At 50.1% G+C, this 137,273-nt stretch overlaps 1 protein-coding gene across 1 annotated transcript; it reads right to left on the bottom strand.

Moving 5' to 3' along the window:
* Positions 1–18,767: 18,767 nt before the first annotated feature.
* LOC148218278 (olfactory receptor 14I1-like) lies at positions 18,768–92,059 on the bottom strand. Its single transcript, XM_088157861.1, has 2 exons — positions 91,615–92,059; positions 18,768–18,802 (listed from the first exon to the last, which is right to left on the bottom strand). The coding sequence occupies exons 1-2, from the start codon at positions 92,057–92,059 to the stop codon at positions 18,768–18,770; spliced, it is 480 nt and encodes a 159-aa protein (XP_088013987.1).
* Between the last annotated feature and the right edge of the window lie 45,214 nt (positions 92,060–137,273).

The raw sequence follows: 137,273 nt of genomic DNA on the forward strand, positions 1-137,273 counted from the left end.
GCCCCGCAGTGTCACAGGGGTTTCCTTGGTTCTGTAGGGTCACAATAGACACTACAGCGCCCTCTGCTGGCCGGGAGGACCTGGCACTGTGCGAGCACCTCCTGGTGGCCAACCCCTGCAACTGTGAGTGGCTTGTACTGGTTTGTACTGGTTTGTGCTGGGATGGGGTGCTGGGGTGTTACTGGTTTGTACTGGGTTCCACTGGGAAAGGAAGTAAGGGTGTATGAGTGTCCCCTGCTGGCTGGGAGGACCTAGTGGCCGACTGTGCCTTGTACTGGGTTATACTGGTTTGTACTAGGATGGGGTGCTGGGGGTGACTGGATTGTAGTAGTTTGTACTGGGTTATACAGGGATATTCTGGATTTTACTGGGTTAAACTGGGGTGTACTGGATTATACTGGGAGGGGTCTTTCGGGATGCTTGGCACTCCACTGGGAGCAACTTCTGGGGATGCTGGCCTTACTGGTTTGTACTGGGATGGAACTTGGGACCAACTGGGAGTCACTTCAGGTTGTGCTTACTGGTTTCTACTGGGAGATGCTGCAATGGGCTCAGAGGCTCAGGGGTGGCTCCCAGTGCTTACTGGTTTATACTGGTGCCCTCCAGTATAAACCTGGCAGCCCCAGGACCACACTAGGAGCCCCTAGACTTCACTTGGAATGGGTTTGCGTGCATGAGGCCATACTGGTTTATACTGGGAGCTGCTGCCACAGGTCTCAGGAGCTCGGGAGTGGTTCAAATGCTTACTTGTTTATACTGGTGCCTTCCCAGTCCACACCTGGGAACACTGGTAGGCACTTGCAGCCGGGCAGGACCTCAAGGCCGAGCTGGCCTTCACCAGGGCCTTGCTGAGCCACAGCTTCTCCAACTTCTCAGCCTGGCAACACTGCCTGGAGCTGCTGATGCCCACCAGGAACTACGGCAAGGCCACTGCCCCTGGAAGGCTGAAGGAAGGTGAGGGATTCCCCAAAAACCTCCCACAATTTTGCAAGATCCCCAAAATTTTCCAGTCCCTCCCTTGCCTAAAGTGTGAGCTGGTGGGTTCTGTTGGGTTGAATGGGTAGACCTGGTGTTCCTAAATCCTCTTTGACTTTAATGGGTAGAACTCAGCTCCTGGATACCTGGGTGCCCCCATCGAGATATTGGGATTTCCCCCAGTGTCCCCCTGAGATTTTGGGGTGCCTCCTTTGCCCACACAGAGCTGGAGCTGCTGCAGAATACCATCTTCACCAACCCCATGCACCAAAGCACCTGGCTGTACCTGCACCGCATCCTCTCCCGAGGTAACTCAGGGCTCCCTCCTAACCCTGATGTCCTCACCTGGAGTTTTGGGGCACCCCCTGAATGTTGGGGTGTTCCCCGACAGCCCCGCAGCTGCCAAGGGTCACCTGTGTCCACATCGACTGGGAGGATGGTGGCCATTATCTTCTCCTGGCCCATCAGGGTGAGTCAGGGCACTTGGGTGCCTCAAAAATAACCTGGATATCCCCAAAAATTATCTGGGTACATCTGGATACTGCCCAAAATCACATGGATCCCCCTCAACAATCACCTGGGTACACCTGGCTATCCCCAAAAATCACCTAGGTACCCCCAGAAATCACCTGGATATACCTGGGTATCCCCTGGACACTTGTATCACCAAAAACCCCTGGGACCCTCAAAACGAGTGTCTCAAACATCCTCATTGCTTTGACAGGGAAGACCTGGTGGCCCTAAACGTTATTGCTTTTAAAGGGTAGACCTGCTGTCCCTAAATTCTTATTCATTTCAATGGGTTAGATCTGGAGTCCTGTTTATCTCCATTTATCTCTACGAATCCCTCCCAGTGGTCCCACTTTTGTTTCACTGCTCCCAGTCACCCCATTGTCCCCCCTCAGCCCTTCCCAGTACTCCCAGTTTAAACAGTAACTCTTCCCAATCAAGCCCTATCAATGGGTAGATCTGGTGTCCCTAAATCCCTATTGACTTCACAGGGGTAGACCTAGTGTCCTTCAATTCCTGTTGACTACAGTGGGCAGAGCTGATGTCCCAATATTTTTGGTGTTAAAAACACCAATTTTGGGCTCAAAATTCCCAGATTTCAGCTGAAAATAGAAAGTTTTCGGCTTACATGGGGGCACGGCTCCAGATTGGACAGCAGGTGAAGGATCAGGGATTTGGGATTGGCCTCCAGGAAATCATCCAGGACATCCAGAGAATTGGCACTGCAATCCTGGAGTGGAAATTCCCAGAATTCAGCCTAAGATTTTCCCAAAATTGACCCAAATTTCCCCATTATAGGACCAAATTTCAGAAAAATCCCCACTGACATTAATGGATAAACCAGGTGTTCCTAAATCCCTCTTGACTTTAATGGGATACACCTGGTGTCCATAAGTCCCTATTGATTTCATTAGTCATATCTGATGTCAAAAAAATGTGTATTGGGAGATTGATATTGCAAGAGATGAGGCAACTGAGAGATGTTGTAAAAGATGGTTTATGGCCTCATGGTGTCAGTCTCATAGAAGGGTGAGACATTAAAGGTGTTACATCCAAAGCCATAATATCAGAACCTGCCTCATTCTTAGTTACAATGCTTTATGTTAGTTTTTTAGCCAATCAAATATTTCTGTGAAGTTTGCCAGCATCCTTTTACACCAATCATTAATTGCTTTCCTTCTCATGGCTTTGCCGCAATGCATCATTTTTCAACCAATCCTAGAACACGTCACCAAACTACATTGATATATCTTAAACTTCTAATTAATTTTTTACAGGTTCTATTGCTAAGCTTTACAATCTTTCACTATCTTACTTAACATACTGCTTTGCTTATGTAATGCATATTTATATATGCTTAAAACATATCTCTACTTGAACTACAAACTTCTATTCTTGTTTTAGATCTATTTTATTTTTAATGCTCTGATTGTCCAAGATTTCTCCAAGGTCTTACGTCAAACCTTGGATCCATCTCAATCTCTGAGCCTGTTTGCACAAGGCCCTGAGAGCTCTCTGTGCCTGCATTTCCCACACCACCTGTCATCTCTGCCTCCAATTTCCTGCTCACACTGGAATCTGGGGACACTTTCTCAGTTGTGTCCCTCAGTGAGACCCATGAGCAGTATCAGACACTTTGGAGTTCGATTCTGACCAAATTCTTAAGAGGTTTCCTAGAAAACAACAGTTCTGCAATGATTTCCTTCTGGTCTGGTGCCATTCATTCAGAAGTTTTTCAACTCCAGTTATGGAGAAATATGACAAAGACCTTCTTAGAAATATCCATTTCCATTTTCAAGGGTGTATTTTATTACTGTTGTCTTTAGAGTAGAGGTGATTGCAGCATTCTGTGACTGATACTTGTGAGAAATAGATTTGTAAAGGATTCTCAAAGCCTGACTGAAAGCTCACACAGTCTTGTACATCTGTATGCAAACTCTGAGATAAGGCGTGCTGACTCAGAATGGCCCTGGAATAGAGAAGACATTGCTGAGAGAGAGACTGAACTAGAAACAAGTTTGAAACAATGGCCTTGCTAAAAGTTCAGATATTTTTGAGAATTAGAACTGTGAAAGATGCATTGTGGCAAGACTACGTGGAGCAAAATACTAGGTGATTGGTGTTAGAATTATTTCCACCATTGTGTGGCAAAAGCTAATAGGCTGAAATATATTTATAAAGAATAGTAACCAGGAACCAAGTTAACTTCGAATAGAATGGCATTGATATTTATATCTTTTATAGTTCACCCTTCAAGGAGTCTGATTATGGATTAAATCTTTTTAAAACCCCTCTCAGTTGACCCATCTCTGTAGAGCTGGGATTTTCAAACAATGCTGAGTCCCTGAACATCAGACCCTGAAAGGGAGCTGAAAGAGAACTTCTCAAGAACTCAAATTCAGACTCAGACTCCAAAGTTTCTTTAACTTTAATGGGTCTCAATGAGGGATATGACTGAGAAAGTGTCCCCAGGTTCCAGTTAGAGCAGAACACTGGTGGCAGTGATGACAGGTGGGGACAAACAAGGGAAAGGTGTCTCTGATGCTGAGCACACCTGGATGTGTTTCAGGAATGCAAAGGGCCAAGGGCTGAGCCCCAGCCCCTGGCAAGGCACATCCTGTCCCTCCCTCATTGCTCAGGGCTCTTCCCGGGCCACTGGGCTCTGGGCATGTGCAATGCTAAGGGCAGCACCATGGGGCGGCCCCTGCCAGGCTGCTGAGCAGGGACAAGGAGGCAATGAGGCCCCAGCACAGCAAGGCTCACTTGTCCCCTGCTGGCCTCAGGCCCAGGGCCAGCCTGCATGGCCCAAGTGCTGCAGGAGTTGGCTGTGTCAGGGCCTTTCAGCTGCTGCCCATCCCTGTGGCCTCTGCAGCCCAGGCTGTCCTACGGTGTCCATGCCCTGCGCCTCTGTCCCTGCAGGCTGTCGTCATCCCCTGGCTGCCCCACCTCGCTGGCCCCTTCCTTTGCTGACAGCTCTGCCTCCTGCCTGCCTCTGCCTGCACACACAAAGCCTTGGCCTTGACACTAAAAGAGTTAATTCAATTTTTACTGTGCCTGTGAACTTTCAGCAGAGAAACGTGGCATGCAGGAGCTGCTTTCCCAGCAGAGACTGTCAGAAGAGTAGAGAAACACATCTGGCTCAAGGGTGCAGTGACAGAAAAAACAACGACACAGCCTGGTAACTTGTGGTGGGTTTTATAGAAATGGTAAATTGCAATATGCATGTAGTGACTAAATATAAGGAACAGACTTGTAGAATCAGGTGTCCACATAAGTTTAGGAGTTATCCCACATTGGACCTGAAGCCTGGAAAAAAGGATGTTCCCTTGAACAAGAAATTAGTGTTAAGGAGTCTTATTCTGATATTTTGGAGATTTGGTGACAGCGGGTCCTCACAGAACCAAGGAGTCAGCTGTGACACTATGGAACCTGAAGGTGCACTGTGGAACCTCCTGCAACCATGGGTGCATTGTGACACTGCAGGGCCTCACAGAACCAAGGTGACCATGTTATAGCACAGAACCTCGTGGAAGAAAGGGCCCATGGTGACACTGCAGAACTGTTGCTGAGAGTATGAAAGCTCATGGAACCTGAAGTTTATTGAGACCAAGGGGCCATTGGGACACTGCAGATCCAAGGAGACCATTGTGACACTGAGGAACCTCATGGAACGAAGGGTCCATTGTTATACTGTTGGGACTCATGAAACCAAAGGTCCATTGTCATATTGCAGGGCCTCATGGAACAATGGAGACTATTATGAAACAGGATCACAGAGGTAATGAGGTTGGAAAAGAACTTTGAGATCATGAAGTCCAACCTGTCACCTAACATCACCTCATCAATTAAATCATGGCTCTGAGTGCCACATCCAGTCTTTTTTTAAATGCCACCAGGGGTGGTGACTCCACCACCTCCCTGGGCAGAAGATTCCGGTGCCCAGTCACTCTTTCAGTGAAGAATTTTTTCCTGATGTCAAACCTATACTACCCCTGGCTCATCTTCAGACTGTGTTCTCTCATTCTGGCAGTGTTTGCCTGGGAGAAGAGCCCGACCCCCACCTGACTACAGCCTCTGTTCAGGTGGTTGTAGAGAGTCTCACTGGAGACCATTGTAGCCATTGGGGCCATTGTAGCACAGCAGGGCCTCATGGAATCAAGGGGAGCACAGTGACAGTGTGGGGCTCCATGGGACAAAGGGGCCATTCTGACACTGTGGAACCAAGGAGATCATTGTTACACTACAGGGCCTCATGGAACCAAGGAGGCCATGAGGACACTTTGAGGTCACGTGGAACCAAAGGACCATTGTGGCACTGCGGGGCCTCATGGAAACAAGGGCACAAGAGTGACACTGTGAGCTCCAAGGGACCGAGGGGGCATTCTGACACTGCGGAATGAAGGAGACCATTGTGACACTATGGGGCATCATGGAGCCGAGAGTCCTTTGTGACACAGCAGGGCCTCATGAAACCATGGAGGCCATTTTTACAATTTGAGGTTTTGTGAAACAAAAGGGCCATTGTGGCATTTCAGGACCTTATGAAATCAAAGGGCCATTGTGACACTGTGGGGCCTCATGGAGTCATGGAGTCCATTGTGACACTACAAGACCTCATGGAAGCAAGGAACCATTGTGACACTATGGAGTCCTGGCAAGCCAAGGGGCAATTGTCACAATGTGTGGCACCATTGAACCAAGGAGTCCATTGTGACACTACAGGGCCCCATGGAACTGAGGATTCATGGAACAGTGCTGGACCCCATGGAAACCCAAGGGCCATTGTGACACTGTGGGGCCTCATGGAATCCTGGAGGCCATGATGACACTTTGAGGCCTCGTTGAATCAAGGGGCTCTGCAGGACCTTGTGGAACCAAGGAGACCCTTCTGCCATTGTGAGTCCCCATGGAACCAAGGGTCCATTGGGATACTGCAGTGTGGGAAATGCAGGCACGGAGAGCTCTCAGGTCCTTGGGCATACAGGCTCAGAGATAGAGATGGATCCAGGGTTTGACCTGCGACCTTGGAGAAGTCTTAGAGAATGAGAGCATCAAAGTGAAACAGACATAAAACAAGAATATAAATTTGTAGTTTAAGTAGAAATATGTTTCAAGAAAACAGAAATATGGATTATGTAAGCAAAGCAGTATCTTAAGTAAGATAGTAAAAGATTTTGAAGTTCAGCAAAAATAACTTGTTATAAAGTTAATTAGATGTTAGGATGGATCAGTGTAGGTTTGTGCAGTGTTATATGATATACTGAAAAATGATGCATTGCAACAAAGCCTTGGGAAGCAAAGCAATTAATGATTGGTTTAAAAAGACACTAGCAAAGTTCATAGAAGTTTTTGATTGCCTAAAAACTAACATAAGGCATTTGTAACTAAAAATGAGGAAGCTTCTGTTATTATGGCACTGGATGTAACACCTTGAATGTCTCACCCTTCTATGAGACTGATGAAATAAAGCAATAAACCATCTTTGACAATGTCTCTCAGTTGTTCCATCTCTTGTAATAGTAATCTCCCAATAGAGATCTTATGGACATCAGGTCTACCCTTTGAAAACAATGGCAATGTAGGACTAGCAGGTCGACCTATTTTAAAAAATCAAAGGGGATTTAGGAACATCAGGTCTACCTTTTGAAATCAATAGGGATTTAGGGAAACCAGGTTTACCCATTAAACTCAATGGGGATTTTGCAGAAATTTGGTGCTAAAATGGGGAAAATTGGGGAAATTTGGGGGAAATACTGGGCTGAATTCAGCGTATTTCCATTTCAAGGTCATGGTGCTGACACTCTGAAAGTCCTGGCATAATTCCTGGGAGCTAATCACAAATTCTTGATTCCACACCTTCAGCCTGTTCTGGAGCTGTGCAACCACTTTAGCCCAAAATCTTTATTTCCCAGCCCAAAGTTGGGATTTTTAGCACCAAAAATTTTCAGACATTGGGTTTACCCATTGAAGTGAAACGGGCTTGCATGTACTCTTTAAAGTCAATGGGGATTCAGGGACACCAGGTCCACACAATCAAAGCAATGAAGATTTTTGGGACACCAGTTTTGGGAACCCGCTGGGGTTTTGGGTGATTTAGGTATTCCAGGGGTACCCAGGAGTATCCAGGTGATTTTTGGGGTAATCCAGGTGATTTTCAGACTTACTGATGTGCACTGAGGGGATTTTTGGGGATACTCAGGTGTCCCCAGGTGATTTTTGGGGAGATCCAGGTGATTTAGGGGAGTACACAGGTGTACCCAGATAATTTTGGGGGATCTCCAGATTATTTTGGGGCACCCAAGTACCCTGACTCACGTTGATGGGTCAGGAGAAGAGGATGGCCACTGTCCTCCCAGTCAACATGGACACAGATGACCCTTGGCAGCCGAGGGGCTGTTGGGGGGCACCTCAACATTCAGGGGGTACCCCAAAACTCCAGGTGAGGGCCTCAAGGGTGGGAGGGAGCCCTGAATTACCTCAAGAGAGGATGCAGTGCAGGTACACCCAGGTGCTTTGGTCCATGGGGTTGCTGAAGACAGTGTTCTACACCAGCTCTGGCTCTGTGGGGGGGAGGGGGGGCAAAGGGGGCACCCCAAAATCTCTAGGGGACAGTGGGGGACACCCCAATATTTGAATACTCAAGTGTACCAGAGTTCAGGTGTACCCATTAAAGTCAAAGGGGATTTAGAGACATCAGTTCTACTCATTCAACCCAGCAGGATGCATCACCTCCCACTTTAGGTGAGGGAAGGGGCTGGAAAATTTTGGGGATCCTGTGAAATTGTGGGAATTTTACTGGGGAATTGCTCACATTTCTTCAGCCTTTCGTGGGGTTGTGCCCCAGCCTCGCCCGTTCTGGAGTCCCTGGCAGGTGCAGGCAGTGGTGCCAGGCTGAGAAGTTGGAGAAGTCACATCTCAGCAGTGCCCCAGCAAAGGATAGCTTGGCCTCAGGGTCCTGCCTGCCCACCAGCACCCACTGGTGTTCCTAGGCATAGACTGAGATGGCACTAGTATAAACCAGTAAGCACTGGGAGCCACTCCCGAGCTTCTGAGGCCCATGACAGCAGCTCCCAGTATAAACCAGTAAGGACTCATGCACCCGAACCCATCATCAGTGTAGTCTAAGGGCTCCCAGGTTTATACTGGGAGGGCACCAGTATAAACCAGTAAGCACTGGGAGCCACTCCTGAGCCCCTGAGACCTGTGGCAGCAGCTCCCAGTATAAACCAGTAAGGGGTGATGCACCCAAACCTGCTCCCAGTGTGGTCTAGTGATATGGGGAACATCAATGGTTTTGAAAATTCAGAACTTTAGAAGTCTATGATATGCTTAAGCAGGTAGAGGGGAAATTGAACACATAGCAGAAATAGTGTGTAACAAATCATATAGGAACTTATTTCCCAGGAAAAAGCTTTAAGATAACATATATTGCAAAAACTCAGGAAAGCAAGACCTGGCTATGGTACAAACCCAACAAAACAGAAACCTGTGGCTCCAGAAACCAGCCAGGACCAGACAGGTGGTTTTGAGTAGGACAAACTGACCTGGGGGAGAGCCAAACCTCCACTGTGGCTGCCCAAAAGCAGAGCTCAAACAGCGATTACTGAGGAAGACACACAGCCTTCATCCCAAAGACCACCAAACACAACCAATAGGAGGGTTGGCAGTTAATAATAATACAAAGGGAGAGAAGGTGGAGATGGGTGGGAAGGGAGGTGTGGGCTTGTGGGATCAATGCGTATTTATACCTGGAACCTGTCTTGACCAGGTACACGTGGTTTGGAGGAAATATCCCCCCATGTGTCCCCCATGTGCTGTCAATGAAACACTCTCTACAATTGCAGTGTCAAGTGCTGATTCTCGAAATCAGTTATTGAGCCAGCCAGAAGGTCTTCGTCTGTCTGCTGGAGCACAGGGGACGTTGACATCCCAGTGCACCCCGGACTTTTTCTGGAGCTGACCTCTGCTCCCCGGTCACTCTCTCCAGGGATGAGCAAACAACCTCCTATATGGCCTCGAGGAACGTTTTACCAAAATTTTCTGGGAGAGGCCCAAGGTAAGGTGAGCCTGTGAGACACAAGGGATGCCTGCACATGGCTAACAGTGTGTCAGAGACATTCGACACACAGAGCTGACAGGTTTGGGGAAGGTATTTGGAAGCTGACAAAGGGGTTTCTGTTGACCACTTAGGGTGGCCACTAGCAAGTTTGGGGGTAACTTGAACAGGACCTACAGTGTTATCAATATTATTAACAGCATAACTCACTGCTATAACCATAACTGCCATAAATTGTGCTTGTTGTTTGTTGTAGGGTGGTGGAAGGAAGTATTTTATATGGTGGTTGGTGTTTTGTGTTTGCATCACTCTCATTTTGGTGGTGGAGAGTTTGGATTTTGGGGAATGTCTTCTCTGTTTTCTGTAGTGGCCCTGTGCAATATCTGGTGTAACACTGCCCTCTTGTGTTATTAACTGTCATTGCAACAAGTTAAGATTTCTGTTCTTTTCTGAAGCGTGAGATTCTATTGTTTCTGATGTAATGCTGCCCTCTTGTGTCTGTAACTGTCAATGACAGGTCAGTGATTTTTTTTGAAAACTGTCAGCGTTAAAAAGGTGGTGGAAGCTGGGAGTGAGTGCAGAGGGCTCGACCAAGCAAGGAGGAAGCCCTTTCTAGGTGGCTCCAGACTGAGCCCCCGGATTTCTTGAGGGATCAAGGGAAACTTGTACGGTTGGTACGGGAGGACGGGGGAATAGAGCAGGAGGAATATTCTCAGATTCCATAGATAGTTATCTGGGTTTTGATTGGGAGCAACCTCTAATCGAAAGGGAACCTAGAAGGGTTAGACCAATTCCTTGCTTTGCTTGTGGACCAGCAATTTGGACACCAAGGTGGCATCCAGCCTGGGACCTCCTACAGTGAAATTGGTGCAAAAGGAAGTGGCACTGCAGATCTTGGAGGTGGACGCCTACATGCCCCAGGTGTACCCCGGACCCATGGCATCATATTCAGGAATTAATACAGGTTGAGTGTGAGATTGTGAATTTGATCTGTGCAAAGAGTCTTTCAGTTCCCAAGGATTGGCACATTTTCGATGACCACTGGGAGGAAGTGAAAGAATATTGCCAGCAGAGGTTTGGGAGAGGAGATAAGAGAAATAAGGAGATAAATCATGGGGACCCAGCAAAATAAAGAGGTGCCTAGGAAGAGCCCTTTAGGATGTATACTAACCCACAGGAAGGAAGTTGTGGGGACAGGAGAAACGGAGAGCAAAAGGGTTTTCATCAAATACTCGAATCAATGGTGGCCTCTCTAGAAATCAGAAGAAGTGGCCATTAAATGGAACATGGGACTGTAACACCATGTTGAAGTTAATGTTGTTTTTAAGGCGGGAAGGAAAATGGGATGAGGCACCATATGCAGATGTTTTTCATCTCACAGAACCACCCAGAATGGCAAAGGGATTGTGGTATTAACCCTCCACAAGACCCACTGATCCTAGCAATGGAAAGAGCAAACAGAAGGGTCTCACATATATTAAAATGATGCTGCTCAGCCTGTAGTCTTGGTCAGAAGTGCACTAAAAATGACAAGGTATATAAGGAAGAAGACTCTGATCTGGATGATCTCCCCTCCTCAATCACTAGAGTTGGGTGGGAGCCCAGGAAGGGCACCAGATCAAAGTCCAACACCACTGGAAAGTCCAGCATCCTCCCATACAATGGCAAAGCTAGGGAACAACCAGCACCTTTGCAGGCACCTCTTAGACAAGAAGTGGGAGCAGATGGAACAATGATACTACTAAACGTTTCCTTCAATACCAATGATTTGGAAATTTGGAAAAGGAATGTAAAGGATTACAGAAAGGACCCTCTAAGTATAGCTGAACACTCTTGGTTAATAGTGAAATCACATAACCCGGATTGGAATGCTATACAGTTACTGTTCCATGCAATGACAGAACCAGAGAAACAGCTGATCCCAAAGGTACCCTGGGATTTGGCCCAGGAGCACTGTAAGACATGGGAGAAGATGTAAAGGAATTCTTTCCCACCAGGACCCATAGTGGGATGTGAATAGAATGACAGGAAGACAGAAGGTACAAGAATATCAGGAGTGGATTGCAAAGGGAATAGAGAAAGCCATCCCCAAATCTATGAACTGCTCAGCTTTATATGCTATTACACAAGGTCCCTTTGAGTCACCACCTGAGTTCTCAGACAGGCTGAGACACAATGCGTCGTAGCACACCTTTGGACCCAGATCAGATATCGGGATACAGCAGTTAGTGTCATTATTTTTAGGTCAATCCACCGGTGATAGAAGATGTAAACTTCAGAAATTCAGACCCACTGAAGGAAGAAACTTAGAAATATTATTGGATGTAGGCTGGAGGGTGTTTAGCAATCGAGAAGAAGGAAATAAGGAGAAACAAGGAAGGGTGATGGCAGTAGTTACAAAGGAAGATGAAAATTTTCAAAAGGGGCTTCCCCCTCCACACCTAGGAAGACAGGAATGTGCTCTATGTGAGCAATTAGGCCACTGAATAAATGAATCCCCAGAACGCTGAGGAAAGGGAAACAAAAAAGCACGGGTAGTGGCAAATGTAAATGAAGACTGACAGGAACCAGGGGGATCTTCCCTAGCTGATCCCTTGGTTATAATGAAGCTAGGGGAAGGAAAAGATCAAAAGCAAATAAAATTTTTAATTTATACAGGGACAATGTGTTCGATTTTAAACACAGCTTTCACTCAGGAGGAAGAAGATTATATTATGTTTAAGGGAGCCACTGGCCAAGCTGAAAAGGTTTATTTTTGTGGACCACTGAAATATAAATTGGGAAAACTAGTAGGCTTGCATAAATTCTTATACATAATTCTTATACCTTATGTCTAATTCATCACATGCACTCCTTGGAAGAGATTTGCTTGAACAATTGAATGCAACAATCAGATTTGAAAAAGGGGAGGTTACTCTGGAGGTGGATACTCAAGAATATATTCAAATAATGAGGTTCCCATAGAAGGAAAAATGGGGGAATATATCATCAACCAGGTGTACCCTGGTGTGTGGGCCACTGAGAAGCCAGGAAGAGCTAAGAATGCATCACCAGTAGAGGCAAAGCTTAAAGAGGGACAGTGACCAGTAAGGATAAAACAATATCCCTTAAAAAGAGAGGGGAGGGAAGGAATCCAGCTGGTAATAGAAAAATTCTTGCAATGGGGTCTGTTAAGGGAATGTGAATCTGATTTGAACACTCCCATATTACCAGTTCACAAACCTGATGGAACGTACAGAGTAGTCCAGCATTTAAGAGCAGTCAATAGAATAGCAGAGGATTTATGTCCTGTAGTAGCAAACCCATACACTTTGTTAACAGTATTGACACCTTAACTAACCTGGTTTACTGGTTTAGATTTGAAAGATGCTTTCTTTTGCCTCCCTCTCCATGAAGCCAGCCAAAAGATATTTGCCTTGGAATGGAAAAGTGGACAAAGGACCCAGCTCACTTGGACTGTACTGCCTCAAGGATTCAAGAATTTCCCCACCATATTTGGCAACCAACTGGCCAAGGATCTCGAGTCTTGGGAAACCCCACCCGGGAAGGGGAGACTGCTCCAATACAGAGATGACATCCTGATCACCACTGAGACAGAAGACACTTGCATGCCTTGGACAGTGAGTCTCTGAAACTCTTTGGGGCTCCAAGGGCACCGAGTGTCTAAGAAGGAAGCCCAGGTAATGCAGCAGGAAGTCACTTACTTGGGGTATGAAATTAATGTGGGGCAAAGAATTGTGGGGCAAGCCTGAAAAGAGGCTCTATGCCAAATACCAAAACCACAGACTGTGAAAGAATTGAGAACTTTCCTCAGAATGACTGAGTGGTGTCGCCTTTGGATCTATAATTACGAGTTGCTTGTTCAACCCCTGTGTGCACTGATCAACTCTGAACAGAAGCATCTGCAATGGGACAAACAGGCCACACGAGCCTTGGAACAATTGCAAAAGGCCCTGATGTCAGCTCCAGCTCTGGGACTCCCTGAACTGGGGAAGCCTTTCTTTTTGTTTTCTCATGAGAAACAGGGAATTGCCCTGGGAGTATTGGCACAAGATTTAGATATCACAGAGCAGTCACCTACATCTCCAAGCAATTGGATGTGACCACAAAAGGATACCCAGGATGCCTGAATGTGGTAGCAGCAGTAGTGCTAAATATCCAGGAAGCCTGAAAATTCACTTTGGGACAAAAAAATGACTGTGTTGGTGTCCCATACAGTGTCTGCAGTATTAGAAATGAAGGGCAGGTAGTGGCTTTCTGCACAGAGGTTCCTGAAATACCAATCCATACTGGTAGAACAGGATGATGTGGAGATTGTGATCACTAACATTGTCAATCCAGCTTCTTTCCTCAGTGGAAACACAGGAGAACCAGTACACCATGACTGCTTGGAAACCATTGAAGCAACATCCTCAATCTGCTTGGATTTGAAGGATGTTCCTCAGTGGAAGATGCAGAGGACTGGTTCATGGACAGAAGCAGCAATGCCCTGAATGGCAAAAGGCATGCAGGATATGGCATCTCCATCAGCCATGAGGTAACAGAGTCAGAACCATTGCCTGTCAATACCTCTGCACAAAATGTGGAAATCGCCTTGACCCGAGCCTTGGGATTGACCCAATGTGAGGATGTGAACATAGACATGGATCCAAAGAACACTTTTGGGGCTGTGCATGCTTATGGAGCAATGTGAAAGGAAAGGGGGCTACTGAACTCTCAAAAGAAAAACCCTGAACATGCAGAAGAAATTCTGAAATTGCTGGAGGCAGTACAGCTCCCAAAGAAAATAGCAATTATGCATATCAGAGCACATCAAAAGGCATACTTGGAATCAGAAAAAGGAAATGAGCTGGCAGACAGGGAGGTAAAAGAAGAAACAAAAAGAGAGGTACAATTGGAAGGAGCTCTAATCCCAGACAGGAAAATCTCCCTTGAGGGTAAACCAAATCATGACAAAGAGGATCTGAAGCTAATTCCAAATTTGGATGAGACATACAGTAAAGACGGGTGGGCCCCTACCCCAGAAGGAAGGGTAATCATACCTGGCCATCTAATATGGTTTGTAATAAGGGAGGAGCATAGGAAAAGACGCTGGGGACCAGAGGCTGTGTATGAACACTTAAATCACAACATCATGGCTAGAAATTGTTACACTACAGTGAAGCAGGTAACTCAACAATGTGATCTCTGCCTCCAGACTAATCCTAGAAACAAAGCCAGAAATGGGTGAAATTGAGAAGGGAAATGTACCAGACCAATTATGGCAAATAGACTTCACAGAACACCCAAGAAAAGGGGGGTTTTGTTATTTACTGGTATGAACTGATACCTTTTCAGGATGGCCTAAGGCTTTCCCTGCTACAACTGCTAAGGCCAGAAAAGTGGTCAAGGCATTAGTAAAAGAGATAGTATCACGATTTGGGGTTCCAGCTGCCATTTCTTCAGATAGAGGGCTCCATTTTGTTGCAAATGTGGTACATCAGGTTAGTAATACTTTAGGTAGAGATTGGCAGTTACATACTCCATATCATCCCCAGTCAAGTGGACAAGGGCAGAAGATGAATCATTTAATCAAACAGCAAATTGTTAAATTAGGACAGGAGGTCAATCTGCCTTGGCCTCAATCCCTTCCTTTAGCCCTTTTACACAGACAAACCAAACCAAGGGCAAAGGAAAGGCTGAGTCCTTTTGAGATCCTGTATGGGCGACCTTATGCAATACAGAAGGGAACATCAGCACAAATAGGGGAAGAAACTATCACAGAATACATGGTGGCCCTGGGGAAACAACTCAGTAATATCAGGAAACATGTAGAAAGAAGCTGGTGTAGGGGATTGGATGGACCAGTACATAATGTACAACCTGGAGATTGTGTGTATGTGAAGTCTCTCACAGAAAAGACTTTGGAACCACAGTAGGAAGGACCATACCAGGTGCTCCTCACCTCCTTCACTGCCATCAAGATCAGAGAATAAGCAGCATAGAGACATCACACTGGAATTAAAAAGGCTTCACAGTCACCATGGAGAATCAGGCAGGTGCAGCCTGGAAAGCTGTGGCTCTGATGATCACAGCCATGGCTATGGCAGACGTGTGCAAGACCTCCTATATACAATGGGACTGGCATTTATGTGTGTCAGGGGAAAGCTTCTGACTTTGACTCTCCTAAGTCTCTGTGACAGGTGTTACAAATATCAAACACAACTGTCTGGCCAGGGAAAGATGTCTGGGGATGCAAATTTGCATTTGTTCAGGACGGATTCCATCAGGGACTTCTAAAACCCATTCACATTGGTACTGAATGTTGTGACACATGCTTAACTAACTGTTCTGAATTCAGGCTTAAAATAAAGGGATGTGAACCGAAGGCTTTTAGAATTAAACCATGAGGGAACTGTGCCACATCTATCTGAACAGAGAACGTGGGCACAAGAGGTTAAAGGGAAGTGGCAGATGATTAACATAGAGCTATGTGCCACAAGAAAACAACTGAGGTTTGGATGTGAAGGAAATGTCAACCATGACCGAGATATCTGCCTGGATACACAACAAAGCATCTGTCTCTTCAGAATCCATTCAGTCAACCAGACAACCTTGCTGGTATATATAGATCAGGGTTGTGTATGCCTCAGAACAGCATGCCCCACCATAAGAGTGGACGAGCTCATTATAAATGAAACACAATCTGATTTGTGCATTTGTAACTTGGTCAAAATTGAGGGGTGCAATTTCTCCTATTGGGCACCTGTTGTATCACATCAGTATATAAAGGCAAACATGACAACTGTGCAGGATGTAATGTCTGTGCCCAGAAGAATGAATCTCATTCTAGTTATAGAGCTACTAAAACTCAGACCTTCAGGAAATCCTGAAAGAAATGAGAATTATGGGAGAGAAGATCTTGATGACAATACACCATGAGACAGACGATAAGGAGACCATAGAAGGTTGGAGGGAGACACATCTCACCACTGGTGGGATGTATTGTTTGGGTGGTCTCCTACTGTAGCAGGGTTTCTACACTGATTGTGTCGTCTGATAGTAGTTTTGTTAGTTCTGATGAGTTTAAGTTTTGTTCTTGGTTATGATTTTCTGGAATTTGCAACAGTCACAAAGAATGGCTACAATGCCTATCTTGTTATTGAATCAACTAGGTAAAGACAGTCATAGAGAGTATGATAGATACCTTAGAAAGCAAAAGCATTTGCATCATTTAGAAGAAAAGGGGGGAAATAAGATGGGGATCATCTATGGTTTTGAAAATTCAGAATTTTAAAATCACATAACATACTTAAGCAAGTGGATGGGACTTAGAACACATAGCGGAAATGGTATGTAACAAACCATATAGGAACTTAGTTACCAGGAAAAAACCCTTAAGATATATTGCAAAAACTCAGCAAAAAAAGACCTGGCTATTGTACAAACCCAACAAAACAGAAACCTGTGGCTCCAGAAACCAGCCAGGACCAGACGGGTGGTTTTGAGTGGGACAAACTGACCTGAGGGAGAGCCAAACCTCCACTGCACTTGCCCAAAAGCAGAGGTCAGACAGTGATTACTGAGGAAGACATATGGCCTTCATCCCAAAAACCACCAAACACAACCTCCAGGAGGTTTGGCAGCTAATTTTAATACAAAGCAGGAGAAGGTGGAGATGGGTGGGCAGGGAGGTGTGGGCTTGTGGATCAATATGTATTTATGCCTGGAACCTGTCTTGACCAGGTACACGTGGTTTAGAGGAAATATCCCCCCAATGTGTCCCAGCTGGCAATGAAACACTCTCTACAATTGCAGTGTCATATCCTGATTCCTGAAATCGGGAAAGGTCCAGCAGCTGTGTTGGTTCTGCAGAGCAAAAATGGGCCCTGGTTCCATGGGACCCCAGTGTCACAACTGACTCCTTGCTTCCATGTCACCCCCTCAGTGTCAAAATGGCCCCTTCGCTCCCACAGAACACAAAAGTTTTGCATAATTATTGAACAAATCCCGCTTATCACACCTGGGAACATCTGTCTGCATTCAAAAGTGAGATTAAAGGTGAGGGTGGCACCAGCAGCTTCCATCTACAACAAAGACCCAGGGAAAGGACAGGGACAGAGAATTCAGCTGAAAGACTCAGAATTCTGCTTACAGAGATCATTGCTGGTCACACTGTCCCTCGTAGGAAGATGACATCATTCCAGACAGCCTGGACTGAGCATGTGGTTCCTCAGTGGGGTTTGTTGTTTAGGAAACCTGCTCAGGCTTTTCCATTCTTTCCTCACAAATAGGAAAACTTCTCCTGGGTCTGTGTGCAGGCAGAGCCCTGAGGAGAGCAGGTGGGACATGGTGCAATGGGCTGGGACAGCCAGCTGCAGAACTCAGGGGACAAGGTTCTGCTGCAGGGCACAGGGATGTCAGTCCCAGGTGGGCAATGTCAGACATGGGGAGGCTGGGGGTGAGGAGCAGGTTATCCAAACATGGTCAGCGTGCAAGGGGCTCATTCTTCTGCATGCCCAGACCTCCTAAGGAGACATTCAGCATCAAGATCACTTGGGAAATGCTTCAGTCAGCTCTTCTCTGAACCAAAAAAATAAAAAAATATACTCACTTGACTAAATAAAAATATTCATGAGGTGTACTTTGAAATCTTCCTCCTTAAAAGAACTCCAAACTGACTCCAATGAGTAGAACAAGCCCTGGAGTCTTGAAGACAATTGAAGGAAGACAAAGAACTCCTGAGGACTTTCTGTATTTTAATGATCCCCACGGTGGATTTGGGGCTGAGTCCAGGACCCTCAGGCACTGAGAGAAGGTTGAAGAAGCTGCTCAAGGGTCAGAAGTGAAATAGATAAACCTAAAAACCCTTGAGGTATGGCACTATGGTTGGGTGTTAAGTGTCGTGTTGTTGGAGTGTTGTATTGTTACTTACCGTTTGTTTTAAGCTGTTCTTGTTGAATCTGTGCTCTCCAGTTTCAGTCTCCTGTGTTCCCAGTTGTACACCCCACCCCCTGGCAATTCCTGTATCCCCAGTTTCCCCCTTACCTTCCGTCAAGCAAGGCCCCCCCTGCTCCCCACTTGCCCATCATACTCCTGATGCCGCCTAATAAACCAACTGAGCGACTCCCACTATGCTCCGCTCGAATGCGGAAGTTTGATTAACACCAAAAATTCCTAAAAGCAACAAGCGGGCACGAGATCTAAATCTATAAGAGGCACTGTTATGTGTGCAGAACATCAAACTCTACACGTGGACAGTTTCCATCTTCCCACCATCACCTGGAGAGCACCACGAGAGGATGACACCCCTTAGACTACGGGAGCCAAAGGGAGTTCCTGGGAACTCCCATGAGGACGGAATCGTGACTCTGCAGAGTGTGATAATTAATAAAAGATTCGTGTTAATCACAAAAGCATTGGGGTTTGTATAAACCAGAATACTGAGCTCTGAAATGAACCATGGACACTAGATAAAGGAAATTATATGATAAAATCATTCTGTTTAAAATCGCCTTGTTATGTTATATTATGTTGCATTATGTTACATTATAATATGTTACATTATGTTTTTCAAATAAGTTGTATCGGCTGCCAGCTTGCAAAATCAGACTTCCCAAAAAACCCTTCCTGCCTTTGTCTGATCAATACTGCCTATCCCAAAAACCAGACTCCCAGAACTTCTCTGGTGGTTATCTACAAGGACCAGATGGCTATCTGTGACTGATAGGTTTTGTGAATTTGTGTAAGGATGTTTATTCAACCACCACTGCTTATGACAACAAAAATCCAAAAATTGTTGATTACAATGAGAAACCACAGTATAAGAAGAGGCTGCAAACCAAGGTTCGGTGGAGCGTGGAGTGGGCGGTGACCCCTCACGTTCCCCAGCGCGCTGCTCGCTCTTTCTATATCAAATAAAGCAATCTAAATTTTGCTGAATATTGAGACTTTTGTCTCTCATTTATAACAATAATGATCTCCTTGACTCTGCAGGGTCACAGTTGGACTCCTGGGTACATGAGACCCCAAAGTGTCACAATAGATCCTTGTTTCCATAAGGTCTCACTGTGTCATGATATTCTCATCTGTTCAATCAGGCCCCACAGTGTCCCAAAGGTCTGCTCGGCTCTGCAGCTTTAAAACGGCCCTTGGTTCCTTGAGGCCCTGCAGTGCCACACTGGCCCTTTGTCTTACAAGACCCCACAGTTCCACAATGATCCCCTGTTTTCAGGAGGCCCAGAAGTGTCATAATGACCCCTTGGTTCCTTGAGGCCCTGCAATGTCACAACGGACACTTGGTTCCATTGGCCTTCCCTGTGTCACAAGTGTTTCCTGATTCCATGAGCCCTTGCAGTGCCACAATGCTCTCCTTGGTTCCATGAGGCCCTGAAGTGTCACGGTGACCCCTGGGTTCTATGGGGCCCCAGAGTGTCCCAATGGCCCCTTGGTTCCGCAGCATCACAAAGGACACTTGGTGGTACCATGGATTCCATGGCTCCATGAGGCTCCTCAGTGTAGCAATGTTCTCCTTGGTTCTGCAGTATTAAAATGGTGTCCTAGGTTCCTTGACGCCCCTCAGTGTCACAGTGGCCCCTTGATTCCATGTAGCCCCACAGTGTCACAAAGCTCTCCTTGTTTTCCCAGTGTCACAATGCTCTCCTTGGTTCCATATGGCTCCACTGTGCCACAAGGGCCCTTGTTTCCATGGGGCACCCCAGTGTCACAAGAGTCTCCGTGGTTCCACAGTGTGACAATGAATCCTTGGTTCCATGAAGCCCTGCAGTGTCACAATGGATATTTGCAGGGCTGGAACCCCTCTGCTCTGCAGCCAGGCTGAGAGAGCTGGAGCTGTTCAGCCTGGGCATGAGAAGGCTCAGGGAGACATTAGAGCCCATTCCAGCACCTAAAGGGGCTTTGAGAGAGCTGGAGAGGGACTTTGGACAAAGGCCTGGAGTGACAGGACAGGGGGGAATGGCCATGAGGTGAAGCAGGGCAGGTTTAGATGGGAAATTAAGAAAAAGTTTTCCCAGCGAGGGTGGTGAGGCCCTGGCACAGGTTAACCAGAGAGGCTGCAGACTCCCCACCTCTGGAGGTGTTCAAGGCCAGGTTGGATGGAGCAATCTGGTTCAGTGGAAGGTGTCCTTGTCCATGGCAGGAGATTGGAACTGAATAATAATCTTTAAGATTCCAACCCAAGCCATTCTATGATCCTAAATTTGTCTGTCCCTGCCTCCTTTACCAGCAGGTTGACATGTTCCTTTTGCAGCCATTTACTGCAAACAGTGACTGAATTGACTTTGCTCTGGATGTTGCCTGCAGCCTCCATCAGCTCCAGCTGGGCTTTGGCTTTCCTAAACACACGAGCACACGGTCAGGGCAGATTTCTGATTTCCTCCTCTGTAACTTGTCCTCACTTCCACCTCCTGGTCGTTGTGTTGTGGCTCATGCCTGTCATTTGTCCCTGAGGCAGCACAGCCCCCCTGGCCAGCACAGGCCCCACATCCCCTCATCAGACACGGCACAGCACAGGGAGTGTTTTGGGTGGGCAAATGTTCCCCACCAGAGTGTCCACTCCACACCTCAGTGTCCAGTCCCAGCAGCCACATCCCGTGCCAGGGATCACAGAGAGCCCTGCTCTGGGCTCTGCCAAGGGCTGGGTGAGGAGGGAGCCCGGGCAGGGCTGATGCTGCCCCTAGAGCAGTGCTGAAATGGGCAGGAGGAAGGAGATAAGCACAGAACAAATAGACCAAGAAACTGGGGGGAGTGCCCAGGTCTGGAAGTGGCTGATGGAAGAGGCTGGAGGGATGCTCAAAGCCCTGGGGCACCTTCTCACACTGGCCATGCCACCAAGGCCACAGACCAAGCTCCTCAGTGCTGCCCCTGCCTGTCTGAGATCCCTGCCAGGGGACTGGCACAGCAGCACACACCTGCTGGAACGTGTCCTGGCCCTGCAGAGTCACACAGCTCAGCTGACACCAGTGGGTTTTATCTCCTGGGCACTTCCCAGTCTAGCCCAGCTTCTGCCCAGCTCTGCCCACCTCCCCTGCCCTCACCCCAGGCCAGCCCAGCCCAGCCCATTCTGGGTGAGCCCCATGGCAGTGCCCGCTCTGGGGTGCTCCAGCACTGGGGGCACTCACCCCCCAGCCTTGGCCCCCTTGAAGGGCTCGGCAGCTGCTGAGGGGCAGAGAGGGAGCTCAGCCTCCACAGCAGCCCCAGGGCTGGAGCTCCCCATGGCAGGGGAAATGGAGCTCAGGGACAGTGCAGAACTGCTGGTCCTGGCTCCAGGAGATGCCCAGCATAGGCTGCCTCTGCCTGCTCAGTGCCAGCCCTTCTCTCTCCCCAGGCCAGCAGAGCAGCCCTGGGCAGGGGACAGAGGGGCCTGGCCAGAGCTGGTGCCTGCAGCAGCAGCTTCCTCTGCATTCCTCCCTGCAGGCACAGAAACGCTCCCTTGCTCCTCTCCCTGCACATCCCTTTCCCCAGCTGAGCGTGTCCTGCCTGGCCGGGCTGGCTTGTCCTGCTGGCCCAGCCCCTGCTCCCCACAGGGCCCTGAGCTGGCCCTGCTGCTCGGGACACACCAGGTCTGCTGCTGTCCATGGCCGGGGCTGCAGGGAAGCAGCAGCTCCAGGGGGAAGGTTGCAGAAAGGCTCTGGGCAGGGAGGCTGAAAGGGGCACCCCAGGGTCTGCAAGGTCTCTGTGTGGGAGCTGAGCCTGTGACCCCTTGAGCCCTCCCAAGAGCTGGGGCTGCACCTGCAGCTCCAGAGGAGATGTGACAGATGGGAGCAGAGATAAATGATTCCTGCTGGATTCTTTAGTGTGTTTGCTTCTACAGGTGACCTAGATCCATAGATACAGGAGGGAGGTGTTCTGTATCAGATAACACTGCTAGAGTGATAAGAATAATAATTTTTAGATGAAAATAATATTTAATTCATAATACATAATGAGAAGTAAAAGACATATGATCAGAAGAGCATCTGAGTTTTTCAGAGGATGAGAGACTCATTGAGTTCCAGTAGTCAAAGCTGTTCAAATACTTTCCTCAGGGCTTTTTGAGATGAGAGGTGACCACCAGGAGCCAAACCCTTCCAGAGCTCTCTGTCCTGTCCTGGCAGCCTTAGTCTGGGAAAACCGTTGCATATAGGGAATTTTTCAGGGGGAGTATGAATTCTGACTGTGGGTACCTGGAAACACGGACAGTTCTTTTCCCGTAGGAGGGAAAGCACAGGGCCCCTGTGCTCCAGGGGATGATGAGAGGCAGCCCTATGACATTCCAAGATTAGCCAGACGGGTGAGGTGGCCCCCAGGAAGTGAAGCCAGCCAGACCTGTTCCATCTCCCCTTGGTTCCACAAGGCCCCAGAGTGTCACAATGATCTCCTTGCTTCTGCAGTGTCACAGTGGCCCCTTGCTGCCATGAGGCCCTGCAGGGTCACAATGGCCCTTTGGTTCCCCGCAGTGTCACAATGGACTCCATGATTCCATGGGGCCTTGCAATGCCACAATGGTCTCCATGGATCCACGATGCCCTGCAGGATCACAATGGCCCTTGGGCTGCACCAGGCCCTGTAATGCAGCAATGGCCTCTTGGTTCCACAAAGCCCTGCTGCTTCACACCGGCCCCTTGGCACCATGGGGCCCAGCAGGGCCACAGTGATGTCCTTGGTTCCACAGGGTCCACACAATTTCACAATGGCCCCTTAAGTTCAGAAGGCCCCACAGTCTCACCATGGTCTCCACAGGAAGGAAATCACAGAGCCCAGTGTTTCAGGGGCTGATGGACTGCAGCCACCAGAGGCCAAGGTCAGACAAACATCTCTGTCCTGGAAGGTTTATCTGGGAGCAACTCTCGGATAGTTGAAATTTTGAATGTTGAATCCCAATTTCCACCATTTTTCCCTGGAAGAGAAGGCAAGTTCTTTTCCATAGTTAGGAAAGCACACAGCCCCAGTGTTTGGAAGGCAGGTGAGAGCCGGCCCTCAAAAGGCCAAGGCTAGCCAGGCTTGTCTGTAATGGCAGCTTTTGTGTAGGAGTAATCCTTGGATCTAGGACTTTTGGAGGTGGAATCCCAATTTCGGCCATGGGCACCTGGGACGAAGGATGGTTCTTTTCCATACAAAGGAAGACACGGAGCCCCAGTGTTTCAGGGCAGAATAGAGGTGACCAGCAGAGACCAAGGCCAGCCAGAGCTGTCTGTCCTGACAGCTTTTGTCGGGGATAAAACCTTACGGATAGGAATTTTGGAGGAAAATTACCAATTTTTTGGCCATGGGTGCCTCTGGAGGAGGGATGATTCTGTTCCATATGAAGGAATGCACTGAGACCCAGGGTTTGAAGGCAGATGATAGCCAGCTCTCAGGAATACAGGTGCAGCAAAACTTGTTGGAAATGGCAGCTTTTTTCCAGTAGCAGTCCCTGGATATTGGAAATTTTGGAGGAGGAATCCCATTTTGGCCATGGATGCTTGAATGAGAAGGACGGTTCTTTTCCATTGGAAGGAAAGCCCAGAGCCTCAGTGTTTCAGGGACACACTAGAAGAGACTCTTGAAAGGCCAAAGGCAGTTGGACCAGTCAGGCCAAGCCAACCAGACCTGTTACCTGTTCTCTTGGATCCATGGGGCCCCGCAGTGTCACAGTGGTTGTGTCATATTGGATCCTTGGTGCCATGAGGCCCAGATGTGTCACACTGGCCTCTTGTTTCCAAGGGGTTCCACAGTGTCACAATGGTCTCTTGTTTCCATGAGGCCTTGCAATGTCACAGGGATCTCCTTGGTGCTGCAGTATTCCAAAGGTCCCTTGGTTCCATGGAGACTCACAATGGCAGAAGGGTCTCCTTGGTTCCACAAGGTCCTGCAGAGCCCCTTGATTCAACGAGGCCTCAAAGTGTCATAAGGTTTCCATGAGGCTCTGCAATGTCACATTTAACCTTTGTTTCTATGGGATGCTGCATTATTCCATGAATCCTTAGTTCCATGGGACCCCATAGTGTCCTTGGTTCCATGGAGCCACAAAGTGTCACAACAGTCTCCATGATTCCATGAGTCCCTGCAGTGCCACAATGGTCCTTTGGTTCCATGATGCCTCAAAGTGTCATCATGGTCTCCAGGGTTCCATGAAGCCCTGCTGTGTCACAACGCCCTCCTTGGTTCCATGATGCCCGGTACTGTAACAAAGTTCTCCTTGATTCCACGGTGTCAGAATGGCCCCTTTGTCCCATGGAGCCCCACACTGTCACTGTGGTCCCCTTGATTCCATGAGGCCCTGCCGTGCTACAATGGCCCCAATGGCTACAATGGTCTCCAGTGAGACTCTCTACAACCACCTGAACAGAGGCTGTAGTCAGGTGGGGGTCGGTCTCTTCTCCCAGGCAGCCACTGACAGAATGAGAGGACACAGTCTGAAGATGAGCCAGGGGTAGGATATGTTTGACATCAGGAAAAAATTCTTCACTGAAAGAGTGATTGGGCACTTAAATCTTATGCCCAGGGAGGTGGTGGAGTCACCATCCCTGGAGGCATTTAAAAAAAGACTGGACGTGGCACTCAGAGCCATGGTTTAGTTGATGAGGTGATGTTAAGTCATAGGTTGGACTTGATGATTTCAAAGATCTTTTCCTACCTCATTCAATCTGTGATTCTGTTTCATAATAGTCTCCATTGTTCCATGAGGCCCTGCAGTATCACAAGGGATCTTTGGTTTCATGAGACCCACAGTGTAACAATGGCCCTGTAGTTCCATGTGGCCCCTCTGCCACAATGGATTTTAGTTCCATGAGTTCCCACAGTACAAAAAATTCCCTTTGTACCTTCAGATTCCATAGTGTCACAGTTGACACTTTGGTACTGTGAGGTCCTGCTGTCACCAAATCTCCAAAACATCAAAATAAGACTCCTTAACACTAATTTGGTGCAGGGCATGGACACCGTAGGACAGCCTGGGCTGCAGAGGCTACAGGGATGGGCAGCAGCTGAAAGGCCCTGACAGAGCCAACTCCTGCAGCACTTGGGCCATGCAGGCTGGCCCTGGGCCTGAGGCCAGCAGGGGACTAGTGAGCCTTGCTGTGCTGGGGCCTCATTGCCTCCTTGTCCCTGCTCAGCAGCCTGGCAGGGGCCGCCCCATGGTGCTGCCCTTGGCATTGCACATGGCCAGAGCCCAGTGGCCCGGGAAGAGCCCTGAGCAATGAGGGAGGGACAGGATCTGCCTTGCCAGGGGCTGGGGATCAGCACATGGCCCTTTGCATTCCTGAAACACATCCAGGTTTGCTCAGCATCAGAGACACCTTTCCCTTCTTTGTCCCCACCTGTCATCAGTGCCTCCAGTGTTCTGCTCTAACTGGAACCTGGGTGTTGGAATTCCAACTGCAAGGAATTCTCAGAACACTGGGTCTGTAAGGCAAAGCTTAGAATTAAGCATAGTTGTGTGACAAACGTGTTTCGTGATAATTAAATTGTAACTATATTAACAAAAATGTATTTAGAAGACAATTGTTAACAGAGTGAGGGGGGAGATGGGTGAGACAGGGCACAGGACATCTTCCAGATGTTGGGAGTCAAAGAAGGAGGTTGGAAGAAAGTCAAACAAGAATAGTTGAAGGACGTAGGTCTGACAAGCAGCATCTAGAAATAGAAACTTTTGACCTTGAAATGGGCCAAAATGGGATGATTCCAAGCATGGGACTCAATTAAAGTCTTCTTATGGAAAACATCTGCTCAGTCACAGAGTGCACCTGGGCTACCTGCAGGTCACACCTCGGTCACTGAAGAAGACGATGAGCCTTCATCGGAAATAAGACCCTCAAAAGGATGAGAGACCCCCTAACCCATTAGTAGAGCATGCACCATACACACAGTGACGTAGATTTTAGGAATAGAAACTAGGAGGAGTTTTGTAGAAACTCCTGTAGCCTACAGTATATAAGTGGGATTGTTAGCCTGGATGCTTTGGTACGTGAGGAATGGGAGCCACTCCCCGTATCCCCGGTCGGAGGGGGGCCCCTCCCCGGTCGGTTTTGCTTATGCTTTATACGAACCTCAATTATACTAAATTACTTACTGCCAAAATTTTGTATATTCTTAAATATATGCACTTTGATTGTTTCATCTCCAATACTTTGTCATCTCCAATACTTTGAAGTTATTAATTTTGTTACTATTAAAAATCTACTATTAAATTTAATCTTGTTGCTTGATAAATTGGAAAAATAGAACATCATTCATAACAGTTGAGTTGAGATTGGTTTAGCTTTAGAATTTAAGATATAGAAATAAAAAAGTTAGTTACAATGGTAACAAGTTTTAGAGTGCAGCAATGTACGTTTCTATGTTATGATATAATTGGCTACGAAAGTTCACACTGTAGTATGACTCAATAGGACAAAATATTTGAGTATTGAATTAGAAGCATAAATATCTCTGTTGACAGTGTTTTATTGGATAATAAATCCTGAAAAGCCATTGTAAACATAAGTGTTTTGACTTCTAAGTCATGCTGTGAACATCTGTAAGACCACCTCAACTTTTCTGCCTGTATAGAAAATTAAAAAAACAAGCTACACTTTCCAAAGCAACTCAGAAGTCCCATCTCTCTGCTTCATTCAGAAAAAGAAAAAATCCCCACGAGAATTGTAACATAAAAACAGTAAGCCCACACTTAAAAAATACATCATAAAAAAAATAAACATACACTTTAAAAATATAATGTAAAAAGAATAAACCTGCACCTGGGGACATTATCTCAGTAATGTCCCTCAGTGGGACCCATTAGAACTTCAGGAAACTTTGAACTTTGAATCTGACTTTGAATTCTTGAGAGGTTTCTTTTCCTCCTTAACCCTATTTTTTCCTATCTGAAATCATTGTCATCAATTTTCTGCTCTAATTCAACCCTTGGGAAACCTTCTTCTTCATGTTTATCAGTGAGACTCACTAAAAGTAAGAGAAACTTTGGAGTTTGAATCTGACTTGGAATTCTTGAGAGGTTTCTTCAACTCCCTCTCAGGGACTGATGTTCAGGGACTCAGCCCCAACCCCCAGAGGGTCATTAAAGTCCTTGTGCTGTGTCTGTGCTGCTGAGCTGGGCCGGGCTCCTGGCAAAGGCAGCACTGCAGAGAGAGAGCCAATATTTCCAAAATATTATTTGGAGCTCCTTGGCAGCACCAAATGCACCACGGGGCTCATTGGGATCAAGCAAGTCCTGACAAACCATGGCTCTGCCTTGATTTCCCTCTGGTCTGGTGCAGTTCATTAGGAAGGTTTTCAACTCCAGATATGGAGAAATATTTCAAAGAGCTTCTTAGAAATATCCATTCCTATTTTCAAGGGTGTATTTTATTACTGTTCTCTTTAGAACAGAGGTGATTGCAGCATTCTGTGATTGATATTGATCCAAGCTCTCTCCTCAGGAGGTCTGGCAAAGAGGGGTTTTCTTCGTTTTCTTTTCTTTTCTTTTCTTTTCTTTTCTTTTCTTTTCTTTTCTTTTCTTTTCTTTTCTTTTCTTTTCTTTTCTTTTCTTTTCTTTTCTTTTCTTTTCTTTTCTTTTCGAAGCAATCTAAAACTCCTAATGTTCTCCACTGCAAACAGACACACTCCTCAGGTGTGTGCCAGCCCAAGGTAACACCAAAACCACTGCAGAGCTGCCCTGGGCCAGCTGTGAGGGTGGATCATCATCCCAACCTGCCCTGGGCCACTGCCAGGGGCTGTGGCCATGGACACTGCACTGACCCCACTGCTGGGTTTGGGTGCCACGGGAACCGGGAGAAGTTCAAGTTTCCTTGGGAGCACTGGGGAACACTGGGAATGCTGTGGGAGACAATGGGACACACTCAGAGTGATACTGGGGAGGACTGGGACATACTGGGGAACACTGGGAATGCTGAGAGGTAATCTGGGTGGACTGGGATGGAATGTGGGGATACACAGAGACACACTGGGACATACTGGGGAACACTGGAACAACATGGGAAGATGGGAAGTGAAGAGGGGGAATCTGGATGGACTGGGATGGACTGTGGGGTGCACTTAAAGATACAGGGACATCCTGGTATTGACAGAGCTTGATTGGAGCCGGGACTACAACGCCTCTCATGCCCCACACCCCACAGAACCCCGGTGTCCATCCCCCACATGTCCCTCAAGTGTCCCCCAGACCCTCCAGGATTCCGAATTGCCTCCTCAGCACCCATTTGGGACCCCATAAAAGTGTCCCCAGTTCCCCTCAATGCTCCCAATCCCACAGATTCCCGTTACAGTCACTTCTGGGAATTCATCTCCTGTCATCCCCCACGGCCTCAGAGTCCCTCATAACACAGTTCCGTACCTAAAACTCCTGCTCGTCCCTGTGCCCTAAAGAGCCCAGTTAGAGCTCCCCAAGCTCCCCCCAAGTGCTCCTGAACCATTCACATTCCCTCCTGAGCACCTCAAGTCGCAGCTCGGATGCAAAAGTGTCCCCCAGGTGCCCTCCCGGACCCCCAAACGCCTCAGCTGAGCCACTTCCGGGACTACAGCTCCCATCATGCTCCGTGGTTCCCATAGAGAGCTATTGCAGCCATGACTTCATCTCCCGTCATGCACCACGCACAACAGAGAGAAATTGTAGCTGCACCTACAACTCCCATGATGCTCCACAGCACCATTGAACCATACTATACCTGTGCCTACAACTCCCATCACCCCCTGCGCCCTGGAGAGCCCCGTTAGAGCCCCCCAAGTGCCCGCCCGGACCCCGAATGGCCCCAGATTCTCCTCCCTGACCCTCAAGAGCCACCCTGCACCCTCAAGAGCTCCCCCGGACCCCGAAGTTTCTGTCAGAATCCTTAAGTGACCACCTGGCTCCCTGAAGTGTCCTCCAGACCCTCAAGTTCTCTCTAAATTCCGTCCCCAGACCCAAAATTTCCTGAAATGTAGCCCAGAAATATCTTCATGGATCCCAAAGAGGCCCCGTTTTATTCTGTCTGTGAAAATGATTAAAAAGATGAGAAAGAGATTAAAATAAGACTAATTATCATAAACAGGGAGCAATCAATGGCCAATAGTGGTCAATTAATTCATGAAGTGAATTGTGTTACTTAGAACCAATGACCATTAATTTTTCTGCTTGCTTGCTAAAAATGTATCGATCTTTTCATATAAAGATAAAAATCAGGTATAAAAAAAGAATAATAGTATTATTAAAATAAAAGCATAATTATATTTTTATTACTTAAGTAAATCACAATAGTAATAATAAATTTATAGGGGGGTTTTATATTTTAGGATGTCAATCCCAGATAGGCAATGTCAGACATGGTGAGGTTGGGGGTGAGGAGCAGGTTGTCTAAATAGCATTGGCCAGCAAGGGGCTCATTCTTCTGCATGGCCAGACCTCCTAAGGAGACATTCAGCATCAAGATCACTTAAGGAATGCTCCAGTCGACCCTTCTCTCAAGTGAAAAATAAAAATAATATGCCCTTGATTAAAACCTAAATTCCTTCTCTTCCCACTCGCAAGGAAAGCTCTGTCTCCTGCTGTTCACAAACAGAGAAGGGCTGGTGGGAGATGTGATGCTAAGAGGCTGTTTGGGGTACAGTGACCATGAAATAATGTAGTTTTTAATATTCTGTGAACGAAGGTGGAGAATCAACAAAACTTTTACACTGGACCTACAGAGAGCAGACTTTGGCCTATTCAGAATGCAGATTTGGGGATAAATGAACTAAGTTTTTTTGCAGAAAACATCTCTTAAAGGATTCCAGGAAGAATGGAGGCACTTCAAGAAAAGAATCTTGAAGGAGCAGAGGCAGCCTGTCTTTCACTTTCCTCAGAGAGGAAAGAGAGCTAGCAAGGAAAATAACTGGCCTGGCTAGGCAAGGAGCTTTTACCAGGAACTCAGGGAGAAAATGAGGTGCATTACCTTTGGACAGAGGGGCAGGCAACTCAGGAAACGTTTAAAGAAGTTGTTAGGTCATGCAGAAAGAAAATCAGACATGAAAGCTGAAATTAGGAGTTAACTTGGCTGCTTCTGTGAAGGATAACAAAAATGATTTTATAAACTCATTAATGGCAAAAGGAGGGACAAGGAAAATCTCCATTCCTTATGGGGGGAGATATGGTTACCAAAGATGAGGAAAAGGCTGAAGTATTCAACCTTAGTTGCCTCAGTTTTCAACAATAAGACAGGATGTCCTCAGGACAAGTGTTCTCCTGAGCTGGTGGATGGGGACAGGGAGCAGAACAGACCCCCTGTAATCCAGGAGGAAGCAGCTGGGGACCTGCTGAGCCACTCAGATGCTCACTGGTGTCTCTGGGAACAGATGGGATCCATCCTAGGGGGATGAGGGAGCTGCTGGATGAGCTCCCCAAGCTGCTCTCCATCATTTCTCATCAGTGCTGGCTCAGCAGGGAGGTGCCAGAGGACTGGAGGTGCCAATGTGAGCCCATCCCCAAGAAGGGCTGGAAGGAGGATGTGGGGAACTGCAGGCCTGTCAGCCTGACCTGGGTGCCTGGTGAGGTGATGGAACAGATCACCTTGAGTGCCATCACAGGGCACCTACAGGATGGCTGAGGGATCAGAGGCAGCCAGCGTGGATTTCAATATCTGCATTGATGATCTGGATGAGGGCATTGAGTGCAGCATCAGCAAATGTGCAGATGGCACCAAGCTGGGTGTGAGTGTGGATGTGCTGGAGGGTAGGAGGGCTCTGCAGAGGGACCTGGACAGGCTGGATCCAGGGCCCAAATCCAACAAGGTGAGGTTTAACAAGATCAAGTGTTGGGTCCTGCACTTTGGCCACAACAACCCCAGCAGTGCTATAGGCTGGGGACAGAGTGGCTGGAAAATAGCCAGGCAGAAAGGGACCTGGGAATATGGAAGGGGGCTTACAGCTGGTCTGTAAGCCAGAGAGAGTTAATAGCTAATGTTTACTTCTGAAAGGAATTTTAAGAAAACCTGTAGTATGGAGACTGAGAAGAGAGGAAGGGGAGGGATATAAGCAAGAAGAAACCTGCATCTGAAAAAGTATTATTAGAAAAGTTTTCTGAAAAAACAGAGGCGGAAATGGTTTTACACCAATGAAGGTTATGTTGATTTATTGTAACCAATGAATAAAATGTAAAGTTTTTAGAGGGTACAACAGCTAGCTGTTGTAATTAACAGATATTTGCCTTCTGAAATGTAGTGAGTCCTTTTGTATGTCGTGTCCGCTCCAAGAGTGACATGGGGGCACTGATGGACAGCAGGCTGCACATGAGCCAGCAGTGTGCCCAGGTGGCCAAGAAGGCCAATGACTCCTGGCCTGGATCAGGAATGGTGTGGCCAGCAGGAGCAGGGCAGTGATTCTTCCCCTGTGCTCAGCACTGGTTGCACAGCACCTCGAGTGCTGTGTCCAGTTCTGGGTCCCCAATTTAGGAAGGACATGGAGGGGCTGGAGCATGTCCAGAGAAGGGCAAGAAGGCTGGTGAGGGGTCTGGAACACAAGTCCTGTGAGGAGTGGCTGAGGGAGCTGGGGATGTTTATCCTGAAGAAGAGGAGGCTCAGGGGAGACCTCATCACTCTACAACTCCCTGAATGGTGGTTGTAGTCAGGTTGGGGTTGGTCTCCTTCTCAAGGCAGCAACCGGCAGAATGAGAGGACACAGTCTTAAACTGCATCAGGGGAAATATAGGTTGGATATTAGGAAAAAGCTTTTTACAGAAAGGTTGATAAAGTACTGGAATGATCTACCTGGGGAGTTGGTGGAGACACCATCCCTGGATGTGTTTAAAAAAGCCTGGATATGGCACTCAGTGCCATGGTCTAGTTGAGGTGTTAGGGCATGAGATGGACTAGATGATCTTGAAGGTCTCTTCAGACCTAGGGATTCTGTGATTCTGTGAATCCTCTGAGTCTTTCAGCTGAATTCTCCGTCCTTGTCCTTTCCCTGTATCTCTGTTGCAAATGGAAGCTGCTGGTGCCATTCTCACCTTCAATCCCTCTTTTGAATGCAGACAGATGTTCCCAGGTGTGTTAAGCTGGTGTTGCTCAGCATTTATGCAAAGCTCTTGTATCCTAATGGAACCAAGGAGACCCTTGTGACACTGTGGAACCTCATGGAACCAAAAAGCCTTTGAGACATTGGAGCAGGAAGGTACCAAGGAGACCATTGAGATCCTGTGGATCCAAGGAGACCGTGATGACACTGTGGAAACTGATTGAACCATGGGCATTGTGACACAGCAGGGCCTCATGAAACCAAGGAGTGAATTGTGACTCTACCAAACCTCATGGAACCAAGGGGCCTTTGTGACACTGAAGAACTTCACAGAACCAAGAGTCTGTTGTGACACGGGGTGCTCATGAAATCATGGCGAGCATTTTGAAACATCAAGACCTGCTAGAACCAAAGGGTCTTGTGGAGCCAAGGGGACCACAGTGACACCGTGGGGCTCCATGGAACCAAGGGGCCATGGTGACACTGTGGAGCCTCAGTGACAAAAGTTTTATTGTGACACTGCAGGACTGTATGGACTCATGGAGATCATTGTGACACTACACGGTGTCATGGAAACAAGGGGCCTCTGTGACACTGTGGGGCCTCGTGGGACAAAGAGGTAGTTGTGGTACCATAGACATTTGGGCAACTGTGTCACCATGGAACTGAGGAGACCATGGTGACACTACAAGACCCCATGGAGCTCAGGATTCATGTAACAGTGCAGGACACATGGAACCGAGGGGACCTTGTGACACTGTGGGGCCTCATGGAATTCTAGAGACCTTTGTGACACTGCAGGGCTTCATGGAATGAAGGGGCTGTTGTGACACTGTGTGCCCTCATGGAACTAAGGACAGAATTGGGACAGTAAGGAACATAATGGAGTTGCTGCAAATGATACAAATTTAAATTTTTTAATGGAACTTCAGTCAGGATTTTGTTCGCATTTCCCTAGGAGGAGGGGAATTGAAGATTCTCTTCAAAAGATTCGGTTCACCAAGGTTGGGTGAGGCCTGATGAGTTTAACATCTACAGATTGGGAGTAGCTGAAGATACAGAGGAGGTAAATGAACATTAATGAACATCACCCCCAGTGTGGTTGGAGACACCTGGTCTGGGAAAAGATTGGTAAGAGAATCAAATGAGGGCCTAATTCACTCCAAGGGCAAAGGGATCAATAAGCAACAGGAGATTGAATACTAAGAATTGTGTAAATTAAGATCAATGAATATGAATTTCTTTGGGTTTTGTCTGTATAAATATGTGAAAACCCTAGTAAAGAACCATGTATGACGGAGTGATTTTCACTGCCCAAGCCAGGCATGTGTGGATGGAATGATTTCTATTGCACATGCTGGGCACAAAAACATCCTGGCCAGAAGAAAGTAATGCCTAAATTCCGTAACACTGAGAAGATGTTGTTGAGGAGTTCCTGTTTTCCATGCAGTTTCAGTGTCAGTCCCACTGAGGTCCATCATCAACACAGGCTCCTCCTGGAGTCTTGGAGGAGAAAATTGGAGGCCATGATTGCACAAAGCTCTCAGAGACTCCAAGGCAAAAGGAAAAGCCAAAGTCCTCTGAAAAACCTGCAGTCCCTGGGAGCATGAAGGAGCCCCCAGGGCCATTCCTGACCAAGGCTCCCCAGGGACTCGTCCCAGCACATCCCTGAGGCCACTGGGATGTGGGGGGATGCTGAGGGCAGGACAAGGGGTGACAGCGGCCAGCCTTGCTGGGGCTGTGCCAGGAGGCCCCAGTGGCTCAGGACAAGGTGTTGCCTCCCAGCCCTTGGTGGCCAGACCCTGCTGTGCCCCAGGGCACAAAGACTTGGCTTCTCCTGGGCACTTCCAGCCCTGCCAGAGCCCTTGGCCATGTCCAGCACAGCTTGTCCTGCGCTGTCCCACAGCTGCTTCTGTGTCCCTGCAGGCTGCACACTCCCATCTCGCTGCCCCTGCCTCTGCCCTGTCATTGCCAGCCCTGCCCTGATCTCTGCCCACCCTCACCCTCTGTGCCTTGGGACACACACATGCACTGAGCTCATCCTCCTCCTCCTGGCTGCTTCTCCTGCCACAGCACTGCCCTGGGAGGGTTCATTCCTCACTGGAGCTGCTGTGTTTGTATTGGTGCATTTTATAGCTCTGCTGCTGCCTCTCTGCCAATTCTGCCTTCAAAGATCTCTCCAAGGAAAAGATTCACTGAATGGTGGAATAACAGAGGTGGGAAGAGCCCCCTGATCCCCCTTGGTGTGGGTGTGGCTGGGATGGAGTTCCCTTTGCCCAGAGCAGCTCCTGTCCTGCTGTGCTTGGCTCTCGTGGCTGGAGTGGGTTTGGTCCCAGCCCGAGGCTTTGGCTGCTCCTGATCAGGGCTGGCCCCACATGAGGCATCTCTGTAAACCCCAACCAATGTCCTGGGGGTGGGCAAATGTTCCTGGGGACATAGGGATGGGACAGCTGGGCTGGACTGACACACGGGATCTTCCATTCCATGGGATGTCCTGATCAACAGGGAATTGAGGGGGACAAGAGGGTCTCTGGATTTTCTGTATTAATACATTTGTCTTCCAAAGCAAACACTACGTGTGCTGAATTCTTGTGCTGAATTCTTGTGCTGAATTCTTGTATCCCCTTGATCTTCCTTGCTTCTGCATTTGACCTTTGTTTTTTAGTCCTCCTAACATTAATCTATTTTTAAGGTGACCCACAATTTTTTCACCATATTTTCTCCTGTGACAGAGACACTTGGCTGTCACTTGATCCCCAAAGGGATTTAACCACAGTCACCTTGCCCAACTCTGCTCTTATGGGCACACCCAGCAATGTCAGGGCTCTGTCAGGTGCCCAGCCCTGAGCTGGGCTCATGCCCTGCTCACAGCCCCAGGGGTGTCCAGGGACAAGAGTCCTTCCCTGGCACACACACACACAGTTCATTGCAGCACGGGCAGGGGCTCCCTGGGCTCTGCTGCCACTGCCAGAGCCTGGCAGGGACCTCAGCCCTGTGGGTGTCACCCTGCCCTGCCCCTGCCTGAGGTGCCCCACGGCTGGAGGGATGGACACGGGGAGCTCTGGGCACAGGAGCTCATCCCAGCCCTGCATCCAGGGGCTCCCAGGGGATGTTACTCTCTGGGAACTCCAGGAACAGCTGCAGGTGTTTTTTCACTGGTTTATGTCCCCTCACACACACAGGATGTTCAGGGCTGTGGAATGTCCCTGCACTGCAAACACAGACTCCTGACCCTGTCACTTGATGTCCCTCCACGCAGAGAACAACCTCTGTGCCCTGGGGTGAGAGGCCACTGCTGGGAGCGGCACTGGCTTTGCAAGGGCACTGCTGGGACAGCCCCACCCTGAACACTGCCACACTTCTGCTGGTCACTGCTGTTCTCCTTTCCAGGGCGCTGTGTTGGGAACACCCTTGAGAGCAAACTGGGAAGGAGATTGAAGCTTTCAGACCCTGCACTGGGGAGATGCCCTTGCATGATGGAAATGCAGTTGCAGAGCCCAGCTCTGTCCCACCAGTGCCCATGGCCTGTCCCTCCCTGCAGTCCCTGGACAGTAACACAGCAGGACAGGGACTGAGATGAGAGAGCCCTGAGGCCTTAAACCAACACAGGGGCTCTGAAGGGCACTGTGGAAGTGAAGGAAGGGGAGGTTATGGAGCAGAAGTCCTGGGGCTGCCTGGCAGTGAGGAGCACAGGGGTTTCCTTTTCTCTCCAGCTCTGCCCAGAGGCACCGACCCTGCAGCCCCAGAGAAGTCAGGAGGAAAAATGTCAGGAGAACAGGGCAATACAGAGTTCTTTATTTTGTATAAGCACATAGGTAGTAGAACTCTTGGTTTATACAGAATGTAGTTCACACTAGAAATGCAAGTACTGAATTAAAAATGGTACAAAGATTTTCCTGTGAACAAATTCTAAAAAAATATTATACCTGTGCAAGCATAAAAAACACAGAGTGGGCATTAATGAGTAATATCATAATAGCTATACAGGAGAATGAAAGTTTATTGCTTCTGAAAGGCATTCATTATCATTTTCCTCAGGCCATCCTTGAGCTCCTGGTTCCTCAGGCTGTAGATCAGGGGGTTCAGGGTTGGAGGCACCACTGAGTACAGAATTGACAGGGCCAGATTCAAGGATGGGGAGGAGATGAAGGGGGGTTTCAGGTAGGCAAACATGACAGTGCAGAAGAACAGGGAGACCACGGCCAGGTGAGGGAGGCAGGTGGAAAAGGCTTTGTGCCGTCCCTGCTCAGAGGGGATCCTCAACACAGCCCTGAAGATCTGCACATAGGAGAAAACAATGAACACAAAACATCCAGAAGTTAAATAGGCACCGACAGCCAGAAGCAGAAGTTCCCTGAGGTTTGAGTTGGAGCAGGAGAGCTTGAGGATCTGGGGCATTTCACAGAAGAATTGGCTCAGGGCATTGCCATGGCACAGGGGCAGGGAAAATGTATTGGCCGTGTGCAGCAGAGCAGTGAGAAAGCCACTGGCCCAGGCAGCTGCTGCCATGTGGGCACAAGCTCTGCTGCCCAGGAGGGTCCCGTAGTGCAGGGGTTTGCAGATGGACACGTAGCGGTCGTAGCACATGATGGTCAGGAGGAAAAACTCTGATATAAGGAAAAAGATAAGCATAAACACCTGAGCAGCACATCCTTCATAGGAGATGTTCCTGGTGTCCCAGAGGGAATTGTGCATGGCTTTGGGGACAGTGGTGCAGATGGAGCCCAGGTCAGTGAGGGCCAGGTTAAGCAGGAAGAAGAACATGGGGGTGTGCAGGTGGTGGCCGCAGGCTACAGTGCTGATGATGAGGCCGTTGGCCAGGAGGGCAGCCAGGGAGATGGCCAGGAAGAGGCAGAAGTGCAGGAGCTGCAGCTGCCGCATGTCTGCCAATGGCAGCAGGAGGAAGTGGCTGATGGAGCTGCTGTTGGACATTTGCTGTGTCTTGGCATGAAGATCTGTAAAAAAATAATCATGGAACAGTTCAGTTTGGAGAGGACTTGAAATATCCCAGCCCAACTTGGTGGCACTTTCCCCCCACTGCCTGCCCAGGGCTCTGCTGCCTGGAGCTGTCCCTGCCAGCAGCTGCTTCCCTGTGCCCAGGGCTGGGCCCTGCCAGTGCTGCCAGAGCCCAGCCCAGCCCTGGGGGCTCAGCTCTGACCTGCACTCCCCTCCCAGCACAGGGCACAGCCCTGAGCCAGTTCTGCCTCTGCAGGCTCAGATGGCAACATCACAACAACCCTGAGGAGGCTGGAAAAGCGAAAGTGATCCTTCCTGTATGGGGTCCTGTGCTGATTTCTTTCATTGCCTGGTTTATTGAGATCTAAGAGAATTTTAAGAATTTTTTCTCAACCTGAACTGAGAGATGAATATCAATGTGCAATCTCCCAGCAATGCAGCCCAGTGCAGTAGATTAATAAAGCAGGACTTTCCCTTTTATGCAGCCCCTGCCTCACTGTGCTCCCTGTTTAATCTCCTTGGAAATGTTCTGCAGTCAAAAGTCATGCTGAGAGCAGCCCTGCACTATCCTCACCACACAAAGACAACCCTTCCAAGCCTCACCAGCTGTCTCCTTCCACCCAGACCTTGTCCCCCAGTGCTAGGAGCACCTCCCAGGGCTGACTGAGAGCTGTCCCTGGCAGGCAGCAGAGTCCCTGCCCCAGCACAGCGCCCTGGGCTGCAGGACCCTGCTCTGCACCACAGCCCTGGGCACCCCTGGCTGCTCTATACAAGAGATCATCAGAGAATGTACTCACACAGTCTGCAGGCATTGGGATGTTCCAGCTTTAGGAGATCACTGCAGGAGCTGCAGCTGCATTGTCCTGCAGCCAGAGGCTTCCTGTGCCAAGGGCTGGGAGTGATTCTGCCCCAGTCACTTGTGAGCATCTTCCCAGCCCTGAATGACTGAAGCTCTCTGTGCCTCTGTGCTGTGCCTGGGGTGGCTGCAGGCAGGGCCCCAGCCCTGCTGAGCTGGGAGAAGAGCTGTTCATGAAGAGAAATGTGTTTTTGAAGCTCTTCTTGGTTGCCAGGATCGCCTTCTGAGCCAGGAGCCCAGCCCAGCTCATCAGCACAGACACATCACAAGGGCTTTAATGACCCTCTTGGGATTGGGGCTGAGTCTCTGAACATCAGTCTGTGACAGGGAGCTGAATAAGCCTCTCAAGAACTCCAAGTCACAATCAAACTCCAAAATTTCCTAAAGTTTTAATGGGTCCCACAGTGGGACACAACTGAGAAAGTGTCCCCAGGTTCCAGTTAGAGCAGGAAATTGGAGGCAGTGATGACAAGTGAAGACAAAGAGAAGCCATGTCTTGGTGCCCTGGGGCACAGCAGGGTCTGTGCCACCAAGGGCTGGGAGGAGACACCTTGTCCTGAGCCACTGGGGCCTCCTGGCACAGCCCCAGCAAGGCTGGCCACTGTCACCCCTTGTCCTGCCCTCAGCATCCCCCCACATCCCAGTGGCCTCAGGGATGTGCTGGGACGAGTCCCTGGGGAGCCTTGGTCAGGAATGGCCCTGGGGGCTCCTTCATGCTCCCAGGGACTACAGGTTTTTCAGAGGACTTTGGGTTTTGCTTTTGCCTTGGAGTCCCTGAGAGCTTTGTGCAATCATGGCCTCCAATTATCTGCTTTAATTAGTCCCTTGAGAGGCTCTGTCAGTAACAACACTCAGAGGGGCTCATTAATGCTTCAAGATACTTCACTTTTTTTAAGGTACTTGGAGGTTCCCTTTTGACACCAACTCTTCTAGTAGTTTATGCAATCATGGCCTCAATTATCTACATTTATGAGTCCCTTGAGAGCTTTATATTGACACTCAGTGGGTCTCATTAATACATTGAGATACTCAAGGTTTTAAAGGTAGTTTGGATTTTCCTTTCCTCTCTGACTCTCTGAGACGGTTTTGGGCGATCCTGGCATCCAGTTCTTTCTTCGAAGGAGTCCATGAGGAGCCTGTGTTGGGGATGGACTTCAGTGAGACCCATTAATGCTTTGAGACACTTTGGGTTGGACTCCTGGAAAGGTTTGTGCAATCTCCTCTCAGGCCCTGAGGTTCAAGGGCTCAGCACCAAATGCACCACGGGGCTGATTGGGATCAAGCAAGTCCTGACAAACCATGGCTCTGCCTTGATTTCCCTCTGGTGAAGTTCATTCATTAGGAAGATTTTCAAATCCAGTTATGGGGAAATATTTCCATGAGATTCTAAGAAATACACATTCCTACTTTGAAGAGTGTATTTCATTGCTATTCTCTTTAGAGTAGAGGTGATTCCAGCATTCTGTGATTGATATTGATGCAGGCTCTCTCCTCAGGTCTGGCCTGCTCACAGAAGCTGTGCCTTGAGGTCTGACCCAGTGTGGACAACCTTGCTGCACATTCCCCAACTCCATCCTGTCTGTCCTCACTCACCTGGGACCTGCTTTGCTTGGAGAACTGGCTGCACACAGGCTAAAAGGAGTGTTCCCCCCCCCTTTTTTTTTTTCTCTTTTGAAGCAATCTACAACTCCTTAATATCCACATTGAAAACAGACACCTTCTATTAGTGTGTGCTAAAGCCAAGGTGCCACCAAGCAGCTTCCCCTTCCCCAAGGCAGAACCCTGCAAAAAATATTTCAGTCCTTTGGACTCCTTGGTTCCCTGAGGCCTTGCAGTGTCACAAAGGCCCCTTGGTTCTGCACTGTCACAATGGAGATTTGGGTCCATGGTGCCCCACAGTGTCACAATGCTCTTTTGGGTTCCATGAGGCCTTGATCTGTCACAATGGACTTTTGGCTCCTCGAGGTTCCATACTCTCAACAATGGTCTCTGTAGTTCCAGAGTGTCACAATGGACTCTTGGTTCCATGTGGCCCCACAGTGTCACCATGGTCTCCTTGGTTCCACAAGGCCGTGCAGTGTCACAATGGCTCACAGGTTCCATGAGGCCCCACAATGTCACAGTGGCCCCTTGGTCCCATGAGTTTCCCCAGTGTCACAATGGTTCCTTGGCTCCACGTGGCCCAGGTGTCTCACAATGGACTCTTGGTTCCGTGGGGCCCCGCAGTGTCACAGGGGTTTCCTTGGTTCTGTAGGGTCACACTGGACACTGCAGCGCCCCCTGCTGGCCGGGAGGACCTGGCCCTGTGCGCGCACCTCCTGGTGGCCGACCCCTGCAACTGTGAGTGGCTTGTACTGGTTTGTACTGGTTTGTGCTGGGACGAGGCTGGGGTCACTGGGTAGTACTGGGTTATACTGAGAGAGGCTGTGTGAGTGTCCAGGAGGACCTAACACTGTGTGTACTGGTTGTACTGGGTTATACTGGTTTATACTGGGATGGGGTGCTGGGGTGTTTCTGTTTTGGACTGGGTTCCACTGGGAAAGGGAGCAAGGGCATATGAGTGCCCCCTGCTGGCTGGGAGGACCTAGTGGCCGACTGTGTGTTACACTGGGTTATACTGGTTTGTATTGGGATGGGGTGCTGGGGGTGACTGGGTTGTAGTGATTGATACTGGGTTATACAGGGATATTCTGTATTTTACTGGGTCAGACTGGGGTGTACTGGGTTATACTGGGAGGGGTCTTGGGGACGCCTGGCACTCCACTGGGAGTGACTTCAGGTTGTGCTGGCCTTACTGGTTTATGCTGGGAGCTGCCACCATGGGCTCAGGGGCTCAGGGGTGGCTCCAAATGCTTACTGGTTTGTACTGGTGCCTTCCTGGTTTGTACTGGTGCCTTCCCAATATAAACTTGGGAGCCACAGGACCACACAAGGAGCCCCTAGACTACACTGGGAATGGGTTTGGGTGCATGAGGCCGTACTGGTTTATACTGGGAACTGCTGCCATGAACCTCAGGAGATCAGGAGTGCTTACTGGTTTATACTGGTGCCTTCCCAGTCCACACTTGGGAACACTGGTAGGCACTTGTGGCCAGGCAGGACCTCAAGGCTGAGCTGGCCTTCACCAGGGCCTTGCTGATCCTCAGCTTCTCCAACTTCTCAGCCTGGCAACACTGTCTGTGGCTGCTGATGCCCACCAGGAACTACGGCAAGGGCACTGCCCCCTGGAAGGCTGAAGGAAGGCGAGGGATTCCCTAAAAAACTCCCCCAATTTTGCGAGATCCCCAAAATTTTCCAGCCCGTCCCTCGCCTAAAGTGGGAGCTGCTGGGTTCTGTTGTGTTAAATGGGTAGGCCTGGTGTTCCTAAATCCCTATTGTCTTCAATGAATAGATCTGGTTTCCCTAAATCCCCACTGACTTTAATGGGTAGACCCGAACTCCTGGATACCTGGGTGCCCCCATCAAGATATTGGGATTTCCCCCGGTGTCCCCTAGAGATTTTGGGGTGCCTCCTTTGCCCACACAGAGCTGGAGCTGCTGCAGAATACCATCTTCACCAACCCCATGCACCAAAGCACCTGGCTGTACCTGCCCTGCATCCTCTCCCGAGGTAACTCAGAGCTCCCTCCCACCCCTGATGTCCACCTGGACTTTTGGGGTACCCCTGAATGTTGGGGCGTCCCCTGACAGCCCCTCGGCTGCCAAGGGTCACCTGTGTCCACATCGACTGGGAGGACAGTGGCCATCATCCTCTCCTGGCCTGTCAGGGTGAGTCAGGCCACTTGGGTACCCCCAGAAATCACCTGGATACACCTGGGTACCCCTTTCACACCTGGATCAACAAAACCCCCTTGGGACCCCCAAAACTAGTGTCTCAAGCATCCTCATTGCTTTGATTCGGTAGACCTGGTGGCCCTAAACTTTATTACCTTTAAAGAGTAGACCTACTGTCCCTAAATTCAATAGGTTAGCTCTAGAGTCCTGTTCATCTCCATTTATCTCTATAAATTCCTCCCAGTTGTCCCACTTTTTGCAGTGCTCTTAGTAACCCCAGTGTCCCCCCTTAGCCCTTCCCAGTGCTCCCAGTTTAAACAGTAACTTCCCAATCAAGCCCTCTCAATGGGTAGACCTGGTGTCCCCAAAACCCCTAGTGACTTCACAGGGGTAGACCTGGTGTCCTTCAATCCCCTTTGACTTCAGTGGGCAGAGCTGATGTCCCAAAAATTGGGCGTTAAAAGTCCCAATTTTGGGCTTGGAATTCCCAGATTTCAGGCTGAAAATGGACATTTTTGGGCTTACCTGGTGGCACAGCTCCAGCATGGACAGCAGGTGAAGGATCAGGGATTCGGGATTGGCCTCCAGGAATTCATCCAGGACATCCAGAGCATTGGCACTGCGATCCTGGAGTGGAAATTCCCAGAATTCAGCCCAAGATTTCCTCCAAATTTACTCAAATTTCCCTATATTAGGGCCAAATTTCCTCAAAATCCCATTGATTTTAATGGATAGACCAGGTGTCCCTAAATCAATATTGACTTTAATGGGATACACCTGGTGTCCATAAGGCCCTATTGATTTCATTAGTCATGTCTGATGTCAAAAAAATGTGCATTGGGAGATTGATATTACAAGAGATGAGGTAACTGAGAGACGTTGTAAACGATGGTTTATGGCCTCATAGTGTCAGTCTCATTGAAGGGTGAGACATTAAAAGTGTTACGTCCAATGCCATAATATCAGAAACTGCCTCATTCTTAGTTACAATGCCTTAAGTTCGCTTTTTAGCCAATCAAATACTTCTGTGAAGTTTGCCAGCATCCTTTTACACCAATCATTAATTGCTTTCCTTCTCATGGCTTTGCCACAATGCATCATTTTTGAACCAATCCTAGAACACTTCACAAACCTACATTGATATATTTTAAACTTATAACTTTATAACAGGTTCTGTTGCTAAACTTTACAAACTTTTCCTATCTTACTTAATATACTGCTTTGCTTACAGAATGAATATTTCTGTTTGCTTAAAATAGATTTCTTCTAAAACTAAAATCTTATATTCTTATTTTATATCAATTTTCCTTTTAATGCTTTGATTCCCCAAGCCTTCTCCAAGGTCTTAGGTCAAACCTTGTTTCCATCGCAGTCTCTGAGCCTGTTTGCACAAGGCCCTGAGAGCTCTCTGTGCCTGCATTTCCCACACCACCTGTCATCTCTGCCTCCAATTTCCTGCTCACACTGGAACCTGGGGACACTTTCTCAGTTGTGTCCCTCAGTGAGACCCATGAACGGCATCAGAAATGTTGGACTTGGAATATTGTCCTGGGGTACAATGCAAAAATGTGTATTCTATCACCATCTGTTAAAATGTAGGAGGGGTGGTGATCCTTATCTCTGTGGGAGATATCCTCTGCTGATGTGCCATCTGATAAGATCGGGGGATGATCATCGTTATCTTTTCACAACCCATCCTTCCTCCAGAAGATATATTCCGTTAATGGGCCATTAAGTCCTATGTGTGACTGATAAGATTACATCACCCCATTGGGAGATGCCCCAGGCAGGGGCAGGAGCCAAGCCTTTCCTACCTAGATAAAAAACTGGGGTTTGGGACCCGAGGGCAGATCTTTCCACTGGATCCCAGAGGGAAGTCGGACCTTTTCCACATCATCGCTGGATCTTCGGAAGAAAACTGCACCTTCTACAGGAGCACTGCTTCAACAGAACCACATCTGTCATCCAGGAGGATGCAGCCACCATTTATACGGACTGCTACCAACACCCTGACTGACAGGGTGTCAGGTTGTATTTCTGACTGTGTTGGTGGTTGTTTCTTTTATATTATTGCATGTATTTTATTTTTTCTCTTTTCTCCTATTAAATTGTATTACTGACTTGGAGTCTCGCACTGGTTTTACTTTCAAACCAACACACAAATTTTGGGACAGACTCTTGGACTGGGATATTCTGGGCGTGGACTGATGTGGGAGGACCTATGAATTGGCGGGGATGGGTGCGGGGCTCCCAACTTTGGAAGGAAATTGGGGTCACCCCTGTATTGGGGGGAGATCATGTGATGGGTAACTCTAAATTTTGGTGGTTGTAGTTGAGAGAACCCCAGCTTTTAGGGAGTAGACACTCTTGAATTGGGATACTGTGGGAGAGAGGACCCCAATGTTTGGGGATCAATGTGGGGGGAGGGCAGTGGGGGAACCCAATTTTAAGTGAATAACTGGGGGGAGCCCCCATTTTACCCTGCCCCCTACTGGGGCGTCACTCTGGGGTTCTCCCTGACCCCCCCCCTCTTCCCCAGATGATTTTGGGGCTGCGCCAGGCCGGGGGCTTCACCCGCTGGTTGGGGGTCGAGTGCTCGAGTGCGGATGAGGTGCCGGCGGCTGCTGGGGCTGGGGCTGACATCGTCCTGCTGAACAACCTGCCCCCCTCAGGTGAGCCCCAAAATCGGAGGGGGGCCAATAGTGGTGGGACCCCAAGTGTGGGCTGGACCCCAAAAATGGGAGTTTGGATTGTAAAAATGGGGATAAACCCCAAAAATGGGGCACAGATCTCCCAAAAACGGTGGGTACTGCCATAGGTTTGACCTCTGCCCCCACCAGGTGAGCTTCCAAAATCTGGCAGGGGCCCCCAAGAAAGGGAGGACCCTCCAGGTGTGAGCTTGGACCCCAAAAATGGGGGTCAAGACCCTTTAAAAAGAGAGACAGACCAGTGAAATGGGTTGAACCCAAAAAAGTGGGGGTTAACCACATAGATCCTGGCTCTGTTATCCCCAGCTGAGTCCCCAAAATCGAGGAGAGTGGCAAAAATAGGGTAAGGCTACACCAGTAAAATGGGGATCTGCTGTAAATGTGGGGCAGCCCTAATGATATGAGGGGGAATCCCAATTTCGGGGGAGTCAGAGGGTTGGGTAATCCCAATTTGGGAGGTTTAGGGTGAAGGGACCCTTGACTTGGGGAGTTTAGGTGGGGGGATTGTAATTTAGGGGTCAGTGGGTGGGCAAATGCCTGGATTGGAGGCGTTGAATAGGAGGCCACAATTTTGGGGGGTTCTGGGTGGGGGGACAGCCCAAATTTGGGGTTGTTCTGGAGGTCAGTGGTGGGTGGTGCCCCCAGTTGGGCAGATGTTGGGTGGGAATCTATTTTTAGTGAGTTTTTATTGGGTTTAATCAGGATAACACTTGATTTGGAGGGGTTGGGGGTGGACACCCCAGTTTTGGAGCTCAGTGGGTGGAGTGATCCCTGAATTGGTGGTTTCTTGTGGGGGAGCCCACATTGGGCAGATTTGGGGGGGGATTCTGCACTATGCAGCATCCAGTATACATCCATATGTCCAGTGTACCCCCAAATTTTGGGGAGGGTGTGCTCCCTGCTAACAGGGTGTCCCCTCCAGGAGCTGCACTCGGCTGCAGTGCAGGTCAAGGCTGCACATCCCGGAGTGACGGTGGAGGCCAGCGGGGGCATCGTTTTGGAGACCCTCCCCCAGTTTTTGGGGCCCCACATCGACGTGGTGTCCATGGGGTGTCTGACCCACAGTGCCCCGGCCCTGGACTTTGCGCTGCGGGTGCTGGAACCCTAAAATCCATCCCCCTGACCCTGAAAACCCAGCCTAGGACCCCAAAAATCCATCCTAGGACTCTAAAAACCTACTCTGGAACCCCAAAACCCAACCTGAGATGCCCAAATCCATCCTAGGGAGGGTGAAACTCACTGTGAAACTCCAAAATCCACCCTGGGAATCCTCAAACCCCAATAGCCTTCCACTAAGAGGTCGGTGAAATCTGGTGCTCGGATCCACAAAATCCATCTTGCACCTAATCTATGCACAAAATCTATCTTGGAACTGCCTAAATCAACCCTGGGACACCCAAAATTCCACCCTGAGGCCCTCCAGAACCCACCCTGGGATCCCAAATCCCCCCTGAGACTCCACAAAGCCCACCCTGAGGATCCCAAATCTCCATCCTGGGCTACTCCCACTCACCTTCCCCCTCTAAGGTAGACCCAAAATTCCACCCTGAGGTCTCCCCATCCCCCTTTAATCTTTGTACCCCCAAATAAAGCCCTACCTCACCTCCCCCACTTGTCCCCCCCAGTTTTTTCAGGGGTCCAAACTCCAGGCGGGGGGAGGTTCCAGACCCAGTTTGAGGATTCCAGACCCCAGTTTGAGAGGCCCAGGTGCCAGGGTGGAGAGCTGAGACCTCAGTGTGAGGATCCCAGATCACGCTGGAGGGCTGAAGATTCCAGTTTGGGGGTACCAGATCTCAGTTTAAGAATCCCAGACGCAGTTTAAAGAACCCAGATTACAGTTTGAGGGTCCCTGACCCCAGTATAGGAGTCCAGGACCTGAATCCCCATCTGAGGGACCCAAACCCCAGTTTAGGTGTATCAGATCTCAGTGTGAGAGTCCCAGACCCACCAGCAGCACACCTGGCAGCACCATAACACTGGGAATTAGGATCAGAGAAGTCCTGCTGTAAATCACAAAATCAGGGTCTAATTCCTGGCCTGATCCCACCCACCCCATCACACCTGTGTGCCCACCTGCCCGCAGGTACCTTTGGGATGTCTTAAAAGAAATTTGAAAAGCAATTATTTAAAACTTAAAAAAACTAACTTTATTTACAAAACTATAGTTGGTTTTCCAGCCATAATCCTTAGGACAAAGTGATCTCCAGGCTCAAGGACGCCTGTATGACCCTTCAGACTTAAAGTGCTGCCCCAGTCTGGGGCTGGGGTTGGATCCAGCCACACCCAGAGCCTTCTCTGAGAAGAACCCTAGGAAGTCAAGGAGTCCTTTCTGCACCTTGTGAATCAGTAGGAGGGTGTCCCTGATCAGTCGTGCCTGAATGTCCCACTCTGGGCACAACAGGCCCCCAGCTCAGCAGTGCCAGCACCACAGAGCTCGCAGGGACTGTCCCGGTGTCCGCTGCTCCTTCGGGCTCCTCAGGATCGAGCTGCTCTGAGCTGCCAGACAACGCATGAGTTCACACCCATCTTTCTGCAAGGCCTGAAGTTCTGTGACCAAAACAGAGCCGAGATGAGTTCCCGTGTTTGTAGAGACCCCCCACTCTCCCAACCCTCACTCCCCACTCCCCACTGAAATCCAGAGCAGGCAGCTCCTCCCTCTGGTCCTGGAGATGTCACGCAATGGTCCCTGGGCACAGAGCTCTGTCAGCCCCTGCTGTTCCCCAGCACGATCCCAAACAACCAGGGACCACCAGTAGCCTGGATGTGGCACTGGGCAGGGGCTGGGGGGGACAGGGGCTGCCCAAAGAGGGACCCTGGGCTGGGGCTCATGAACCTGATGGTCCAGTCTTGCACAAATTCCTGAGGGTCCCTCAGTTACTGCAGGCTCTGATGAAGGTGCTGCTCAGCCCTCCTGCTGTCCTTTTCCATCTGGAGGGACCATAAAGATGTGGGCATTGTCACACATCTTCCAGGTGACTGGAGCAGCCCCTCCTGGCAGCAGCCCCATTACCAAGAGCCCTCCTCCCTCCCACTGGGTGCAGGAAGGGGAGATGGGACTGGAGGAGAGCCCCTGGGGCTCTGTTCTTGAGCCAGGAACAAGGATGCAGCTCCAGGCTGTGGGGTCTCTTCCCCAGGCCCAGCTGCAGAGCCCATGGCCCAGCACAGTCCCTGGGGCACATCTTCACCCGGCAGTCAGCCATCCTCCAGGTCTGCCCTGTCTTCACCACGTGCTTCAGTTCCTTCCACTTGAGGAGCTCTGCTATAGCAAGGATGGCATTCCTGGTGGCCTGTGGAACAGCAGAAACTGGGAGATGGCTCCAGGGCCTGGGAAAGTTGACCTGGGGTGACTCTGCCTTTAGAGAGCTGCGAAAACATCCGGGAATGGCCCCCAGGTACAGGGATTGAGGCCCAAATCCCTGCTCTCCAACACCTTTGGGGACACACCTGTCCACACCTCGGTGTCCTGGCCTGGTGCTGAGCCCTGCTGGAGTGGGCAGGGCAGGTGCTGGCAATGCCAACTTGGCTCTGCAGGGACCCTTCCCTGGGCTGTGCTTGGGGAATGCTGCCCAATGCCTGGAGCCCCGGGAGGGTCAGCCACCCCTCTCCGTGTCAGTGCTCAGCCTTGGCAGCAGTGCCTGGCCCACCCTGGGGGTCTCGTCATTCATGGGGAGGATGAGCAGGGCCAGGACACTGCACGCAGTTCTTCATCCACTTCTTCCCCTTCCCCACCCCTGCCCTCAGCAGGCCTCGGAAGGAACGCATGCAGCACTCCCACACCCAGCTTTCCTCCTGGAGGGAACGAGGAAAGGTGAGCTTCAGGAGGCAGCAGCTCCCTGCCCATAGTGATGTGAAAAACGAGGTTCGCTTTCCTGGTAAATTTTACAAGGTTTAATAAAAGAGTAAACAAATAAGAGACTAAGACAATAAAGCAAAGGGTTAATGTGGCTGAGTGCTGGGCATTCAGCCAAGGGCACTAACTCAGAAAACACTTCCTTAAATGCATCAACGTGTTGCATATTCATAGACCTTCATTATTCAAATTCATCAACCCCAACCTGCAAATCAACTTTTTTTGTAGCCATCCTGTCCTACTCCCCATCAATAAATTCCTTCCCTGGAGTTCTGGTTATCTTCATCCAGATAGGATAATCTAATGTCTTGGTTTAATTTGAATTTTTGAATTTCCTGGCCAACGCACCAAATAATGTTATAGTTTTGACTTGCCAATTTAAATATACTCATTTTCTGCTGTGAGACAGAACCAGGAGCAAAAGAGCAAGTCAGGCCTAAAACGTAAAAGAGTATAAAAATCTTTATTAACTACACAAAGAAAGAGAAAAAAAAGCAAATTCAGAATAAGATCTTCAGACCACTCTTTCCCCCTGTTGGGGGTTGAATTGTTCCCTTTTCTTTCTGTGGAATTTTTCCCATTGTTATGTTAAGTATTTGTGGCTACACCTTAGTAGCAATAGTTTTCTCTTGCAGGGGGGTGGGGGGATGCGGGGACACTGGAAAAGGAAAAGGTGGGAGAGCGGTCTGGGGGGGGGACTCTTGCTCTCTCACTTCGCCCATGGAGAGAGAGGAGGATGACCTGTGCTGCGATCTGGCATCTCCCCTGCCATCCCAGCACTGAAACCCACGTTCCCTGCCTTTGGACATCGCTCTGCTGCTCTCCCACCTCACCCTGCTACCTCCGGACACTCTGCCGAGCACCACGCCCGACACCGTGAGGGGGGAGTCACTTCCCCATCCCTCTCACCCCTGGGCCGTGGCCTCCATCACACAGCCCTCTTCAACTCTGATTTGAAACTAAAATAATTAGCAAGGAGGTGGTTGCATTCTGCATCTCAGGAAAGGGGTTTTCACCTTTCCTTAGAAAAATACCTGTCTTTCAAACCAAGACAAGGTGACGCTGGCTCGATGCCATGCACCCACCAAAGCCACTCTGACCCTGCCCCTCCAGCTGCAAGGGAATAGAACGTTTAACCAGGAGCTCCAGGATCAGATTAAGACAGGACGAGCAAACACACCAAACAGAAAAACGGGCGTCACAGACACAGCCTGGACACAGCGAGGGAATTTATTATCAAGCAAATCATAGCAACAGAAGGAAAAGAGAGAGAAATCTCTCCAACCACTTCCCCCCACCCAACAGGGATCACCAGGACCACAGGTCACCAGGGCTCTGCCCAACGGGGGTCACCGGGGATCATCCAACACCAATCCTCCCATGGGAGATGGAGCTGGAGCAGAGCTCGCAGCTCTTCCCACACTCGGAACACCCACAGGGCTTCCCTTAGTGGTGTCTCCGTTAGTGTCGGGTCAAGTGAGTGAACTGTGAGAAGCTCTTCCCACACTCAGGACACTCGTAGGGCCTCTCCCCAGTGTGGATGCGCCGGTGGACAGTGAGGTTGCCATTTTGCTTGAAGCCCTTCCCACAGTCGGGGCAGCGGAAGGGCCTCTCCTCTGTGTGAATTCGCTCATGTAGGAGGAGATTGGAGCTGGTCTGACACCTCTTCCCACATTTGGGACACTCGTAGGGCCTCTCCCCACTGTGGATGCGCTGGTGTTTTTTCAGGTCACAGCTCCATCCAAAGCTCTTCCCACATTCCAAGCAGGTGTAGGGCCGTTCCCCTGTGTGGACCACCTGGTGCCGGAGCAGGTCAGAGATCTCACTGAAGCCCTTCCCGCATTTGCCACAGTCATAGGGTTTCTCCCCAGTGTGGATCCTCTGGTGTTGGATCAGCTTGGAGCTCCGGCTGAAACCTTTCCCACATTCCCAACACTTGTAGGGTCGTTCCCCAGTGTGGATCCTCTGGTGTTCGATCAGCCTGCACCTGTAGCTGAAACCTTTCCCACATTCCAAGCACTTGTGGAGCTTCTCCCCTCCATGAGGCTTCTCCACCAGCTCTGAGCTGTGCCTGGATCTCCGGCTGCCTTCCCGGCTCAGGGAGGGTCTTTCCTCCTCGCAGCTCCCTGGGCTGGGTTTGCAGCCCCTCCTCCTGAGAGATCTCCGGGGCTTTTCTGCCTCCTCCATCCCTGCACACCTGAGGAATGAAAATTCCTGGTTTAGGGGGAAATAACAAGAAGAGAGCTCCATAAACTGCGTGTTCCTCCTTGCCCAAGTCCATCTCCGGAAGTCACTGAGCATCTTGTGTCTGTAATAACCTCCCAAACACCAAGATTCAGACCCAGAATCCTCCAAACTTTAAGACACAGATCAAAAACTCCCCAAATATCAAGATTCAGCCAAAATCCCTTCCAAAATTGTGCTGGTTTGAAAGCAAAACCAGTGAGAGACTCCAAGTCAGAAATACAATTTGATAGGAAAAATGATAAGAGAAATAAAATCCATGCAATAGTACAAAAGAAAACACCTGACAGAATCAGAATACAACCTGACACCCCGCTAGTTAGGGTGGTGGTAGCAGTCCAGATGAAGTGGTCTTGTTGTAGTAGTGACGCTGTAGAAAGGTCTGGTAGATCTTGTCCTCTGGAAACCAGTGGGTAAGGGCTGCCTTGGTGTTCCAAATCTCAGGTTTTATCTAGGTAGGAAAGGCTTGGCTCCTCCCCCTGGCTGGAGCATCTCCCAGTGGGATGATGGAATTTTATCAGTCATGCAGGGGGACTCAATGGCCCATTAACAGAAGATATCTTCCTGGAGAAAGGATGGGTTGTGGAAAAGATAAAGAGCACTGCCCCACCTGGTTTTAACAGATGGCCCATTAGCAGAGGATATCTCCCACACAGATAAGGATCACTGTTCCACCTGTTTTTTCCTATACTCTTTGTTCTTTTGTTTCTTCCCGGGATCTCTGACTGGTTACTTCATGTTTGCTGCTGATTTCCTCTCCTTTTTGAAGATGAAAATGGTAAAAGTGTCTTTCACCTGCCTTGCTGGATATTGTGAAGAGGAACAGTCATCTTCTGCAAGTGGAAGTGTCACAGGTGGAGCAGAGTTCTGTGAGTGCTGTATCAAACCAGACCTCGTCAGAGCTGCCAGAACAACTCGTCCATGCTGCCCTTCACTGCTCTGCCTGTTCCCCACTGTTTCATGCCAGAGTAATTTAACTGTTTTTAATTGGGTGTCTATTTCACTCGAGCCAGTTCAGTAGAACCAGCAGAAAGCAGCCTCAGAATGAATGGGGCTCTGCAGGGGAGCCCCCGACTATTCATCAGCCTGCCCGCAGAACTGGCTCCAACTCTGAACCCTTGTGACCACACTCTGAAGACATACTTCTGATATTTCTGATGCACTTATGACTGAGGCACCGCATGTGCTTGTGCAGGTAAGAATCCCAAAGTTCTTTCCTACTTCAGGAAAAATCCTGTAGCAGTGCATACCCAGCATCTGCTATCAGCACATCCTGGCTGCACGTGCAGGAGAAGCAGCAGCAGCATTGTACACGTGGGTTTGTTAAGCTGAACTCCCCGACACTTTGAACAGTGCTCATCACAAACATATTCAATGGCACACCGATGCCATACATTTCTCCTAAAAGCCTCCCTTGTAACTAAACTTTGCTAGAAAGTTAATGCCGAGGATGAACGAGCAACTTCGGTCTCAGTCCGGAGGCGGAGGGGTTCTAAACACTGACTTTCCGAGAGCAGCATCTCTCCTGAAGCGCTCGGGGCCACCCGAGGCGCCGCCGGGAGCGCGGTGCAGAAGCCGGCCCGGACTCAGCCGCAGCGCCGGGCACCGCGCATCGCTGCTCTGCAGGGCGGCCCGCACGTCCTCCAGCAGCTGCCGCAGGCTGCCCTTCTCCTGCTGCAGCTCGGCCATGCGTTCCTCGGCCCGCTCCAGCGCCACCATCTCCTCGCAGCGCTCTCGGGAGCAGGGTCCCGGCGGCCGCCGCTCAGGCTCGGCGGGGGCTGCGCGGGCGGATGTGGCTCTCGATGTGCTCGCCCTCCCGGCCCAGCGGCAGCCGCGGCCCCGCGCGGGTGCTGAAGTGGCCGCAGAGCCGCGCGTGGAGCTGGCGGAAGGTGAGCTCGGCCCAGAGCCCGTCCCACAGCCCCGCGCACTCCTCGGGCTCTGCCGCCTCCTCCGGCCCCAGCGCCCGGCACAGCGTGCGGGACTCCTCGCCGGGGATGCGGCCCGGCCCGGCGCAGTCCCGCTGCTGGAAGATCTCCTGCAGGGACTGCTCCGGGCCGCTGGCCAGCACGACCATCTCGTTCTCCACGCCGCGCTCCAGCCCGTAGCGGTGGGCGAGGGCGCTGAGCAGCCACTCCGTGCGCCGGGCCGGCCGCCCGGAGGGGTCCCAGCCCTCAGGCGGCTCCATCGCGCCCGCCCGGCCCGCGGCGCTGCCCGAGCATCCTGAGCGCCGCCCGCCCGAGCGCTCGGCCCCGGCACGGAGCGCCCGGCTCGCCCCGCACGGAGCCGCGTCCGCCTTTGTCCGGCGGGAGCAGAGACTCGGGCAAAGCGGGCAGGTGCCGCCCTGCTCCCTTTGTCTGCCAAGCCTGAGCCCCAAGTGTGGTTCTTCTTTCTTAGCTAATTTCTCCCTGGTTTCTCTCTAACACGAGCAAGACAATAGCATCGCACAATCCAGTTTGACAAGTAAGGCTTGTGAACGAGTGAGTGCTTCCACTAAATTAAAAACTCGATGTGCTTGAATGTCGACCTTGTGTTCGCTCAGGTTCCTGACCTCTGTAGATGAGGTGACTTCCTGGTGTTGGTGTGTGGATGTTAAGAGGTCTGTGTTAGAGATGAGTAAGTGTTCAACTCGTTCAAGCGAGCTGCCCAAAGCAGGGATTTTGGTCCCTCTTTGGCTGGGCAGTAGGACCGGCGTTGTTGAATGCAGGCAGCGGCACGAGCAGGGCTCCTCCAGCAGCAGGGACACGCCAGGAGCCAGAGGGGACCGTGGCACCAGAGGGGACCGTGGCACCAGCCGTGCCCGAGGTCTGAACAGGCTGCCAAAGTCAGGTGGTGCTGACAGGCTGCGTTAACAGCCCAGGCAAGGTGTGGTGAGGAGCCAGGGCTGGGGGCCACCCAAGGAGTCCTGTCAAGAGCAAATCGTTCTAATATTCTCTCTAGGACAAAAAAGGAGCAAACCAGTCCAGCTGACATGTGAGGAAAAAGAATTCAAGTTCGTTTAAAACACTGCTTAATACAGGGTTGGGTTTCTTTTGAGTGAACTGATGCTAATAAATATTTGCTCCCATATGATGGGGTTTCTCTGCAAATAGGCCTTGATGGGAATTTTCTGACCACCTTTAGTTTTGCTCTTTCTTAAATTGAGCACCTGAGTAGCTTTGTTGAGGAATGGAGAACTGTTTGTAGCTCAGTATTTTCTCAAGAGGAGCCTTACATTTTAACACAGGAGGAAGGAAAGGCAAAGGTTTGAAAGGCTTCTCCTGATGAAGTGACACACTTTGAGAGGAGTCTGCGAGGAGAAGTCCCCTCAGGCACTTCCAGGGCTGTTTGCCTCCTCTGCAGGCTCAGTATTCTGGGAGTTCCACAAGTCTCAGCTGCCACTGTATTTTCCTCTGAATATTTCTTGTTGTAGAGTACACAGGGAGAATATTTTGTGCCAGATTCTCCTCTGGGCTTTGAGGTGAATCTCAGTAATAGTGGTGACTTTCATGACCAGATGTACTTTTTATTGATAGTAAGGAAAAAGCAAGAGGTACCATGGAAAATTCATTGCTCAAAATGTGAGTGGCCAAGCACACCAAAAATGAAGTCTGAAGTGAAGAATCTTTTTATTTTTTTTCCCTCGATAGGTGGGGTAAAACATGCAGTGTTAAAAATGTTCTTTGAAGAGATTCAGCCAGCACCCAGGTGTATGAAAATCAAAACAGCAAAGGATGAGGCAGGGCATGGGAAGAATCTTCAGCCCTTTCTGTTGGAGGCACAACAGTATGAAAAGTGCCTCTGGATGTTTTCCATAGGTAACACGTGTTATTTGTAGAGAGGAGCAGATGTCCCAAGCTGTTGGTGGCCCAAGTCCTGCCATGGCTGGCCCAGTTTCAGTCCTAGCTGGACCAGGGTGGCTGGCTGGGCAGGGGAGGAGGTGGGGGGATCTCGGGGGGCTTCCGCTTCACGACCGGGCTGGGGGGCCATGGGGGAGGCAGGAAGGGCTGGTGCTCTGCTTTCCTGGGCGACTGCTGCTGCTGAGGCCATGTGTGAGAGCTGTCAAACCGGACGGTCCTTGGGCTCCCTGGGGGCGAGGGAGAGTCGCGCCTTCTTGGCCGGGATGGTGGAGCTGCAGCAGGGCGAGTGTGGAGAGAGGAGTGGCTGAGGCCCCAGCTCACACAGGGACCCTCCTGCACAGCAGGGCCCAGAGCTGGAAAGGTTCCCCAGCATGGCTGGAGCTGCTGGCACACCTTGGCCCAGCTGGACAGCTGCTCCTCAAGGCCCTGGCGAGCAGGGGATGTGTTTTAGGTCACAGGATGTGACCAAAAGTATGTATTCTATCACCATCTGTGGGACAGGGATCCTTATCTCTGTGGGAGAAATCCTCTGCTAATGGGCCATCTGTTAAAACCAGGTGGGGCAGTGCTCTTTATCTTTTCCACAACCCATCCTTCCTCCAGGAAGATATCTTCTGTTAATGGGCCATTGAGTCCCCCTGCATGACTGATAAAATTCCATCATCCCACTGGGAGATGCTCCAGCCAGGGGGAGGAGCCAAGCCTTTCCTACCTAGATAAAACCTGAGATTTGGAACACCAAGGCAGCCCTTACCCACTGGTTTCCTGAGGACAAGATCTACCAGACCTTTCTACAGCATCACTACTACAAGACCACGTCATCAGGACTGCTACCACTGGCCTAACTAGTGGGGTGTCAGGTTGTATTCTGATTCTGTCAGGTGTTTTCTTTTGTACTATTGCATGGATTTTATTTCTCTTATCATTTTCCCTATCAAATTGTATTTCTGACTTGGAGTCTCTCACAGGTTTTGCTTTCAAACCAGCACAATTTTGGAAGGGATTTTGGCTGAATCTTGATATTTGGGGAGTTTTTGATCTGTGTCTTAAAGTTTGGAGGATTTTGGGTCTGAATCTTGGTGTTTGGGAGGTTATTACAGAGACAAGATGCTCAATGACTTCCAGAGATGAACTTGGGCGAGGAGGAACACCCAGTTTATGGAGCTCCTTTCTTGTTATTTCCCCCTAAACCAGGAATTTTCATTCCTCAGGTGTGCAGGGATGGAGGAGGCAGAAAAGCCCCGGAGATCTCTCTCGAGGAGGGGCTGCAAACCCAGCCCAGGGAGCTGTGAGGAGGAAAGACCCTCCCTGAGCCGGGAAGGCGGCCGGAGATGCAGGCAGAGCTCAGAGCTGGTGGAGAAGCCTCATGGAGGGGAGAAGCCCCACAAGTGCTTGAAATGTGGGAAAGGTTTTAACTACAGCTCCAGCCTGATCCTACACCAGGTGATCCACACTGGAGAACGGCCATATGAGTGTGGGAAATGTGGGAAGAGCTTCAGGAGTATTTCTCATCTGATGGAGCACCAGGTGATCCACACAGGGGAACGGCCCTACACCTGCTTGGAATGTGGGAAGAGCTTTGGATGGAGCTCTGGCCTGAGAAGACACCAGCGTGTCCACACTGGGGAGAGGCCCTACGAGTGTCCCAAGTGTGGGAAGAGGTTTCAAACCAGCTCCAATCTCCTCCTACATGAGCGGATTCACACAGAGGAGAGGCCCTTCCGCTGCCCCGACTGCGGGAAGGGCTTCAAGCACAACTCCCATCTCATCCTGCACCGGCGCATCCACACTGGGGAGAGGCCCTACGAGTGTCCTGAGTGTGGGAAGAGCTTCTCACGGAGCTCTCACTTGACCCGACACCAACGGAGTCACCACTAAGGGAAGCCCTGTGGGTGCCCCGAGTGTGGGAAGAGCTTTGTGCTCTGCTCCCGCTCCGTCTCCCATGGGAGGATTGGTGTTGGATGGTCGAAAAAAACCACAAAAATCAAACCAACAAACAAAAAACCCCCAAAAACAAACAACACCCCCCCAAAACAAAACAAAATAAAACAAAACAAAAAACCCACCAAAATAATGATACACACGGAAACAATATAAAAACACCGAAATAAAACAAAAAGAATTGTTAACTTCGAAATAAAGAATGGAGAAAAGTCATGAACTAACATTTCTCTGTTTTTAAACTATGGAGAAAAAACTCTTGTTTCCTCTAAAACATGTAAAAATATTTTGAAGTGAATATGACTGTTCTAACTGTACATATAAAGAAAAGCATTAATATTAAAGTAAACAAATATTAAAATTGCAGTAATCTCTTAGTTTTAAATAATAAGAAAACCCCTGCTGCCCCCAAAAAAAGAAAAAGGAAAAAACTCTATTCTCAAAAATAAAGTAAGCTTTTGTTCAAACTGTTATAATCCTTAAACTGTGACTCAGCAGTTAATATAGTCCTCAATAAAAGTTATTAGAAAAACTCTTAGTCTGTATAAAGGATTTTTAGATAGTAATCAGATTTCCATTCTCCTGGGAAGCTAATCACTGTAACATCAAAAGAAGAAGAATGAGTTTTCTTGTGAAGAAATCTCCATAGACTGAAAAAAAGTCTCCTCTTTCAAGTAAATGAGTAAAAAACTATTTTAGAGATGGTAAACTATCTGACTTGTTTTTGTACGTGTTTAGTATTAAAAAAAAAAAGGATGGAAGAAAAAGCAGTAGCCTAAAGTTTTCTTCTAAGGGTTTTTTTCTTATAGTTTCTAGTAATAAAATTTCTCTTTACACCTTTTAAAGTAAAACCTGTTTTTTGTCTACTTCTTAATCCTCTCTCACAACAAAAAAAAATCAAATTAATAAAGCAAAACTACTACATTTAACCTCAGTGATTCCAGGATTTTGGTTTCCTATTACCCAAGGGTGTCTTCCACAGCCAAATGGTGATGAACTCAGGCAAAGACCAAGATTTTGGAGATAGTGGGGTGGAAACTCCTCCAAAAATGTTCTTCCCTCCCTCCCTCCCAAGCACGTGGATCTTCAGCTTGCACAGACACAGAAATTCTTTTCTTTTGGCCTTGATTTGCTTTTCATTTCTCTTCATCCCTTTAAAACATCCAACACTGGGGTAAAAATAAAGACACTGAACTGAGACATGGGTTGGACATGGAGGGACAATGACATGGTGGGACACAGACCTGGAGAGTGACATGGGGACACATGGACATGGAGGGGGATGTGGCCATCCGTGGGGACATGGGGGGACACAGGCATGGATGGAGATGTGAGGGACAATGACAGGGATGGAAACATGGTGGGGACACAGCCATGGGTGAGGACATGGTGGGACATGGCCAGTGACATGTGGGGACACGGCCACGGCCGGTACCATGGGGGGAACTTGCAGGGGCTGTGGGGGATGCTGGCTTGGAGGGAGTTGAGGGTTCCTGGCAGGGACTTGGGGCTTGCTGAGGCCTTTGGGGACCCCAGGCCGAGCGGCTCCAGCTGCGCTGGGAGACCCTGGCGGAGGTTCTGGGGCAGCGGCTCAAGGACCCCCTGCCCTGGAGCCCCAGCCGGGCATTGGGCTCCTGGAAGAGAATGAACGTCCTTGTCCCCAGCAGGACAGATTTCTTATTTCTTGCAGGTGCAAATGGTTCTCTTACGAGAATAGCTTGTTGTGTTAATTGTTTTCATGCTTAAGATTGTTTTCACATGGAAACAATCAAGTAACTTAGCTGCACATAGAAGTGACAGGCTAGCTATGAATTTAGCAGAGAGCAAGACCCGATTTTATGAAGCCTTTCTTTTATAATTTGTCTACCTGACTGCAACATCTCACCCTTTTTCATTAATTCAAAGAAGGTTCATATGTTCTGATGATAAAATAGCTCTCTCTTGTGAGGGTGTTATCTCATTAAGGTTATTACTGGTTATCTGTTAGATATGGGATAAGATACATAAACGACAGATTACAATCAACAAAACTTAGCAAATTCTATCAGGTCATTGACACAGGGTTTCACAGCATGAGAAAACAAAAGAATAATGTCCAATGTCTCCTAGGCAAATGGGAATAAATGACCATTGTTTTAAAGTCCAAATAGTCAATTAGCTTGAAATGTTAATCTTTGACATCACTGAATGTGCTCTTGGATCCTGGAACAGGGAATTACTGAAGAAGGTTTGTAGGAACACTATACTGTGATGATGGCCTAAGGCTTTCCTTGGCAATTTACCTGTAAATTTCCAGACACAGCTATGTCTTGGCAGTCCTACTTCTGATTTTGCTCTGGCCACGAAGGCTGCGTGGTGATTAGGTTCTTTTTCTTCTCACTGGGCTTCATTTTCTTGGAGGCAATTGATATTTGGCTGAAAAAACAGGTGACTACTTTGAAGTTGTTGATGATAAAAACACATGCATACCTTCTCCTTAAGTTAATGAATTAATTAGTCTTTGTCATTGTACATTCAATTGAAGAGCCTTACATTAAAAATTTTACTTTTTTTGTATAAATATTGCAAAATGTTTTTTGTAAATATGTAAATATTTAGGAGCTAACTCCCCCTTCTTTGTTTTAAAAACAGCATGCATGATTCTTGCCATGAAAGGAAGTTCAAAACAAAACAATACATGTAGTAAAACCAAAAACTTACAGTAACTGGGAATAATTCTGATATAACAATCCAAAACATTTCCGATGACAGATATAATTAAAAACACTTGTAAAATTAGATTATTACCAAACATTAAAACATTGTACCATCATCCCAGTGTCTGCAACAGCTGATAAACCTCAAATCAGTGAAGAACTGGATAAGCGTCTGTTGGGGGTTGGTTTTTCCTTTCCTCTCTGCCTGTGGAATTTTTTTCCCATTGACATGCTAAGAAGCACTGATGGTTAGGTCCTAGCACCAGGGAGGGCATCCCTGTTTTTTTGGGAGTTTCTCTCGGAGGGTGGGGGGAGGGAAAGTGGGAACACGGTGAGATTGGAAGCAGGTAAAGGAGGGTGGGGGGCAGTTGCTGGCTCTCGCTCGCTTTTGGCTCTCGGAGCAGAAAGGTCATTGCTACCCCCCCACCATCCCAGCGCCAGGAGCTGCCTCTCTGTTTTGGACCCTGCACCCCTGCTTGGATGCCCTCCCACTTCAGCTTGCTGTTTTCCCAGCATCCTGCCTCTCCCCCATCCCTTCCCATCTGGGACACAGCTGCCATCAGCCCCAGCCCCTGCAGGTGCCGGGATCGTCACATCTGCCCCGTCCACCGGGAACCTGCCAGCGCTCACTGCCAGCGGTGACGGTGACTGCAGCACAGGGGAAAGTGCCTGAGGCCGAGAAGGACTGGAACTGGGTTCCTGTTCTGCTTCTTGTTAATTCCAGAGTTGTTGTTCTGTTTGCCTTCTTAGATATACTGGTAAAGAACTGTCTTTCCTATCCCCATATCTTGGTCTGAGAGCCCCTTAATTTCAAAATTGTACTAATTCAGAGGGAGGGATTTGCTTTCTCCATTTCAAGGGAAGGCCCTGCTTTCCCTAGCACACACCTGTCTTTTATTCAAACCAGGAGTGATTTTGGCACCCAACGGTGGAACCTGTGGGCATTGAGTGGAAAGGCTGGAAAAGGAATAATAGTTCTTGTGTGACCTGATTTTGTGTTTTAGGTGGCACCATGGTGTCCAGCTTACCCTGGCTCGGGCTGCACGTGGTCACAGCTACATCTCTCCCACTTGCAGCCCCTTATCTCAACACGGGTGCTATCACTAAGGGTACTGTGACTACTATAGAATTCATTTTGTGGGTTGATAAGGTGAGGAATTCATGGCTTTTTAACTCTCTCTGGAAGGTAAGTACATGGATTCAGAGCTATCACACTCTATCTGTGTGTTTTTGGGATTACTTCAATAATGGTACTTAATGTGAGGAAGTGAGAGCAGGGGAAATTTTCTCCTAACCCATCACCCAGTTGTTTAGGTCCACCCCACCAGTTTTCAAAGGCTTCAAATCCACTCTAAATGCTAATGATATCATACAGTGGCTGGTGTTGCTAATCTGCCTGTTCTGTTTAACATTCAGAGACAAGGGAACATTGACTTGGATAACAACCCCAGGAAATCGGGATGCTGCTGCAGAGACTGACCCTGTTCCAGAGACTAGGGGTGTTTCCACAGAGCCTAACCCTGCCCCAGAGCCTGACCTTGCCCCACAGCCCACTTCAGAAAGAAACCACCCAGAGTGGGTAGGGGTTACAGTGAAGGAGATACATGAGATGAGCCAGATGCTGAAGGAGTACCTTGCTCCAGCTGGTGAGAAACCCTCCCCCTGCCTTAAAGAGGGAGAGTCTGATGGTGCAGCAGTGGAACCCACAGACCTTACATCTGTCCAGGTTCCAAATGTACTGCAAGAGCACTTGTAGCCAGCAGCAGTCACCCCTGTGGAAACTAAGAAATCTAGGATGAGAACAAAGCACCTAGTTAATAAGGATAAGAAAGGAGGGCACTCACAACCAGCAGGGGAGCCAGAGGTTGAGATCATCACCGAGTCCCTGTCATATGAAAGTCTCTGTAATCTGTAAAAAGACATTGTATGATGGGGCCGTGAGGCTTTTAAAACTTGGTTACTTTGGGTCTGGGACCTTAGGGGTACAGGCGTGCAACTGGATGGCATTGAGGCAAGGAATTTGGGACTCTTGACCCAGGACTCAGGTGTGGAGCAGGTATTTGTAAGGGAGCCAGGCCTCCTTTCCCTCTGGGAGTGACTTTTAATGAGTGTGAGAGAGAGGTTTGTCCACAGAGACAGAATGCAGGAGCACCACCGTAGAATGCCTTGGAAGACCCTTGAGGAAGGGATCCAACAGCCGAGAGAAGTGGCAGTGCTGGAGGTGCTCTTTGGGAGGGACAAACAGCATGACAATGACCCTGACAAGGTCAGGTGCACAGGGCAGAGATGGAATCTGACAAACCTGGGGCCATCTCACTACACCACCTTTACTGAAACAATTAATGCTAATAACAACTGAGAGACAGTGGGTTCTGTCACCAGCAAATTTAGAAATTTTGGGAGTATGATCAATGGCCCGATGCAGGCTCCTGTCTCTGCCATGGTCAAGGGCCTCCAAGAGAAGATGAGGGAGATGAGGGAGGAGATGAGGAAAATCAGTGCAGCACCAGTGTGAGTCACAGGCCCCAAAATCAGAGCCCAGTATCCCCCAGCTAGACAGAGAAGGTACAACCCATGAGCTGACCTGTGGTTCTTTCTGTGTGACCATGGGGAAGACATGAGAAGGTGGGATGGGAAACCCACTTCTGTCCTGGCAGCACGGGTGTGTTAGCTCAGGGGGGGAAACACAAACCGAGGGAGCTCCACTAAAGTGAAGGTAGCCTCAGCCTCCCATGACTGAGGTGTTGGGTATTACAGAAGGGAGGATGATCTGTCAGATCCCCTTGAAGGAACCTCCAGCATGTATCCCCAGGAAAGAAATAATAACCATGGCTAGTGGGGCCCTGCCTCTAGCCAGAGAGAGGGACGGGAAAACTGGATCTTTTGGATGGTGTGGATCCGATGACCTGGCACATTAGAGCCACAGAAATATCGAGTGTTAGTTGATCCTGGTTCACAGTGTACCCTAATGCCATTGGGACATGTGGGGACAGATCCTATGTCCATTGCTCAGGATTCCCTGTTTCCCCTCAGTGACACAATGGCCTCAGGCTTTCATGTGCCCACCAGTGTCACAATGGCCCCACAGTTCCATGTGTCCCTTCAGTGTCACCACGGTCCCACGGTTCCAAGAGCCCCTGCCGTGTCACAATTGCCCGATGGTTCCATGTGTCCCCTCATGTCACAATGGCCTCACGGTTCCATGTGTCTCCTGACTATCACCATGGTCCCATAGCTCCAAAAGACCCTGCCGTGTCACAATGGCCCAACGGTTCCATGTGTCCCCTCATGTCACAATGGCCTCAGGTTTCCATGTGTCACAATGGCATCATGGTTCCATGTGTCCCCTCAGTGTCACAATGCCACACGCTTCCAGGAGGCCCTGCAGTGGCGCAGTGGCCCCAGCGTTCCATGTCCCCTCGTGTCACAATGGCATCAGGGTTCCATCTGTCCCCTCAATGTCACAATGGCACCAAAGTGTCATGTGTGTCCTCAGTATCACAAGGGACCCAGAGTTCCATGTGTCCCCTTAGTGTAACAATGGCCCTAGAATTCCAGGAGGCCCTGCAGTGTCACAATGGCCCCAGGGTTCCATCTGTCCCCTCAATGTCACAATGGCCCCACAGTACCATGTCTCTGCTCAGTGTCACAATGTCCTCACATTGTCACAGACGAGCAGCACTGGAGTGGGAGCAGCACCACTGGAGGGGTTGCAGCTGCACTGGAACAGGAGCAGTGGCTGTGGAACAACAGAGGAGAAGCTGTGGAACACAAGTCCTGTGAGGAGCAGCTGAGGGAGCTGGGAATGTTTATCCTGGGGAAGAGGAGGCTCAGGGGAGGGTGCCGCCTGGTGGGGGTTGAGATCTTCTTGTAGGGAACAGGGACAGGACAAGAGGACACAGCCTTAACTGCACCAAAGGAAGGTTTATCCTGAACATTAGAAACAATTTATTCACAGGGTGATTTGGCATTGGAAGGGGCTGCCCAGGGAAGTGATGGAGTCACTTGTAAATGAGGTAAGTGAACCACCTAATTAGTGGTTTGTCTTAATTTTCTTTTGTTTTTAAGCAGAGTCAGGATTAAAAACATGAAGGAGGTGAATTTTCTCGAGTTTGGGCTTGGTTGTTTAATAAATCATATTTAAAGTACAGAGAGTTCTGCAACACGTCAAGCCACCAGCTAAAAGCCAGCAAGTGGAGGCGTATCGAGCTAGTTACAAGGTTTTTTAAAGTTAAAAAATTCTATAAAGAACTAACACCTATATTAATTTATACTTTTCACTAAATAACCAAACTGCTGTGACCCACTGGGCAGCATTAACTGTCCAATCAGAAACTACTACCTGAAACCATGCAGAAGAAGGAAGAAGAAGACAGAAAGAGAAAACACTGTCCTGGGGTAAAATGCAAAAATGTGTATTCTATCACCATCTGTTGAAATGTATGAGGGGTGGTGATCCTTTTCTCTGTGGGAGATATCCTCTGCTGATGTGCCATCTGATAAAGTCAGGGGGATGATCATCATTATCTTTTCACAACCCATCCTTCCTCCAGAAGATATATTCCGTTAATGGGCCATTAAGTCCTATTGTGTGACTGATAAGATTACATCACCCCTTTGGGAGATGCCCCAGCCAGGGGCAGGAGCCAAGCCTTTCCTACCTAGATAAAAAACTGGGGTTTGGGACGTGAAGGCAGCCCTTTCCACTGCATCCCAGAGGAAAGTCAGACCTTTTCTACATCATCGCTGGAAAACTGCACTTTCTACAGGAGCACTGCTTCAACGGAACCACATCTGTCATCCAGGAGGACTGCAGCCACCATTTATATGGACTGCTACTGACTGACAGGGTGTAAGCTTGGATTCTGACTCTGTTGGTGGTTTTTCTTTTGTATTATTGCATGTATTTTATTTTTTCTTTTTTTTCCTATTAAATTGTATTCCTGACTTGGAGTCCCACATTGGTTTTACTTTCAAACCAACACAAGCTCTTAAAACCTTCCATCTTGTCCCATACTTCTTACTATATTCTAAAAACCCCAAATTCCAAACCCTTCACCCTGTGAAATCACACACTTTCATTCCAATAACAAACCTGTGACTTCAACTCTATTATTCAAATTTGGAAGCCTTCTCCAAGGCCTCAAGTCAAAAGCAGTGTTCTCCTGGGGGTCAGTATCAGAAAGTACAAAAAGTTCAAAACTCCCAGGTTTCTGGGATCCAACAGTCACCGTCCCTGGAAGTGTTTAAGGAAAGACTGGATGTGGCACTCAGTGCCATGGTCTGATGACAAGGTGGTGTTGGGTCATTGGTTGGACTGGATGATCTCAAAGGTCTTTTCCAACCTAAGTTCTGTGATTCCGTGATTCAATGGAGCATCAATGGAAAATGGGTGGATAAAGAGTGGAACAGGCCCGGCAGCTGTTCTGGGAGCAGTGCTGGAGATGCCGAAGGGAACGGCGGCGGAGCGGGAATGGAGCGGCGCCGGAGATGCCGAAGCTGCGGGACACAGAGCAGCTCTGAGTGCTGTGTCCTGCAGGAGCCAGCCCTGCACACCAGAGCCGTGCCCGTCAGGCTGTTGCCCGATGCCCCAAACAGAACACAAACTAACAGAGTGTCAGTTTATGCGGTGCTTTATTCAGGGCCCGGGCAACCTGCGGACTAGCGTCCAAAGTCAGGGTCCCACAGTTCCCTTTTTCGTCAGGTTTTTATACCTTTTTACAAAGTAGTCTACGTGCAGAGGTACACATTCTTCAAGACAATACAGATACATAAATCTTGTAGATATCATTCCTAAAAGTTATAAATTTTGCATGCTTGTCTATTCAAAACTATAGGCTACCCCCCTTTAATTCCCCCTTGCATGTTTTCCCATCACCAGAACCCTTTATTTATTATTATACTTTAGCCTTATCCTGAAAGTTTCTAGATGTTCTTATATGCTCCACTAAATTCTTTAATTATCTTTAATTATTGTTTCCACAGTCCCCAGCTCATTCCCAGGGCTGGTTCCCAGGGCCTGCCCGAGAACTGCACTTTTCTAAGCCTTAGCATGACTACTACTATATCTACATTAGTCCTTTTTCTCATTATTTCGGTATCAAGGCTGACCCAGAGCAGGGGGCAGAGGCAGGAATTGCTGCTGGGCCATGGGAGGTGCGAATTGAGTGCATTTAATGGTGACTTGGGAGTTTCATTCTTGTCACTGCAGCCACATTCTGTGGTGCCAGGACCCTTCCAGTTCATCTGAAGTCATGAACTCAGGACAAAAGTGGAACAAAAGGAATCAAAGTGCCTTCTCAGCTGCAGGGAAACACATCTTGGTTTAATGATTTCTGATACAGGAGCCAAACTGGGTCAGTTATTGGTCTGGGGTTTGCTCTAATCCAGGAACAATTTGCAAGGTACTGCAATTTGGCATTAAAAACGAGCAACATACCTCATCCTCTGAATATTGCTTATGGAGTACAGAGCTATTTCTGCTTGTTCTTATTGTGTTTTGTCTTCTTTTTTCTCCTCTGCCAGAGTCAGGATTAAAAGCTCGAGAGACGGTATTTCGTGTTTTGACTCCGATGTTTATTCTTATCTAAATTACAGTGAGTTCTACAGCACTTCTAGCTAACAAGCTAAAAATGGTGATGTATCTCTGTCTTTACAAGGTCTTTTAAGGCCTAACTGTCCAATTAAGAATGAACATCTAAATTAGTTTTACTTTTAACCCAATAACCAATCACCCGTGACCTGCAATGAGGAATTTCCTATCCAATTAAACAAGATCCCACCTAGACCCATGAAGAAGAAGGTGAACAAGAAAGAAACCTCCATCTTGCCTTCTACATATTACTATATTCTAAAACCCTAAATTCCAAAATTTCTACCGTGTGATATTACACAATTTTATTTAAACTTCACACCAGTGATCCCAGTTCTGTCATTCAGTTTTCGAAGCCTTCTCCACAGCCTCAGGTCAAAAACTGTATTTTCTTGTGGGTCAGTATCTGTCAGCACAGAAAGTCTAAAACTCTCAGGGTCCAGGGTTCCAACAGTTATGATCAAGGGAACAACAAGAATTCCTTTCTTTCCCGGTTTCACTCTTTCTTCCTCTCTCTGGATTTAAGCCTCCACCACTCCCTGCAGGTCTGCTTTCCATAATCTGCTCCTCTGGAGTTGGGATGTGACAAATGAGCAGTGGAAAGAGGGAGGATAATGGATAATGGACCATTCCAACTACAAACTCTGTTTTAGTAGCCTCCGGATTTCCAGTGTTTAGAAATTGTCATGTTTTAAACTACCTGACCAAATCCCATGTTTCTCGCTTTTGCCCTGGCAGAAATCCTTCCTTTGGCCTGATTTAGTAAATCACCCTCAGAAACACCTCATTGCAGACGCTTTTCTGTTGGTTTTGGTAAGAGATGACAAGAAAACTAGCAGGAGGGGGAGGGATGAGGAAGAGGGAAGAAACAATTCCTTTCTTTTGTCTCCCTTGTGGAAAGTCTCCTCTAGAGGTTGTGCTGCAGCTGGAGACTTGGCCAGAGGGAAGTGATTGAGCTGAGGCAGCAGAGGCATCTCCTCCCTGGTTTGTAGCCCTAGGGCTGGGAGGGGACACAGGTGCCCCCCTTGCACCCCACCAACCCCTGGAATGGGGGATTCTCCCTGCCTCTGCCAGGTGCTCCTTATCCATGCCTGGCCTGGGTGCTCCTGGTCTGAGCTCCCTCCCATGGTCATTCCTGGTGGTGGGGAGTGGGAGGGAGGAGTTCAGTGCCAATGTGGGAGGTGCCAGCAGGGTCAGAGATGTGGGGAGGTGACAGTGACAGAGTGACAGGATGTGCAGATGGACACAGGGACAAGAAAACACCTCTGGGGGAAAGCTCTTGGAGATTTGGGCGTTTTTTGTTTGTAAAATACACACGGACACAGACACACGGACACAGGGCAAAGCTTTGCTCAAAGGGTTTATTGATTATTCAGGGGAAATGGCCCGGGGCTCAAAAGGTTCAAGGGGTTCCTCCAGGGATGATCATCTCCTCATGCCACCAGAGGGGATCAGGACACTGGTGTCCCCACAACTTGCAATCCTAAAAATCAAAACCCAGAAGGTGACCTCTGGTGCCCACTGGGAAATGAGAGGGGCCCTGTCCCCACCCCTCTCCCTGCAGGCACGGCTCACCTAGGCACCCAGAGAGGCAGCCAGGCACTTCTGCCGCAGAACAGCCTCCAGCTTCTCAACAACTGGGGGCTGGGGACAAACACAGCATTAGAGACACCCTGGGGACACTGGGCTGGACTGGGAGGTGGGGGAAAGAACAGGGGTCCTTGGGGAAGGGGCCTGCGGGGGGAAATGGGGGGCAGGAGCTGCTGTGCTCCTGCCCAGAAGCCCTGGGGTCCTGCCAAGAGGCACAGCTGGGGCAGGGGCTGCGTCCTGGGTCACCCAGGGGGGTGCTGGGGGAACAGGGATGGGAATGCAATGGGGGCCTGGGAAAGGGGTTCTCTGGGGAGGATCTGTGGGGCAGGGGAGTTGTCTGGGGTGTCAGTAGGGGTGCACTGGGCTGTGCTGGGACAAATTGGGATGGTCTGGGGTGTGGTGGCCATGCAAGGGGAGGGTCTGACACTGCCAGAACTCGTGGTACCCACCAGAGGCGTCTCCAGGATCACGACATCGTCTACATCAATCTGCAGAGAGACCAGGAGACCTCGCTGGGCACTGGGATGGCCCCGGTGCCAGCAAAGGATGGGGGGAAACAACTGCCCCTAATTGCCAGAGGGGATGCCCTCCAATCCCAGCACCCCACTCACCTCCCGCAGATCATCTTGGGTTCCTTCCAGGAGCGCCTGGGAAACAAGAACAAAAGTTCAACGTGGTTTGGGCCCTTTGGGGCTGTGGGGGGACAGGGGTGCAGGGTGGAGGTGATGGGGTGGGAATTCAGGGCCTCCAAGGAGATCTGTTTGAGGTGGGGGGAGACCCAAAGACACTGAACTGGGGTCAATGGAGGGACCAAGGGACTGGGCTGGGTCTGGAGAAGGGGCTCGGTGTGAGGTACAGGGGAGGAGAAAGGAATTGCAGGGTAGGGACATGGGAATGCAAGGGAGGAGCTGGGTGGGGACAGAAGAACGAGGATGGGTGGGGACATAAGCGACAGGAATGAGAAAGGATTTGGGAAGGAGGGGTGACTCGGGGAACTGTTGAAGGGGACCCCGCTGCTGTGACCAGGAAGAAAAGCAAAGAATTCAGGGCGAGGGACATGGAAGGAAAGGCTTCGGGAATGGTCAGTGGGAGACGTTTGAGGACCCTGGAGAGGACACAGAGGAGGGAGCAGGGACGGAATTCCTGAAGGGACCCAAAGGGTGGGATGGGAGGGGACAAAGGGCAAGGTGTGGGGACAGCGTTTGTCTGGTGCCTCACCTTGGCCTGTGCCGGGGGGCACAGCAGGATGGAGAAGAGCAGGGCCACGCTGAGCACAGCCACCTTCATCTTCCTCTCGCACTGGGCAGCGCTGGCTGAGGCTGCAGCAGGGCAGGAGCACCTTTATCCCTGCCGGGACTCCTCCATGCGCCCTCCCTGACAGCCCCCAGGCCAAAGCCCGGCTTGGCACAGCCCCCAGCCCCGGCCACAAGCCCAGCCCTGGCACAGAGTCCATCCCGGCTGTGGCACGGATCCAGCCCCGCTCCCCGCATCCCTGCAGCTTCCTGCACGGGGCAGATGCCCCTGGAGGGGACCGGGCACCCGGGGGGCCGAGGGGGGCAGGCAGGGATCCAAAGGCAGCTGGGGACCCTGTGGGGACACCCCCACTCCAACACAATCCATCCTCCAACAGCCCCCAGCGCCACCCCCCCATCTCCCGGTACCCCTCCTCTCCAAGGGTTTTTCCTTCCAGACACCCCAGAGCTGACCCCAGCCACTCACCCAGTGGGTCTGAGCAGAATCGTCACTGTTCCTCCTCCTGCCCCATGGGGAAGCAGGAGATGGACTGACCCCTCTTCTTGGGACAACGAGACTCCAGAATATTGGAAAATTGGGATATGATAGGACAGAGGTGTCATGAACTTGGGAAATAGCCAGGTGATTTGGATCTCCAGGCTCTGGAGTCACTGGGGAGAACTGGGAAATGATCACCTCAAGACAAGGCTGAAGCTTGGGGAATTGCTCAGGTGTGGCACTTCCACATCCACACCACCCCATAATTTCCTTTCCCTACATGACCCAAACCGGTCCCATCTTCAGCCTCAGGGTGGAGTCCAGGTGGGAATATTCCCTGCTCTGGGACTGATCCTCATCCTGTCACACCTGCAGCCAATAAACCCTCCCAGAGCTCCTTGGTCCTGCTCTGCACAGCTGCCACTCATGGGGGGTGCCAGGGACCCCATCCCCAACAAGGCTCCCACTCCAGCTCTGTCCCTGCCTGGGACTTGCCCACAGCTCCCCAAGGCCCTTGTCCCCACACAGGGTCTCTGCACTGCCCTGGCCTTGTGCCCAGGCCAGCACTGGCCCTGAGCAGGATGTGCCCATCCCAAGGAACATGGGGAAGTTGGAACTTCTCCTAGAGCAGCCATTGGGAGCTAATTGGGCAAACAGAGGTGCCCAGTCAGGGGAGGGATCTTGGTCCTGTCAGAATCTCTGATAAGCCCTGATATAATCTTATCAGTCACACAATAGGACTTAATGGTCCATTAACGGAATATATCTTCTGGAGGAAGGATGGGTTGTGAAAAGATAATGATGATCATCCCCCTGACTTTATCAGATGGCACATCAGCAGAGGATATCTCCCACAGAGATAAGGATCACCACCCCTCATACATTTCAACAGATGGTGATAGAATACACATTTTTGCATTTTACCCCAGGACAGTGTTTTCTCTTTCTGTCTTCTTCTTCCTTCTTCTGCATGGTTTCAGGTAGTAGTTTCTGACTGGACAGTTAATGCTGCACAGTGGGTCACAGCAGTTTGGTTATTTAGTGAAAAGTATAAATTAATATAGGTGTTAGTTCTTTATAGAATTTTTTATCTTTAAAAAACCTTGTAACTAGCTCGATACACCTCCACTTGCTGGCTTTTAGCTGGTGGCTTGACGTGTTGCAGAACTCTCTGTACTTTAAATATGATTTATTAAACAACCAAGCCCAAACTCGAGAAAATTCACTTCCTTCATGTTTTTAATCCTGACTCTGCTTAAAAACAAAAGAAAATTAAGACAAACCACTAATTAGGTGGTTCACTTACCTCATTTACAAGTGACTCCATCACTTCCCTGGGCAGCCCATTCCAATGCCAAATCACCCTGTGAATAAATTTTTTCTACTGTTCAGGATAAACCTTCCTTTGGTGCAGTTAAGGCTGTGTCCTCTTGTCCTGTCCCTGTTCCCTACAAGAAGATCTCAACCCCCACCAGGCGGCACCCTCCCCTGAGCCTCCTCTTCCCCAGGATAAACATTCCCAGCTCCCTCAGCTGCTCCTCACAGGACTTGTGTTCCACAGCTTCTCCCCTGTTGTTCCACAGCCACTGCTCCTGTTCCAGTGCAGCTGCAACCCCTCCAGTGGTGCTGCTCCCACTCCAGTGCTGCTCGTCTGTGACAATGTGAGGACATTGTGACACTGAGCAGAGACATGGTACTGTGGGGCCATTGTGACATTGAGGGGACAGATGGAACCCTGGGGCCATTGTGACACTGCAGGGCCTCCTGGAATTCTAGGGCCATTGTTACACTAAGGGGACACATGGAACTCTGGGTCCCTTGTGATACTGAGGACACACATGACACTTTGGTGCCATTGTGACATTGAGGGGACACATGGAACCCTGATGCCATTGTGACACAAGGGGACATGGAACGCTGGGGCCACTGCGCCACTGCAGGGCCTCCTGGAAGCGTGTGGCATTGTGACACTGAGGGGACACATGGAACCATGATGCCATTGTGACACATGGAAACCTGAGGCCATTGTGACATGAGGGGACACATGGAACCGTTGGGCCATTGTGACACGGCAGGGTCTCTTGGAGCTATGGGACCATAGTGATAGTCAGGAGACACATGGAACTGTGAGGCCATTGTGACATGAGGGGACACATGGAACCATCGGGCAATTGTGACACGGCAGGGGCTCTTGGAACCGTGGGACCGTGGTGACACTGAAGGGACACATGGAACTGTGGGGCCATTGTGACACTGAGGGGACACATGGAACCGTGAGGCCATTGAGAAACTGCAGGACCTCCCAGATCTGTGGGGCCATTGTGACACTGGTGGGCACATGAAAGCCTGAGGCCATTGTGTCACTGAGGGGAAACAGGGAATCCTGAGCAATGGACATAGGATCTGTCCCCACATGTCCCAATGGCATTAGGGTACATTGTGAACCAGGATCAACTAACACTCGATATTTCTGTGGCTCTAATGTGCCAGGTCATCGGATCCACACCATCCAAAAGATCCAGTTTTCCCGTCCCTCTCTCTGGCTAGAGGCAGGGCCCCACTAGCCATGGTTATTATTTCTTTCCTGGGGATACATGCTGGAGGTTCCTTCAAGGGGATCTGACAGATCATCCTCCCTTCTGTAATACCCAACACCTCAGTCATGGGAGGCTGAGGCTACCTTCACTTTAGTGGAGCTCCCTCAGTTTGTGTTTCCCCCCCTGAGCTAACACACCCGTGCTGCCAGGACAGAAGTGGGTTTCCCATCCCACCTTCTCATGTCTTCCCCATGGTCACACAGAAAGAACCACAGGTGAGCTCATGGGTTGTACCTTCTCTGTCTTGCTGGGGGATACTGGGCTCTGATATTGGGGCCTGTGACTCACACTGGTGCTGCACTGATTTTCCTCATCTCCTCCCTCATCTCCCTCATCTTCTCTTGGAGGCTCTTGACCATGGCAGAGACAGGAGCCTGCATCGGGCCATTGATCATACTCCCAAAATTTCTAAATTTGCTGGTGACAGAACCCACTGTCTCTCAGTTGTTGTTAGCATTAATTGTTTCAGTAAAGGTGGTGTAGTGAGATGGCCCCAGGTTTGTCAGATTCCATCTCTGCCCTGTGCACCTGACCTTGTCAGGGTCATTGTCATGCTGTTTGTCCCTCCCAAAGAGCACCTCCAGCACTGCCACTTCTCTCGGCTGTTGGATCCCTTCCTCAAGGGTCTTCCAAGGCATTCTACGGTGGTGCTCCTGCATTCTGTCTCTGTGGACAAACCTCTCTCTCACACTCATTAAAAGTCACTCCCAGAGGGAAAGGAGGCCTGGCTCCCTTACAAATACCTGCTCCACACCTGAGTCCTGGGTCAAGAGTCCCAAATTCCTTGCCTCAATACCATCCAGTTGGACGCCTGTACCCATAAGGTCCCAGACCCAAAGTAACCAAGTTTTAAAAGCCTCACGGCCCCATCATATAATGTCTTTTTACAGATTACAGAGACTTTCATATGACAGGGACTCGGTGATGATCTCAACCTCTGGCTCCCCTGCTGGTTGTGAGTGCCCTCCTTTCTTATCCTTATGTTGGAGGTTGAATTAAGCCCTTTTCTTTCAGTGGAATTTTCTCCCATTGTTATGCTAAGTAATTGTGGCTACACCTTAAAACGACAGATAATGTTCTCTCGTAGGGGGGGTGGCTGGAGGGGCGGGGGGGGACCCGAAAAGGAAAGGTGGGACGGGGGGGGGGGGGTCTGGAGCGGGGCTCTCTCTCTCTCTCGCTTGGCTCGTGGAGAGGGAAGACAACCTGGGCTCTGCTCTGGCATCTTCCCCTGCTATCCCAGCACTGAGATCCACGCTCCCTGCCTTTGGACATTGCTCTGCTGCTCTCCTAGCTCACCCTACTACCTCCGGACACTCTGCTGAGCACCACGACCGACACCGTGAGGGGGGAGTCACTTTCCCCATCCCCTCTCACCCCTGGGCCGCGATTTCTTAGTTTCCACAGGGGTGACTGCTGCTGGCTACAAGTGCTCTTGCAGTACATTTGGAACCTGGACAGATGTAATGTCTGTGGGTCCCACTGCTGCACCATCAGACTCTCACTCTTTAAGGCAGGGGGAGGGTTTCTCACCAGCTGGAGCAAGGTACTCCTTCAGCATCTGGCTCATCTCATGTATCTCCTTCACTGTAACCCCTACCCACTCTGGGTGGTTTCTTTCTGAAGTGGGCTGTGGGGCAAGGTCAGGCTCTGGGGCAGGGTTAGGCTCTGTGGAAACACCCCTAGTCTCTGGAACAGGGTCAGTCTCTGCAGCAGCATCCCGATTTCCTGGGGTTGTTATCCAAGTCAATGTTCCCTTGTCTCTGAATGTTAAACAGAACAGGCAGATTAGCAACACCAGCCACTGTATGATATCATTAGCATTTAGAGTGGATTTGAAGCCTTTGAAAACTGGTGGGGTGGACCTAAACAACTGGGTGATGGGTTAGGAGAAAATTTCCCCTGCTCTCACTTCCTCACATTAAGTACCATTATTGAAGTAATCCCAAAAACACACAGATAGAGTGTGATAGCTCTGAATCCATGTACTTACCTTCCAGAGAGAGTTAAAAAGCCATGAATTCCTCACCTTATCAACCCACAAAATGAATTCTATAGTAGTCACAGTACCCTTAGTGATAGCACCCGTGTTGAGATAAGGGGCTGCAAGTGGGAGAGATGTAGCTGTGACCACGTGCAGCCCGAGCCAGGGTAAGCTGGACACCATGGTGCCACCTAAAACACAAAATCAGGTCACACAAGAACTATTATTCCTTTTCCAGCCTTTCCACTCAATGCCCACAGGTTCCACCGTTGGGTGCCAAAATCACTCCTGGTTTGAATAAAAGACAGGTGTGTGCTAGGGAAAGCAGGGCCTTCCCTTGAAATGGAGAAAGCAAATCCCTCCCTCTGAATTAGTACAATTTTGAAATTAAGGGGCTCTCAGACCAAGATATGGGGATAGGAAAGACAGTTCTTTACCAGTATATCTAAGAAGGCAAACAGAACAACAACTCTGGAATTAACAAGAAGCAGAACAGGAACCCAGTTCCAGTCCTTCTCGGCCTCAGGCACTTTCCCCTGTGCTGCAGTCACCGTCACCGCTGGCAGTGAGCGCTGGCAGGTTCCCGGTGGACGGGGCAGATGTGACGATCCCGGCACCTGCAGGGGCTGGGGGTGATGGCAGCTGTGTCCCAGATGGGAAGGGATGGAGGAGAGGCAGGATGCTGGGAAAATAGCAAGCTGAAGCGGGAGGGCGTCCAAGCAGGGGTGCAGGGTCCAAAACAGAGAGGCAGCTCCCGGCGTTGGGATGGTGGGGGGGTAGCAATGACCTTTCTGCTCCGAGAGCCAAAAGCGAGCAAGAGCCAGCAACTGCCCCCCGCCCTCCTTTACCTGCTTCCAATCTCACCATGTTCCCCCATTCCCTCCCCCCGCCCTCCGAGAGAAACTCCCAAAAAAACAGGGATGCCCTCCCTGGTGTTAGGACCTAACCATCAGTGCTTCTTAGCGTGTCAATGGGAAAAAAATTCCACAGGCAGAGAGGAAAGGAAAAACCAACCCCCAACAGACGCTTATCCAGTTCTTCACTGATTTGAGGTTTATCAGCTGTTGCAGACACTGGGATGATGGTATAATGTTTCAATGTTTGGTAATAATCTAATTTTACAAGTGTTTTTAATTATATCTGTTATCGGAAATGTTTTGGATTGTTATATCAGAATTATTCCCAGTTACTGTAAGTTTTTGGTTTTACTACATGTATTGTTTTGTTTTGAACTTCCTTTCATGGCAAGAATCATGCATGCTGTTTTTAAAACAAAGAAGGGGGAGTTAGCTCCTAAATATTTACATATTTACAAAAAACATTTTGCAATATTTATACAAAAAAAAGTAAAATTTTTAATGTAAGGCTCTTCAATTGAATGTACAATGACAAAGACTAATTAATTCATTAACTTAAGGAGAAGGTATGCATGTGTTTTTATCATCAACAACTTCAAAGTAGTCACCTGTTTTTTCAGCCAAATATCAATTGCCTCCAAGAAAATGAAGCCCAGTGAGAAGAAAAAGAACCTAATCACCACGCAGCCTTCGTGGCCAGAGCAAAATCAGAAGTAGGACTGCCAAGACATAGCTGTGTCTGGAAATTTACAGGTAAATTGCCAAGGAAAGCCTTAGGTTATCATCACAGTATAGTGTTCCTACAAACCTTCTTCAGTAATTCCCTGTTCCAGGATCCAAGAGCACATTCAGTGATGTCAAAGATTAACATTTCAAGCTAATTGACTATTTGGACTTTAAAACAATGGTCATTTATTCCCATTTGCCTAGGAGACATTGGACATTATTCTTTTGTTTTCTCATGCTGTGAAACCCTGTGTCAATGACCTGATAGAATTTGCTAAGTTTTGTTGATTGTAATCTGTCGTTTATGTATCTTATCCCATATCTAACAGATAACCAGTAATAACCTTAATGAGATAACACCCTCACAAGAGAGAGCTATTTTATCATCAGAACATATGAACCTTCTTTGAATTAATGAAAAAGGGTGAGATGTTGCAGTCAGGTAGACAAATTATAAAAGAAAGGCTTCATAAAATCGGGTCTTGCTCTCTGCTAAATTCATAGCTAGCCTGTCACTTCTTCTATGTGCAGCTAAGTTACTTGATTGTTTCCATGTGAAAACAATCTTAAGCATGAAAACAATTAACACAACAAGCTATTCTGGTAAGAGAACCATTTGCACCTGCAAGAAATAAGAAATCTGTCCTGCTGGGGACAAGGACGTTCATTCCCTTCCAGGAGCCCAGTGCCCGGCTGGGGCTCCAGGGCAGGGGGTCCTTGAGCCGCTGCCCCAGAACCTCCGCCAGGGTCTCCCAGCGCAGCCGGAGCCGCTCGGCCTGGGGTCCCCAAAGGCCTCAGCGAGCCCCAAGTCCCTGCCAGGAACCCTCAACTCCCTCCAAGCCAGCATCCCCCACAGCCCCTGCAAGTTCCCCCCATGGTACCGGCCGTGGCCGTGTCCCCACATGTCACTGGCCATGTCCCACCATGTCCTCACCCATGGCTGTGTCCCCACCATGTTTCCATCACTGTCCCCCACATCTCCATCCATGCCTGTGTCCCCCCATGTCCCCACGAATGGCCACATCCCCCTCCATGTCCATGTGTCCCCATGTCACTCTCCAGGTCTGTGTCCCACCATGTCATTGTCCCTCCATGTCCAACCCATGTCTCAGTTCAGTGTCTTTATTTTTACCCCAGTGTTGGATGTTTTAAAGGGATGAAGAGAAATGAAAAGCAAATCAAGGCCAAAAGAAAAGAATTTCTGTGTCTGTGCAAGCTGAAGATCCACGTGCTTGGGAGGGAGGGAGGGAAGAACATTTTTGGAAGAGTTTCCACCCCACTATCTCCAAAATCTTGGTCTTTGCCTGAGTTCATCACCATTTGGCTGCGGAAGACACCCTTGGGTAATAGGAAACCAAAATCCTGGAATCACTGAGGTTAAATGTAGTAGTTTTGCTTTATTAATTTGATTTTTTTTTGTTGTGAGAGAGGATTAAGAAGTAGACAAAAAACAGGTTTTACTTTAAAAGGTGTAAAGAGAAATTTTATTACTAGAAACTATAAGAAAAAAACCCTTAGAAGAAAACTTTAGGCTACTGCTTTTTCTTCCATCCTTTTTTTTTAATACTAAACACGTACAAAAACAAGTCAGATAGTTTACCATCTCTAAAATAGTTTTTTACTCATTTACTTGAAAGAGGAGACTTTTTTTCAGTCTATGGAGATTTCTTCACAAGAAAACTCATTCTTCTTCTTTTGATGTTACAGTGATTAGCTTCCCAGGAGAATGGAAATCTGATTACTATCTAAAAATCCTTTATACAGACTAAGAGTTTTTCTAATAACTTTTATTGAGGACTATATTAACTGCTGAGTCACAGTTTAAGGATTATAACAGTTTGAACAAAAGCTTACTTTATTTTTGAGAATAGAGTTTTTTCCTTTTTCTTTTTTTGGGGGGCAGCAGGGGTTTTCTTATTATTTAAAACTAGGAGATTACTGCAATTTTAATATTTGTTTACTTTAATATTAATGTTTTTCTTTATATGTACAGTTAGAACAGTCATATTCACTTCAAAATATTTTTACATGTTTTAGAGGAAACAAGAGTTTTTTTCTCCATAGTTTAAAAACAGAGAAATGTTAGTTCATGACTTTTCTCCAGTCTTTATTTCGAAGTTAACAATTCTTTTTGTTTTATTTCGGTGTTTTTATATTGTTTCCGTGTGTATCATTATTTTGGTGGGTTTTTGGTTTTGTTTTATTTTGTTTTGTTTTGGGGGGGTGTTGTTTGTTTTTGGGGTTTTTTTGTTTGTTGGTTTGATTTTTGTGTTTTTTTTCGACCATCCAACACCAATCCTCCCATGGGAGATGGAGCTGGAGCAGAGCACAAAGCTCTTCCCACACTCGGGGCACTCACAGGGCTTCCCTTAGTGGTGACTCCGTTGGTGTCGGGTCAAGTGAGAGCTCCGTGAGAAGCTCTTCCCACACTCAGGACACTCGTAGGGCCTCTCCCCAGTGTGGATGCGCCGGTGCAGGATGAGATGGGAGTTGTGCTTGAAGCCCTTCCCGCAGTCGGGGCAGCGGAAGGGCCTCTCCTCTGTGTGAATCCGCTCATGTAGGAGGAGATTGGAGGTGGTTTGAAACCTCTTCCCACACTTGGGGCACTCGTAGGGCCTCTCCCCAGTGTGGACGCGCTGGTGTCTTCTCAGGCCAGAGCTCCATCCAAAGCTCTTCCCACATTCCAAGCAGGTGTAGGGCCGTTCCCCTGTGTGGATCACCTGGTGCTCCATCAGATGAGAAATACTCCTGAAGCTCTTCCCACATTTCCCACACTCATATGGCCGTTCTCCAGTGTGGATCACCTGGTGTCGGATCACGCTGGAGCTGTAGCTGAAACCTTTCCCACATTTCAAGCACTTGTGGGGCTTCTCCCCTCCAGGAGGCTTCTCCACCAGCTCTGAGCTCTGCCTGCATCTCCGGCCACCTTCCCGGCTCAGGGAGGGTCTTTCCTCCTCACAGCTCCCTGGGCTGGGTTTGCAGCCCCTCCTCGAGAGAGATCTCCGGGGCTTTTCTGCCTCCTCCATCCCCGCACACCTGAGGAATGAAAATTCCTGGTTTAGCGGAAAATAACGAGAAAGGAGCTCCATAAACTGGGTGTTCCTCCTCGCCCAAGTTCATCTCTGGAAGTCATTGAGCATCTTGTCTCTGTAATAACCTCCCAAACACCAAGATTCAGACCCAAAATCCTCCAAACTTTAAGACACGGATCAAAAACTCCCCAAATATCAAGATTCAGCCAAAATCCCTTCCAAAATTGTGCTGGTTTGAAAGCAAAACCTGTGAGAGACTCCAAGTCAGAAATACAATTTGATAGGAAAAATGATAAGAGAAATAAAATCCATGCAATAGTACAAAAGAAAACAACTGACAGAATCAGAATACAACCTGACACCCCGCTAGTTAGGGTGGTGGTAGCAGTCCTGATGACGTGGTCTTGTAGTAGTGACGCTGTAGAAAGGTCTGGTAGCTCTTGTCCTCAGGAAACCAGTGGGTAAGGGCTGTCTTGGTGTTCCAAATCTCAGGTTTTATCTAGGTAGGAAAGGCTTGGCTCCTCCCCCTGGCTGGAGCATCTCCCAGTGGGATGATGGAATTTTATCAGTCATGCAGTGGGACTCAATGGCCCATTAACAGAAGATATCTTCCTGGAGGAAGGATGGGTTGTGGAAAAGATAAAGAACACTGCCCCACCTGGTTTTAACAGATGGCCCATTAGCAGAGGATTTCTCCCACAGAGATAAGGATCCCTGTCCCACAGATGGTGATAGAATACATACTTTTGGTCACATCCTGTGACCTAAAACACATCCCCTGCTCGCCAGGGCCTTGAGGAGCAGCTGTCCAGCTGGGCCAAGGTGTGCCAGCAGCTCCAGCCATGCTGGGGAACCTTTCCAGCTCTGGGCCCTGCTGTGCAGGAGGGTCCCTGTGTGAGCTGGGGCCTCAGCCACTCCTCTCTCCACACTCGCCCTGCTGCAGCTCCACCATCCCGGCCAAGAAGGCGGGACTCTCCCTCGCCCCCAGGGAGCCCAAGGACCGTCCGGTTTGACAGCTCTCACACACGGCCTCAGCAGCAGCAGTCGCCCAGGAAAGCAGAGCACCAGCCCTCCCTGCCTCCCCCATGGCCCCCCAGCCCGGCCGTGAAGCGGAAGCTCCCCGAGATCCCCCCACCTCCTCCCCTGCCCAGCCAGCCACCCTGGTCCAGCTAGGACTGAAACTGGGCCAGCCATGGCAGGACTTGGGCCACCAACAGCTTGGGACATCTGCTCCTCTCTACAAATAACACGTGTTACCTATGGAAAACATCCAGAGGCCCTTTTCATACTGTTGTGCCTCCAACAGGAAGGGCTGAAGATTCTTCCCATGCCCTGCCTCATCCTTTGCTGTTTTGATTTTCATACACCTGGGTGCTGGCTGAATCTCTTCAAAGAACATTTTTAACGCTGCATGTTTTACCCCACCTATCGAGGGAAAAAAAATAAAAAAATTCTTCACTTCAGACTTCATTTTTGGTGTGCTTGGCCACTCACATTTTGAGCAATTAATTTTCCATGGTACCTCTTGCCTTTTCCTTACTATCAATAAAAAGTACATCTGGACATGAAAGTCACCACTATTACTGAGATTCACCTCAAAGCCCAGAGGAGAATCTGGCACAAAATATTCTCCCTGTGTACTCTACAACAAGAAATATTCAGAGGAAAATACAGTGGCAGCTGAGACTTGTGGAACTCCCAGAATACTGAGCCTGCAGAGGAGGCAAACAGCCCTGGCAGTGCCTGAGGGGACTTCTCCTCGCAGACTCCTCTCAAAGTGTGTCACTTCATCAGGAGAAGCCTTTCAAACCTTTGCCTTTCCTTCCTCCTGTGTTAAAATGTAAGGCTCCTCTTGAGAAAATACTGAGCTACAAACAGTTCTCCATTCCTCAACAAAGCTACTCAGGTGCTCAATTTAAGAAAGAGCAAAACTAAAGGTGGTCAGAAAATTCCCATCAAGGCCTATTTGCAGAGAAACCCCATCATATGGGAGCAAATATTTATTAGCATCAGTTCACTCAAAAGAAACCCAACCCTGTATTGAGCAGTGTTTTAAACGAACTTGAATTCTTTTTCCTCACCTATCAACTGAACTGGTTTGCTCCTTTTTTGTCCTAGAGAGAATATTATAACGATTTACTCTTGACAGGACTCCTTGGGTGGCCCCCAGCCCTGGCTTCTCACCACGCCTTGCCTGGGCTGTTAACGCAGCCTGTCAGCACCACCTGACTTTGGCAGCCTGTTCAGACCTCGGGCACGGCTGGTGCCACGGTCCCCTCTGGTGCCACGGTCCCCTCTGGCTCCTGGCGTGTCCCTGCTGCTGGAGGAGCCCTGCTCGTGCCGCTGCCTGCATTCAACAACGCCGGTCCTACTGCCCAGCCAAAGAGAGACCAAAATCACTGCTTTGGGCAGCTCGCTTGAACGAGTTGAACACTTACTCATCTCTAACACAGACCTCTTAACATCTACACACCAACACCAGGAAGTCACCTCATCTACAGAGGTCAGGAGCCTGAGCGAACACAAGGTCGACATTCAAGCACATCGAGTTTTTAATTTAGTGGAAGCACTCACTCGTTCACAAGCCTTACTTGTCAAACTGGATTGTGCGATGCTATTGTCTTGCTTGTGTTAGAGAGAAACCAGGGAGAAATTAGCTAAGAAAGAAGAACCACACTTGGGGCTCGGGCTTGGCAGACAAAGGGAGCAGGGCGGCACCTGCCCGCTTTGCCCGAGTCCCTGCTCCCACTGGACAAAGGCGGACGCGGCTCCGTGCGGGGCGAGCCGGGCGCTCCGTGCCGGGGCCGGGGCCGAGCGCTCGGGCGGGCGGCGCTCAGGATGCTCGGGCAGCCCCGCGGGCCGGGCGGGCGCGATGGAGCCGCCTGAGGGCTGGGACCCCTCCGGGCGGCCGGCCCGGCGCACGCAGTGGCTGCTCAGCGCCCTCGCCCACCGCTACGAGCTGGAGCGCGGCGTGGAGAACGAGATGGTCGTGCTGGCCAGTGGCCCGGAGCAGTCCCTGCAGGAGATCTTCCAGCAGCGGGACTGCACCGGGCCGGGCCGCATCCCCGGCGAGGAGTCCCGCACGCTGTGCCGGGCGCTGTGGCCGGAGGAGGCGGCAGAGCCCGAGGAGTGCGCGGGGCTGTGGGACGGGCTCTGGGCCGAGCTCACCTTCCGCCAGCTCCACGCGCGGCTCTGCGGCCGCTTCAGCACCCGCGCGGGGCCGCGGCTGCCGCTGGGCCGGGAGGGCGAGCACATCGAGAGCCACATCCGCCCGCGCAGCCCCCGCCGAGAGCGCTGCGAGGAGATGGTGGCGCTGGAGCGGGCCGAGGAGCGCATGGCCGAGCTGCAGCAGGAGAAGGGCACCCCGCGGCAGCTGCTGGAGGACGTGCGGGCCGTCCTGCAGAGCAGCGATGCGCGGTGCGTGGCGCTGAGGCTGAGTCCGGGTCGGCTTCTTCCCCCGCGCTCCCGCTGGCGGCACGGGTGGCCCCGAAGGCTTCAGGAGAGATGCTGCTCTCGGAAAGTCAGTGTTTAGAACCCCTCCGCCTCCGGACTGAGACCGAAGTTGCTCGTTCATCCTCGGCATTAACTTTCTAGCAAAGTTTAGTTACAAGGGAGGCTTTTAGGAGAAATGTATGGCATCGGTGTGCCATTAAATATGTTTGTGATGAGCACTGTTCAAAGTGTCGGGGAGTTCAGCTTAACAAACCCACGTGTACAATGCTGCTGCTGCTTCTCCTGCACGTGCAGGCAGGATGTGCTGATAGCAGATGCTGGGTATGCACTGCTGCAGGATTTTTCCTGAAGTAGGATAGAACTTTGGGATTCTTACCTGCACAAGCACATGCAGTGCCTCAGTCATAAGTGCATCAGAAATATCAGAAGTATGTTTTCTTCAGAGTGTGGTCACAAGGGTTCAGAGTTGGAGCCAGTTCTGCGGGCAGGCTGATGAATAGTCTGGGGCTCCTCTGCAGAGCCCCATTCATTCTGAGGCTGTTTTCTGCTGGTTCTGCTGAACTGGCTCGAGTGAAATAGACACCCAATTAACAACAGTTAAATTACTCTGGCATGAAACAGTGGGGAACAGGCAGAGCAGTGAAGGGCAGCATGGACCAGTTGTTCTGGCAGCTCTGACGAGGTCTGGTTTGATACAGCACTCACAGAACTCTGCTCCACCTGCGACACTTCCACTTGCAGAAGATGACTGTTCCTCCTCACAATATCCAGCAAGGCAGGTCAAAGAAACTTTTACCATTTTCATCTTCAAAAGGGAGAGGAGATCAGCAGCAAACATGAAGTAACCAGTCAGAGATCCTGGGAAGAAACAAAAGAACAAAGAGTGGTGTTAAAAAACAGGTGGAGCAGTGATCCTTATCTGTGTGGGAGATATCCTCTGCTAATGGGCCATCTGTTAAAACCAGGTGGGGCAGTGTTCTTTATCTTTTCCACAACCCATCCTTCCTCCAGGAAGATATCTCCTGTTAATGGGCCATTGAGTCCCCCTGCATGACTGATAAAATTCCATCATCCCATTGGGAGATGCTCCAGCCAGGGGGAGGAGCCAAGCCTTTGCTACATAGATGAAATCTGAGATTTGGAACACCAAGGCAGCCTTTACCCACTGGTTTCCTGAGGACAAGATCTACCAGACCTTTCTACAGCATCACTACTACAACAAGACCACTTCATCTGGACTGCTACCACCACCCTAACTAGCGGGGTGTCAGGTTGTATTCTGATTCTGTCAGTTGTTTTCTTTTGTACTATTGCATGGATTTTTTTTTTTTATATTTTTCTTATGAAATTGTATTTCTGACTTGGAGTCTCTCACTGGTTTTGCTTTCAAACCAGCACAATTTTGGAGGGGATTTTGGCTAAATCTTGATATTTGGGGAGGTTTTGATCTGTGTCTTAAAGTTTGGAGGATTTTGGGTCTGAATCTTGGTGTTTGGGAGGTTATTATAGACACAGGATGCTCAGTGACTTCCAGAGATGGACATGGGCAAGGAGGAACACCCAGATTATGGAGCTCTCTTCTTGTTATTTCCCCCAAACGAGGAATTTTCATTCCTCAGGTGTGCAGGGATGGAGGAGGCAGAAAAGCCCCGGAGATCTCTCTCGAGGAGGGGCTGCAAACCCAGCCCAGGGAGCTGCGAGGAGAAAAGACCCTCCCTGAGCCGGGAAGGCGGCCGGAGATCCATGCAGAGCTGAGAGCTGGTGGAGAAGCCTCCTGGAGGGGAGAAGCCCCACAAGTGCTTGGAATGTGGGAAAGGTTTCAGCTACAGGTGCAGGCTGATCGAACACCAGAGGATCCACACTGGGGATCGACCCTACAAGTGTGGGGAATGTGGGAAGGGTTTCAGCCGGAGCTCCAAGCTGATCCAATACCAGAGAATCCACACTGGGGAGAAACCCTACGACTGTGGGAAATGCGGGAAGGGCTTCAGTGAGATCTCTGACCTGCTCCGGCACCAGGTGGTCCACACAGGGGAACGGCCCTACACCTGCTTGGAATGTGGGAAGAGCTTTGGATGGAGCTGTGACCTGAAAAAACACCAGCGCCTCCACACTGGGGAGAGGCCCTACGAGTGTCCCAAATGTGTGAAGAGGTTTCAGAGCAGCTCCAAGGTCCTCAGACATGAGTGGATTCACACAGAGGAGAGGCCCTTCCGCTGCCCCGACTGTGGGAAGGGCTTCAAGAAAAATGGCAACCTCACTGTCCACCGGCACATTCACACTGGGGAGAGGCCCTACGAGTGTCCTGAGTGTGGGAAGAGCTTCTCACAGTTCACTCACTTGACCCGACACCAACGGAGACATCACTAAGGGAAGCCCTGTGGGTGTCCCGAGTGTGGGAAGAGCTGCGTGCTCTGCTCCAGCTCCATCTCCCATGGGAGGATTGGTGTTGGATGATCCCCGGTGACCCCCGTTGGGCAGAGCCCTGGTGATCCGTGGTCCTGGTGATCCCCATTGGGTGGGGGAAAGTGGTTGGAGAGATTTCTCTCTCTTTTCCTTCTGTTGCTATGATTTGGTTGGTAATAAATTCCCTCGCTGTGCCCAGGCTGTGTCTGTGACGCCCGTTTTGCTGTTTGGTGTGTTTGCTCGTCCCGTCTTAATCTGATCCTGGAGCTCCTGGTTAAACGTTCTATTCCCTTGCAGCTGGAGGGGCAGGGTCAGAGTGGCTTTGGTGGGTGCCTGGAATCGGGCCAGCGTCACCTTGTCTTGGTTTGAAAGACAGGTATTTTTCTAAGGAAAGGTGAGAACCCCTTTCGTGAGATGCAGAATGCAACCACCTCCCTTCTAATTATTTTAGTTTCAAATCAGCATTGAAGAGGGGCTGGGTGATGGCAGCCACAGCCCAGGGTGAGAGGGATGGGGAAGTGACTCCTCCCTCACGGTGTTGGTCGTGGTGCTCAGCAGAGTGTCCGGAGATAGTAGGGTGAGGTGGGAGAGCAGCAGAGCAATGTCCAATGGCAGGGAGCGTGGATCTCAGTGCTGGGATGGCAGGGGAGATGCCAGATTGGAGCACGGGTCATCCTCCTCTCTCTCCATGGGCGAAGTGAGAGAGCAAGAGTCCCCCCCCAGACCCCTTTTCCTTTTCCGGTGTCCCCGAATCCCCCCACCCCCCTGCAAGAGAAAACTATTGCTCCTAAGGTGTAGCCACAAATACTTAACATAACAATGGGAAAAATTCCACAGAAAGAAAAGGGAACAATTCAACCCCCAACAAGGGGAAAGAGTGGTCTGAAGATCTTATTCTGAATTTGCTTTTTTTTCTCTTTCTTTGTGTAGTTAATAAAGATTTTTATACTCTTTTACGTTTTAGGCCTGACTTGCTCTTTTGCTCCTGGTTCTGTCTCACAGCAGAAAATGAGTATATTTAAATTGGCAACTCAAGACTATAACATTATTTGGTGCGTTGGCCTGGAAATTAAAAAATTCAAATTAAACCAAGACATTAGATTATCCTATCTGGATGAAGATAACCAGAACTCCAGGGAAGGAATTTATTGATGGGGAGTAGGACAGGATGACTACAAAAAAAGTTGATTTGCAGGTTGGGGTTGATGATTTTGAATAATGAAGGTCTATGAATATGCAACACGTTGATGCATTTAAGGAAGTGTTTTCTGAGTGTGTGCCCTTGGCTGAATGCCCAGCACCCAGCCACATTAATCCTTTGCTTTACTGTCTTAGTCTCCTATTTATCTTTTTTTTTTCTTTTTTTTTTTAATTAAACCTTGTAAAATTTACCAGGAAAGTGAACCTCGTTTTTCACATCACTATGGGCAGGGAGCTGCTGCCTCCTGAAGCTCACCTTTCCTCGTTCCTTCCAGGAGGAAAGCTGGGTGTGGGAGCGCTGCATGCGCTCCTTCCGAGGCTGCTGAGGGCAGGGGTGGGGAAGGGGAAGAAGTGGATGAAGAACTGCGTGCAGTGTCCTGGCCCTGCTCATCCTCCCCATGAATGACGAGACCCCCAGGGTGGGCCAGGCACTGCTGCCAAGGCTGAGCACTGACACGGAGAGGGGTGGCTGACCCCCCCCTGGGGCTCCAAGCATTGGGCAGCATTCCCCAAGCACAGCCCAGGGAAGGGTCCCTGCAGAGCCAAGTTGGCATTGCCAGCACCTGCCCTGCCCACTCCAGCAGGGCTCAGCACCAGGTCAGGACACCGAGGTGTGGACAGGTGTGTCCCCAAAGGTGTTGGAGAGCAGGGATTTGGGCCTCAATCCCTGTACCTGGGGGCCATTCCCGGATGTTTTGGCAGCTCCCTAAAGGCAGAGTCACCCCAGGTCAACTTTCCCAGGCCCTGGAGCCATCTCCCAGTTTCTGCTGTTCCACAGGCCTCCAGGAATGCTGTCCTTGCTATCGCAGAGCTCCTCAAGTGGAAGGAGCTGAAGCACGTGGTGAAGACAGGGCAGACCTGGAGGATGGCTGACTGCTGGGTGAGGATGTGCCCCAGGGACTGTGCTGGGCCGTGGGCTCTGCAGCTGGGCCTGGGGAAGAGACCCCACAGCCTGGAGCTACATCCTTGTTCCTGGCTCAAGAACAGAGCCCCAGGGGCTCTCCTCCAGTCCCATCTCCCCTTCCTGCACCCAGTGGGAGGGAGGAGGGCTCTTGGTAATGGGGCTGCTGCCAGGAGGGGCTGCTCCAGTCACCTGGAAGATATGTGACAATACCCACATCTTTATGGTCCCTCCAGATGGAAAAGGACAGCAGGAGGGCTGAGCAGCACCTTCATCAGAGCCTGCAGTAGCTGAGGGACCCTCAGGAATTTGTGCAAGACTGGACCATCAGGTTCATGAGCCCCAGCCCAGGGTCCCTCTTTGGGCAGCCCCTGTTCCCCCCAGCCCCTGCCCAGTGCCACATCCAGGCTACTGGTGGTCCCTGGTTGTTTGGGATCGTGCTGGGGAACAGCAGGGGCTGACAGAGCTCTGTGCCCAGGGACCATCGTGTGACATCTCCCGGACCAGAGCAAGGAGCTGCCTGCTCTGGATTTCAGTGGGGAGTGGGGAGTGAGGGTTGGGAGAGTGGGGGGTCTCTACAGACACGGGAACTCATCTCGGCTCTGTTTTGGTCACAGAACTTCAGGCCTTGCAGAAAGATGGGTGTGAACTCATGCGTTGTCTGGCAGCTCAGAGCAGCTCGATCCTGAGGAGCCTGAAGGAGCAGCGGACACCGGGACAGTCCCTGCGAGCTCTGTGGTGCTGGCACTGCTGAGCTGGGGGCCTGTTGTGCCCAGAGTGGGACATTCAGGCACGACTGATCAGGGACACCCTCCTACTGATTCACAAGGTGCAGAAAGGACTCCTTGACTTCCTAGGGTTCTTCTCAGAGAAGGCTCTGGGTGTGGCTGGATCCAACCCCAGCCCCAGACTGGGGCAGCACTTTAAGTCTGAAGGGTCATACAGGCGTCGTTGAGCCTGGAGATCACTTTGTCCTAAGGATTATGGCTGGAAAACCAACTATAGTTTTGTAAATAAAGTTAGTTTTTTAAAGTTTTAAATATTTGCTTTTCAAATTTCTTTTAAGACATCCCAAAGGTACCTGCGGGCAGGTGGGCACACAGGTGTGATGGGGTGGGTGGGATCAGGCCAGGAATTAGACCCTGATTTTGTGATTTACATCAGGACTTCTCATCAAATCCTAATTCCCAGTGTTACGGTGCTGCCAGGTGTGCTGCTGGTGGGTCTGGGACTCTCACACTGAGATCTGATACACCTAAACTGGGGTTTGGTCCCTCAGATGGGGGGTTCAGGTCCTGGACTCCTAAACTGGGGTCAGGGATCCTCAAACTGTAATCTGGGTTCTTTAAACTGCGTCTGGGATTCTTAAACTGAGATCTGGTACCCCCAAACTGGAATCTGCAGCCCTCCAGCGTGATCTGGGATCCTCACACTGAGGTCTCAGCTCTCCACCCTGGCACCTGGGCCTCTCAAACTGGGGTCTGGAATCCTCAAACTGGGTCTGGAACCTTCCCCCGCCTGGAGATTGGACCCCTGAAAAAACTGGGGGGGGACAAGTGGGGGAGGTGAGGTAGGGCTTTATTTGGGGGTACAAAGATTAAAGGGGGATGGGGAGACCTCAGGGTGGAATTTTGGGTCTACCTTAGAGGGGGGAGGTGAGTGGGAGTAGCCCAGGATGGTGATTTGGGATCCTCAGGGTGGGCTTTGTGGAGTCTCAGGGGGGATTTGGGGTCCCAGGGTGGGTTCTGGAGGGCCTCAGGGTGGAATTTTGGGTGTCCCAGGCTTGATTTAGGCAGTTCCAAGATAGATTTTGTGCATAGATTAGGTGCAAGATAGATTTTGTGGGTCCGAGCACTAGATTTCACTGACCCCTTAGTGGAAGGCCATTGGGGTTTGAGGATTCCCAGGGTGGATTTTGGAGTTTCACAGTGAGTTTCACCCTCCCTAGGATGGATTTGGGCATCTCAGGTTGGGTTTTGGGGTTCCAGAGTAGGTTTTTAGGGTCCTAGGATGGATTTTTGGGGTCCTAGGCTGGGTTTTCAGGGTCAGGGGGATGGATTTTAGGATTTGTCTCGGTTTGAAAGACAGGTATGGTCTAAGGAAAGGCAAGAGCCCCTTTTCTGCGATGCAGAGTGCAACCCCCCTCCCTTTTAATTATTTTAGGTCCAATTCAGACACCTTCAGGCAGGAGATATGGGGATAAGAATAACAGTTCTTTACTGGTATCTAACAAGGCAGAGAACAACAACAGCTATAAAAATTGGCAACAGAAACAGTCTAGCTCTGCTCCAGTCCCTTCTGGCCGCAGGCCGTCTCCCTGTGCTGTTACCGGTGCTGTGGGGGCAGGGCAGGTCCCGCGCAGTTGAAGAGGGCTGGGTGATGGCGGCCGCGGCCCAGGGGTGAGAGGGATGGGGAAAGTGACTCCCCCCTCACGGTGTCGGACGTGGTGCTCAGCAGAGTGTCCAGAGGAAGTAGGGTGAGCTAGGAGAGCAGCAGAGCGATGTCCAAAGGCAGGGAGCGTGGATCTCAGCGCTGGGATGACAGGGGAAGATGCCAGATCAGAGCCCAGGTTGTCTTCCCACTCCACGAGCCAAGCGAGAGAGAGACCCCCCCTCCAGACCCCCCCGTCCCACCTTTCCTTTTCCGGTTCCCCCCCTCCAGCCACCCCCCTACGAGAGAACATTATCTGTCGTTTCAAGGTGTAGCCACAATTACTTAGCATAAGAATGGGAGAAAATTCCACTGAAAGAAAAGGGAATAGTTCAACCTCCAACAATGAGCCAGCAATGTGCCCAGGTGGCCAAGAAGGCCAATGGCCCCTGGCCTGGATCAGGAATGGTGTGGCCAGCAGGAGCAGGGCAGTGATTCTTCCCCTGTGCTCAGCACTGGTTGGGCAGCACCTCGAGTGCTGTGTCCAGTTCTGGGTCCCCAGTTTAAGAAGGACATGGAGGGTCAAGAGCATGTCCAGAGAAGGGCAGGTTGGTGAGGGGTCTGGAACACAAGTCCTGTGAGGAATGGCTGAGGGAGCTGGGGTTGTTTATCCTGGAGGAGGCTCAGGGAGCCAAGGTGGTGTCAGGGCACAGGTTGGACTTTATGATCTCCAGCGTCTTTTCCAACCTTGCTGATCCTGTGATTCTCTGAAACTGCCTCTGGAGCAGTTCCAGGATGAGCCCTGGGCCTCCTCTTCACAAGGTCCAGCAGCCCAGGTCCCTCAGCTTCTCCACACAGCCCCAAAGCCCATCCTGTCAGTCCTGCAGAGCCTCTCCAGCCCCTCCTCATTGCCCACAACAGGGAGCCCCACACCCAGACACAGCAGCCCAGATGTGCCCCCCTGGCCTGTGGTGCCCCTGGCAAGGGAGCTGCACGAGGCACTGCAGGACCCTGCAGACAATTCCTGAAGCACTTGGAAGATGATCCTGCTCCCCAAGGGATGTTCCATTGGTTGCAATTTGGGAACAGAAATGGGAAGTGGGGCCAGAGAGGAAGTGGCAAACAGGGATGGGCTGTTTGCAGGAGAGGGGAGAGAAATGGGCAAGAGGAAGATATCTGGATCAGGAAAGAGTAAAGAAAGGTGAAACGAAGGAAATGCTCAGGGCAGTTTAGGGGTGGCTGCCAGGCAGCCCTGGCTCTGGCCAGCAACGTCTGCAGTGGGACAGGAAACTCACAGCTCATGGGAACAAATTTTCTGGCTGACTTCAGAGGCCAAAACAAAGCTGAGTGGTTTCCCTGCCGTCCCCCAGCCCTTGCTGGCCCCAGGGGCTGATGGCATTTGTGCTCACTCAGCTCCATGTCCCCACAGCAGCACCATGGGGGTGCTGACCCTGCTGTGTGCAATGCAAACAGGGGCTCCTGAGCCAGTGCTGCCGTGTGTGTGCCTGCAAGGATGCGGCTCCTGTGTGAGCTGGGGGAGAGGCCAGGGCTGCAGAGGGGGGATGTTGTTGGCAGGTGCATGAGGACGCTCTGGGACGCTGCCCTGGGGCGTCCAGCACAGTGGGGATGGATCAGCCCCTGCTCTGCTGCTCCTTGCCAGGGTGTCCCCCTTGCAGGGACCTTGCAGAGCACCAGCCATGCTGTTTGCCCCCAGCCTGCCCACGGCCAGCCTAGGGCTGCTCCCGGTGCTTTTCTGTGCTCAGCATTGGGCTGGCCAAGTGTTGTGGAGAGAGCCTGGCCAAGGAGCCTGGAGCCCCCAGGCCCTGGCCTGAGGCATCAGCGCTGCCCCAGCCGTGCCCATGGCCTGTCCCTGCTGCAGCCCCGGCACTGCCACCCCCAGGGCTGTGCCCAGCCCCGAGAGCACTCAGGCCCTGCAGCAACACGAGGGCCAGGAGGGCAGCGGGGCAGTGGCACGGGAGCAGCACTGGCAACACCAAGTGCTGCTGCTGCTGCTGGGCACAGCTGCTGTGCCAGCACTGATCTGCCCCATCTCTGCACACAGACATTGCTGCTGCAGCTCCAGAGAAGGGAACAAAAGGGGCATCTCTGGAGAAATCTTTGCTGGGAGAATCTTTATTTTATTTTATGTAAAGTTACCAAGAGCGCAGCCCCACATTGACACAGTCTCTGGGTAACAGAAAACATGGAGAAAATCAAAAGGAAATACAGCACAAATAATGACATTTCTTTGTGTACAATATTGAAAAGATAAAACAAAGGAAAGTAAAGAACAAACCAACAAGCAAACCAACAAGAAGAATCAAAGGAGACTTTTATTACAAGTGATTTTCAGAAATTGGCCAGCAGTTTACTGTTTCTGAAACCATCTAGTATTCAGTCTCCACACTGCAGCCTTGAGCTCCTGATTCCTCAGGCTGTAAATGAGAGGGTTCAGGGTTGGAGGCACCACTGAGTACAGAACAGACAGGGCCAGATCCAGAGATGGGGATGAGATGGAGGGGGGCTTTAGGTTGGCAAACACTGCAGTGCTTAGGAACAGGGAGACCACAGCCAGGTGAGGGAGGCAGGTGGAAAAGGCTTTGTGCCGTCCCTGCTCTGAGGGGATCCTCAGCACAGCCCTGAAGATCTGCACATAGGAGAAAATCATGAACATAAAACAGCCAAATACCAAACAGACACTAACAGTAATGAGCCCAATTTCCCTGAGATAAGATTTGGAGCAGGAGAGCTTGAGGATGTGTGGGATTTCACAGAAGAACTGGCCCAGGGCAATGCCATGACACAGGGGCAGGGAAAATGTATTGGCTGTGTGCACCAGTGAATAGAGAAAGGCACTGGCCCAGGCAGCTGCTGCCATGTGGGCACAAGCTCTGCTGCCCAGGAGGGTCCCGTAGTGCAGGGGTTTGCAGATGGACACGTAGCGGTCGTAGCACATGATGGTCAGCAGGGAAAATTCTGCTGAGATGAAGAACATAAAGAAAAAGAGCTGAGCAGCACATCCTTCATAGGAGATGTTGTTGGTGTCCCAGAGGGAATTGTGCATGGCTTTGGGGACAGTGGTGCAGATGCAGCCCAGGTCCGTGAGGGCCAGGTTGAGCAGGAAGAAGAACATGGGGGTGTGCAGGTGGTGGCCGCAGGCTACGGTGCTGATGATGAGGCCGTTGGCCAGGAGGGCAGCCAGGGAGATGGCCAGGAAGAGGCAGAAGTGCAGGAGCTGCAGCTGCCGCGTGTCTGCCAATGGCAGCAGGAGGAAGTGGCTGATGGAGCTGCTGTTGGACATTTCCTGTGTCTCGGTGTGGGGATCTGTAAGAAAGGTAATCATGGAATATTTCAGTTTGGAGAGGATTTTAAATATCCCAGCCCAGCTTGGTGGCACTTTCCCCCCACTGCCTGCCCAGGGCTCTGCTGCCTGGAGCTGTCCCTGCCAGCAGCTGCTTCCCTGTGCCCAGGGCTGGGCTCTGCCAGTGCTGCCAGAGCCCAGCCCAGCCCTGGGGGCTCAGCTCTGCCCTGCAGACCCCTCCCAGCACAGGGCACTGCCCAGGGTCAACTCTGCCTCTGCAGGCTCTGATGGCAACATCACAGTAACCCTGAGGAGGCTGAAAAAGTGACACTGATGCTGCCTGTGAGGGACCCTGTGCTGATTTCTGTCACTGACCACTTTATTAAGGTCTGAGAAATAAATTCCATATTTCTCCCGACTTGAAGAGAGAGATAAATATCTATATGCAATTTCCCATCAAGGCAACCCGGAGCAGCACGTTAATAAAGCAGACTTTTCACTTTTCTGTAGTCCCTGAGTTGCTGTGATCCCTGTACAATCTGCTTGGAAATGTTCGAGAGTTAAATGTCATGCTGGGAGCAGCAGTCCTGAACAATGCAGCATCCTCACCACACAAGGAGAACACTTCCAAGCCTCACCAGCTGTCTCCTTCCACCCAGACCTTGTCCCCAGTGCTGGGAGCAGCTCCCAGGGCTGGCTGAGAGCTGTCCCTGGCAGGCAGCAGAGTCCCTGCCCCAGCACAGCGCCCTGGGCTGCAGGACCCTGCTCTGCACCACAGCCCTGGGCACCCCTGGCTGCTCTGCACAAGAGATCATCAGAGAATGTACTCACACAGTCTGCAGGCATTGGGATGTTCCAGCTTTAGGAGATCACTGCAGGAGCTGCAGCTGCATTGTCCTGCAGCCAGAGGCTTCCTGTGCCAAGGGCTGGGAGTGATTCTGCCCCAGTCACTTCTGAGCATCTTCCCAGCCCTGACTGATTGAAGCTCTCTGTGCCTCTGTGCTGTGCCCGGGGTGGCTGCAGGCAGTGCCCCAGCCCTGCTGAGCTGTGCACAGGAGCTGCTCATCAAGAGAAATGTGTTTTTGAAGCTCTTCTTGGTTGCCAGGATCACATTCTGAGCCAAGAGCCCAGCCCGGCTCATCAGCACAGACACAGCACAAGGACTTTAATGACCCTCTTGGGGATTGGGGCTGAGTCTCTGAGCATCAGTCCCTGAGAGGGAGCTGAAGAAACCTCTCAAGAACTCCAAGTCACAATCAAACTCCAAAGTTTCCTAAAGTTTTAATGGTTCCCTCTGAGGGACACAACTGAGAAAGTGTCCCCAGGTTCCAGTCAGAGCAGGAAATTGGAGGCAGTGATGACAGGTGGGCACAAAGAGAAGCCAAGTCTCGGTGCCCTGGGGCACAGCAGGGTCTGTGCCACCAAGGGCTGGGAGGAGACACCTTGTCCTGAGCCACTGGGGCCTCCTGGCACAGCCCCAGCAAGGCTGGCCACTGTCACCCCTTGTCCTGCCCTCAGCATCCCCCCACATCCCAGTGGCCTCAGGGATGTGCTGGGACGAGTCCCTGGGGAGCCTTGGTCAGGAATGGCCCTGGGGGGCTCCTTCATGCTCCCAGGGACTGCAGGTTTTTCAGAGCACTTTGGGTTTTGCTTTTGCCTTGGAATCTCTGAGAGCTTTGTGCAATCATAGTCTCCAACTATTTGCTGTAATTAGTCTCTTGAGGGCCTTTGTGTCTAAAAACACTCAGTGGGGCTCATTAATGCTTCAAGGTACTCAGTTTTTTTAAATACTTGGAGTTTCATTTTGACATCAACTCTTCTAGTAGTTTATGCAATCATGGCCTCTATTATCTACTTTAATTAGTCCCTTGAGAGCTTTATATTGACACTCAGTGGGTCTCATTAATACTTTGTGATACCCAAGGTTTTAAAGGTACTTTTGATTTTCCTTTCCTCTCTGACTCTCTGAGTGGTTTTTGGGCAATCTTGGTGTCCAATTCTCTCCCCCAAGCAGTCCATAAGGAGCCTGTGTTGGGGATGGACTTCAGTGGGACCCATCAATGCTTTGAGACACTTTGGGTTTTTCTTCTGCCTTGGACTCCTGGAAAGGTTTGTGCAATCTCCTCTCAGGCCCTGAGGTTCAAGGGCTCAGCACCAAATGCACCACGGGGCTGATTGGGATCAAGCAAGTCCTGACAAACCATGGCTCTGCCTTTATTTCCCTCTCGTCTGGTGCCATTCATTAGGAAGATTTTCAAATCCAGTTATGGAGACATATTTCCAAGAGATTCTGAGAAATACACATTCTTATTTTAAAGGGTGTATTTCATTACTATTCTTTTTAGAGCAGGGGTGATTGCAGCATGCTGTGATTGATATTCATCCAGGGTCTCCCCTCAGGAGGTCTGGCCTGCTCAGAGAAGCTGTGCCATGAGGTCTGAGCCACTGTGGACAACCTTGCTCCACATTCCCCAGCCCCATCCTATTTGTCCTTACTCCCCTGGGACCTGCTTAGCTTGGAGAATTGGCAACATTCAGGAAAAGAGATGGTTGGTTTTTTTTTTTAATCTAAAACTCCTTAATTTCCTCATTGAAAACAGACACTTTAGATTAGTGTGTGCCAGCCCAAGGTACCACCATCAGATTCCCCTTTCCAAACTCAGAAATCTGCAATGAATGTTTCAGACCTCTGGACTCTTTGGTTCCCTGAGGCCCTGCAGTGTCACAAAGGCCCCTTGGTTCCATGAAGTTCTGTTCTGTCACAATGGAGATTTGGGTCCATGGGGCCCCACGGTGTCACAATGCTCTTTTTGGTTCCATGAGGTCTTGCTCTGTCACAGGGGACTTTTAGGTCCTCGAGGTTCCATACTCTCAACAATGGTCTCTGTAGTTCCAGAGTGTCACAATGGACTCTTGGTTCCAGGTGGCCCCACAGTGTCACCGTGGTCTCCTTGGTTCCACAAGGCCGTGCAGTGTCACAATGGCTCACAGGTCCCATGAGGCCCCACAATGTCACAGTGGACCCTTGGTCCCATGAGTTTCCCCAGTGTCACAATGGTTCCTTGGCTCCACGTGGCCCAGGTGTCTCACAATGGACTCTTGGTTCCGTGGGGCCCTGCAGTGTCACGGGGGTTTCCTTGGTTCTGTAGGGTCACAATGGACACTGCAGCGCCCCCTGCTGGCCGGGAGGACCTGGCACTGTGCGAGCACCTCCTGGTGGCCGACCCCTGCAACTGTGAGTGGCTTGTACTGGTTTATACTGGTTTGTACTGGTTTGTACTGGTTTGTGCTGGGACGAGGCTGGGGTCACTGGGTAGTACTGGGTTATACTGAGAGAGGGTGTGTGAGTGTCCAGGAGGACCTAACACTATGTGTGCTGGTTGTACTGGGTTATACTGGTTTGTACTGGGATGGGGTGCTGGGGTGTTGCTGATTTGTACTGGGCTCTACTGGGAAAGAGAGCAGGGGTGTCTGAGTGCTCCCTTCTGACTGGGAGGACCTGGTGGCAACTGTGAATTATACTGGGTTATACTGGTTTATATTGAGATGGGGTGCTGGGGGTCAATGGGTTATACTGGTTTATACTGGAATATGGTTCTGGGGGTGACTGGGTTGTAGTGGTTTATCTTGGGTTATACTGGGATGTTCTGGATTTTACTGGGTTAAACTGGGGTGTCCTGGGTTATACTGGGAGGGAGCCTGGGGATGCTTGGCACTCCACTGGGAGCAAATTCTGGGGATGCTGGTCTTGCTGATTTATACTGGGATGGGGCTTGGGACCTACTGGGAGTGACTTCAGGTTGTGCTGGCCTTACTGGTTTCTACTGGGAGCTGTCACCACAGGCTCAGGGCCTCAGGGGTGACTCCCAGTGCTTACTGGTTTGTACTGGTACCATCCCAGTATAAACCTGGGAGCCCCAGGACCACACTAGGAGCCCCTAGACTACAATGGGAATGGGTTTGGGTACATGAGGCCTTACTGGTTTATACTGGGAGCTGCTGCCACAGGTCTCAGGAGCTCGGGAGTAGCTCACAGTGCTTACTGGTTTATACTGGTGCCTTCCCAGTCCACACCTGGGAACACTGGTAGGCACTTGCAGTCAGGCAGAACCTCAGGGCCGAGCTGGCCTTCACCAGGGCCTTGCTGAGCCACAACTTCTCCAGCTTCTCAGCCTGGCAACACTGCCTGTGGCTGCTGATGCCCACCAGGAACTACGGCAAGGGCACTGTCCCCTGGAAGGCTGAAGGAAGGTGAGGGATTCCCAAAAAAAAATCTCCCCCCAATTTTGCGAGATCCCCAAAATTTTCCAGCTCCTCCCTCACCTAAAATGTGAGCTGGTGGGTTCTATTGGGTTGAATGGGTAGACCTGGTGTTCCTAAATCCCCTTTGACTTTAATGCGTACACCTGAATTCCTGTATACCTGGGTGTCCCCACTGAGATATTGGGGTTTTCCCCACTGCCCCCCTGAGATTTTGGGGTGCCTCCATTGCCCACACAGAGCTGGAGCTGCTGCAGAATACCATCTTCACCAACCCCATGCACCAAAGCACCTGGCTGTACCTGCACTGCATCCTCTCCTGACGTAACTCAGGGCTCCCTCCCACCCCTGATGTCCTCACCTGGAGTTTTGGGGCACCCCCTGAATGTTGGGGTGCCCCCGGACAGCCCCACAGCTGCCAAGGGTCACCTGTGTCCACATCGACTGGGAGGATGGTGGCCATCATTTTCTGCTGGCCTGTCAGGGTGAGTCAGGGCACTTGGGTGCCCCAAAATTAACCTGGATATCCCTGAAAATTATCTGGGTACACCTGGATACTGCCCAAAATCACCTGGATCCCCCTCAACAATCACCTGGATACACCTGGGTACCCCTTGGACACCTGGATCACCAAAAACCCCTGGGGCCCCCAAAACTAGTGTCCCAAACATCCTCATTGCTTTGACAGTGTAGACCTGGTGCCCCTAAGCTCCATTGCTTTTAAAGGATAAATCTGCTGTCCCCAAATTCCTATTGATTTCAGTGGGTTAGACCTGGAGTCCTCTTTATCTCCATTTATCTCTACAAATCCCTCCCAGTGGTCCCACTTTTGCTTCAGTGCTCCCAGTCACCCCAGTGTCCCCCCTTAGCCCTTCCCAGTGCTCCCAGTTTAAAGAGTAACTCTTCCCAATCAAGCCCTATCAATGGGTAGACAGGGTGTCCCTAAATCCCTATTGACTTCACAGGGGTAGACCTGGTTTCCTTCAATCCCCTTTGACTTCAGTGGGCAGAGTTGATGTCCCAATATTTTTGGTGCTAAAAACACCAATTGTGGGCTCAAAATTCCCAGATTTCAGCTGAAAATGGAAATTTTTCAGCTTACCTGGAGGCACAGCTCCAGCATGGACCACAGGAGAGAGATCAGGGATACGGGATTGGCCTCCAGGAATTCATCCAGGACTTCAGAGCATCAGCACTGCGATCCTGGAGTGTAAATTTCCAGAATTCAGCCCAAGATTTCCTCCAAATTTACTCCAATTTCCCCATTTTAGGACCAAATTTCACTAAAATCCCCATTGACTTCAATGGATAAACCAGGTGTGCCTAAATCCCTATTGACTTTAATGAAATCAATAGGGACTTATGGACACCAGGTCTATCCCATTAGTCATGTCTGATATAAAAAAAAATGTGCATTGGGAGATTGATATTACAAGAGATGGGGCAACTGAGAGACGTTGTAAAAGATGGTTTATGGCCTCATGGTGTCAGTCTCATAGAAGGGTGAGACATTAAAGGTGTTACATCCAATGCCATAATATCAGAACCTGCCTCATTCTTAGTTACAATGCTTTATGTTCGTTTTTTAGCCAATCAAATACTTCTGTGAAGTTTGCCAGCATCCTTTTACACCAATCATTAATTGCTTTCCTTCTCATGACTTTGCCACAATGCATCATTTTTCAACCAATCCTAAAACATTTCACAAACCCACACTGATAAACCATAAACTTCTAATTACCTTTATAACAGGTTCTATTGCTAAGCTTTACAATCTTTTACTATCTTACTTAACATACTGCTTTGCTTACAGAATACATATTTCTATTTACTTAAAATGTATTTCTACTTAAACTAAAAACTTCTATTCTTGTTTTATATCACTTTTCCTTTTAATGCTCTGATTCCCCAAGCCTTCTCCAAGGTCTTAGGTCAAACCTTGTATCCATCTCTATCTCTGAGCCTGTTTGCACAAGGCCCTAAGAGCTCTCTGTGCCTGCATTTCCCACACCACCTGTCATCTCTGCCTCCAATTTCCTGCTCACACTGGAACCTGGGGACACTTTGTCAGTCGTGTCCCTCAGTGAGACCCATGAATGGCATCAGACACTTTGGAGTTTGATTCTGTCCAAATTCTTCAGCAGTTTCCTAGAAAACAACGGTTCTGCCTTGATTTCCCTCTGGTCTGGTGCCATTCATTTGGAAGTTTTTCAACTCCAGTTATGGAGAAATAGGACAAAGACCTTCTTAGAAATATCCATTCCAATTTTCAAGGCTGTATTTTATTACTGTTGTCTTTAGAGCAGAGGTGATTGCAGCATTCTGTGATTGATATTTGTGAGAAATGGATTTGTAAAGGATTCTCAAAGCCTGACTGAAAGCTCACACAGTCTTGTACATCTGGATGCAAACTCTGAGATAAGGTGTGCTGACTCAGAATGGCCCTGGAATAGAGAAGACATTGCTGAGAGAGAGATTGAACTAGAAAGAAGTTTCAAACAATGGTCTTGCAAAAAGATCCGATATTTTTGAGAATTAGAACTGCGAAAGATGCATTGTGGCAAGACTACATGGAGTAAAATACTAGGTGATTGGTGTTAGAATTATTGGCACCATTGTGTGGCAAAAGCTAATAGGCTGAAAACCATTTATAAAATATTGTAAGCAGGAAATAAGTTGGCTTTGGATAGAATGGCATGGAGTTTTATATCTCTCATTTTTCACCCTTCAAGGAGTCTAATAATGGAATAAAATCTTTTTAAAACCCTTCTCTGTTACCCTGTCTCTGTAGAGCTGGGATTTTCCAAGAGTTCTGAGTCCCTGGACCTCAGTCCCTGACAGAAAGCTGAAGGAAAACTTCTCAAGAGCTCAAAGTCATGTTCAAGCTCTAAAATTTATTTAACTTTAATGGGTTCCACTGAGGGATATGACTGAAAAAGTGTCCCCAGGTTCCAGTTAGAGTAGAACACTGGAGGCACTGATGACAGGTGGGGACAAACAAGGGAAAGGTGTCTCTGATGCTGAGCATACCTGGATGTGTTTCAGGAATGCAAAGGGCCAAGGGCTGAGCCCCAGCCCCTGGCAAGGCAGATCCTGTCCCTCCCTCATTGCTCAGGGCTCTTCCCGGGCCACTGGGCTCTGGCCATGTGCAATGCCAAGGGCAGCACCATGGGGCGGCCCCTGCCAGGCTGCTGAGCAGGGACAAGGAGGCAATGAGGCCCCAGCACAGCAAGGCTCACTTGTCCCCTGCTGGCCTCAGGCTCAGGGCCAGCCTGCATGGCCCAAGTGCTGCAGGAGTTGGCTCTGTCAGGGCCTTTCAGCTGCTGCCCATCCCTGTGGCCTCTGCAGCCCAGGCTGTCCTACGGTGTCCATGCCCTGCGCCTCTGTCCCTGCAGGCTGTCGTCATCCTCCGGCTGCCCCACCTCGCTGGCCCCTTCCTTTGCTGACAGCTCTTCCTCCTGCCTGCCTCTGCCTGCACACACAGAGCCCTGGCCTTGACACCAAAATAGTTAATTCAATTTTTACTGTGCCTGTGAACTTTTAGCAGAGAAACATGGCATGCAGGAGCTGCTCTCCCAGCAGAGACTGTCAGAAGAGAAGAGAAACACATTTGGCTCAAGGGTGCAGTGACAGAAAAAACAAGGACACAACCTGGTAACTTGTGGTGGGTTTTATAGAAATGGTAAATTGGAATACACATGTAGTGACTAAATACAAGCAACACACTTGTAGAATCACGTGTCCACATAAGTTTAGGAGTTATCCCACATTGGACCTGAAGCCTGAAATAAAGGATGTCCTCTTTAACACAGAATTAATGTTAAGGAGTCTTATTCTGATATTTTGGAGATTTGGTGACAGCAGGGCCTCACAGAACCAAGGAGTCAGCTGTGACACTGTGGAACCTGAAGGTGCACTGTGGAACCTCCTGCAACCATGGGTGCATTGTGACACTGCAGGACCTCACAGAACCAAGGTGACCATGTTATAGCACAGAACCTCGTGGAACAAAGGGTCCATGGTGACACTGCACAACTGTTGCTGAGAGTATGAAAGCTCATGGAACCTGAAGTCCATTGTGACCAAGGGGCCATTGGGACACTGCAGATCCAAGGAGACCATTGTGACACTGAAGAACCTCATGGAACCAAGGGTCCAGTGTTACAGTGTGGGGACTCATGAAACCAAATTGTGACATTGCAGGGCCTCATGGAACAATGGAGACTATTATGAAAAAGAATCACAGAGGTAATGAGGTTGGAAAAGACCTTTGAGAGCATGAAGTCGAACCTATCACCTAACATCACCTCATCAACTAAACCATGGCTCTGAGTGCCACGTCCAGTCTTTTTTTAAATGCCACCAGGGGTGGTGACTCCACCACCTCCCTGGGCAGAAGATTCCAGTGCCCAGTCACTCTTTCAGTGAAGAATTTTTTCCTGATGTCAAACATATCCTACCCCTGGCTTATCTTCAGACTGTGCTCTCTCATTCTGGCAGGTGCTGCCTGGGAGAAGAGACCGACCCCCACCTGACTACAGCCTGTGTTCAGGTGGTTGTAGAGAGTCTCACTGGAGACCATTGTAGCCATTGGGGCCATTGCAGCACGGCAGGGCCTCATGGAATCAAGGGGACCACAGTGACAGAGCGGGGCTCCATGGGACAAACGGGCCATTCTGACACTGTGGAACCAAGGAGATCATTGTTACATTACATGGCATCATGGAACCAAGGAGGCCATGAGGACACTTTGAGGTCACATGGAACCAAAGGACCATTGTGGCACTGCAGGGCCTCATGGAAACAAGGGCACAAGAGTGACCCTGTGAGCTCCAAGGGACCGAGGGGGCATTCTGACACTGCAGAACCAAGGAGACCATTGTGACACTATGGGGCATCGTGGAGCCGAGAGTCCTTTGTGACACAGCAGGGCGTCATGAAACCATGGAGGCCATTTTTGCAATTTGAGGTTTTGTGAAACAAAAGGGCCATTGTGGCATTTCAGGGCCTTATGAAATCAAAGGGCCATTGTGACACTGTGGGGCCTCATGGAGTCATGGAGTCCATTGTGACACTACAAGACCTCATGGAAGCAAGAACCATTGTGACACTATGGAGTCCTGGCAGGCCAAGGGGCAATTGTCACAATGTGTGGCACCATTGAACCAAGGAGTCCATTGTGACACTACAGGGCCCCATGGAACTGAGGATTCATGGAACAGTGCTGGACCCCATGGAAACCCAAGGGCCATTGTGACACTGTGAGGCCATGATGACACTTTGAGGCCTCGTTGAATCAAGGGGCTCTGCAGGACCTTGTGGAACCAAGGAGACCCTTCTGCCATTGTGAGTCCCCAGGGAACCAAGGGTCCATTGGGATACTGCAGTGTGGGAAATGCAGGCACGGAGAGCTCTCAGGGCCTTGGGCATACAGGCTCAGAGATAGAGATGGGTACAAGGTTTGACCTGAGACCTTGGAGAAGGCTTAGAGAATCAGAGCATTGAAGTGAAACAGACATAAAACAAGAATATAAATTTGTAGTTTAAGTAGAAATATGTTTCAAGAAAACAGAAATATGGATTATGTAAGCAAAGCAGTATCATAAGTAAGATAGTAAAAGATTTTGAATTTCAGCAAAAATAACTCGTTATAAAGTTTATTCGATGTTTAAGATGTATCAATGTAGGTTTGTGCAGTGTTATATGATATACTGGAAAATGATGCATTGCACCAAAGCCATGGGAAGCAAAGCAATTAATGATTGGTGTAAAAAGACATTAGCAAAGTTCATAGAAGTTTTTGATTGCCTAAAAACTAACATAAGGCATTTGTAACTAAGAATGAGGAAGCTTCTGATATTATGGCACTGGATGTAACACCTTTAATGTCTCACCCTTCTATGAGACTGATGAAATAAAGCAATAAACCATCTTTGACAATGTCTCTCAGTTGTTCCATCTCTTGTAATAGTAATCTCCCAATAGAGATCTTATGGACATCAGGTCTACCTTTTGAAATCAATGGCAATGTAGCACTAGCAGGTCGACCTATTTTAAAAAATCAAAGGGGATTTAGGAACATCAGGTCTACCTTTTGAAATCAATAGGGATTTAGGGAAACCAGGTTTAGGCATTAAAGTCAATGGGGATTTTGCAGAAATTTGGTGCTAAAATAGGGAAAATTGGGTAAATCTGGGGGAAATACTGGGCTGAATTCAGCATATTTCCATTTCAAGGTCATGGTGCTGACACTCTGGAAGTCCTGGCATAATTCCTGGGAGCTAATCACAAATTCTTGATTCCACACCTTCAGCCTGTTCTGGAGCTGTGCCTCCACTTTAGCCCAAAATCTTTATTTCCCAGCCCAAAGTTGGGATTTTTAGCACCAAAAATTTTCAGACATTGGGTTTACCCATTGAAGTCAAATGGGCTTGCATGTACTCTTTAAAGTCAATGGGGATTCAAGGACACCAGGTCCACACAATCAAAGCAATGAAGATTTTTGGGACACCAGTTTTGGGAACCCGCTGGGGTTTTGGGTGATTTAGGTATTCCAGGGGTACCCAGGAGTATCCAGGTGATTTTTGGGGTAATCCAGGTGATTTTCAGACGTACTGATGTGCACTGAGGGGATTTTTGGGGATACTCAGGTGTCCCCAGGTGATTTTTGGGGAGATCCAGGTGATTTAGGGGAGTACACAGGTGTACCCAGATAATTTTGGGGGATCTCCAGATTATTTTGGGGCACCCAAGTACCCTGACTCAAGTTGATGGGTCAGGAGAAGAGGATGGCCACTGTCCTCCCAGTCAACATGGACACAGAAGACCCTTGGCAGCCGAGGGGCTGTAGAGGGGCACCTCAACATTCAGGGGGTACCCCAGAACTCCAGGTGAGGGCCTCAAGGGTGGGAGGGAGCCCTGAGTTACCTCAGGAGAGGATGCAGAGCAGGTACAGCCAGGTGCTTTGGTCCATGGGGTTGCTGAAGACAGTGTTCTGCACCAGCTCTGGCTCTGTGGGGGAGAGGGGGGGCAAAGGGGGCACCCCAAAATCTCTAGGGGACATATTTGAATACTCAAGTGTACTAGAGTTCAGGTGTACCCATTAAAGTCAAAGGGGATTTAGAGACACCAGTTCTACTCATTCAACCCAGCAGGATGCATCACCTCCCACTTTAGGTGAGGGAAGGGGCTGGAAAGTTTTGGGGATCCTGTGAAATTTTGGGAATTTTACTGGGGAATTGCTCCCATTTCTTCAGCCTTTTGTGGGACAGTGCCCCAGCCTCACCCTTTCTGGAGTCCCTGGCAGGTGCAGGCAGTGGTGCCAGGCTGAGAAGTTGGAGAAGTCGTGGCTCAGCAGTGCCCCAGCAAAGGATAGCTTGGCCTCAGGGTCCTGCCTGCCCGCCAGCACCCACTGGTGTTCCTAGGCATAGACTGAGAGGGCACCAGTATAAACCAGTAAGCACTGGGAGCCACTCCCGAGCTTCTGAGGCCCATGACAGCAGCTCCCAGTATAAACCAGTAAGGACTCATGCACCCAAACTCATCCTCAGTGTAGTCTAAGGGCTCCCAGGTTTATACTGGGAGGGCACCAGTATAAGCCAGTAAGCACTGGGAGCCACTCCTGAGCCCCTGAGACCTGTGGCAGCAGCTCCCAGTATAAACCAGTAAGGGCTGATGCACCCAAACCTGCTCCCAGTGTGGTCTAGAGGCTCCCAGTGTGATCTAGTGATATGGGGAACATAAATGGTTTTGAAAATTCAGAACTTTAGAAGTCTATGATGTGCTTAAGCAGGTAGAGGGGAAATTGAACACATGGCAGAAACGGTGTGTAACAAACCATATAGGAACTTATTTGCCAGGAAAAAGCTTTAAGATAACATATATTGCAAAAACTCAGCAAAGCAAGACCTGGCTATTGTACAAACCCAACAAAACAGAAACCTGTGGCTCCAGAAACCAGCCAGGACCAGACGGGTGGTTTTGAGTAGGACAAGCTGACCTGGGGGAGAGCCAAACCTCCACTGTGGCTGCCCAAAAGCACAGGTCAAACAGCGATTGCTGAGGAAGACATACAGCCCTCATCCCAAAGACCACCAAACACAACCAATAGGAGGGTTGGCAGTTAATTATAATACAAAGGGAGGGAAGATGGAGATGGGCGGGCAGGGAGGTGTGGGCTTGTGGGATCAATGTATTTATACCTGGAACCTGTCTTGACCAGGTACACGTGGTTTGGAAGAATTATCCCCCCAGGTGTCCCAGCTGCCAATGAAACACTGTCTACAATTTCGATGTCAAGTCCTGACTCCTGAAATCAGGAAAGGTCCAGCAGCTGTGTTGGTTCTGCAGAGCAAAAATGGCCCCTGGTTCCATGGGACCCCAATGTCACAACTGACTCCTTGCTTCCATGTCACCTCCTCAGTGTCAAAATGGCCCCTTCGCTCCAACAGAACACAAAAGTTGTGCATAAATATTGAGCAAATCCTGCTTAACACACCTGGGAACATCTGTCTGCATTCAAAAATGAGATTAAAGGTGAAGGTGGCACCAGAAGCTTCCATCTACAACAAAGACCCAGGGAAAGGACAGGGACAGAGAATTCAGCTAAAAGACTCAGAATTCTGCTTACAGAGATCATTGCTGGTCACACTGTCCCTCGGAGGAAGGTGACATCATTCCAAACAGCCTGGACTGAGCATGTGGCTCCTCAGTGGGATTTGTTGTTCAGGAAACCTGCTCAGGCTTTTCCATTCTTTCCTCACAAACAGGAAAATTTCTCCTGGGCCTGTGTGCAGGCAGAGCCCTGAGGAGAGAAGGTGAGACATGGTGCAATGGGCTGGGACAGCCAGCTGCAGAGCTCAGGGGACAAGGTTCTGCTGCAGGGCACAGGGATGTCAGTCCCAGGTGGGTGATGTCAGACATGGTGAGGCTGGGGGTGAGGAGCAGGTTGTCCAAACAGGGTCAGCCTGCAAGGGGCTCATTCTTCTGCATGCCCAGACCTCCTAAGGAGACATTCAGCATCAAGATCACTTGGGAAATGCTTTAGTCATCTCTTCTCTGAACTGTAATTTAAAACAAAATACTCACTTGATTAAAGAAAAAAAGTGATGAGGCGTACTTAGAAATATTCCTCCTTAAAAGAATTCTAAACTGATCCCAATCAGCTGCACAAGCCCTGAAGTAAGACAAATAGCTCCTAAAGGCTTTCTGTATTTTAATCAGCCTCACAGTGGATTTGGGGCTGTGTCCAGGACCCTCAGGCACTGAGAGAAGGTTGAAGAAGCTGCTCAAGGAGTCAGAAGCAAAACTCCAAGTCCCTTGGAGCATCACTGGCCCCACTGAGGGCAGGGAGTGCCAAAGGCTCCCCAGGGACTGGTGAGAGCAGATCCTTGAGGGCAGGATTGCAGGAGCCCGAGGCTGTGAGCAGGGAACTGCAATGCTGAGCAAGGCCTGGGCTGGCTGGAGGAAGCAGAAAGGCCAAGGCCTGAGCCCAGGCCTGGCCCAGCAGGGCCTGTCCCTCACGGGTGGCTCAGGGCTGTTGCTGGGGCAGTGGGATGGCAGGGGCAGCAAGGACAAATGTCATCAAGCTGTGTGACACTCCAGATGCTCATGGAACCAAGGGCCAGTGTGACACAGCAGGGCCTGATGGAAACAAGAGGCCATGGTGAGCCTGCAGGGCTGGAACACCCCAGAACACTGAAATGCTGGGGGTGACCAATGGTTCCTTCACTTGAGTTTCATGCACAAGAGAAACCCCACATACTCTCAACATGGCCAGGTGCAAAGAAGATTCTTGGAAGGAATGGACCCACAAGGATCATCAAGTCCAGCTCTTGAGTGAATGGCCCACACAGGGATTGAACCCACAACCTCAGTGATACCAGCACCATGCTCCAACCAACTGAGCTAAGAGGTCCAAATGACACAAAATTTTACAGGCAACATATAGACAATCAAAGAACTTGGGCAGAAGGATTTATACAAGCTCCAACTCACAATAAAACTCTTCTCATAGCATTAACATAATTAACACAAGACCATTTAACCTAGAAACCTTTAGCCCTGGAGATGTTAAATTACCCAAAACCGTTCCAGGTAAGTAGGATTAGACAAAGAAATAGAGAACAAAAGAAGCACAGAAGACCAATAGACAGAAATGCACACAGGTACCAGCTGCTCAAGTTCCAGCATAGCTCACAGAAAAACACCAGCAGACAGCAGAATTCCAACCACAGCTGACCTCGAGCTCCAGCTTTTAATCCCCTGAGCCTGTATGGGCCCGCCCTTTGGGTGGGATTTCCAGTTGTTTGCCCAATCAGAGTCAGGGCTTGTGCCTGCTGCTAGTGTGTGACTGATTGACAGCTCAGCCAATCAGAGCTGGGTTAATACTGCCCCTTCTGTGTTATTGACACATTGGCCAATCAGAGCTGGCTTAACATCACCTCTGATGTATGATTGATTGACAGCTCGGCCAATCAGAGCTGGGTTAGCATTGCCCGTGCTGTGTGATTGGGAGCTGTGCCAGGCCATGGCTGGGGGTGGGGCTCTGTCCCACCACAAACCAAGGCCTGACCCAGCCCTGGCCCCACACGGGCATTCCAAGCATCCCGAGGTGCCTGGGACATCGATCTCATCCAGCCTGCGACCATGGTGACACTGTGGAACCTCATGGAACCATGGGTCAGTTGTGACACTGTGGGGCCTCATGGAACTGAGGAGTCCATTGTGACTGATGAGTAAGTTGTCTTTAAAGATAATTAAATGAACTGAAAGTATGGGTGTTAATATCTTTGAAATGGGTCATAATTTCTCTACTAACTACAAGCAGCAGGTTTATTACAGAGCCCAGTCAGCTTGGCTCCTGAAACAGACAAGGGTCTGCATGAGCTTTAGTTTATGAACTTTGGGGTAATATGACAAGTTAAAGGGGGGATATGGGGTAGGAAATTTGGGAAGGCTGTACCTTCCTAGTACCTCAGCCAATGGGGAAAGGAAGAGGGCAACGTGCACCTGGGAGTTTAGGATAAAGGAGGCTGCCGCCTCCAGAACCTCAAGAGTGAAAACTGCATGAGCGTGTGCCCTGGTGGACTCTTTCCCTTGACTGAAATAAAGTTGCAGACTCCCCTGTCTCCTTAAGGGACACTGGCTTTTCATAGCGTGATTTTCTGTATGTGATACTATGGAATGAGATGGAACCAAGGAGCCATTGTGACGCATCAAGGCCTCAGTGGAACAAAGGAACCATTGCTGACAGTACAGAACCAAGGGGCTGTTGTGACAATACAGGTCCAAGGACACCATGGTGACACCATGGAACCTCATGGAACCAAAGAGACCATTGGGACATTCTAGTGCCTCATGGAATCAGGGGGTGAAATCCCCTGTGAAACTCAGGACCCCTGTGGAACCAAGGGTCAGTGATGAAGCTGTGGGGCCCAGAGAACCAAGGAGCCATTGTGACACAGTGGGGCTGCATGGAGCCCAGGGGCCGTGGTGACACTGCAGGACCTTATGGATCAAGGGGCGATTGTGACACTACAGAAGCAAGGAGAATATTGTGACAAGGAGAATATTGTGACACTGTGAGGCCCCATGGAACCAAGGGAGCATGGAACAGGTCTGGCTGGCTGGGCCTCTCGGGGACCACCTGACAGGTCTGGCTGACCTCGGCATGTCGAGGACCACTGCTCATCTGCCCCTGAAACACTGGGGCTCTGTGCTTTCCTTCCTGTGGAAAAGAACCGTCCTTCTCCAGGTGCCTGTGGCCAAAATTGGGAATCTGCCTCCAGAATTCCCTATATCCAAGGAGAGCTCCCAGGCAAAAGCTGCCATGACTGACAAGTCTGGCTGGCCTTGGTTTCCTGAGGGCTGGCTCTCATCTGCCTTTGAAACACTGGGGCTCTGTGATTTCCTAAAGAAAAGAACTCTTCTTCCATTCCAAGCACCTCCAACCAAAACTGAGAGTCCACCTTCAAAAATCCCTATGTCTGAAGATGGACACCAGAAGAAAGGTTTCAGGAGAGACAGGTCAGGCTGGCTTGGCCTAAGGGTGGCCACCTTTCATCTTCTTCCAGAACATTTGGACTTCACATTTTTATTTCCTATAGGAAAAACCATCCTTCTTGACCAGGCGTCCATGGCTGAAAGTGGGATCCTGCCTCAAAAACTCCATACATCCAAGGACTGCTCCAAAGTGAAAGGTGCCAGGACAGACAGGTTGGGATGCCCTTGGCCTCTGGGGGGATGCCTCTCACCTGCCTTTGAATCACTGGGGCTCTGTGCTTTCCTTCCTAGGGGAAAAAAGTGTCCCTTTTATCAGTGCAGATATGGCCGAAATTTGGATTCCATCTCTGAAATTCCCTATATCAAAGGATTGCTTTCAGACAAAAACTGTCAGAACAGAAAGGTCTGCCTGGCCTTGGCCTCTGATGGTCATCTTTCATCTGCCCCTGAAACACTGGTATTCTGTGCTTCCCTGCAAAAGAACTGTCCTTTTCCTCCAGATGTCCATTTCTGAAATTGGTATTTCACCTCTAAAATTCTGTATATCTGCAGATTACTCCCAGAAAAAATCTGCAAATACCATCAAGTCTGTCTGTCCTTGGCCTCTGGTGACTGCCCCACATCTGCCCCTGCAGCACTGGGGCTCAGCTGTTTTCTTCCTATGGAGACCGTTGTGACACTGTGGGGCCCCTCAGAACCAAAGGGCCATTGTGACCCTGCAGGGCCTCATTGTGACACTGCAGAAGCAAGGAGAACATCGTGAGACTACAAGGTCCCATGGAACCAAGGGGACATGGAACAGATCTGGCTGGCTTGGCCTCCTGGGGGCCACCTCTCAGGTCTGGCTGTTCCTGGCATGTTGAGGGCTGCTGCTCATCAGCCCCCGGAGAACTGGGGCTCTGTGCTTTCCTTCCCATGGAAAAGATCCATCCCTCTTTCCAGGTGCCCAAGGCTGAAATTGCTACTCCCCCTAAAGAGTTTCCTATATACAAGGGTCCTCCCAGACAAAAACTGCCAGGACAGACAGCACTGGCTGGCCTTGGCCTCCTGAGGGCTGTCTCTCATCTACCACCAAACACTGGGGCTCTGTACTTGCATTACAGTGGAAAAGAACTGCCCTTCTCACCTAAATGTCAATGGCCAAAACAGGGATTCTACATCTAAAATTCCATCCATCCAAGGATTGCGCCCAGACAAAAGTATCCAGGACAGAAAAGTCTGTCTGCCTTGTCCTCTGATGATTTTCTTAGATTATGAGAAGAATCTTTTAATTTTCCCACACCTGGGAGAGGGTCCAGGTGTCTCCCAAGGTGGGGTTTGGAGGCTGCAAGAACATGACCACTACATGAAGGAGCTCTGTGCTGAGTGGGGTGGAGACTGAGTACAGCAGAGGAGAGCCCAGATTGGACACAAGGAGAAAGGAATTTCCCTCCCAGGGCAGGGGTGTGGTGCAACACATCCCCCAGAAGGAGTCTGGAGGAGCCCAAGGCTTTGTGTGTCCAGGCAGAGGCAGGCAGGAGGCAGAGCTGTCAGCAAAGGAAGGGCCCAGCGAGGTGGGGCAGCCGGGGGATGACGACAGCCTGCAGGGACAGAGGCGCAGGGCATGGACACCGTAGGACAGCCTGGGCTGCAGAGGCCACAGGGATGGGCAGCAGCTGAAAGGCCCTGACACAGCCAACTCCTGCAGCACTTGGGCCATGCAGGCTGGCCCTGGGCCTGAGGCCAGCAGGGGACAAGTGAGCCTTGCTATGCTGGGGCCTCATTGCCTCCTTGTCCCTGCTCAGCAGCCTGGCAGGGGCCGCCCCATGGTGCTGCCCTTGGCATTGCACATGGCCAGAGCCCAGTGGGCCGGGAAGAGCCCTGAGCAATGAGGGAGGGACAGGATCTGCCTTGCCAGGGGCTGGGGCTCAGCCCTTGGCCCTTTGCATTCCTGAGACACATCCAGGTTTTCTCAGCATCAGAGACACCTTTCCCTTGTTTGTCCCCCCCTGTCATCAGTGCCTCCAGTGTTCTGCTTTAACTGGAACTTGGGGACACTTTCTGAGTCATATCCCTCAGTGGGACCCATTACAACTTCAAGAAACTTTGTAGTTTCAATTTAATTTTGAGTTCTTGAGAAGTTTTCCTTCAGCTCCTTCTCAGGGACTGATGTCCAGGGACTCAGCGCAGTTGGAAAATCCCAGCTTTACAGAAATGGGGCAACAGAGAGGTGCATGTTTTAAAAGATTTAATCCATTATCAGTCTCATTGAAAAGTGAAACATAAGAGATGTAAAACTCCATGACATTTTATCCAAAGCCAAGTTATTTCCTGGTTACAATATTTTATAAATGTTTTTCAGCCTATTACCTTTTGCCACACAATGGTGCCAATAATTCTAACACCAATTACCTTGTATCTTACTCCACGTAGTCTTGCCACAATTCATCTTTCACAGTTCTAATTCTCCAAAATATCTGATCTTTTTGCAAGGCCATTGTTTGAAACTTCTTTCTAGTTCAATATCTCTCTCAGCAATGTCTTCTCTATTCCAGGGCCTTTCTGAGTCAGCACACCTTATCTCAGAGTTTGCATCCAGATGTACAAGACTGTGTGAGCTTTCAGTCAGGCTTTGAGAATCCTTTACAAATCCATTTCTCACAAATATCAATCACAGAATGCTGCAATCACCTCTGCTCTAAAGACAACAGTAATAAAATACACCCTTGCAAATTGGAATGGATGTTTTTAAGAAGGTCTTTGTCATATTTCTCCATAACTGGAGTTGAAAAACTTCCAAATGAACTGGACCAGACCAGAAGGAAATCAAGGCAGAACTGTTGTTTTCTAAGAAACCTCTGAAGAATTCAGTCTTATTCGAACTCCAAAGTGTCCGATACCATTGATGGGTTTCATTGAGGGACACAACTGAGAAAGTGTCCCCAGGTTCCAGTGTGAGCAGGAAATTGGAGGCAGAGATGACAGATGGTGTGGGAAATGCAGGCACAGAGAGCTCTCAGGGCCTTGTGCAAACAGGCTCAGAGATTGAGATGGATCCAAGGTTTGACCTAAGACCTTGGAGAAGGCTTGGGGAATCAGAGCATGAAAAGTAAAATAGGTATAAAACAGGAATATAAGGTTTTAGTTTAAGTAGAAATATGTTTTAAGCAAACAGAAATACGTATTATGTAAGCAAAGCAGTATGTTAAGTAAGATAGTAAAAGATTGTAATAATTAGCAATAGAACTTGTTATAAAGTTAGTTAGAAGTTTAAGATATATCAACGTAGGTTGGTGAAGTGTTCTCGGATTGGTTGAAAAATGAAGCATTGCAGCAAAGCCATGAGAAGGAAAGCAATTAATGATTGGTGTAAAAGGATGCTGGCAAACTTCACAGAATTATATGATTGGATAAAATACTAACGTAGGACATTGTAACTAAGAATGAGGCAGGTTCTGATATTATGATGTTGGATGTAACACCTTTAATATCTTACCTTTCTGTGAGACTGACACCATGAGGCCATAAACCATCTTTTACAACGTCTCTCAGTTGCCTCATCTCTTGCAATATCAATCTCCCAATACACATTTTTTTGACATCAGACATGACTAATGAAATCAATATGGCCTTATGGACACCAGGTGTATCCCATTAGAGTCAATATGGATGTAGGGATACCTGATCTATCCATTAAAATCAATGGGAATTTGAGGAAATTTGGCCCTAATATAGGGAAATTTGAGTAAATTTGGAGGAAATCTTGGGCTGAATTCTGGGAATTTCCACTCCAGGATCACAGTGCCAATGCTCTGGATGTCCTGGATGAATTCCTGGAGGCCAAGCCCAAATCCCTGATCCTTCACCTGCTGTCCATGGTGGAGCTGTGCCCCCAGGTAAGCCCAAAAATGTCCGTTTTCAGCCGGAAAGTTGGGAATTCCAAGCCCAAAATTGGGATTTTTAGTGCCAAAAGTTTTGGGACATCAGCTCTCCCCACTGAAGTTAACAGGGATTGAAGGACACCAGGTCTACCCCTGTGAAGTCAATAGGGATTTAGGGACACCAGGTCTACCCAATGTTAAGGCTTGATTGGGAAGAGTTACTGTTTAAACTGGGAGCACTGGGAAGGGCTAAGGGGGGACACTGGGGTTACTAAGACCACTGAAAAAAGTGGGACAACTGGGAGGGATTTATAGAGATAAATGGAGATAAAGAGGACTCTAGGGCTAACCCATTGAATTTAGGGACAGCAGGTCTACTCTTTAAAGGTAATAAAGTTTAGGGCCACCAGGTCTACCCAGTCAAAGCAATGAGGATGTTTGAGACACTAGTTTTTGGAGGGCCCAGGGGTTTTTGGTGATCCAGGTGTGCAAGAGGTACCCAGGTATATCCAGGTGATTTCTGGGGGTACCCATGTGATTTTTGGGGCACCCAAGTGGCCTGACTCACCCTGACAGGCCACGAGAAGATGATGGCCACCATCCTCCCACTCGACATGGACACAGGTGACCCTTGGCAGCTGTGGAGCTGTCGGGGGACACCCCAGCATTCAGGGGGTGCCCCAAAATTCCAGGTGAGGACATCAGGGGTGGGAGGGAGCCCTGAGTTACCTCAGGAGAGGATGCAGTGCAGGTACAGCCAGGTGCTTTGGTGCATGGGGTTGGTGAAGATGGTATTCTGCAGCAGCTCCAGCTCTGGGGTGGGCAAAGGAGGCACCCCAAAATCTCTAGGGGACACCGGAGAAATCCCAATATCTCCATGGGGGCACCCAGGTATCCAGGAGTTCGGGTCTACCCATTAAAGTCAGTGGGGATTTAGGGAAACCAGATCTACTCCTTGAAGATAATAGGGATTTAGGAACACCAGGTCTACCCGTTCAACGCAACAGAACCCACCAGCTCCCACTTTAGGTGAGGGAGGAGCTGGAAAATTTTGGGGATCTCGCAAAATTGGGGGAGTATTTTAGGGAATCCCTCACCTTCCTTCAGCCTTCCAGGGGGCAGTGCCCTTGCCGTAGTTCCTGGTGGGCATCAGCAGCCACAGGCAGTGTTGCCAGGCCAAGAAGTTGGAGAAGCTGAGGATCAGCAGGGCCCTGGTGAAGGCCAGCTCGGCCTTGAGGTCCTGCCTGGCCACAAGTGCCTACCAGTGTTCCCAGGTGTGGACTGGGAAGGCACCAGTATAAACCCGTAAGCACTCCTGATCTCCTGAGGCTCATGGCAGCAGCTCCCAGTATAAACCTGTATGGCCTCATGCACCCAAACCCATTCCCAGTGTAGTCTAGGGGCTCCTAGTGTGGTCCTGGGGCTCCCAAGTTTATATTGGGAAGGCACCATTACAAACTAGTAAGCACTGCGAGCCACCCCTGAGCCACTGAGCCCATTGCAGCAGCTCCCAGTATAAACCAGTAAGGCCAGCATCCCCAGGAGTTGCTCCCAGTGCAGTGCCAAGCGTCCCCAAGACCCCTCCCAGTATAACCCAGTACACCCCAGTCTGACCCAGTAAAATCCAGACTATCCCTGTATAACCCAGTATCAATCACTACAACCCAGTCACCCCCAGCACCCCATCCCAATACAAACCAGTATAACCCAGTATAAACCACTGACCTCCAGCACCCCATCCCTTTACAAACCAGTATAACCCAGTATAAACCACTGACCTCCAGCACGCCATCCCTTTACAAACCAGTATAACCCAGTGTAACACACAGTTGGCCACTAGGTCCTCCCAGCCAGCAGGGGGCACTCATACACGCCTGCTCCCTTTCCCAGGGGAACCCAGTACAAATCAGTAACACCCCAGCACCCCATCCCAGTATAAACCAGTATAACCCAGAACAACCAGTACACATAGTGTTAGGTCCTCCTGGACAATCACACAGCCTCTCTCAGTATAACCCAGTACTACCCAGTGACCCCAGCCTTGTCCCAGAAACCCCTGGACCCCATCCCAGCACAAACCAGTACAAACCAGTACAAGCCACTCACAGTTGCAGGGGTCGGCCACCAGGAGGTGCTCGCACAGTGCCAGGTCCTCCCGGCCAGCAGGGGGCGCTGCAGTGTCCATTGTGACCCGACAGAACCAAGGAAACCCCTGTGACACTGCAGGGCCCCACGGAACCAAGAGTCCATTGTGAGACACCTGGGCCACGTGGAGCCAAGGAACCATTGTGACACTGGGGAAACTCATGGGACCAAGGGTCCACTGGGACATTGTGGGGCCTCATGGAACCTGTGAGCCACTGTGACACTGCACGGCCTTGTGGAACCAAGGAGACCACGGTGACACTGTGGGGCCACCTGGAACCAAGAGTCCATTGTGACACTCTGGAACTACAGAGACCATTCTTGAGAGTATGGAACCTCGAGGAGCCAAAAGTCCATTGTGTTAGAACATGGCCCTCATGGAACCCAAAAGAGCATTGTGACACTGTGGGACACCATGGACCCAAATCTCCATTGTGACAGTGCAGAACCAAGGGGCCTTTGTGACACTGCAAGGCCTCAGGGAACCAAGGAGTCCAAAGGACTCAAACGTTTCTTGCAGGGTTCTGCCTTGGGGAAGGGGAAGCTGCTTGGTGGCACCTTGGCTTTAGCACACACTAATAGAAGGTGTCTGTTTGCAATGGGGACATTAAGGAGTTGTAGATTGCTTCAAAACAAAAAAAAAAAGGGGGGGGGAAACAATACTTTTGGCCTGTGTGCAGCCAGTTCTCCAAGCAAAGCAGGTCCCAGGTGAGTGATGACAGACAGGATGGAGTTGGGGAATGTGCAGCAAGGTTGTCCACACTGGGTCAGACCTCAAGGCACAGCTTCTGTGAGCAGGCCAGACGTGAGGAGAGACCCTGCATCAATATCAATCAGAGAATGCTGGAATCACCTCTGCTCTAAAGAGAATAGCAATGAAATACACTCTTCAAAATAGGAATGTGTATTTCATAGAATCTCTTGGAAATATTTCTCCATAACTGGATTTGAAAATCTTCCTAATGAATGGCACCAGGCCAGAGGGAAATCAAGGCAGAGCCATGGTTTGTCAGGACTTGCTTGATCCCAATCAGCCCCGTGGTGCATTTGGTGCTGAGCCCTTGAACCTCAGGGCCTGAGAGGAGGTTGCACAAACCTTTCCAGGAGTCCAAGTCAGAAGAAAAACCCAAAGTGTCTCAAAGCATTAATGGGTCCCACTGAGGTCCATCCCCAACACAGGCTCCTCATGGACTCCTTGGAGGAGAGAATTCTCTACGTCATGATTGCCCAAAAACTTCTCAGAGAGGAAAGAAAAAAGGAAAGTATCTTAAAAAACTAAAGTACCTTGAAGCATTAATGAGCCCCACTGAGTGTTGTTACTGACAAAGGCCCTCAAGAGACTAATTAAAGGAGATAATTGGAGGCCATGATTGCACAAAGCTCTGAGAGACTCCAAGGCAAAAGCAAAACCCAAAGTCCTTGGAAAAACCTGCAGTCCCTGGGAGCATGAAGGAGCCCCCAGGGCCATTCCTGACCAAGGCTCCCCAGGGACTCGTCCCAGCACATCCCTGGGGCCACTGGGATGTGGGGGGATGCTGAGGGCAGGACAAGGGGTGACAGTGCCCAGCCTTGCTGGAGCTGTGCCAGGAGGCCCCAGTGGCTCAGGACAAGGCGTCTCCTCAGAGCCCTTGGTGGCACAGACCCTGCTGTGCCCCAGGGCACCAAGAATTGGCTTCACTTTGTCTTCACTTGTCATCACTGCCTCCAATTTCCTGCTCTAACTGGAACCTGGGGACACTTTCTCAGTTGTGTCCCTCAGTGGGACCCATTAAAACTTCAGGAAATTTTGGAGTTTGATTGTGACTTGGAGTTCTTGTGAGGTTTCTTCATCTCCCTCTCAGGGACTGATGTTCAGGGCCCCAGCACAAACCTCAAGAGGGTCATTAAAGTCCTTGTGCTGTGTCTGTGCTGATGAGCTGGGACGGGCTCCTGGCTCAGAAGGCAATCCTGGGAACCAAGAAGAGCTTCAAAAACACATTTCTCTTCATGAGCAGCTCTTCTCCCAGCCCAGCAGGGTTGAGGCACTGCCTGCAGCCACCCCAGGCACAGCACAGAGGCACAGAGAGCTTCAATCAGTCAGGGCTGGGAAGATGCTCAGAAGTGACTGGGGCAGAATCACTCCCAGTCCTTGACACAGGAAGCCTCTGGCTGCAGGACAATGCAGCTGCAGCTCCTGCAGTGATCTCCTAAAGCTGGAACATCCCAATGCCTGCAGACTGTGTGAGTACATTCTCTGATGATCTCTTGTGTAGAGCAGCCAGGGGTGCCCAGGGCTGTGGTGCAGAGCAGGGTCCTGCAGCCCAGGGCGCTGTGCTGGGGCAGGGACTCTGCTGCCTGCCAGGGACAGCTCTCAGCCAGCCCTGGGAGCTGCTCCCAGCACTGGGGGACAAGGTCTGGGTGGAAGGAGACAGCTGGTGAGGCTTGGAAGGGTTGTCCTTGTGGGGTGAGAATGCTGCATAGTTCAGAACTCTTCCCAGCATAACATTTAACTCCAGAATATTTCTTGGTAGATTACACAGGGAGCACAGTGAGGTAGGGCCTGCATAAAAAGAAAATCCTGATTTTATAATCTACTGCTCTGAGTTGCGTAGATGGGAAATTGCATATAGATATTAATCTCTAAGTTCAGGTTGGGAAAAATATAATTTTTTTTTGGATTTTAGTAAAGCAGGCACTGACAGAAATTAGCCCAGGGTCCCTCACAGGAAGCATCAGTGTCACTTTTCCAGCCTCCTCAGGATAGCTATGACATTGCCATCAGAGCCTGCAGAGGCAGAGCTGGGCCTGGGCAGAGCCCTGTGCTGGGAGGGGTGTGCAGGGCAGAGCTGAGCCCCCAGGGCTGGGCTGGGCTCTGGCAGCACTGGCAGGGCCCAGCCCTGGGCACAGGGAAGCAGCTGCTGGCAGGGACAGCTCCAGGCAGCAGAGCCCTGGGCAGGCAGTGGGGGGAAAGTTCCACCAAGCTGGGCTGGGGTATTTAAAATCTTCTCCAAACTGAACTATTCCATGATTACTTTTCTTACAGATCCCCATGCCAAGACACCGCAAATGTCCAACAGCAGCTCCATCAGCCACTTCCTCCTGCTGCCATTGGCAGACACGCCGCAGCTGCAGCTCCTGCACTTCTGCCTCTTCCTGGCCATCTCCCTGGCTGCCCTCCTGGCCAACGGCCTCATCATCAGCGCCGTAGCCTGCGGCCACCACCTGCACACCCCCATGTTCTTCTTCCTGCTCAACCTGGCCCTCAGCGACCTGGGCTGCATCTGCACCACTGTCCCCAAAGCCATGCACAATTCCCTCTGGGACACGAGACACATCTCCTACTCAGGATGTGCTGCTCAGCTCTTTTTCTTTCTGTTCTTCATGTCAGCAGAATTTTCCCTCCTGACCATCATGTGCTACGACCGCTACGTGTCCATCTGCAAACCCCTGCACTACAGGACCCTCCTGGGCAGCAGAGCTTGTGCCCACATGGCAGCAGCTGCCTGGACCAGTGCCTTTCTCAATGCTCTGGTACACACGGCCAATACATTTTCCCTGCCCCTGTGCCATGGCAATGCCCTGGGCCAGTTCTTCTGTGAAATCCCAGACATCCTCAAGCTCTCCTGCTCCAAATCCTATCTCAGGGAAATTGGGATCATTGCTCTCGGTGCCTGTTTGTTATTTGGTTGTTTCATGTTCATGATTTTCTCCTATGTGCAGATCTTCAGGGCTGTGCTGAGGATCCCCTCTGAGCAGGGACGGCACAAAGCCTTTTCCACCTGCCTCCCTCACCTGGCTGTGGTGTCTCTGTTTTTCTGCACTGCCTCATTTGCCTACCTGAAGCCCCCTTCCATCTCATCCCCATCCCTGGATCTGGCCCTGTCAGTTCTGTACTCAGTGGTGCCTCCAACCCTGAATCCCCTCATCTACAGCCTGAGGAACCAGGAGCTCAAGGCTGCAGTGTGGACACTGATGACTGGAGGATTTAAGAAACTGTAAACTGCTGGTCAGATTCTGCAAATCATTTGTACTAAAAGCCACCCTTGAAAATTCTTGTTGGTTTCATTTTGGAGGTTATTGTCTTTTTTTTAGTTTTTTACTATAATCCATAAAGTAATTTCATTGTTCATGTTGTTTCTCATTTTCTTTCTCTCCACCTTCCCTGTGGCCACAGACTGTAAATAAGGTGCTGTGCTCTTGGTGGCTTTAGATGAACTAAAGAATCTCTCCCCAACAAAGTTTTCTCCAGAGATGTCCCTTTTTTCCCTTCTCTGGAGCTGCTGCAGCAATGTCTGTATGCAGAGTTGGGGGCAGATCAGTGCTGGCACAGCAGCTGTGCCCAGCAGCAGCAGCAGCACTTGGTGTTGCCAGTGCTGCTCCCGTGCCACTGCCCCGCTGCCCTCCTGGCCCTCATGTTGCTGCAGGGCCTGAGTGCTCTCGGGGACAGGCACAGCCCTGGGGGTGGCAGTGCCGGGGCTGCAGCAGGGACAGGCCATGGGCACTGCTGGGGCAGCGCTGACGCCTCAGGACAAGGCCTGGGGGCTCCAGGCTCCTTGGCCAGGCTCTCTCCACAACACTTGGCCAGCCCAATGCTGAGCACAGAAAAGCCCCGGGAGCAGCCTCAGGCTGGCCGTGGGCAGGCTGGGGGCAAACAGCATGGCTGGTGCTCTGCAAGGTCCCTGCAAGGGGGACACCCTGGCAAGGAGCAGCAGAGCAGGGGCTGATCCATCCCCACTGCACTGGACGCCCCAGGGCAGCGTCCCAGAGCGTCCTCATGCACCTGCCAACAACATTCCCCCTCTGCAGCCCTGGCCTCTCCCCCAGCTCACACAGGAGCCGCATCCTTGCAGGCACACACACGGCAGCACTGGCTCAGGAGCCCCTGTTTGCATTGCACACAGCAGGCTCAGCACCCCCATGGTGCTGCTGTGGGGACATGGAGCTGAGTGAGCACAAATGCCATCAGCCCTGGGGACAGCAAGGGCTGGGGGACAGCAGGGAAACCACTCAGCTTTGTTGTGGCCTCTGAAGTCAGCCAGGAAGTTTGTTCCCATGAGCTGTGAGTTTCCTGTCCCACTGCAGATGCTGTTGCTCAGATCCAGGGCTGGCTGGCAGCCACCCCCAAACTGCCCTGAGCATTTCCTTTGCTTCACCATTGCTCTCTATCCACTTTCTTGCTCCTGATTTCTTCCTATTGCCCACCCTACTTCCCTACCCTTCAAACACCCCATCCTTGTTTGCCCTTTCCTCTCTGGCTCCACTCCCTATTTCAGTTCCTGAGCTGGCAGCAGGAAAAAAACAAAACAAACCATCCTTTGGGAAGCAGGATCATCCTGCAAGTGCTTCAGGAATTGTCTGCAGGGTCCTGCAGTGCCTCTTGCTGCTCCCTTGCCAGAGGCACCACAGGCCAGGGGGGCACATCTGGGCTGCTGTGTCTGGGTGTGGGGCTCCCTGTTGGGGGCAATGAGGAGGGGCTGGAGAGGCTCTGCAGGACTGACAGGATGGGCTTTGGGGCTGTGTGGAGAAGCTGAGGGACCTGGGCTGCTGGACCTTGTGAAGAGGAGGCCCAGGGCTCATCCTGCAACTGCTCCAGGGGCAGTTTCAGAGAATCACAGAATCGGAAAAGCTGGAAAAGTCCTTGGAGATCATCAAGTCCAACCTGTGCCCTGACACCACCTTGGCTCCCTGAGCCTCCTCCAGGATAAACAACCCCAGCTCCCTCAGCCATTCCTCATAGGACTTGTGTTCCTGATCCCTCACCAACCTGCCCTTCTCTGGACATGCTCCAGACCCTCCATGTCCTTCCTAAACTGGGGACCCAGAACTGGACACAGCACTCGAGGTGCTGCCCAACCAGTGCTGAGCACAGGGGAAGAATCACTGTCCTGCTCCTCCTGGCCACACCATTCCTGACCCAGGCCAGGTGCCATTGGCCTTCTTGGCCACCTGGGCACATTGCTGGCTCATTGTTGGAGGTTGAACTATTCCCTTTTCTTTCAGTGGAATTTTCTCCCATTTTTATGCTAAGTAATTGTGGCTACACCTTGAAACGACAGATAATGTTCTCTCGTAGGGGGGTGGCTGGAGGGGGAGGGGGGGGAACCGGAAAAGGAAAGGTGGGACGGGGGGTCTGCAGAGGGGGACTCTCTCTCGCTTGGCTCGTGGAGTGGGAAGACAGCCTGGGCTCCGCTCTGGCATCTTCCCCTGCCATCCCAGCACTGAGATCCACACTCCCTGCCTTTGGACATCGCTCTGCTGCTCTCCTAGCTCACCCTACTACCTTCGGACACTCTGCTGAGCACCACGACCGACACCGTGAGGGGGGAGTCACTTTCCCCATCCCCTCTCTCCCCTGGGCCGCGGCCGCCATCACCCAGCCCTCTTCAACTGCGCGGGACCTGCCCTGCCCCCACAGCACCGGTAACAGCACAGGGAGACGGCCTGCGGCCAGAAGGGACTGGAGCGGAGCTAGACTGTTTCTGTTGCCAATTTTTATAGCTGTTGTTGTTTTTTCTGCTTTGTTAAATACCAGTAAAGAACTGTTATTCTCATCCCCATATCTCCTGCCTGAAGGTGTCTGAATTGGACCTAAAATAATTAAAAGGGAGGGGGGTTGCACTCTGCATCGCAGAAAAGGGGCTCCTGCCTTTCCTTAGACCATACCTGTCTTTCAAACCAAGACAGATTTTGGCGCCCGGAACGTGGGGCATTGCCTGAGGGCATTGAGAGAGGGGTAGAAAAGGGGATAACAGTTCTTAAATTACCCAAGCTTGTGGTAGGTGACACCATGCTGTCCAGCTTACCCTGGATTGGCCTCCATGTGGTCACTGCTATATCTCTCCCATTTGCAAGCCCTTTTTTAAACATGAGTTTCATAACCAAGGTTACTGTGGCTATTATCCAGTTTATTATGTGGGTTGATCAGTTGAGGAATTCATGGATTTTTAATTTTCTCTGGAAGATGGCCACATGGATTCAGAGCTATCACACTCTAAGTGTGTGTTTCTGGGGCTACTTCAATAATGGTACTTACTGTGAGGAAGTGGCAGCAGGTGAAATTTTTTCTCAACCCATCACAGGGTTTTTGAAGTTCACCCCACCAGTCTTCAAGGGGTTCCAATCCACTTTAAATGCTAATGACATTATATTGTGGCTAGTGTTGCTTATATCCCTGTTAAACCTGTTCTATCTAACATTCAGAGATAAGGGGAGATTGACTTGGATAACAACCCTGATACCTACCCCAGGGATTAGTGATGTTACCCCAGAGCCTGATCCTGTCCCAGAGACTAGGGAGGTTACCCCAGAGCCTGATCCTATCCCAGAGACTAGGGATATTACCCCAGAGTTTGACCCTGCTCCACAGCCCACCTCGGAAAGGAACCACCCAGAATGGGTGGGGGTGCTAGCAAAGGAGATACATGAGATGGGCCAGATGCTGAAGGAGTACCTCTCCCCAGCTGGTGAGAAACCCTCCCCCTGCCTTAAAGAGGGAGACTCTGGTGGTGCAGCAGTGGGACCCACAGATGTTACATCTGTCCAGGTTCCAGCTGAACTGCAAGGGCACTCACAGCCAGCAGCAGTTGCCCCTGTGGAAACTAGGAAGTCTAAGATGAAAACAAGGCACCTAGATAATAAGGGTCAGGAAGGGGGCCCCTCACAACCAGCAGGGGAGCCAGAAGTTGAGATCATCACCGAGTCCCTGTCATACGAGAGTCTCCGTAACCTGCAAAAAGACATTGTATGACGGGGCCGTGAGGCTTTTACAACCTGGTTACTGCGGGTCTGGGACCTTATGGGTACAGGTGTGCAACTGGATGGTACTGAGGCAAGGAATTTGGGACTCTTGACCCAGGACTCAGGTGTGGACCAGGTATTTGTAAGGGAGACAGGTTTCCTTTCCCTCTGGGAGCGACTTTTAATGAGTGTGAGAGAGAGATTTGTCCACAGGGAAAGAATGCAGGAGTACCACCAGAGAACACGTTGGAATACCCTTGAGGAAGGGATCCAAAAGCTGAGAGAAGTGGCAGTACTGGAAGTGCTCTTTGGGAGGGATGGACAGCATGACAATGACCCTGACAAGGTCAGGTGCACAGGGCAGATGTTGTGGAATCTGGCAAACCTGGGCCCATCTCAATATACCCCCTTTATTGCAATGATTGATGCTGATACCAACCAAGTGACAGTGGGTTCTGTTGCCAACAGGCTCAGGAATTATCAGAGTATGATGGCTGGCCCAATGCAGGCTCATGTCTCTGCTGTGGCTAAGGACCTCAGAGAGGAGTTTAAGGAGGAGATGAAGGAGATAAGGGAAGAGGTGAGGAAGATCAGTGCAGCACCAGTGAGAGTCATGGACCCCAAAAGTAGAGCCCAACGCCCCCCAGCTAGGGAGAGAGGGTACACCCCACGTGCTGACCTGTGGTTTTTTCTACGTGACCACGGGGAAGACATGAGAAGGTGGGATGGGAAACCCACTTCTGTCCTGGCAGCACGGGTGCGCCAAATCAGGGAGGGGAACACCAACAGAGGGAACTCCACTAAAGTGAGGGTAGCCTCAGCCTCCCATGGAGGTGCAGGGTATTACAGAAGGGAGGATGATCTGTCAGATCCCCTTGAAGGAACCTCCAGTATGTATGCCCAGGAGAGAAATAATAACCAGGGCTAGAGGGGCCCTGCCTCTAGCCAGGGAGAGGCACGGGAAAACCGGATCCTTTGGACGGTGTGGATCCGATGGCCTGGCACATCAGAGCCACAGGAACACAGAGCATTGGTTGACACTGGTTCACAATGTACATTAATACCATCAGGACATGTCGGAAAGGAACCTGTTTCAATTGCTGGGGTTACAGGGGGATCTCAGGAATTGACTCTGCTGGAGGCTGAGGTGAGCCTGACTGGGAAAGAGTGGCAGAAACATCCAATTGTGACTGGCCCAGAGGCACCATGTATCCTAGGCATAGACTTCCTCAGGAACGGCTATTACAAAGACCCAAAGGGACTCAGGTGGGCTTTTGGAATAGCTGCTGTGGCAGCAGAGGGCATTAAGCAGTTGAACACCCTGCCTGGGCTATCAGAAAACCCATTTGCAGTGGAACTCCTCAGGGTGAAAGAGCAACAGGTGCCAATTGCTACCTCAACAGTGCACCGCCGGCAGTACCGGACGAATCGAGATGCCGTGATCCCCATCCACAAGATGATCCGTGAGCTGGAGAGCCAAGGGGTGGTCAGCAAAACCCACTCACCCTTCAACAGCCCCATCTGGCCTGTGCGTAAATCGGAAGGAGAATGGAGATTGACAGTGGACTATCGTGCACTGAATGAGGTGACTCCACCGCTGAGCGCTGCCGTGCCGGACATGCTGGAACTGCAGTACGAGCTGGAGTCCAAGGCAGCAAAGTGGTACGCCACCATTGACATCGCCAATGCATTCTTCTCCATTCCTCTGGCAGCAGAGTGCAGACCTACTGACCATGGTGGAAGCCACCACTGGATGGTTGGAGACCTACCCTGTGCCTCATGCCACTGCTCGGAACACCATCCTGGGCCTGGAAAAACAAGTTCTTTGGAGGCATGGTACCCCTGAGAGAATTGAGTCAGACAATAGGACTCATTTCAAGAACAGCCTTATAAACACCTGGGCTAGAGAACACGGCATTGAGTGGGTGTACCATATCCCCTACCATGCACCAGCTGCAGGGAAAGTTGAACGGTGCAATGGCCTGCTTAAAACCACCTTGAAGGCACTGGGTGGGGGAACTTTCAAGAACTGGGAGATTAATCTACCAAAGGCCACCTGGTTAGTGAACACCCGAGGTTCCACTAACCGAGCAGGCCCTGCCCAATCTGAGCCCTTGGGAATATCGAATGGAGATAAGGTTCCAGTGGTACACATGAGAGGTATGCTAGGAAAAACTGTTTGGGTGAATCCTGCCTCCAGCAAAGACAATCCCATCCATGGAGTTGTATTCGCTCAAGGACCAGGTTGCACCTGGTGGGTGATGCAAAAGAATGGAGAGACCAGATGCATACCCCAAGGAGACCTTGTTTTAAGGTGAAATACCTATAGTACTGTGCCTATGTCTCTAACTGCATGTATGTATATATAATGTAACAGTTTAATTTGATATAGCATATTAGTATGGGAGAAATTCAGGGGTGGATAATGTTGGGGGTTGAATGCTTCGCTTTTCTTTCTGTGGAATTTCTCCCATTGTTATGCTAAGTAATTGTGGCTACACCTTAAAACGACAGATAATGTTCTCTCGTAGGGGGGTGGCTGGAGGGGGAGCGGGGGGGAACCGGAAAAGGAAAGGTGGGATAGGGGGGGTCTGGAGCGGTTCTCGCTCTCTCGCTTGGCTCCTGGAGTGGGAAGACAACCTGGGCTCTGCTCTGGCATCTTCCCCTGCCATCCCAGCACTGAGATCCACGCTCCCTGCCTTTGGACATCGCTCTGCTGCTCTCCTAGCTCACCCTACTACCTCCGGACACTCTGCTGAGCACCACGACCGACACCGTGAGGGGGGAGTCACTTTCCCCATCCCCGCTCACCCCTGGGCCGCGGCCGCCATCACCCAGCCCTCTTCAACTGCGCGGGACCTGCCCTGCCCCCACAGCACCGGTAACAGCACAGGGAGACGGCCTGCGGCCAGAAGGGACTGGAGCGGAGCTAGACTGTTTCTGTTGCCAATTTTTATAGCTGTTGTTGTTTTTTCTGCTTTGTTAAATACCAGTAAAGAACTGTTATTCTCATCCCCATATCTCCTGCCTGAAGGTGTCTGAATTGGACCTAAAATAATTAAAAGGGAGGGGGGTTGCACTCTGCATCGCAGAAAAGGGGCTCCTGCCTTTCCTTAGACCATACCTGTCTTTCAAACCAAGACACTCTCATCTCCTGTTCTCTCCACCCCAATGAGCTCAGAGCTTCTTTGTCCCTATATAGTGGTCCGGTGCTTATAGTCTCCAAACCCCACCTCGGGAGATCTTTGTGTCTTCTCTGAGGTGTTTGCAATTGAAGACGTTTTGCTCATACTCTAAACAAATCACCAGAGGAGAGGATAAGCCACACCTCTATGTTTGGGCTACTTTTTGTTTTGGAGCAATCTTTGGATATATGGAAATTGGGAGGCTAAATCCCAATTTTGGTCCTGGTCCCTGCACAAGAAGGCTGATTCTTTTCCATAGGAAGGAAAGAACAGAGCCCCAGTGTTTCAAAGGCAGAAAAGGAGAGAGGTGGCTCCTGGGAGGCCAAAACAGCCAGACCTGTTTGTCCTAGAAGCTTTTGTCATGGAGGAATCCTTGGATATATGGAATTTGCAGAGGCATCTCAATTTTGACCACAGACACCTTTAGAAAATGGATGGTTCTTTCCCATTACAAGGAGAGCGCCGAGGCCCAGTGTTTGGAAAGCAGGTGAGAGGCAGCCCCCAAGAGGCCAAGGGCAGACAGACCTGTCTGTCCTGGCAGCTTTCACTCGGGAGGAATCCTTGAAGGTATGGAGTTTTGGAGGTGGAATTCCAATTTTGTCCATGGGCACCTGGCTGAGATGGATGTATTTTTCCTATAGAAAAGCAAAGCATGAAGTCCAAGGGTTTTGGAACAAGATGAGAAGTGGCCACCCATGGGCCAAGCCAGACCTGTCTCTCCTGGCACCTTTCATCTAGGAGCTATCCATGGACATAGGACCTTTTGGAGGTGGAATCTCAATACTGGCCATGGGCATCTGGCCAGGAAGAAGGAAATTATTATTATTATTATTATTTTCTTTTCATTAGGAAAGTACAGAGCCTCAGTGTTTGAAAGGCAGATGAGAGCTAGCCCCTGGGTGGCCAAGCCAGACAGATCAGTTAGTTAGTCCTGTTATTCCTGGCAGATTTCATCTGGGAACAATCTTTGTATATTGGGAAATTTGGAGGAGGCATCCCAATTTTGGCCATGGACAGCTAGAGGAGAAGGACACTTCTCTCCCATAGGAAGGAAAGCCCAGAGCCCCAGTGCTTCAGGGGCAGGTGAGAGGCAGCCCTCGACATGCCAGGGTCAGCCAGACCTGCCAGAAATCACCAGGAGGCCCAGCCAGCCAGAACTCTTCCATGTTCCCTTCGTTTCATGGGACCCCACAGTGTCCCCATGTTCCCTTGGTTCCATGAGGACCTGCAGTGTCACAATGTTCCCCTTGCTTCTGCAGTGTCACAATGGCCCTGTGCTTCCATGAGGCCTCACAGTGTCACAATGTTTTCATGGATCCACACAGCCCTGATGTGTCACAATGGCCCCTTGGTTCCATCAAACACCACGGTGTCACCATGGTGTCCACATTGTCACAACTGACCCATGGTTCCATGAGGTTCCACAGTGTCACCATGGTCGCAGGCTGGATGAGATCGATGTCCCAGGCACCTTTGGATGCTCGGAATGCCCGTGTGGGGCCAGGGCCGGGTCAGGCCTTGGTTTGTGGTGGGACAGAGCCCCGCCCCCAGCCATGGCCTGGCACAGCTGCCAATCACAGAGCAGGGGCAATGCTAACCCAGCTCTGATTGGCCGAGCTGTCCATCAATCACAGAGCAGGGGCAATGCTGACCCAGCTCTGATTGGCAGAGCTGTCAATCAATCACACAGCAGGGGCAATGCTAACCCAGCTCTGATTGGCCGAGCTGTCAATCAATCACACAATAGCAGCTGGTGCCTGCCCTGACTCTGATTGAGCAAACAACTGGAAGTCCCTCCCAAGGGGCGGGGCCCATGAAGGCCCAGGGGGTTAAAAGCCAGAGCACGAGGTCAGCCCATGGTGTGGATCCTGCCTTCTGCTGGGGTTCTCCTGTGTGCCATGCTGGAACCTGAGCTGTTTGTACCTATATGTGTATCCCTTCATACATCTTCTGTTGTTCTCTATTTCTTCTTCTCCTAATCCAACTTACCTGAAATACTTTTGGGTAACTTAATATTTTCAGTGTTCAAGGTTTTTCAGTTCAATGGTCTAAGTCAAGGAAGTTAATGCTATGATATGTGTTTTATGTTGGAAGTTGTATGAACTCTTTTGTCCATGTTCCTTGTCTATCTTTTGCCAGTAAAATTTTCTGTCATTTTGACCTCTTAACTCAATTGGTTAGAGCATGCTGCTGGTATCACTGAGGCTGTGGATTCTATCCCTGTGTGGGCCATTCACTTAGGAGTTGGACTGGATGATCCTTGTGGGTCGCTTCCTACCAAGAATATTCTTTGCATCTGGCCATGTTGGGAATACCTGGCTGGGGTTTCTCCTGTGCACCAAACTTGACTAAAGGAACTTTTGGTTACCCCCAGCATTTCAGTGTTCTGGGGTGTTCCAGCCCTGCAGGCTCACCATGGCCTCTTGTTTCCATCAGGCCCTGCTGTGTCACACTGGCCCTTGCTTCCATGAGCATCTGGAGTGTCACACAGCTTGATGACATTTGTCCTTGCTGCCCCTGCCATCCCACTGCCCCAGCAACAGCCCCGAGCCACCCGTGAGGGACAGGCCCTGCTGGGCCAGGCCTGGGCTCAGGCCTTGGCCTTTCTGCTTCCTCCAGCCAGCCCAGGCCTTGCTCAGCATTGCAGTTCCCTGCTCACAGCCTCGGGCTCCTGCAATCCTGCCCTCAAGGATCTGCTCTCACCAGTCCCTGGGGAGCCTTTGGCACTCCCTGCCCTCAGTGGGGCCACTGATGCTCCAAGGGACTTGGAGTTTTGCTTCTGACTCCTTGAGCAGCTTCTTCAACCTTCTCTCAGTGCCTGAGGGTCCTGGACTCAGCCTCAAATCCACCATGGGACTGATCAAACTGCAGAAAGCCCTCAGGAGCTCTTTGTTTTTCTTCAATTGTCTTCAAGTCTCCAGGGTTTGTGCAGCTGCTTGAAGTCAATTTGGAGTTTTCTTGAGGAGGAAGATTTCAAAGTGCACCTCGTGACTTTTTCTTATTAATCATGTTTTTACTTTTCATTTCAGAGGAGAGGTGAGTGAAGCATTCCTTAAGTGATCTTGATGCTTAATGTCTCCTTAGGAGGTCTAAGCACACAGAAGAATGAGCCCCTTGCAGGCTGACCCTGTTTGGACAACCTGCTCTTCACCCCCAGCCTCACCATGTCTGACATCGCCCACCTGGGACTGACATCCCTGTGCCCTGCAGCAGAACCTTGTCCCCTGAGCTCTGCAGCTGGCTGTCCCAGCCCATTGCACCATGTCCCACCTGCTCTCCTCAGGGCTCTGCCTGCACACAGGCCCAGGAGAAATTTTCCTGTTTGTGAGGAAAGAATGGAAAAGCCTGAGCAGGTTTCCTGAACAACAAACCCCACTGAGGAACCACATGCTCAGTCCAGGCTGCCTGGAATGATGTCACCTTTCTGCAAGGGCCAGTGTGACCAGAACGGATCTCTATAAGCAGAATTCTCTGGGTCTTCAGCTGAATTCTCTGTCCCTGTCCTTTCCCTGGATCTCTGTCTCAGATGGAAGCTGCTGGTGCCATTCTCACCTTGGACTCCTCTTTTAAATGCAGACAGATGTTCCCAGGTGTGTTAAACAGATGTTGCTCACTGTTTATGCAAAGCTTTATATCCTCATGGAACCAGGGAGACAATTGTGACATTTCAGAGGCTCACAGAACCAAGACTCTGTTGTGACACTGAGGGGAATCATGGAACCCAGCAGACCATGATGACAAATCAATATCACATGGAACCAATGGTCCATTGTGACAATGCAGATCCAAGGAGACCATGGTGACACTGTGGGACCTCATGGATCCAAGGGGCCATCGTGGCACTGAAGAGCTCCATGGAACCCAGGGTCCAATGTGATTTTGCAGCCCCTCATTGGAACAAAGGAACCATTGTTGACAGCACAGGAACTCATGGAACCAAGGGGCCGTGGTGACATAGCAGGGCCACATGGAATCAAGGAGACTGTGGGAATCCTTAAAATCAGAGGGTTTTGGGAAAGCTGAAAAATGCAGGCCTCAGAGACAGCCAACTGCAATTACAGCTAAGTGGAAAGCATAAGGCATATCAGCAGAGGAATTATATGAAATATAGAAAGCAAGGACAAATAGAACAATGGTTTGTGTATTAACACGTGGCGAGAATAATTCTCTAAGCTGCAGAAAAATATATCTAGCAAGATATTAGGAAGGTCTAAGTTTAATAATGGTGCCCTGTGTGTTGTATTTTAAGGCTTACAAGTAGGTATTGTATTTGAAATAAGCAAGCATTGTTTTAACCAAAGGTATATGTGTACTTATAGTGGTTTGATAGAACTACTGTCAATATGTTTTTGCTTTTGTGATTGGTCATAAACCTTTCAAACCGTGTTGTAACATCACATTCTCGGGCTGTTGCTGAGGATGTGAGCTGTTGGCATCTTCCCACTGTCCCAACCTTGTAATGAGACTGATGCTTGGGAGGAAAAAATAATAATAATGCAGCTTGAGACACATTCCACAGCAGTCCCATCCCGTTTGTGCTTCTATGTGTAAAACCCCTGGCCTGCATTAGAGACCAGTGACATTTAGGAACCTTCTGGAACCAAGGGTCCACTATGACACTGCAGAAACAAGGAGATCATTGTTGGTACTATGGAAGCTCATGGAACCAAGCAGCCATTGTGACACTCCAGGACCTCGTTGAAGCAGGGAGACCATTGTGACACTCCAGAACCTCATGGCACTGAGGGTTTATTGTGACACAGCAAGGTCACATGGAATCAATTGTCCATTGTGACAATGCAGATGCCAGGAGACCATGGTGACACCATGGAAGCTCATGGAACCAAGGATCCAGTGTGACGCAGCAAGGCCTTGTGGTATCATAGAGAGCATTGTGACAGTACAGAACCTCGTGGAACCAAGGGTCCATTGTTACAGTCTAGAACCAAGGAGACCATTGTGACAGTACAGAACCTCATGGGACCAAGATTCCATTGTTATGCAGTGACACTTCATGGAACCAAGGAGCCACTGTGACACAGCAGGGCCCCATGGGACCAATGGTCCATGGTGTTACTGTGGGTCAAGGGAGACCATGGTGGTACCACAGAACCTCATGGAACCAAGGGACCAGTGTGACATTGCAGGGCCTCACTGGAGCAAAGGACATGGTTGATGGGACAGAAGCTCATGGAAACTATGGGACATTGTGACACTGCAGAGCCTCATGGAACCAAGGAGACCACTGTGACACTGAGGAACCTCATGGAACCAAGCAGCCATTTTCACATGACAGAACCAAGGAGGCCATTGTTGACAGAACAAAACCTCATGGAATTGAGTGGCCATTGGTATAAAGTGAGGCCTCGTGGAACCAAGGGGCCATGGTGACACTGTGGGGCCTCATGGAACCAAATATTCATAGTGACACTGCAGGGCTGCTTTAACCAATTGTCCATTGTGATACTGCAGATCCAAGAGACCGTGGTGACACTATGGCAGTTCATGGAACCAAGGGGCTGTTGTGACACACCAAGGCCTTGTGGAACCACGGAGAGCATTGTGGCAACGCAGAACCAAGGAGGCCATTTTGACAGCACAGATCCTAATGGAACCAAGGGTCCACTGTTATATAGCAGGGCCTCATGGAACCAAGGGGCAATTGTGAAACTGTGCAAGAGCCATAATGGAGTCAAGGACAGCACTGATGTTGAAATCCACAGGATAGAAACTTTTGAACACAATTTTGAGTATTTGAAAACAGGTATTCTTTATTACAGCATAGTGGTCACTTGGGCAATCCTTGCTCCATCTTAGTGCACAGAGCATTGAATGAACATTGAATGAACAGAGTTTTTATCAGACACATTGATTATGTGATTTATTAGCTTTGCCACTTCCTTGGCCTTTATTTGACATAGTTGCACCCCTTATTGAAAGTCTTTATATGGTTCTTTGGGGTCTCTCTTCAATATCCTTCAGTGTCCTTTTTAGGTGGCTGTTCCTCTATCCCCACTTTTGAGTAAGGGCAATATTCTTGTTTTGTATAACTTCTGTTTTGTCAGCCTTGCAGAGCTGAGCTGGCATCCTCCTTGCATTTTGTGTGACTTCTGTTTGCCTCAGCTATATCCTTTATCCATTTCTCCAAGGCTGTTCTGTTCTGTTGTACTGTCCTTGACAAGAGTACATGTTGTTCTGTCCTCCTGTCCTTGTCACAGTGCTCGCCCCACATGAGGCGAGTCTGCACCCCCTCCAACCCATGGGCTTGGGGAGGTCAAGTGTTCCTGAGGGAACAGGGATGGGACAGCTGGGCTGGACTGACCCAAGGGATGTTTCATTCCAAGTCACACCATGATCAGCAATAAACTGAGAGTAGTGGGGGGCAAGGGGCGTAGGGAAGTGATGCAGTTTTTAAGACTTTTATTCAAAGGAGCAGCTACACATACAGAATCCACTCCTGCCACAGCATGGTTAAATATTTTCTGCTGCTAGGAGATTTCCTGTGGATGTGCTTTGCTTCTGTGTATGGCCTTTGCTTTTTGTGGTTGCTTGGTTCATGGGATTTTTTGTTGTTGTGGCTTGGTCTTGCTTTGTTTCTTTTTTTTGGTTGGGTTTGATTTCTCAATATGGAACTACCTTTTAACTGAGACATAAGTTTTACCTTTTCTTGTTCCTTGATTGGTCCCTGATGGCAAGAGAAATTTACCCAACTCAGTCATTTTGCCCAATTACATTTTGCAGTCACCATTAACTAGATGAGTTTGGTCACAGACTCCCTGCAATTTGGCAGCATCCACAAAGGAACTGAAAGTGCATTTCATGCCATTGTAGAGATAATAGAAATGTTCCACACTGGTGGTCAAGGACTGGTCACTCAGGGTTGTCACCAGGGAGTGGCTGCCAAGAGGACTCTGTGCCATGGATGACATTTGACCCTGATTGTTCAGCCAAATCCTCACCCACCCCATGTTCCTCTCCTGCAGCACAGCTCTCTCCAATCTGGCTCTGAGGGGAGCACAGCAGACCATGTCCCAGGCCTGGCTAAAGTCTGGGCACACAACATCCCCTTCTTTTCCTTCCCACGGGGGTTCTGCAATCCCTGCCTTGTGCTGCCAGTGCCTGGAATGGCTGCAGGAGGATTTGCCACGTGCCCTTCCCTGCTGAGCCTGACCAGTCTGTGACTGTCCCAGTGCCCCTCCCTGCCCAGTTTGCAGACTGGTTCCATGTCTGCCCTTCTGAAGTGCCCAGGACCCCCTGGGATGGCTCCGCACTTTCCAAGGGGTTTGAGAGAGGTCTCACAGTGACACTGCCCAGCCTTGTCACCATCCCTGACTCCAAAGGCCTTTTCTACATCCCTCATTTCCAGGTCAGTGCCCAGAACATATCACAGCCCTGTCCAGGTCCTTGGGGTTGTTCAGAATGGAGACAGCTCTGATTTCTCCCCACAGACCAGGGAACTCTAATGGTCTCTCTGTGCAGTCCATGGCTGTCCTGAGCATTTTTTCCTGGAACCTCCCTGCCAGAATGTTTCTCTCTATGCGTTTCTAACCACAGCCCAGTAATGAATTCAGGTGTTTTCCAGAGTGCAGTGGCCTCAAGGCACTGTTTGTGCCACCAGAACTGTGCCACCTGCCAGTGCTGGTGATGGTGTTTGTGCTCACTCGGGTTCATCTCCCCACACACACACGATGCACTGCTGAAATCTCCTCAGTGCACACCAAACATGGCCTGCTGGCCTGGTCACTTGGTGTCCCTCCATTCAGGGTCAAACAACCTCCTGCAGCTGGGGGAGAGGCCAGTGCTGGGTGTGGTGTTTCCTGGGGCTGGTGTGGGACAATTGCCCTGGGGCACCTTCCCAGACTGTGCTCAGAACAAAGACACAGCCTAGGCCCTGCCCTGCTGCTCCTCAGGTCCATCCCAGGAGCTCTGGCTGTGCCAGGACACTGCTGTGTGCCCCCTGCACACTGCCCCTCTGCCCCAGGCTCCTCACTGTCTCTGCTGAACACAAGCACGGTGGATACTGATGGAGCAATACTGTGACTAATGGCAACCCTTTGTGGAAAATAAAATCTGAAGTTAAAAGAAAAAAAGAAAAACAAATGGAAAAATAGAATACACCAAATAGAATAACAAAAAAGTCACATGGTCCAAAGCACTCTGGGCAGTCTGTAATGAGTTCCATTCTGAATGCTATGCAGAACAGTCAGGCACTTTATTGTTTCTGAAAAGCACAGAGTGGTCATATTCCTCAGGGCATCCTCAAGCTCCTGGTCCCTCAGGCTGTAGATGAGGGGTGCAGGGCTGGAGGCAGCACCGAGTACAGAACTGACAGTGCCAGAGGCAGGGATGGGCACCAGGGTGGCACAGGTGACCTTTGGGCTTTGCAAGGCCCAGGCACAAGGGCTGTGCCAGAGCCAGGGCTGAGGTCACACTCTGTGGGCTGGGGCAGAGCCCAGCCAGAAATCCCCCCTGAGCCAGCAGCTCTGCAGTGGTGGCCACCAGGCTGGCTTGCCCAGGAGGCTTCTGGCCATGGCCTGCAGGGAGCTGCTGCTGCCAAGGTGCCTTTGGTGCCTCAGGCTCTGCCTGGCACAGCTCCCACCACGGCTCTCTGCTGTTGTGCCCGAGCCCTTCCCTGTGCTGGGGCTGGCCTGGGGCTTTTCCTGCAGCGGGACCTGGGCTGGCCATGGCACAGGAAAGGCAATTTTTGCTGGAGCAGGAGGCTGTGCCTGGAATGGGCTCAAACAACTCCAGCAAGGCCCTGTTTGCAAAGCTCCAGGGGGAAATGAAGAGGGAGAATCACACTGCTTTTGGGGTGAATAATGCTGAAACCAGCCTGCCTCCTCCATCCCGAAGTTCAACATCCTGAGAGGGAGCTGGAGCTGTGGAAGAGCTGGTAAAATCCCCAGAGAAAGGAACAACCAAGTGACACCACTGAGAACTTGTGCAGAGCTGCTGAGCTGGCACAGCCTGGGCACATCTGACTGACAGGGCAGCACTTCAGACTAGAAAAGCCCCATCCCAAATTTTAGTGGCAGCATCTCCTGACATTCCCCTTCTTGGGTGGGTGCAGAGATTCCTCCCTGCAGTGGAGACACCCCTCAGGGTCACTGCTTGAGGCTGAGCTAAAGGACCCTGAGCCCAGGGTCGTTGGTCTGGGGGAGTGACACCCATCTCTACTTAGTTCTGCTTTGATACAATTGCTACAAGTGCTACAATTCCTAGAGGACATTAAAATAGATGTTACAGCTCCTGTACTTTGTAGTAAATAATTCTGATAAAGATCTTTATGTCTAATCATGATCATAATCAATCATATCTCTATGTATATAAATACTTCTGGTTTGCCATTCTTAATGTTGAGGGACAAAGTTGTACAAAGATTCAATTCCACCTGTATAATCCTTTACACATAAATCCTTGACAAAGTCTGGGGCTGGGATTGGATCCAGGCACTCCCAGGCTCCTCTCACAGACGGAGTTTAGAAAGCCTGGGGGTCCTGGTTTGGGGGAGCTTGGGGGTGTAATTGGGGTGTTGGGGGTCCTTTCTGCAACTCGTGACCCAACAGGAGCTTCTCTAATGAACTTTGTGTGAATCCCACTGTGCACATGACAGGAACCCCTGTGAGTGTCTGTGACATCCCGGCTCTTTGGCAGCCTGGGCACTCCTGGGGTGTCACCCTGGAACCCCTGTGAGTGTCTGTGCCCTCACTGTTCTTTAGGAGCACAGGGATGTCCCCACTGCACTCCTGCCACTGCCTGTGACAGATTGGCTCCTTGGCAGGGCAGAGACACCTCTGTTGTCACTGTGGAGCCCTGTGACTGTCACCTCATGAGCCTTAGGAAGATTAAGGAGCCCTGGGATGTCCCCATGGAGCCCCTGTGACTGAGTGTGACCAAACAGATCTTCAGGAGCCCAGAGACCCCTCAGATGTCCCCATGGAGCCCCTGTGCCTGCACGTGAGCTCACAGCTCTTGAGCAGCCTGGAAACCCCTGGAATCTGTTCATTCCTGCTCTGCTGAGGATGGATCCTCAGCAACTTGGAGGTTCTCTAATGACTTTCAGTTCTCCAGAGACTTGTTCAGCTCTTCAGTTCAGGAATTCAGTGACAAAGGCTCCTTAATATTTCAAAACACCCTAACAAAGCAAGCCCCTGGGAATAATTTCATTTTAAGTCTTTAATTCTTCTGTGGTTAATAATACAGATTTCAGAAATGTATTCAAAGAGAATATACCATGTTGTTTTTAATACAGGGACTTTTTCTGTCCCATTTAGTTTTGTTTTCCTTTTTATAGATTAATATCAGTAATCTCCAGTTGATATTGATCCTGAGAACCTCCTAATGCAGACTGAATAGATATGAAAATCAAGACCCTTTATGGCTGACAATCAATCACACTCTGTCCCTACCCCCACCCCGCCATTTCCCCCATCCAACCCCTGGTACTCAGAGCAGTCTTGTGCAAATCTGAGCTCCCTCCCCTCCAGGCTGTGCCTGCAGCTTTCAGCTCCTTGGCACCAACTCCCACCTGCTTTCCTTGGAGAAGGAGCTGCCCCAGACACAGAGGGATGTTCATTTATTGTCAGCAAACAAAACCAAAGGCAGGCACAGCTCCATAAAAAACAGAATTCCAGCCCAAGGAGTGCTGGGCAATGGAGCCACATCCAGGGGTGTCCCCGGGGCTCAGGATTGGCGCCAGGGCAGTGAAATCTCTTTCTTGCTGATGTGGACGAGGGCATGGAGGGCACCCTGAGTCAGTGTCCAGGTGAGGCCAAGCTGGGTGGGAGTGTGGCTGTGCTGCAGGGCAGGAAGCTCTGCAGAGGGATCTGGACAGGTTGGAGCCATGGGCCCAGGACAATTGGATGAGGTTCACCAAGGCCAAGGGCTGGCTCCTGCCCTGGGCTCACAACAACCCCAAATCCCTGCCTGTGCCCTGCCCCTGATCCCCACAGCCTGTCCTGTTTCCTTCATCCCTGCATTGCCAGGGAATTTCTGGGACAAGGCAGCTCTGCTGTGGGGATTGAGAGAGGTGCAAGTGCCAGCACTGCAGTGGGAACCACAACTCATCAGGTTTGTGTCCTTTGGGGGTCAGCAACTGGTGAGACTCAGAGGCACAGGTAGGTCTTCCTTCATTGCCACGAAATAAAAGTTTAACCTGATAAAATTTAATAACCATCACAGCTCTTCCCTCAGTTCTGTGCGATGTCCCAGCTGTATCCTCCATCTATCATCCACAAGGGATTTCTGTGATAGATGTATACACAGCTGAGATGTTGTATCAGGATGCTCTACATGGAGTAGGTTTAAAAAACTCAAACCTTGTCCTGTTTGCAAGGCTGCCAGTAGTGGATGCCAAAGGGTGATCAGGCTGGTTTTAAAACTGCCGAAAACCTGAAACCAGCCTGACTCCAGGTGGACCAGGGGGATCCCGGGGGACAGGGGACCCTGCTGGGCATGAACAGCATTGGACTTGTCTGGGGAAACTGTGAGGGGGGGCTGGGGCAGAGTGACCAACCCAGTGACCTCACACAGCCCTGCTGGGATGTCACACAGCCCCTCCTGTGATGTCACAGCCTGCCCTGTGATGTCAGACCTCTGTCCTGTAATGTCACAGTCAGGTCTGTGATGTCACAGGGACAGCCTGTGATGTCGTAGCTGCTCAATGACCTCACATAACCCACTCTGTGATGTCACAGCCCACTCTGTGATGTCACAGCCCACTCTGTGACCTCATGTTACCAGATGATAAACTGCCTACCCCAGCTGATCTAACACAATTCTTGTTCTCCAAAACCACTGGCCTCTGGAACCTGCACAATGCCCGTTGTGTGAGAAGCAGAACTGGAAGTTCCCCAGCCTCAGTGTCCTGCCAGCTCAGCCAGGCCAACTGGAACATTGGGGTCCATGATCACCAGGGACCACCAGAGAAACCCCCAGGACAGAAGAACCCATAGGTAAAGAGGACGGGAAATATGTTCATGATTTTGGGGAAATTGTTATCATATGTGTGTTTAGTCCAGGACAGTCAATGAATAAGTTTGCAAA

This window comes from Sturnus vulgaris, unplaced genomic scaffold (assembly GCF_052056855.1).
Source record: "Sturnus vulgaris isolate bStuVul1 unplaced genomic scaffold, bStuVul1.hap1 Scaffold_192, whole genome shotgun sequence".
Taxonomy (NCBI): Eukaryota; Metazoa; Chordata; class Aves; order Passeriformes; family Sturnidae; genus Sturnus; species Sturnus vulgaris.

Excerpts from the sequence above, each read along its gene's own strand:
- LOC148218278 (XM_088157861.1), bottom strand. The coding sequence starts at position 92,059 with ATGTCCAACAGCAGCTCCATCAGCCACTTCCTCCTGCTGCCATTGGCA. Across the intron at positions 18,803-91,614 it reads GGCAGCAGCTGCCTGGGCCA|GTGATGGTGGGAAGATGGAA; the intron begins GTGCCTTTCTCT and ends GGTGCTCTCCAG.